Genomic DNA, 144179 nt, shown 5'->3' with positions numbered 1-144179 from the left:
TCAAATTCCATTTCGGCGCTGAATAACCCATAGTTCTAAAGCGCTTGGCCCTGAGGGAGTCTCATTGGTAAGAAGGCCGCCAAGAAAAAATCGAGATATTCCATTTTCCTGGCGCTGTTCCAGGTTAGCCTCTCGGCAGCTGCACAAAGATTTCCTTGGAAGTCTTCCTTATCTAAAATTCCTTTTTCGGTGCTTTTCCAGAGGCCCCAACTGCCTATTCATTTTTCAGCACTTGACCAATCCTACTGCCTCACCAGCCACCTTAAATCTGCACCAACCATCACAGAGGCTGTTATCCGCTGTTTCAGTTGAACTGGTTTTGCCTTCAAGAAGTGATGTCACCCTTGCATTTCAGGAACCGTCGCTAATTGAACCATCATTTTTCTCCTGAATGGTGAAGAGCTGCATTTCAATATTTTATATCATGAATATCATCACGAGCAGCAAAATTTACCTCTGAGAATCGTTAACATATCATTTACCATTCCTGTGTAAAATATAACAGCTTATCGCTGAAATAACCTTTCTCGCTATGGTTTCAAGGTCACAATGTTCCATTTTCTATAGCAAAAAGATTCTGGTTGTCATTTTCCATATTGTAACGTTCACTTTGCAACTAAAATAATAGATGTTAATGCAGCCATCAAGTTCTCTTCGCTTTTCTGTCAAGTTTCGAGAAAGAGAAGGGAATGCAATCATTTGTTCCCTTTGTTACCTTTTTTCTCCTTTCAAGAACAACCTTCAAAGCAAAGGAATCTACTGGAAATTACAACCCTAAATATTCAAATTAGATTCTTTTTCTGTTTTCTCTCTGTCGTTGCCACCAGATGGTCTCGAAAACTCTGTCACGTCTGTAGGACATTTATTATATATATATATATATATATATATATATATATATATATATATATATATACATATATATATATGTATGTATGTATACATATGGGTATCAATGACTGATGTGGAGTTAAAATTGCTCCATTTGAATATGTTTGCCTTTAGTATTCCATATGCTTAAGCATGATTATGGTAACAACTGTAAAGAAAACGTTGTGCTATGTACTGAGAAATTGCATGATCTATACAATAACCAGATACATTTTCATAGGCTCTTATTTTATGACATTTCGTGGACAATCCGTTCACTAATAACGCATGAAATGACATTATACCTTCTTTTAGATAATCCTTCATGGACGGCAAATGTTCAATTGTTTCTATCAACGCGCGAGCATCGACTGGAGATCGTCTTGGCGCTCTGGAGAGAATGATGACCTTTTCGACACTCTCCCTTGCCTCGCCCTCGCACCTCCTGTCCTTCTCTAAGAAATCAATTTCCATCCTCTTTCTTATCCCCTGATGGTTGTCCCTCTCTCTTTTAAGATCTATCTTCAGTTCATCACACAAGAAAAAATCGTCAATTTTTCGAACATCACCGGACTCCTCCCTTCTTCAGGGCTGTCAACAGAATTTGCTTCAGCGTTTCCTAATCACTTCCTTCAAATCTGCTCTCATGAAATTCTTCACACTGCCAGTCCTTGAAGGAAGGAAGATCAACGTCTTCCACTTCCATTCGCCAGATTTTTCAGAAAACATTTTCATTCTCTTATATTTTAGCCTTTTTCGTTTGTCTTCTATGTTATACCTGATTGTCATATTCCTTAGTTTCAGAGGCGCGCCGATCGCCGAATTTCGAGGAATTATCGATTTTTAATTTTTGGACAGTTTTGGATCAGGAGATACACCTAAATAAACATGTCCTGAAATGTTATTGCTAAAAAAATTTTTTAGGTGGGTTTTTACAATTTTGTTCACTGCATTTACTGCATTTGAGCGGTACAGAGCGAAAATTATCGCGAAATTTCTGCATGACTTTTTAGGTGGAAGTGAGAAATACACTTTACTTTCCTACTAAAATACACATTATTATCTACGATAAAACCTGGCCTCTTTCTCAAAAAAAATATAATATCAGAGTAAATTATGTATCTATGTATCTCGATATCGCCCTGCAATATCGTTCCTGAGCGACATTGAGCGACAAATCGTCGTACAATGTCTGTATGACTTGCCACATTCTGGATAGCAGAAAATAAGAAATTTACTTCCGTATCCTACTAAAACTACCCATTTTCTACGATAAGAGCTTCCCGTTCCCTTCTAAAAACAAAAATAAATCAGTGAAGTGAATATACTGTACATCTGTGTATCTCGATTTTGACTCGTCATAGCCGTGTCACAGATAAACCATGCCAGCTAGTCTACATATAATATTTTATATTTCTTGACTTATTTTTACTGGGTATTTCGGAACATGAAATTATATTAATAGTAAAGTTCCAAACAGAGAGTTTGCCTTACCAACAACTATCCTGACGTGTGGTTGTGGTTCAAGCGATATCTTAGTGCTTTGTGACATTTCCTTTCCGGATTTTCTTACCGTGTAGTGCATTCACGCCATTCCATTGCCATAAGTAAGAGGAAGCACCACTAACCTTATGAGGAAGAATTTTGAAGGATTGCGTCCGTAAGTTTGTCACAAGAGAGGGACGGAAGCAAACGGAGTTGTCTTGCCTGGGGAGAGCAAAAAAACCCCAGAACGCTCATATACAATATATCTAGGTAAGGTATTTGTTTTCCTCTCTATTAGTAATATTCAAATGAGTGATTAGTGATATTCTAAATTAGTGAATTACTATGTTTCATAATATTATAATAACTATATAAGACCACGGGGCTTCATTTACTGCAGTGAGTTGTCGTCTGACTCGTGATTTGTGTAGGCTTGGTTGCTCAGTGTTTGTTTACTTTATCCCTGCAGTCGCAGGTGTTTGTTTATTTGCCCAATATCTGAAATCGGAAAACATGTACGGTGGTAGCGTATATAGGTTATGAAGAAAATTTATACTGATAGCGTATATTTTAATTTCTGAAGAAAACTTTTGGATCGAATGTAAAGGATGGAACAAACTCTTTCTAGAGTACCATGTCCTGGCCTATCCATTAGGACATTTATTTATAATATATGGAAAAATTTTGGACTGATAGCATTTGGGCCCAATATTTTTTATAGGTAGCATATACTATTTTTCAGGTTAGAGGAGAAACATTACATTGATAGGATGGCTTAATGAATTTTATGTATAAGGAATATCTTTTACTGTAATATATCAGTGTAATTTGAAGATAAGAGCCCCATAAAACACTATTTGAACGTTACACAACTAATTATTTCGAGCACTTTCCTCTGTGCCCTTGTTCACTGGTAAATATGGGGAGGATGATGCTACAAGAGTATATATACCAATTCCACACCTATGCTTTGTATATACTTCTTGCATCACAGAGGGAGAAAGAACAAACAAAGTCACGAGGGGATAATGAGGCGCCCTTTCTTTTGTCTCAGCAGTAAGGCCACAATCACTATGTGGTATTTATAACAACGCAAAATTATGCTATAATATGCGGTTAGATAATGCCAGTTTGTTTAATGGAGCTTGAAACAATTAAAAGGGAAGCTGTTATAACCTGATACTGTAATTTTCGAACTATTAATCGCTTTCCCCTGCCTTCTTGTCCTTGTTGTAAATACACCAATTGTGGTGCCCTTTGTGCTGGGCTTAGCTTTAAATTTATTGGTAGAACTGAGCGTTTTTCTTTTCCCTCTCAGGCAACAAGTTCTGGGGTGAAATACGAGTTCCGAGGGTGATGTTCCCGACCAAGTCAAAGGATGAAATCAAGTCTAGTCCTTGTTTAAAGAAAATGCAAGACTCGTAATATTTTGTCTGGGGAAACAGAACAGCAGGACTGTCATAAGACACGAAACCATCTCTCCGAGTGATATTATACCCTGTATTCTTCTCAAAGGTGTCAGTATGAGAGAATGTTTTCTGTGGTCAATGTGGGGTTTTGAGAATTGGGGATTTAAAGGTATCTGGTGCTGACAGGCCAAATCTAATGTCTGTGAAACTAGGTTAAGTGGTTTTGGTGTTAGCTAACCTCTGGCAAAACTTGATTTCTTTGTGTTACCTCATTATTTTCTTACTGGTACTGTATATATGCATTTTGTCTCGGAGGCCATTGAAGTGTTAAGGTTATTTTGAGTTCGTTATGCTGTTCAGTGGTGGGAGATTATGTATATTTTCACCTTAGTGAATGCTGTTTCGTACCTTTGTGGTAATAATGATTTTTTTTCGTAAGTTTGCAGGGAAAGTCAGTTGTATTTGTCACAAGCAGCGTCAATGTGGTATTAGTATAAACCTGCTTGTAAAATCATTTCCTACCCACATCTCCTTAGAACGCGTTACTGTACATTCCAGGCATGTTACTTTTTCCCTATTTTGTGTTGTTTGTTTTGGCTGCTGTTGGTGCTACAATGCCACAGCTGGTGGCAGCTACTGAGAGTGCAAAATTACTCTAAAGTTTTTGACCTTACCTAACCTGTCATGAAGTTTATTTGGACATTTGTCCCACTTGAGATAATTAGTGGGGAAAAGAGTTAGAATACAGTATACATTTTTGGGTATCATCATAGTGGTTAGCAAATCAAAGTGCCCATTGAGTGCTTTTCTAAAGAAATGATGGCTTGGGAGGGGGTGGCACACATATATGTTGTATAGGTGGAGAGGAGAGATATATATATATATATATATATATATAGATATATATATATAGGCAGGAGAGCATATATATATATACATATACAACATATATGTTGTATATGTGTATATATATATATATATATATATATATATATATATATATATATATATATATATATATATATAGTATGATAAGTATGTGAGTGTGCGTACTCACCCTCCCCTTCTCTCTCTTGAATCTTCGGTAATCTGTGAAAGCATCTTCCTCTGCAAGTTCCCTGGCACTCCTTTCCTTCGTGGTCAAAAGTAAAGACTCTTTTTGGCTCCTAGTGCGATTTTCACACTCGTCATTCCCTGTCAAACCAGCTCAATGTGCGTCCGTTCCATAGCATCCGCTGTCGAACTTCTTAGTTGCAGAGGTCCTTTATTCCTCACACCGTTGATTGTGGAAACAACCTCCCTGAGGATGTCATGATTGAACTTTGTAGAAGTACAAGGAAAGATGTGAAGGTATTAATACCCTAATACTATTCTCTTTGTATTTTAATAATTTACTTACATTTCTATTTATTTATTTATTTTGTTTATCTGTTTTTATAATAACTGATCTCCTCTTTCTGTATTTCTCTTTACTTTATGTCATTTCTTCCGAATGAACAGCATATTCTTTGGAAGCTTAAATTTCAAGTCAATGGCCTCTTGGGCTTGTTCCAGATAAACAGGGTTCATCTGTAGCAATAATAAATAATAATAATCAGCTCTGCATATTCCTGTTCTGCATTACAACTGGCTGAAAATTAAACGTTCCATATTATTGTTACATGTGGAATATGGAGCAAAATAAAGTTCACTGTTCATTGGTAAAGGTGAACACTACACCCTCTGACCATCTTTCCCACAAGAGACTTTGGTTCTAGTATTTTCTTTTCTGTCATTGATTTTGCTCGATACCAACGACACCTCACACGCACATACACATACATACATACATACATATGTATATATATACATATATATAATACTATATATATGGATATATATATATATATATATATATATATATATATATATTATAATTTAGCCTCTTTGAAAATCACTTATGGTTATTGATGTTACCCTTCAGATTCTAATAAACATTTAGGGTATTAGCGTCTGATATTCCTTAATACAAATTTAATCGAGTGTTCCATCATTACTATTAAACAAACAAACATCCTTTTCTCAGACGCCGAGAAATAATAATAATAATAATAATAATAATAATAATAATAATAAAACACAATAATAATAATCCTTTCTGAAGTTCCAGATGGTAAATAACGAGGCGAAGACCAAAGTCTCGTCTAAAGCCCAGAGCTGAGTCTTTAGTGGCTCGACAAACGTCCCCTTCGAATGTGTCCCGTGAGAAGTCAACCAACCAAACTGTAGTTTCTTGACACCTCAGCTGAACAAAAGCAGTAAATGCAGCCTGACTGAAGGAGATCGTTCTCGTGATACATGTCATATGTTCTATGCTCAGTAAGAGACAAAAGGCTGGGGGTGGGGGTGTGTAGGCAGGATATATATATATATATATATATATATATATATATATATATAAATATAGAAAGAGAGAGATATAAGAGTATATATATATATATATATATATATATATATGTATATATTATGTATATATATATATATATCTATATATATATTTATATATATATATATATATATATATATATATATATATATGTATGTATGTATGTATATTTAGACAGTTTTAATATAAACAAATGGAAATATAACAAATGAAAAAATCCCATTTTGACAATAATACAATAACTAAGAATTTATATAGCAAAACGAAGAACTCAAATATTATCATTTCAACTTCAAAAAAGGCATTTTGTAGTTTACAGACAGTTATGTCCTAGCTTTATGCTAAATTATGACTTCATGCAAATAATTTTATCTAAAATACCTGGGCATTGTGGATGTAAGATTATCAAGGAGAGAGAGAGAGAGAGAGAGAGAGAGAGAGAGAGTATAGAGAGAGAGAGAGAGAGAGAGAGCACTTCCACTTGCTTTGATCTCGAAAATAATTTACGGTCCCTTCTAACAAAACAAGCTGGCCATCTGAAATATACTGAGAGGGAATTTTATTTATTTTTTTTGTTTTTTTCGCCTGTAGTAGCTCCTGACTTTGGACCTGGAAATGAATTTGCTGCATTAATATTCAATTCCATGTCATCCCTTCACGGATGCTGTCCGCAAGAGAATGGATCTCATGACTTTTCCTTCTAAATTGTGCAGCAGATAATTGCACATTTCATAAGAATCTGTCAGATAGTGAACAAGTATGAAAATTTGTACAAGTGCTCTTGCAGTTCCTCTATCAGAAAAGGGCGCTGGCCACGTAAAATTTAATATGGCGGGCTAAATTCCAATATACACATTACATGTATATAATTTTGCTTTTTTCTGGGACAAAGATTAAAGAATCACCGGTATCGTGAGTAATTTGCGTGAATGTTTTATCATAAAATAAAATCTAATTTTATCGATATTCCATAGAATTCCATCTTTTTTATCTTGACTGTCCGTCAAAATTCTTCGGCTAATTATCATTTTAACCACTTAAAAACAATGCCTTATTTTAATAAAAACAATGTCTTATTTTAATATCTCGAGCAAAATATCTTTTAACATTTTTGTACTCATTATATTTTCTTTGCAAGTTCCAACTAGGACTTTTTTTTTTTTTTTGCCGAGGACTTGTATATTTGCTCATTCTTCAGATAGAGTCTAATTACAGCCAATTACAGAGTTATTGCTGTGTAGTTTAAGCTCGGAATTCTTCGTATTATCAACACTTCCTTGTCTCTTTCATTAAAGGGGTTTCATTTTTTTATTTTGTGAACACGAGCGATGCTTTCATGTCAGGTTACTGAGCTTTAACAGGGCATATATATATATATATATATATATATATATATATATATATATATATATATATATATATATATATATATATATATATATATATATATATATATATATATGACATTTTTATCACACCATGATTTATATATACAATCATGAAGCTACAAATGTCATGTAATATCCAGTTCACGCTACTTTGGGAATATCCCAATGGGGAATTATCACCGAAGGGGAATTTTTCAGATAAATGAATCGGTACCGCCGGGTCTCGATCCTCGACACAGTACCTCCCAACGACCCCATTCGACGGTCAAACCACTGAGCCACCAAGGGATATTCCCGAAGTGGCTTGGATTGGATATTAAACAACATTTTTATATATATTAATGATTTTATATATATATATACATACACACACACACGCACACACACACACACACACCTCCACTTTCACTTTCCACATTATTTCTACCATGAAAAGAAAATATTACCTATTGAAATGGCACTTCCTCGAACACGCACAAAGGAAGAAGCGAACAATGTTCGCATTCATTCTCCTCCTTCTTTCCCCGTCACAAAAGCTTTGGTCAATAGGTTCTTCTGAATAACACAATAGGGACACGTGCTAATGCCTAGTCCAGCACTACTCAGTAAGATCTAGAAATTGTAGGCGGAAGTGCTGGAAAGAGTGTTTATCGAGATTACTGTTTGAGAAGGAGGCGGGTATTCGTACATTATGTTTATAATGATAATAAATACTTTCTCAATACACAAATAAGGAAGGGATTTTCACAATCATATTAGAAGTATAATAATACTTTCTCAATAAGGGGGCTTTTCACAATCTCTGGACATCATTATTATAATAATTTTTGCTGTGATGGGAAAACTGTATCAGGGAAAATGTAAATATAAATAAATATATATATATATATATATGTGTGTGTATATATATGTATATATTTATACATACATGTATACCTGAATCACGAAAATATGGAACATATATATAAATAAAGACAAAATTGTGTTGGATTCCAAGTACGTATTTTTCCTTTGTAATCCCCATCTGTCATTTAAATGAGCTTTCTTTGTATACTTGCTTTTGTATTTCTTCAGTCTGCCAAGTAAAGGACGACAGTCGAAAGGCCTCATAGCACTCCAGTGTGTCTCTTTCCTTCGTGGGTTTTGTATTTATTTTATATACTTTTGTATTTATTTATATACTTTATATACATATATATATATATATATATATATATATATATATATATATATATATATATATATATATATATATATATATATAAGGAGGGCAAATAAGTGAGGAAAGGCCACAACAACCCAGGAAAAACATAAGTAGGAAGTGAGTTCTCGAGCACGGCAGTGGAAGGAATAACTGAACACCCGGAGGTTTAGATTTCGCCATCCGCAAGAAATGTTTTCGAAAATCCAAGAGCAAAATACCAAACTTGCGACCAATAAAAAAAAAAACCTCTCACAACTTTTTCCCTGATATATATTTTCCCCAAACCCCGTAACTAGCGTCGTGCCCATTGCAGTATGAAATTGACTCGAATAAATTACATTTGTAATTACATCTGGACGGACCGGTGACTCCTGTAACAGGGCCCCCCTCCCCACCTCCAAAAAAAATAGGATAAAAAGGATATTACTTTTATTACTGGCATTAAAAAGGATATTACTTTTATTATTGGCATTCCAGAATGCTCCGTGTCATGCCAATTAAAATTTACTTTTGATTGAGGGATGTCAAAAAGTACTTATAAAGGCGCTTTTGTTTTTTTTTTGTCATTTCGCAGTCATAATGTTTTTGATCTGTGAATTAATTATCATTGTCATTATCCGTGATTGGCGCAGATTAGTGAAATGGATAATTATCGTCATTAAGCTGCCAGTTATTCTTCCAGAGAGTAGAATGAAGTCAACGAAAGGAAAAACATAATAAAATAAGAATAAACAAACCTGCAAAATTTAAATAAATGAGTTATAAAACGGGAGAATAATTAGGTAAACAATTTAATAAACAAAGGAAAATAAATAATGTTATGAAACAGGAGAATAATTAGGTAAATTACTTCATAAACAAAGGAAAATAAATAATGTTATAAAACAGGAGAATAATCAGGTAAATAACTTAATAAACAAAGGAAAATGAATAAGGAACAGGTGCTAGAGAAATTAAATAATTAATGAAGAAATGGGAAAAGGTCAGCAAAGAAAGAACACCCCCGTCCAAATCTTCAGAGCGCGTTTTGCCTCAGAGCGAACGCCATTTGCATATATAATTAGAATCCATGCGTTCAGAAAATTCCCTCGATGTATATTAGCAAAGATGATTCAGACGTTTCAGAAATACGGTATTCATCATCTCGCCAAAATACATTCCGGGAAAAATTTCCAGTTCCTGGAACAGTGGCGGAATTCAGATATTCAAATCAGCACCTATAATAATTCTCATTCGTTCCGTAAACCTTATTTTCAGCAAAGGTTACCATCGCGAAATATTTAAACAAAGATATTACATTCGTCACTCCAACAAATTGCATTCCAGGAAGCCAAAAAAAAAAAATTCCAGGACCAAAAATAAAAATTTCCAGGACAAAAAAAAAAAAATTCCAGGACCGACTGCCGCCCACCGCCGCCGCCGCTGCTTTTACTAGCGTCCAGGAATTTATAGCTGTAACCTTCCAGGCCGAGAGAACGAGGAGGAAGGAAGAGAAAAAAAAATAGGACTTTAATTAAAGTGATACTTTTTCCCGGGATATATTGTTTTACATAATTCACGTCTCTTAATTCGACATTAGAGTCATTACTTGCGGTTAATGAGAACTGGAATTTCACGATGGTCGTTACTGTGAGGAATGCGAGCCCGTATTTTAAGCGGGCTGCTACTCAGTCACACAGCGAATTCGTTCTTTTTTTAATCCCGTGAATATTTTCCTGGGGAATGTTTGTTACCTGGAGCTAATTCTGAAATAAGGATAGAGTGTGATTCAGACCATTAGTTTACAGTAATGTGTGGCTTAGTCACGCTGCGAATATTTTGAAAGCGGTGTAGTGACTGTAATTTTGTGTTTATAAGATGAACGTTTGTCTTCGTGTTAGTAAGTTAGAAAGGGAATTCGAAAATAGGACCATCCACCTTCCAAAAAAAAGATAAAATATTTGTTCAAGGATAAACTGCTTGAGACTGGAGAAATTCTAAGATAGGAACTCACCCCCCCCCCACACGAAAATATACTCACAGGGATAAACCGCTTTACCAACTTTGCGTATGAAAATTCAATTAAAAATATTTAATAATTCTGTATAACATTATCACAGTAGAAATACCACTAATTAAATTTCCCCCGTTCCTCTTAACACCTGGGATTTGGAATTCATAAGAATACAATTAAACTAATAGAAAAAGGAGTTTTCTGTGCTTCGAACTACAAAAAGTGCGAATGTAATTAGAATCTCTTTTCAGAAGACGCCTGTTGCTTCCTTGAAGGACGAATTTGCAATATTCCCTTTTTTTTTTTTAGCTTTCTTTGCGTGGTTGAGAAAACCCAATTAGAGAATTGCTTTGCGTTATACGGAATTTTATATGTATTCGTTTTCGAAAATTTCAGACGTGACTTAAAATCATTTTCTCTGTAAATGTTCACCATTTGTTCGTTTAGGATTCTGTTTTCGGGGACATTTTAATTCCGTTTATTGTGCTTTCTTCGCCTGGTACGTTATTTTAACGGCAAACCAATTCGAAATGATTAGAGTAATTTCCTTTAAGTAGGATTGGGAAGGACGTCAGTTGAATTTTCATGAGGATTTACAGGATCATCAAAGGGATTAGGATGGTCAGCAGTTGGATTAAGATGGTCGGCAGTTGGAAAGATGGTCGTCAGTTGGATTAAGATGGTCGGCAGTTGATTAAAACGGTCGGCAGTTGGATTAAGATGGTCGGCAGTTGGATTAGGATGGTCGTCAGTGGGATAAGGATGGTCGGCGGTTAGATAAGGATGGTCGGCAGTTGGATAAGGATGGTCGGAAGTTGGATTAAGATGGTCGTCAATCAGATTAGGATGGTCGGCACTTGGATTAAGTTGGTCGTCAGTGGGATAAAGATGGTCGGCAGTTGGATAAGGATGGTCGGCAGTTGGATTAGGATGGTCGTCAGTGGAATTAACATGGTCGTCAGTAGGATTAACATGGTCCTCAGTGAGATCTGGACGGTCAACAATTGGATTAGGATTTATCAGTAGGATTAGAATGGTCGCCAGTGGGATTAGGATGGTCGACGAGTTGGATTAGGATTAGAATAAGTTAGTGAGCACAATAATCCCTAATAAATCAATAAGAAAAATAAGAGGTCTAAATAAAAATATTAAAAGAGTAATCTTTCAGTATAATAATGAAAAAATTAGGTTACAATCAACATTAATAACAACGTTTTGATAATTGAATAAATGATTTTGATAATCATCTTCAATAAGTCAACAATGAAAAAGCGAGACCAGAAACCTCACGTAACAATCACATCGAGATGCAGATTGGAAACTTATCAAAGCATAACTCTCTTGAATAAATAAATCAAACACGGGTGACGGAAACTTAAGAAGGTGGAGATTATATATATAAATATATATATATATATATATATATATTATATATATATATATATATATGTATGTATATGTATATGTATATATTAATAAATTAAAACTGGCGTCACAAAATCTAGGTTATTGCCGAAGAGGAGGGAGAAAACTATTAAAAATTACAAGAATAAATGACAAAAGAGTTAATGGTAACTAGAATTTTAAGACGGAGAATAACCCAGAGTTTATTTTTCGCTCTGACTTTCATGTTCCCCATCAAGAAATTCGGTCGCCGAGAGGACCCCTCCTCCTCCCCAAATAAAAGAGAAAGAGACCCCCGAATTTCAAAGGACATTGTCTGACATCCTCGCTCCAAGGCCATCAAAGACTCGCTGGAGTGGATGAAGAAGAAGAAGAAGAAGAAGACATTTTTATTTTATTATCCCTCTTTCATTTACGGAAATTGAACGCCGAACGTTTAGGTTCTTTAAATATCGAATGTCGAATAAAGTCTCCTGATAATAAAGACGGGGAATTATACCGAGAAGAGAAAGAATGTTTCTAGAAATTTTGAGTGATTTCTTGAAAGATCACAGCTGACGATGCGAGGAAGAATATCGACGTGTCTGGCGTTTTTCTTCTAAGAGACAGCAGTTTGTTCGCATTTGTTACTTGTTTTTAAAATTGATTTCGATATTGAAACGCATAATAATAATGGTTTTAATAATAATGCAAGAAAAATTAAAAGGTTATCATAAAATTATCTTGTGGTAAAGCCATTATTTTGAATGAATTTTTTCTCGTATCTTCTTGGATAGGTGATAATAATGTTGCCTGCTGATTTTCAGTATCAAACTAAAAAGGTTATCATAAAATTATCCCTTCTTTCCTGCTAGTGATTTGGAAAGAATTGTTTTCAAAAGATAGTCTTCTTGAACATAATAATTTAGTTTTAATAATAATAATAATAATAATAATAGACAATAATTAATCTTAATAATAACCGATCTTTCTCTTCTAGATCGAGAAGGGTTATGCTTGTACATCAGTGAAATGAACAGTGGTGAATTTTTGAACCCAGAACAGGGTTCAAGCAATGGCTTTGTAACGTTTTTATAAAATCAACATAATTCACTTCAGAATAATTATTGTAATGATAATAATAATAATAATAATAATAATTGGCAATAGACCCTAATTTAAACAGGTTCTATTGAATATTATTGCTGCTTCAGCTGCATTTATTTTGTAGAAGACTTTTTCTATTTTCCTTATTGCGGACTTCTCTTCAGTGGAGGTGCGTGCTAACAGCTCGCCTATATTTGTCATTTCATGGGGGAAAAGTCAAAATCTGGATTCTGCTTTTTATATATTCTGTACAGTTAGTTATATACAATTGTTGCCGCGACGCGTTTCGACAGACTCTTCTGTCATTCTCCAGCGGGAGCTAGTAGAGGACTGGCAGATTGCATAGGTCCTTCTGAATTTATACACGGGCTTCAGCGGGGGTCATGGATGGCGAATTCTGATTGGTTGCAGTCAGCGAACTTCAAGCCAAATTTCTGCGGCGAAGCTCGATCCTGACAGATCTTCGCAACCTGGGAATGTCATTCATTCCAGCGTTCCCATTGGCCTGCCGTTGCGTGATGTCATGCCGGCTGACATCATCGGTAGTTTGGCTGCTATTGGGCTGCGGATGAATGATGTCATTATCTACTCTTTCTGTCGTAGTCGGGGATTGTCTCGAAGGGCGCCTCGCTCATCAGGGGCATCTCCATTTTCAGGGTTGTCGTTTTCAGGTATTCGTTGGATTTGGTGGGTGTTCTGCATTATTCTTCTTAAATTCGTGGGTAGGAGCGATGCCTCCTGCGTCGTATTCATTGTTGGTTTTCTCTCGGCAATGAGGAGCGCCTCTAGCAGGCGCAGACGTCGAGGGTCGGCGGCTCTCCCGATTATACTTATATTTTGTATAATACTGTCGCGGAGATGGAAATATTGTGAGTAGCACGGGCGTGGTTCATGATGGCACCCTCCTGGGCGTGGCAGGAGATCCTTTTGACAGACGCATCGTGGTCATTCCAATATAAGCGCCGGACATCCTCGGACAGGACATACAAATTGGTAGACCACGTTCTTCTGCTTGAGGGGTTCTCTTGCTGGCGGAGAGGGGTTATTCTTCATCACCAGATCACGGGTGCGGCGGTTCTTATAATAAATTACAAGATTTATTCTCAAACTGTCTTCGGTCGGGTGACGTTTTCCATGACGATTTTCTTCCTGGGAGTTCTCGTCCACGGTACTGGGGATGCATCCGGGCCTTATAAAGATCTTTATGTCATCTTGGGGGCAGGTTGTGTGTTCTCACCGTTGTACCATTTTTCCAGGCCAGTTCGAATTTCTTTGTTTAAATAGTTTGTTGGTGAAACCATTGTTCACCAACATTTGTGCAGCACGTTCGAATTCCTTGTTGGTGTCCTGCCAGGTGGAGCAGTGGGAAGGGCCCTTTTAATGAAGGTCCTGACTAAATAAAAATTAATAAACGCCTTGCAGGCACTCACTATCCCCATTCAAAAAGTCCTACATGGTATTGTGACATCAATGAGTGACACTTTCTTCTTGATTTTGTCAATCAATTATTATTATTATTATTAAATTATTATTATTATTATTATTATTATTATTATTATTATTATAAAACCTTTTTGCCTTTGGTGGTTTAAAACAATCGCAAAAGATAGCTGTGCAAATGAAGAATCAGAACAGACAGACAGACAGACAGACAGACAGACAGACAGACAGACAGACAGACAGACAGACAGACAGACAGACAGATAAGCACTCATTCGCCAATATTGAAAAATTCAGTTTGTAGAAAAGAAACGGTGTCATTGAAATGCTGGAAACGAGTATCGTGAGAGTGACAGGTGGCCAAAAACTCCCACCGGTCTATCACATCCAGGTAAGAAATAGACGAATTCTCCTTTCACTTCTTTCGAAGAAAGCTTCTCATCTTACAAGCTTCCCTTTAACCATGTTTCATGAAATTTTTGTTTTTTTTTTTTTTTTTTTTACCTGTTTCATCGTTTTCTTTGGATGATTCGCTAACTATCCCTCCCTCTTTCCTCGCCTTTTCTTCCTTCCATTATCTTTCTGCTTCCCTTTGGGTTCCATTTGTCGAGACCATCGAGTTGATCATCCCACCTGCGTTCGTACTGAAAGAAACTCTATACCTCTCTGACTAAATTAATGAGTCAGTGTTTAAAAAAATGTGTTACAACGAAACGAACTCTCCCACGTTTGGAATGGATTACTTTATCATTTTCCTAATTATACTTCTTGAAATAATAATGATAAAGATGTCGAATAAATAGAGAAATAGACATTTCTGGTGCTGAATGAGGATGTAAAGTTCAGCATCTTTATGGCGTGTTTTGAGATCTTGTTCAGATTGATGCCAGCCTGACAAAATAACCAGACAATTTCATACTGGCTAATTACATTAAGAAATCCTCCCAGTCCAGAATAAAAAGGTAATTCCGTAAAGAAGGATGACTGAAAAAATCCACATTAATTCATGAGACCCTTATTTACTGAGGAACAACAAAATTACCCCAGTTGAAAAGAGTCCGGTATTCTCATTTTCAGTCAGCATCTGGAGTTTGCCATGTGCTGGAATCGTCTGCGTTCATCTACACATTTGCTTTCAGTGCTTGCCCTGATTAGGGCAACGGTTGTTATGCAAAGAGAGCAAGAGATTCTAATGGTGCTTATAAAAGAAGGAATTTCTAAATTCCTTTTAGATATAGATGATATTTTCTATAAAGAAACATTTTATAAGAGTAAATGTCTGTATTTTCAAAATTACTCACTCAGTTACAATGTGAATAAAGTAAACCAAAAACGTCATATTTGCAACTATTATAATGCAACGTTTATGTTTGCATCTACAAAGCATTCTGTCAAAATCCATAAACGTTTCATGTGAGCCTCAAATCAGAAATACCGACACATCCTTAAGTGTAGTGGTTCCATCATGCTTTGTCTTTACAGCCACGTATTAACAGTTTATTAAGAGTCATGCCCTTCAGCCTCTCAGCTCTCTCTCTCTCTCTCTCTCTCTCTCTCTCTCTCTCTCTCTCTCTCTCTCTCTCCTTGTCATTTTAAGGCTGGTTTCAGAAATTCTCCACAGAAGTGTAGCTGGAAAAAGGAGGCTTACTTCGGGAAGGTTAATCCCAGGATCTAAACGAGGAATATGCCTGAAACGCTTTTCAAAAGGACATGAATAGTGAAATATTATTTTCCAACAACCTCTAAAATATTTTAATGCTCAGTTCGTTTGTAATTAGGGATGTATGAACTAATTTTACGTGAAGAAACTTTATTATAATTTGCGTTCTAGACTAATATCGTTTTTATGAAGAAAAGACGTCTCTTTCTTTTCCATATCCATGTAACAAATGCATTGTCTTCTCCTTTGGAAAGATATGTATATTGGTTGTGTTACAGAGGGAAATAATAGGCTTTGTTTCTTTGCTTAGAAGGATTCTGCTGAAGGTATTGCCTGCTGATGAATACTCTCATCTGTATTCAGTGGTACAGATATTTCAGAAATGGTTCCCTATCCATTGGTTATTTTTGAAATACAAATTTCCGAAAGCAGTATAAGGAAAGCCCCTTCATTTCTTAAAAGCACAAGACTGGAAATTTGAAACGTAAATGGGGTCACATCTACGAAGCAGTCGACGTCCGACCAGACGTTAGATTAAGCCGCCCTTATGCCAGCATGGGTGTGTTAGGGTGAATTTCCGCTGTGATAGGTCCTATTTTTGGAAGTCTTGGGGAAATCGGTTGCATACTTGCAACCATGACTCTGCTCGTCCAGAGGAAAACTGTAATCACACTGAATTCCACAATTTTTTATGAGCCAACTTATTTGATAGTATTATTTTAAGAGTAAAAAATAAATAAATAAAAAATACTTGTATTTTTACAGAAAAATTAAAAACACAAAAAATAAGTTTTCACTTATTTTTCGTTGGCAGTGTAAAAGCGTACTGGCAGGTTCTACAGTGGTAACAATCCCATAGGCAGTTTGTGGCACAATCTGGAGGTTAAAAAACCCGATACAAAAATTTTGCATAGAAAAGACAAAGGCTTAATATTAGTTTTACAGCCAAAAATCAATCCCCAGCGTCAACAACTATTTTGAAGTAGCAAATGTTGGTGGATCTTCATGGAATTTTCTATATGATGTAATGATATAGAAATATGACGGGCAATAAAAATTTTTTTGAGGGACATAAGGTGTAAAATACTTTTTACTGAGTTGACCCCTGGGAGTACCCAAATTTTTCCTTGAAATGTTACAAAAACCTATAAATCTTCAAATGTTCAAAGAATGTTAGTGAAACTGATCATAGTTATAGCTGCAAGTACAATGAATAAGAAAATAATGAGTTTTGAACTCTTACCATTGCATGTCGCAAATAAGGTGCATATTTACTTGACTGCACAGGAGGACTGGCTCTTGGCACTGCAAGCACAATTCCTTGACAGGGAGTCCTTCTGCAGGATGCAGCTGGACTCTCCCTCTTCATCCACTTCGGAAATGAAGCCACAGGGTTCCTCCACATCACTGCAGAGGTCATCCTTGGCAAATACAAGTTCCAAGATTTTTTCATCAATAGGGGAATGAGAGGCCATGTTGCTGATAAAGCAAAAATGAGAAAACATTGCCCTCGGGCTTATGGAATCTCTTAGCCTACCGGACTGTTTGAGCTTGAAAGTACACCGTCTGGCTACATGGTATGAAGATGTTATCAAAATATATTCAACAGCTATATCTGGAATCATGTAAATCAAAACACTGCAAGATTATACGGCAATGCATACTTAGTACTGCTTTCGCAATAAAACAACCCAAAAAATTTTCAAAGGCTGAAGATGCTAGAGGGGAGCGGGAGGGACAGGCTGACACGTCCATTTCCACCCAATCATCGGCAGCACTTTACCAGTTCCGGTTTGGTTACCCCATTCTGATCGCATGATCTCGAAAAAAGCAAAAAGAAAAAAAAACACGTTTTGACCATCTTCCTGATTGCAGATTTGCAACCACCATACATTACCAGGGAGTTCCTTTGTTCTTTAATTATCAATCAGATTTCTCATAATGTCTTCTGTTATACCCAAGACTATTTTTCAATGAGTGTCTTTGAAAATGTAATTAGCTCGCATAATGCTTCGACAATCGCATAACTAACACTACTTAACACTATCTAAATTCCTTTTTCCACTTGATGTAAAACCATTTGTACCCATTGCGTGAAATATATTTCATAATGAAACCCTCATAGCCTCCAGAGTCTTACATGAAAAGGAAACCTGGAATTCCTGCAGGGGACCCGCTATAAAAAGGACCAGAAAGAGCTGTAAGGCATTTCTCATAAGCGGAGAAATTAAGGCGAGAACCAGAATTTATATCAGTTCCTACACGTTTTCTGAGTTTCTTTTATGAGTCATTGTACTCCATTCTACAATTCATGCAGAGAATTTCTATTATTACACGAAAGCTGTTCTAAAAATTAAAATAATACACAAAAATAATTTACACACACATATACACATATATATATATATATATATATATATATATATATATATATATATATATATATATATATATATATATATATATGAAAATTATCAAAACGTGATTCATTTATCACATTACACAGGTAAAAATAATAATGTGAAACTTCCTGACCGGTTTCGACTTTATTCAAAGCCATTGAAACTGATAAAAGAGTGTGACTCACAAAATATATATAAATACAAGAACATTACTGATTGAACATACACAACCGTTAGGCTCCATATCCCTATTCAGGCCGGTGTCGAGGTAATTGTCCTTTAAAACTCATTTGGCTAAAAATCACAATAGACTCTCAAAGGACATTGCTTTTAAACAGACCATACCCACCTCAGATCCACACTGACAGGTGTCATGGATTATAAATAAAAACATTAACATTACCCCTCAATACTGTGTTTACAAATATTAATCCTATTTTCATATAAACTCTACTGCCTACCTTAAAGTTTAAACAATTTACAAATTTCTTTTGATATTAAAGGATCAAGTTTATAATCCCTTGACTGATATTCATATTCTTAGTTTTTCTAACTTTCTTTTATGAAAATAGATTCAATGATGTTCCTTCAGTGCATTATGAATATACAATCCTTTTGCCCCTTCGTGATATAATGACCTCAATAAGGTACAAATATATTTCCTTAAATATCCAATACATTTCTTTTGTTGTTCAATTCTTTTCAAACATATAAAAATTTGGCCAATATAAAGCATGGAAAAAAATAAATAAAAATATATATTTTCCTCTCAGTGGTGCATAGAATAAGGTCAGATCAACTGGGAAGGGGCAAAAGTTGTAATTCAATGACTGGAAAGGAAAATCATTGAATCTTAATTAAACTAAACCATAAATGAATATCAGTCAATAAATTATTTGATCTTTAATATCAAAAAGAAATTTGTAAAAATTTTAAAATTTAAATAGGCAAAAAATGTGAAAATAGGATTATCATCTTTGTAAATACAAAATAAAAATAAAAAAATAAAAATTAATCAAACTAAAAAATAAATTTATCAAAATAAATAAATAAATAAATTTTTAGCCAAATGAATTTAAATTACATAAATAAATAAAAATCATTTGAATAAAAATAAATATATTTTGACTTCTCACACTCTCACAAAATCAATAAATAAAAATAAAGTAGAAACAATAAAAAAACTAAATAAATATTTCAATTTTCTAAATGTGAATTTATATATATATATATATATATATATATATATATATATATATAATATATAATAACGTATATATATATATATATAATCTATATAAATATATATATATATATATATATATAATATAGATATATAAATAAAAATAAATATATATATATATAAATAGTTAGATATATATATATATATGTGTATATATGTATAATGATATATACTATATATATATATATATATATATATATAAATATATATATATATATATATATATATATATATAAATAAATGATAAAGACAAAAATAATGTGAACTTATTTAGTGGCGGAAATGAAATAAACTCTTAGATAAAGATTACTATTTGCGGTCGATACACTTTACCCTCGCAATTATTATTATCATTATTATTATTATTATTATTATTATTAAAATTGTGGAAAGGCTGTCTTTCACGCCGGTTTCATGAACTATTTCTGCATTGGTGTAACTAATTGTTCTATTTCACTTTCTTAGTTTTCCTAATATTCTCCTTTTCGATGGGTATAATTCATTCAAATGTTGCTTTATATTTATCTCGTAACTCTTGTTATGTAGGTGTGGGGATATCTGAGGTCCCTTTCCATATACTAAGCACATTCAGACAGATGCAATATAAAAGAAACTATGCACAGAAATGGCAGTAAATCGAAGTTTCTTCCTCTCTCGCAGCATGCGGTCACAACTAGGGTCCCGTATCCAGTGAATGGGAGTCTGTGTACTATATTATACTGCAAGTGTAGCCTGGAGTTCTTCAAACGTAATGATTACTTATTATTTGTAGAAAATTACAGTCAGTATATGCTAAATGTTCACCTTTTTCGTTTATCTCCTTGTATCTAAGTATATAAAAATCTCTCTCTCTCTCTCTCTCTCTCTCTCTCTCTCTCTCTCTCTCTCTCTCTCTCTCTCTAAATCTCTCTCAAAATAAGCTCCTTTTTATCCTTCATCTAATAATCATTTGAATCTTCCTGCATCTTCGTTCATCTCATCCCATAAGATAAAAATAGGCATAAATGAAACCATATGATATAAATATAAAATTGTCAATTATCATACAAGTGGTGTAAATATACTTTTGGACAAGAACGTGTTTCACCTTTAAAGAATCTTCCAAAAGGATTACTTCTTTTCATAGTTTAATGAAGATCCAGGTGAAGAGCAGGGTGGAAGTAGATATGACGATAAAAGTTAGATGGGTCATCATTTGTGTAAAGGAAATGATGGTACTGCCTTCCATTTATCCCTCAGAAATAAAGCAATAAAAAGCAAGAGGTGTCTTCTCACTCAGTCAAATAACGAGAGGAGAAGCTCTGTTAAACGACTAAGGAACAAAATGGATTCGCTGTAAAAATAAGATCAAACATTTCTCTTACTTTTATTTGAGCTGATGAGGCAATCTCATTTTTAAAGTGAGATAATGACCTTTCATTGACTTAAAGCAATGAGGAGACGTGATTAAAATAAGGCAGGTGGCTGATTAGTTCTGTTTGTCCTTCCTCTGACTCCTTACTTCTTCTAAAAAAGAGAAATGACTCATTACTCTTAATGTTGACCCTGGCTGCTGGGTGGGTTTTCCCTCTTTGAAATTGGGGCACTTCTAATTGTTTCCCTGGAGAACATTTTTTTATCTGTCGTTTTAAATGCACAAGGATTAAGAGGAGTCAGATGCAAATTGTTCACTAAGTTGTTACTTACTCCTGGGCAATGTCTCCACAAAGGAGTGGCAATTACAGCATTAAAGTCATATTTTACCTATCTTTCGATCTACATCTATCTATCCATCTATCTATTTATATGTCTGTCTATCTATCTATCTATCTATCTATCTATGTATATATATATATATATATATATATATATATATATATATATATATATATATATATAATGTATATATATGTGTGTATGTATGTACGTATATGTGTATGGCAATATAACAGAAAAGTAATAATTTGCAAGTTGAAGTGCATAACTCCAAAGATGTAATAAGAGAAATAAGTAAGAGTGTAAGCGGGAACGACCAGCACACACAAAGCAAATCTGTTTGGGTAGATTTTTATGACCTCATTTTGCAAATAAAGAAACAGGTGCAAAATGCAAGAAAAAAGGATTCCCAACTATGTTTCGGTAATTTACGTTACTTTCTTGCATTATTGTATCACAGTTACGAACCTAAAAAAAAAAAAAAAGTTATTTTGTTTCCAAGTTCGTATTTTTTTCACCCTGTTGAATTAGGAAGCCATTCTTTTCCGCTGCAAATGCAGGAATTCCAGTGAAACTTCCTCTCTTTCTCATCAGCGAGTTTTTATTTTCACCCGAATGTTTTCTTTGATGTTCCTTTGGGGGGTTTCCCTCCAGTCAGAGGGCCAATCAAATCAGGAAGCGTTGCACCTAAAAACAAAAGTATACAAAAATATCAAAACAAAAACATTCAAGAAAAGATTGTCTTGTTTTGAGTCTGTCGTAATTTCTGAATGTGTTCATGTTAATTCAGAAATAATACATTTAACTTAAAAATAAATAAAATGAATCTTGTCTTAAAACTGCAACCAATATACATATATACCTCTCTCTCTCTCTCTCTCTCTCTCTCTCTCTCTCTCTATATATATCATATATATATATATATATATATATATATATATATATATATATATATATATATATATATATATATATATATATATATATATATATTGTGTGTGTGTATAAATAAATTTCTGACTCACACCAAGATCGAACCAAGGTCTATCAATTGGAAGACAAGGCTGCTGCCAACCAAGTCACAAAGTCATAAAAGAAGTTGGAACCTAAGTACCACTGTACACACACACACACACACACATATATATATATATATATATATATATATATATATATATATATATATATATATATATACATATACATATATATATGTTTATATATATATCCATCTCTCTATAAATATATTTTATGCCCTCTAATATACATTGCTTTTATATGTTAAACTTACAAAGATGCTGCCTTAATTACAGGATGTAGATTGTGGTATTGCCCATTTACAATAACAAAGCATGTAAACAACCACCACAAAATAAGCAAACAAAATACTGTAATCTAGGTGCCCTGGAATGAATCTAGATGCCCTAGAATGAGCCAGCGATTTTGGCTTTCAGACACTTTATTTTTGGGCAGGGAAAGGTTTCGTTGGACGACTGGGTTCCTGCATTTTTGGGGAACAACTAAGTATCCATGTGCTCGTTCATTTATTTCAGTTGAAGAATTCTGGTTTTAAACTTGAGTTCTGACGCAGAACAGAAGATCTGAGCGCACTTAAAGAGGAGGAGGAGAAAGAGAGAGGGAAAAAGTCTTACGAACTCTCATTCTCCATTTCATAACTAATTTCAATGATTATTTCGCAAAACAGTAATGTTGTCTCATTACTCTTTTAACTTTTGCGTTAGTTCATTGTATTCGACTCCGAAACCGCCGCATTAATTCAGATTTCGTAAATATTTCATAAAGTGACAATTTTAATGTGAAAAACCGAGGAATTATTGCAGTTGGAAATAACTATCAAAAATTGTAGTTGACCTCCCAGGAATGTACGGTTTGTATTAATTCAACTCTCTCTCTCTCTCTCTCTCTCTCTCTCTCTCTCTCCTATAATTTCACCAAAGTAAATTTTAAGGAAAATTCCCCTCTACATTTCATCTCACAATGGTTCTTTTACAAAACTGCTTAAAAACGTTCATTGGTAAATGTGATGTTAATTCCATTATTTTAAGAGAAATGGTAAATAAATGTAGTTGCAAGTATTGAATGTCGCAGAATATAGAATTAAATGTTCATTCCTTTAAAATACTATTTTAAAATAAGCTCATTTTTCCTTCAGCGTAGAATCGAAGCAGCTACGTTCATGATCAAAGATTGAAGTACTGAAAATGAAAAAGTGATTGGTCAAATATCACGTTAACATTATGGGACTGAATTATAAGTGTACGTATATATCATCATCTTTTATAGTGTTGCATAAGAAAATATAATTGACAAAATAACACTCTAATACATATTGTCCTTGAAAAGTGCCAAAAGTATAAATAGTACGTCTATTTGTAAAAAGTTTATTAATTCAACTTTGCACGATCCATCTTAACCTTTGGATTAATTTGTATTTTAGCATTCATATCAGCACCATATTATCTGCATTTTATGGACATTATAAATTTAGAAAAGTGAAGAGTTAAACTGATTTTTTAAGATGAAGAAAGGAAAAATAAATGAAATGTCCAGCAAGTGATTCACTGATCGGAAATGAAAGGAATTTCAGCCTTTGGTAATATCCTGTGACTCGCTTTGTGATCTATTTGTAGTTAGTTCTTTCTGTTCAGATCTGGAAGCTCAGAGCTGATCAGAGCTATGAAAATAATTTCTATGCAAAAGGTAAAGCGGATAACGGAACAGGCATTTCTGGAACACTCTACTCTTTACTTGTTTCAATAATGAATCGTATATACACAATTTATGCATACAATACATTCCACAGGAATGAACGCCAATTTTCGAAACAAGTTCAGAAGCCATTAAAGTATTTCAATTAGTAATAAAAATGATAGCAGTCATACAGAATAAATTGATTGGGAATAATTCGAAGTGTATGCTGCACTGAGGAGCAAAATATGTTGAACACTCATTCAAGGATAATTCTGTATTTTAAGTGGATAATTTAGACAGAGCAATAAATGAAATGAAACTATATAAACATCATTTAATTGCTTTGAAAGTTGCATTGTTTCAGATTATGGAGAGAATTCTTAGCGAAGATTTCTTTTTGGCAATGAGTTTTTCGACTGATGGATCCAAATCAATATGTGCAATATATTTCGATCAATTTCACATAAGTGCAAATTGATAGTTATTTGCTCTCAGTTCGGCGGGAAATACCGCCTCATTGGGGAACTGTATTGTTTCATGGGATACCTGAGAACACGGAATTATTAATGTGCGTTTATTTTTGTCAGACTGCTTTTTTATATATATTTACTGTATTTAAATAAAACAGAAGTATTAATATCGTATTTCGAGGCAAAGTAATTGTACATATTTCGCTGATAATGTTTGGATCATTAAATGCGTTTTACTAATCAGCGATGCCAATACGCTTTCAAGAAAGGAATCGTGGGTTATATTTGGAAAGTGTCCAAAGGCAGAATCACGAAACTACATCGAACTGAAACAGTGTTCCAAAGCCTTTCTTCAGTGCATACACATGCATGTGCCTGCGTTCCCAAATCACCTTTTAGTAAAATAGAAAAAAATGTTGGAGAATTGGCAACTGCATTCCACGTCGTCTGCTCGCTATGATCCTGTCATTACTCATTGGCCTCCACTTCGGTTCTCGTTGTTGTGTTTCGATGAAAACTAAGTGCACGGGGAGTTAGCTGATCGTTAATGGTCTCTATTATTGACTTAATACTGGAGTAGTTGCTGATACGAGTGAGACCCAAGCTATCTGGTTGGTAGTGACAACATTAAAAGTGTACTGTAGGCAGCCAGTATTTCTGTGTCTATCAAAAGGTCAGTTATGGCCGGCTAGCAAAGACGGCGCCTGTTTGGTCAAGAATGCGATATTTCTGGTTCAAGGTAAAGTATGGTAGAAAAGACTTCTTTGTTGGGAGGTTTAGTTCATAAGAAGGCACAAGACAACCAATGCTTTAAGTTAATATTCCAGACATTTGACTATGCCAGTCGTATGCAGATATGAAAACTACGACATTTTAGTACAGGCAATTTGTCCAGGGTGTGAATGAGCACAGCCCTAGCCTAGTAATTTGGCCAGGCCTCTTCTAAAGGAAGATGTAACTTAAATGGCATGCCACAAATGATAATTTATTTTTCTGAACTTGAATTGGAGCACCTGGTCCTTCTCCAACATTTGTCAGGTTGAATTGCACACTGGCCTATAAATCCTACCTAACCCATCGTATGCATCTTGTCCTACCTAACCTCTCTAAGGCTAAGGAAGAACCCTGGCCCCAACTCCCCAGTATTCACTATCACTGAACCTTCAACTGTTTCCAGTTCTCTTTCATAAGAACTGTGTTATATTTTCCTTTGATTTGGACCATACTTTCTGCAGTCAAGTAAGAGATAAACAGGTTTGAGGAAACTTCACGAACAGAGAATCAATGATAGTGAAAATCTGTAGCCCACAGAGTCTGTAGGAGTTTTGAATATAAGTAAACATAAAAAATTTACACATGAACTGCCTATTCCTGCTGCCTAGCAATTTGTTTCAAAATAGCATTTTGCCCTTTGTGTTCGTCAGTGTCTTTCTGGGATATTAGACGCAAGTGTTTGTTACTCATGTTGAGTAACACATCAAGTGCATAGCCATGATCTTTGGGTAAAATTTTACAAGTTGCCAATAAGACTCCAGCCAGCCATTTTTGCACGAAAAACCATTTTGAGTTTTTCATGCAAAATGACTAGAAATAATAGGGCACTAAAAGAAACTTAAAATACTTAATATAACTTCACCTACGGGTGTTGACTGGTTACAATTTTGCCGTATTAGCTATGGAGGGAGGGTATTCTTACCTTATAAGTCATAAATTTTCTAATTTTTTATTTGTCATTTGCGCATAGTGTTTATGGGGTTCAAAATAATGAGAATGAAGAGCTCTTTTCAAAAATGTTTACAATTTCATAGTGTGTATTGGCAACTTATAAAATAATACCGATCTTTGTATACTAACCTCAGAGCTTGATGTCTGGATTAGTGACCATGGAACTATTCGCATTTCGGTAACACTTTACTTTAGTTGTGCAGCTGATTCCCGCGAGTCGTCGACCAGGATGGGTTACGGCCTTTTGGGGGGGGTAAAGCGGGGCAAAGTCCCTCCAGCCAGGTCAGGGCACCTCGCCCTAAGTTAGGTTAGGTAGGTAAGATCTGCTTAGGTCAGGACCTAGCATTATAGGAAAGGGTATATCTAATTATGTATAAGGAAACTGTCCCGGCCGTTGAGTGGCAAGAATCAGGCCTCGGAACTGAAGTAAAGTTTTACCTGCATTTCCATGTCAGTAGTATGATTGCCACAACAAAATGCAAAATGGGATGAAGATGGTTTAACTCTCCTAATTCTCAGATTGGGTCAGAGAAGTGGCATCATCATGGGTCAGATGTGATGTTTTTGTAGTTATTATTGCTCTGAGGAAATGATGGTTTATTGGAGTCATAAGTACATGGATTGCTGTAGTATTACTACTGGAAAAAAAATGAGATGGTTTCATCAGATCACTGAGCTAATCATAACTCTTACAGGACTGGCCAGCCATGGCTTTAAAACTGGGTCCACTGTTTCTCATTATTATTATTATTCAAATGATGAACCCTATTCATATCACAGGGGCCATTGACTTGAAATTCAAGCTCCCAAAGAACATGGTGTTCATTAGGAAGAAGTAAAACAAAGTAAGGGGAAATACAGAAAGAAGAGATATTGCATATTAAAAAAAGAAAAATTAATAAATTGATAAAAATGTATTAAATGCAAGGTAAAGAGTATTAGGGTAGTAATGCATTGCATCTTTGCTTGAACTTTTGAAGTCCAATTGCACGACATCCCCAGGGAGACTGTTCCACAGTCCAATGATGAAAAATTGGTGAACGAGAGACAATGTGCCAATGGTCCAAGTCATAACTGGTAATATTAGGAAACAGAAACAAATCGCCAAAAAGCACTCTATCTGAAAGAGATAAATCTCTGGCAGAAGCAGACAACCATACCATGGAACAGTATTCAAGTGAAGGAAGGACAAATGACCTAAAACAAGTTGCACTGATTTTATCACTTTTATAAATATATGAAGCCTTTCCTACAATACCTAACTTCTGTGCGGCATTTGCTGACACTTTCATTAGATGTTTTTCATAAGAAAGATGTGAGTTAAAAGCTACACCTAGAATAGTTAAAACTTCAGACTCATTCAGCAGAGTCCCATCAACTTGGAGGGGAGGATGGGGTGGAAAGTTTGTACAAGATCGATAATCAACAATTTTCATTTTACTGGAGTTCAGCCTCATACCCCACTGACTACATCGTTCACTAATCCACTCCATGTCCTGAATGAGACTAAGGGCAACTTCATTTCTCATAAGTGGAAACTTTATGACACCCACAAGTGCAGCATCATCGGCATACTGAACGATCTTGTTTTCCAGACCAACAATCATATCACTTGTATACAATAAAAATCACAATGGACTAAAAACACTGTCATGTGGAACTCCAGACAAAGTAGGTCTTAGTGCACTAAAGATCCCATCAACAGCAAGGAAATATTGAAGTAAACCTACAACATATCCACCCACTCCAGCCTTATGAAATTTATGATTTACTGAACTGAAAGCAGCACTAAAATCTATTTGGATACTCTACACTCAAAACCCTTATCAAGGTTCTCTTGCAAATGGCATGTCAAATCTAAAAGAGCACCACAGTTACACAACTGCTTCCGATGTGCACATTGACTATCAGCAAACAATCCTTTAGATTCTACATACTTATATAGTGGCTTAAAAATACGTTTTTTCTGCAACTTTGGAGAGCACAAGGAGAATAGAAATTGGCCTGTAGTTGCTGCAGTCTGCAAATATGCCCCTCTTTGGAACAGACACTGTATTGCTAAGCTTTAAAAACAAAGGGAAGAAACCATCAGGATCTTCCCCCAGCTATCAAGATTATCCAGAATTTTCTGAACATCCCTAGAGCGAAACGCAAATTTTGTAAGAACAGGTTTGGGATGACAAGTATCAGGGAGAGGGACATCCTCAGCTGATTGCTTAGCTTCAGAAACTTGATGAAGCAGTTCAGCTTTTTCCTTAGGGCCAGTAATCTACCATCAGCTATTAGTAGTGGAGGAATGAAGATGAGCCTAACCCAAAGATAGAGGATGCCAATTTGGTCCACTACAGATGAGGCTAAGTAACCCCTTCAAGTTTCCTCTTTAAGGAATTTCTCTCAGTGATATGATAAATTCTAATTGCAGCACAGCGAGACTCAACAAAAATGGTATAATTTTCATTTGAATGATTTTGTGTCCATGTGTTGAATTTGGTCTGTTTGTCATGGTGAGGTCATCTACATGTACTGTATCATCAAACCATGGCTGGTCATTTGTCATGAAGTTAATGACCTTTTTAGGGACATACCTTATTAAATAGTCTTCAGCATTTCATTTAGCTGCTGCTTCTGATCTGCTATCTGATACAGAATCTGAAATATTAAGTGCATGACATACTTCAATAATGCAATCCTAATTGGCTCTAGATTTTAGCCAGAATGTTTTTCCAGTGGTGGAATTAGAAATATACTGACTGACAGATATGTTCATCTAAATGGCACAGAAATGCCTATACACTCACAGACCTTGAACTTCACAGTAGCTGGAGCATCTATGAATATGAGGTCTAATCTATTACCAGAAATATTCATGGGTTCCTCAATTAGCTGAACATTAGTTTGCCAGGGCCAAGTAATAAGCTCAGTCTCTCCATCAGACAATCACTAAACTATAGTCCAGTTTTAGTATGCTTCAATGACAACCAGATAATGCATACAGTCACATTCGAATAAATCATTTGGCTCCTCTGTGCAATTTAGCCAACAATGATTGTCTTTTGCTAACAAAGAAATGCTTACAGGGTATCACGGATGTTTGCCTATGTTGTGTAATGCACAGTATTTGTTTGTTCACCATCTCACATCCAACTTGGGCATGGTATCACTGTATGTGGTAACGGGCACTGAACTTCCTCAAGAATGAAATGAATATTAGGAATGTATATGAAACAAACTAATGCATTCTGATTCTTTATATTGTATATATAACACATTTTACCTTGATTGCCCATGTACCAATTAGTTATTCTTCTCTATTGTGTAGATATATCTGTTTTATACTTCTTCCAGTGCCACTGAGCTTGATTCTTCAAAGTTAGAGACTTTGTAATGCTGTAAAGTGCCAGGCTCCTTTTCTGGAATTATTGTGACATTTCTCTTATTTTAGCTTTTGTTTTGTTCTGTACTGTACTTGATGTTGCTTTATTTATGGTTTTGTTCTTATTTTGAATGGATAGACATTTTGTCTGCTGAAGGTTTGCTTGTCAGACATGGGCGCATCACTTACTTATATTAGGGTTACTTTATGTTCTAGTTATTGGTGACATGACAGCTAAAGCCAGTCAGTTGACAGCTGAAATCTATTTTGTGTGTCTTCACAATTAGGAGATAGTAATGGTGATCGTCTTATCGCCGCCTGGAAATATATGAATGCAGGTCATGTTGGAAGAGGTGAGGAAGCTCCTTCACATATGTATTTGCATCAGGTTCCATCTTTAATAGGGTTAGGAATGAAATTAGTTCTCCTCTTGACTTGTGTCTTGTGCAGTTTGTTCGAATTCCTATCTAGTCAACCTTGTCATATTTAAACCGATTTACTGGGCCTTCTTACAGGTTTTTGTCTTGCTGTTTCCATTTCTGCTGCTTTTACTGACTAACTGTTTTACAACCTTTCTCATGATACACTTTAACCATCAGTCTTTGAAAGTGTGGTATTGGATTATTTTCTTTGTTATCTAGATATATGAAACTGAGTTTCCTTCTTGATGTTTATGTAAGGACTTGTACTGTACTGTATATACATCCATCAGTCCAAGAATTTCTTGTTAGAGTAAACCACAATTCAGCCACCCTGGAAAGGTGTGATCAGCAGAAAGTATTCATTGATGTGAGGAACCTCTCAGGACTCAATTAAATGCTTCTGTTCCCATACTGTCTACTTATGTTGCATCCATGCAATATACATCTCATATTCTGTTAATTCTGTGGTGTTGAAGTTAACTGTGTTAACCATATTTAGGTCATTTCATTTGACCAAAGAAATGAAAGCCAATCTCTTAAGTATACATCCCATCCCAAAATGGAACACCATTACGTACATCATCATAAACAGCATACTAAAGTTTAAGTTCTGACAGGGTCATGAATGTTAACCGAATATTTTTCAGTCCTCCTGTCTTCATTATCGACTGAATAAAGTCAGCATATGTTCTAATTTATGCATTGTTATAGTGTCAGGATATGTGATTTGGTAGTCATCAGTCTCATATATTTTGAGTTGGAGAATAAAGATTGGGGAAGGTATTGTGTTCTTATCAAGATAATCACTGCCATATTTAAATTTGTTTGGTTATGCCTAGGTAGACAATTGTTTTGCCTGTTTTGAGGTTATTTCAGAAAAGTTTATTTTGGTGAGTGGGTCTCAAAAATGTAGGCAGTAGCTAACTAAAGTTATAACTATGGGGACCGATAGTTTCATTACTGGTCGATAGTGCACCTGAATTTTGAAGGTTAGTTGTTTGCCAGGGCATGAAAATAAAACTTCTAGACCAGTTGGCTGCAAATATAGTATAATGTTTAGGTGTCATGCCCAGCAATTTTGTCTTTGCACTCTAGATGTTTTGCTAGAACATTCAATTTTGGAGGGGACTGGATCACAAAGGTCTTTAAAGCCATCTGACAAAATCTGGAACACAAAAAAAAGAGGCAAGAATTATAAGCAGGTTAATGCCGATGATGAATGCAACATGGATGCCAGTTCTAGTCATAATAGGGGTCAAAGAGATAATCAGCAGCAGACCCATTTCAAGCTGATGAATTCCTGACTAGTTTAGTTCCAGCTGGTGGACTCCAGAATGCAACACTTATAGCAAAATCTCAGGGTGCCTGGGATCCTAGTAAACTTGACAAATTAGTAGACGGATATTTTTTGGTTTGATAATGGGAGGTCTTGGCACGAAATTTAGGATGAATTTAGTATGACTCAGATGCCATTGACAAGAGGGTTGTGCCAGTCCAGCAGTGTGAGCTATTCTATAGACCACATACTGTATTTTATTTGTCTTAAAACGTCAAATTTCTTTGTGTTAGGAAAACACAAAATGTAACTGATTAATCCTGTTCACTTTTATACTATATTTCAATGTTTTACTAGCAGTCATGTCTTTCATATCTTCATTACTGTACTAAGGCTATGGTAATGTCGACTCTGAATAAAGTCAAAGTCAGCATACATTGTACAGTCTGTCCTATAATGTCAGAGTAAATAAACAGTAATTTGGTAATTCTCAGTCTCGTATAATTCTGTTTTGAGAGCAAAGAATAGGAGAGGTGTTGTGTTCCTACAAAAGTAATCACTACCATAATTAAATCACTGTTCAGTTATGAGTATATGGACAGTTGTCTTATCGGTATTGAGGTTATTTGAGACAAGTTTATTTCTTTGGTCTCCCAAGCTTAGAGAATAGTTGACTGTACTCATAGCCAGGAAGTCTAAAAAATTTGATTATCATATCCTGGCAACAAATAATTCACCAGTAAACCTGAATCCATTGCATTAGGTTGCTTGAGAGCGTGATAATGAACTTTCAGCCCAGCCCAGTTGGCTACAGATATGGTGTAGTGTTTAGAAGTAATGGCCTGCAATTTTTGTTTTTTTTTGTTTTATGCTAAATGAGCATTGGAATATTTCATTGTGATTTGATTGGGTTACAAAATCTTGAAACCCATCCTACAAAATCTGGGATCGTGGAAAAAAGACGGCAATGACATGCTTCTATAGGAGCATAAAAGAATGGAGCAAGAGTAACAAGCAAATGGCAAGCAGGTAATTAAGCAAATCCAATAGATGATGAACTCACGAGGATGCCTGTTCTAGTCACAATAAGAGCCAAGGAGATAATCAGGAGACCCATTTTAGGCCGACTAATTTAGTCTTAGTTGATGGTCTCTAGGTGTACAGCTAGGTGTACAGAATACAACACACAGTAAAACCCAAGCTGCCTGTTAATTCCGGGAAGCTTGGCAAAACAGCTGGCATGGAAATCTTCATGTTTTCTGACGATGGGGTTCTTGGCCTAAAAGGTTCTAGTGAGAAGAGTTGGCATTCCAAAAGATTTTGGCATGGTATGGACTTTCAAGTTTGGCAAGACTACCTGCATTTCAGGTCACATTGAAGTCCCTAGGTTGTCACACTTCATCAAAAGACCCTGACTACTTAAATGCAGGAGGCATTTTTTCATCCCACATCACAATGCTGAGTAAGAGGGCAAGTTGAAAGGAGGGAAATGATACTCATTTTAACTAAATTATGAGTTTATGGCCAAACACTCTTTTGAGGGACAAGAAATAAAATAGCAGAACCTGAGTTAATACAGAGGCAGGTGAGAGACTTAGTGTCAGTGGTCTCATGAGCTCTTTGTTTAAAGAAAAGGTTCATGAGGACTCTGTGGACAATGTGGATACATTGGACTGGTCAAATGATATTGCTTCGTTTATGGAAGTTCATGTTTTCATATGAAGGTTGGACAACCTCTGGCCAGTACTCCCCTGAGTTTTGCTTATTGATTTATAAAAAAATGGTATTACAGCAAACAAGTTTCATTTCGGTCCTCTGTAGAAGATAAGGTAACAACATGGAAAGTTGAGGTTTACATGTGACCTTCACTAACAATTTTTAGAAAACAATGGTATGCAACTATGAAATCAGAAAATAGCTTGAGCAGGTTGTTAGTTCTATTTTCTATAGATTTCCATCAGACCTACATCAGGGAGACTGCTTTGAGAAAATAGTTTTTACTTGTTTATGACAAATTACCGTATATTCTTGGTAAAATGTGTTTCTGGAAATAAATGTAACTGCATTGTGTCGTCTTAAATCTTTATTTATATTTCAGGTCAGTCTGTTCAACAATTACACAGGCTACAATAATAAAGAGTGGAGGCAGCAAAGAGGTCCATTGGGTCCTGGTCGCACTCCAAGGAAAAGCCCCTACACGAAGTAAGTGTATTTTTTAGTTCCTTTTGTTGTATGTCGAACCATCTTAAACAGTATACTGGGAGTTCTGTAGTGCAGTTTTGTAATGTGAGCAGTTTATTTGTAATTTCTCAGTGTGCTATTGATCAAAATTATTTTCTGATTCTAAAACTTCTTTTTCTATTATGTTCAATTGTGTGAGGTATGAATGCTAATGTGTATATTTGAGGTACGAGGTCACCACTTTAACCTACATAAGTAATATTGGCTTCTATTTAAGAAATTCATTGTTTTGTTCGTACTGAAGGTAGCATTTTCTAATTACTGAGGAAGTTCAGAATTCAGATGTAGTTTTAGGAATTTAAAATTTACAGTTGTTTTATCAGTGGAATATTTCCAGTCTTTCATTTAGACAATATCTTTATTTTGTGTTCAAAATTCTATGTTCAAGTTTATTGGATTTTCTTGGATTCATTAAGAATGGCTGAGAGTTGGGTAAAAGACAAGGTTTGCTACCTAATACTATGAGTGATACCTGCTTTCCAGAGAAGAAACTCATTACCCTGCTCTTATAATGGGTACAAGCTTTTGGTTATCGAGAAAGTCAAGAGTTAGTTGCCCGTGACTAGTTTTTTTAACATGACCACATGTTTATTTCAGCTATAAGTCTCACTTCAATATGAGGAGCACTGTTATTCATGGAACAATTCTTGGAGCTCTTCACGTCAGTATTTTATTTTCTGTTTTGTTTCAGACCTCTAGGAATAAGACCAAGTATGAGGAACATTACACTATTGTTCATTTCTTCAAAGATGTATGTTGCTGGAGGTGTTAACTGAAGCATCTTTTGCTATGTTGTTACTGGAGCTTTATGTAGTTCATATATGACTTGACAGGTGTGGCCAATCTTGCAAAAAGTGAGCATCTAAAAGAAACTGGGGATTGGCTCTTACTTAAAGGTAACAATAAATTATTTATTTGGTGGTTACTTGTCTAAAAAGATACTCAAATGGAGGTTTGACCATCTGTCACCTACCTCAGTTAGCTCATCTAAAATTTTTGTGTTCCTAGAAGAGGGAATGTTGTGTGGTTATGGTGTTCATGAGCCTAAAATTAATCAGAAATTGTTTGATGAACAGCTCCAAACACTCTTGTAGAACGACAGAGTGAGATTAGAGAGATGAGTCACGTTCAGAAATGAGTGAAGGAAGGAACTGTTAGTTGTTAGACTCTTAATGGAAGAAGACCTGTGTTTTTACCTACCCTGGTGCTGGCCTTTGACTTATTTCTCGGCAAGTCTCTATTTATTATGGGAGCAAATACAAAAAAGAATTTGCTATGATGCAATAGAAATACAAGAAGTACTTGACTGACATACCTTCTGGGCTAGCTATGGAAAAATTTAGGACTGAATAGGTTTGAGTAAGTAGAGGTATTTGGACGTGAACAAACAAATACAATATTTATCAGGGCATGTTAGCAGTAAAACAGCAAGTTGTGAATAACATGATCGCCACCTATTTTCTGTTCCTATTACATTGAGATCAAGTCATCATTTAAAACATGAGGAATAATTGAGTGATTTTAACAGTATAATGGTACACACTACTCTTGCTGGATTAAGTCTTGTGAAATAATCCACGTGGCCCCCGTGGCTCTGTTGAATGCTTAGCAGTGTGAGTTCTTAGTCCAGTCATGTATGTGTTCTGAGTGTACTAAATCCAGTTTATACTGTGTGTTGTACTGATCTGTCTGTTGTTGTTGTTATCATTAGAGTACAGTAGTTTGCCAAGACAGTTGGGTCACATAGCTAACTCTCATAAGGCTGGCCTGAAGTGTTTTCCCTTGAAGAGGAGGCAAACATGGGTGAAAAGAAAGTTTAAAGAATTTGAGAACTTGATGGGACAAGACAAAAGAGTAAAGTAAGAAACTTAAAAAACTGAAAGCATTGTAATTTGAGTCAAAGGTTCACAGCAAAGGGCTCTTAGTGTCGTCTTCAGTTTGCCACACAAAGTACTTTGCATTCAGTCTGTTTCTGGTCAGTCGTGTTGGGGGTTAATACAGTAGTGCTTTATATATATTAGTAGATACAGCTAAGACGTCTTATAGTTTCAACTTGTGCTAATATAGAGAAAATATAACGAATAAGATGTTTCCAAGATAAAACACCAATGAAGATACAGGCCATTATTGTTCTAACTGAGGATGTTACCACAGACTAGAGCTGCAAAATAAAGGAGAGAAAAACAGCGACGAGGGAAGAGGAATATATAAAATACAGTTGAAATAAAATTCAAGATAAATAAACAAATCTGTATGTGAAGAAACATCTGGGAAGAAAGGCCTCAATGCAACTGAAGCAGCTGGAAATGACAAGCATCTGAATCTACAACAACACTGATAATGTAAAGCTGCAGATAGTATGGAGGTTTAGGACAGGCTCTGAGAGAAACAGTGGAAGCTCCCATTTGAAATGAAACTCAAAGAAGATGGCAAACAGGGTATCTTTATGAAAAAGGAAGCCGTCACTGTTGGGTAATCCACGGTGGGAGGTGATAATTCTGAGGTGCTGGTGACATCCTCAAGGTGAGGAGTGTGCAGTTCACTAGGCCATGCTATAAGTGTACCTACGTCCATTTTTGTGCCTATAGAAACCTCTTGTGATAATTTGTTTCATATAACTATTTTATTTTTATTTGTTTTCATAATCACCTCAAGCTCGCGGACACAATGTAAAATTTCTTGGCTTGTGTAGTGAATTTTTTTATTACTCTAATATTTCTATTTTTTGGGGTATGCCAGATCATATACTTAGAATCATTCATGTGTTCAATTACATTTGCAGGTTTATAGCTCACTCCCAGGAGCAAGCAAGTATGGACCCCCTTAGATGCACTACCAGACATTTCTCAAGCAGCCTACAGTCCTCTGAAAGGTGATATCTTATGGTGAGTATTGTACTCCTGGCTTAGTTTTGTTATAAACACAAGCAATGGCTGTCTCTTCTCTTTCTTCTGTTAAGTGTTTCCAAAACCTATCCTCATTTCTTCTCGTAATCATTTTGTTTGTGTTGTACAGTGCTGCTTATCATTTCTCAAGCAACTCAGTCTAGTGTTTCTTGTTAGTGGACTGTATTTCAAGCTTTCAAGGGATTTTTCTGTCCACGGTTTCATTTTTAATTCGTATATATTAATTTGATTTATTAAGTAGGCTTTAGTTATAGAGGCACCAGTGTATATGTCCTTCATTTATAACATCTTTGCACTGACAGCTGTAATGTAGGTTTTGTTGTTATCTTTAATATGTGACAGTACCTAACAAAATTTCATTTAGCTTTCCAACCAAGCTTAGAAGGACTAAACAGGTGTCAGTGAATGTTAAACCCACTAAAGAGTAATGCAGATAAAACCTCAAGAGATTAAGATTAGGAGACGATCATGAGATAACTTACATAAAAATGTGATAAAGTGAACAGAAAATATGAAGATAATGGTGCAGTCCATTTCAAAGCAACATTAAAGTGTCTCTTAAACTTGTTAAAAGAATTAGCATCCATCAAACACCCAGAGAGGCTGATCCACAATTTTGCAATGTAGGTTATGTAAGACTTGTGGCAATGAATCGGCTGACATCAGATATTATGAGGCTCCCTCATAGGGATCTCCTGAAGAATTCCTCCTTCAACAAGAGGTGAAATTTGAAGCCAAGTACTGTACTATTAAAAATCTCAGATGGCTATGTGGGAGATGTTTTTGAAGATTACTTTATACAAATACAGATACATATTGAAGGTGATTTGGATCTGTGGTAATTATTGTACACTGGCGACACTAGCGTAACTGTTTTCATGCTTGGTATCACTGTGTACGGTTAGTTACAGTCGCACCTCAGTGAGTGTAGTTCCCCTTGAGTTCCTCTGTTGATATGTAAATTTACGTGTGTTTATTTTGTTCTGTTATGTTTGTCATAAGTTGTTTATGTTGTATGTGTTGTATGACTAACGCTAGATATTTTGTCTGTTTATGTTATAGATCTGAGACCTATTTTGTTGAATAAAGCTTGTAGTTTGCTACAAGTGTTTCAGTCTTATAACAATTTATTCAACAAAATACTCGTCATGGCTAAGCTGCTTAAGCCATGTCGACTGGACACAGATCCCAGCTCTCCTACAATAATCAAGGAGTGGAAACACTGGCACCGAGACCATTTCAAAACTTCATAGAGGAGAGTGGAGAGGCCCCACAACAAGCTGAGGCTCTAGTGAACTGTGTTCCCCAAGTGTAAACGAACTCATTGAAGACTGTGTTACGTATGAAGGTGCCGTTGCAAAACTAGAGAGTGTTTACGTCAAGTTACCGAACGAGATTTTTGCAAGGCATGTTTTGGCAACCTACGACAGCGGTCAGGTGAATCCCTTGATGAATTTCTGATAGAGTTACATAAACTAAGCAAGGTTGTAACTTTAAGGCAGTCACAGCTGAACAATACCGGGAGGAAATGGTACGTGATGCGTTTATTAACGGTATTGCCTCAGCATTTATTCGTCAGCGCCTGCTAGAAAACAAGTCCTTGGATCTGGAGGCGGGACAGTCAGGCCCGTCACGTTGGATCTTGCCCAGCGTAATGCTGATTCCTACACGTCTTACTTGCCTGTTCCTCATTTCTGCTTTAGTTCCAGGACAGCAAGGACAGCCTTGTGATGACCAACAACTGCAGTCAACAAAGAAGAGGCGGAAAAGAAGATCACCTGTGGACTCGACTGTCTGCTGCACATTGTCAAAGAAGAAATGCTATTTTTGTGGTAATACATTCCACAGTACAGGTAGGGGTAGTTGTCCTGCACGTGCTGTTACATGCAACAACTGTGGTAAGACAGGTCATTTTGCCAAAGTCTGTAGATCCAAGGCTAAGACTTTTGACAGCACTACTGCTACACTGTATAACCCCACTCTGCTCACACTTGCTGCCACTTTTCCAAAGAACCTTTCACAATAGCTACAGACATCACTGTCAATGGTCATTCACTGAAAGCATTAATTGACTCTTGCAGTTCGGATAGTTTCATAAGTGAGAAAGTGGCACAGAAACTAAAGCTGACAGTAGTTCCTGCAACCAAGGAACATTTCAATGGCATCAGCATCTTTGAATACTAAAGGGTATGTTACTGTAGACTTGGGTCATGTCAACTCAAATTATCCATGTGTTCAGCTAGGGTTTTAAAGGATTTATGTTGTGATGTGATCTTGGGTCATGATTTTCAAAAGTGTGGCACAAGAGTGTAACTTTTTCAGTATGGGGGAAATAAACCAAGTTTATTAACTAGTAACTGTGCCTTGGCAACAGCTGATATTGAGGAGCCTTCACTGTTTCCGAACTTGCCCCAACAGTGTAAACCAATTGCAGTCAAATCCAGACGCTATAGTGAAGATGATCTGTTGTTTATAAGTGACCAGTTATCACGCTTGTCATCTGAAGGTATCATTGAACCAAGCATATCCCCATGGAGAGCACAGGTCGTAGTTGTAAAAGATCCACTTGACAGGCACAAAAAGAGACTTTGTATTGATTATTCTCAAACCATCAACCAGTACACAGAACTAGATGCATATCCTTCCAAGGATAGAGGACATGGTGCACAGTCTTGCAAAGTACAAGGTGTTTTCCACATTTGACTTGAAGAGTGCATACCACCAAATTAGCATTAAAGAGAGTGAGAGGAAGTACACTGCTTTTGAGGGTGCAGGGAAATTATATCAGTTTTGCAGAGTTCCATTTGGTGTCACTAATGGAGTAAGAGTATTTCAGAGAGCTATGGATAAGTTAGTTGAAGATGAGGGTCTTAAAGACACTTTCCCATATCTAGATAATATTACTGTAGCTGGATCAACTCAGGAGGAACATGATAGCAATGTTAAGAAATTTTTGGAGGTTATTCAGAAACGGAACTTACCCTCAATGAATCTAAATCAGTTATGTCTGTGCCTACAATCAATGTTCTTGGGTATTGTGTTGGTAATAATGTCATAAGGCCTGACCCTGACAGATTACGTCCTCTCCAGGAATTACCACCTCCCACAAATATAGGGTCTTTGCGAAGAGTTCAAGGGTTGTTTGCATATTATGCTAAATGGATTCCTGGCTTCTCCGATAAAATCCAACCCTTGATAAACACAAAAACTTTTCCATTGAGTGAATCAGCACTAGCTGCCTTTAACACTTTGAAAAAGCAGCTTACGGGTGCTTCTCTAAGGTCTGTGGATGAGAGCCTTCCTTTTGTTGTGGAGTGTGATGCTTCAGAGGTCGCTATCTCAGCAGTATTGAGCCAGGGTGGCAGGCCAGTAGCCTTCATGTCAAGAACGCTTCAGGAAGTGAGTTGCATTATCCTGCTGTAGAAAAGGAGGCTACAGCTATTATTGAAGCGGTTCGCAAGTGGAGTCATTTCTTAGCCAGAAGACATTTTACTCTGATTACTGATCAGCGCTCTGTGATGTTCATGTTAGATAACAGAAAAGAACCAAGATAAAGAATAACAAGATACAAGAGTGGAGGCTTGAGCTGGCATCATTCAGGTATACGATACAATATCGTCCGGAAACAGAATGTTGTGCCGGATACCTTGTCTTGCATACTGCTGTTCTGTTTTCCCAATGTTGAAGCTTACAGACATTCATGAGAATCTTTGTCACCCTGGGGTAACTCGGCTTTTGCATTTTGTGCGATCTAAAACCTCCCTTTCTCAACAGATGATGTGAAAAAGGTGTGTGCTTCTTGTAAAGTCTGTTTGCAAAACCACGATTCCATCGTTCAGCACAAGGGGTCCTCATTAAAGCCACACAGCCGATGGAACGCCTCAGTATTGATTTCAAAGGACCTTTGCCTTCCACCACAAACAATAAGTACATACTTACAGTTGTTGATGAATACTTCGTTTTCCTTTTGCATTTCCTTGTTCAAATATAAATTCAAAAACAGTAATCAAATGTCTTGAGTCTATCTTCAGTCTTTGTGGAATGCCAAGTTTCATCCATTCAGATCAAGGTTCTTCTTTCATTTCTCAAGAACTGAAGATGTACCTTTCTCAGAAGGGAGTTGCAACAAGTAAAACAACACCTTATCACCCAATAGGTAATGGTCAGGTTGAGAGGTACAACGGAATTATTTGGAAGGCTGTTTTATTTAACACTTGAATCTCATGGTTTGAAGAACCAACACTGGGAGATGGTGCTTCCCGAGTTTTGCATTCAATAAGATCACTCTTATGCACTGCAACCAATGAGACTCCACATGAGCGTTTCTTCAGGTTCCAACGACGTTCTAGTTTCGGAAATGGATTACCAACATGGCTTTTGACCCTGGGCAAGTGTTATTGCGGCGGCATGTTAGGTCTAGCAAACACGAACCATTAACTGATCAGGTAGAACTTGTTGATGTGAACCCAATAAAATTCAAGTGTCAAATATCCAGACGGGCGTGAGTCAACTGTGTCTATCCGTGACTTAGCTCCAAGTCCTGAGTCCGACGACTCTTGCACACCCGGATGAGGCACCAGGAAATATAGAGACTCCGGGTTCACCCAAACGCAAGATGTACAGCCTCATACTAATCATGACTCTCATTCATTCACTGAGCCCACTGAGTTAAGGAGGTCGACTCGTGTCAAGGCCCCCGATCGTTACGGATGGGACTAATCTGATGTTTTGACATGGTATCCATTTTGTTAATGTTGAATTTTTCTAGGAGGGGAGAATGTGGTAATTATTGTACACTGGCGACACTAGCGTAACTGTTTTCATGCTTGGTATCACTGTGTGATTTAGTTACAGTCGCACCTCAGGCGAGTGTAGTTCCCCTCTTGCAGTTCCTCTGTTGATATGTAAATTTACGTGTGTTTATTTTGTTCTGTTATGTTTGTCATAAGTTGTTTATGTTGTATGTGTTGTATGACTAACGCTAGATATTTTGTCTGTTTATGTTATAGATCTGAGAGCCGGTATTTTGTTGAATAAAGCTTGTAGTTTGCTACAAGTGTTTCAGTCTTATAACAGGATCTTATTGAAAACATATTTCTAAAATATATAGCTTCAGCATGTTTTGCATTGGAGCAGGTTTTGTATAGAATTAGAGGAAATGGATAGTAAATACATCAGTCTTTCCGTGTCAGAATTATCATTCAGTGTTCTTACTGGCTTCACTAAAACCTTGGTTCTTTTCTTTTCAGGTTATTTTACAAAGTTAAAGATTTCCTCATAACAATGAAGAATTGTCGGACAGAGAACTTCACATAATTTTGGCTCTGCTTAACGAAGAAGAGCCCATTCTGGCATAAGGCCAGCTTCATCTAACAAGCAGACAATCAAGTTTGGTCCGATGGAAAAGTTTTTTTTCAAATGAGAATATTTTAACGAACTATAATTTCTTGTTGCTGCTTTTCAGCAATTTATAATGACTTTAATATCTTTACATCAAACTGTGGGATATGGTTATGTGTATGGGTGACATGTTTGGAGGCCTGAATATTTGTTAGTTTTTTATGATTTTTCAAAGGTACCTGTGTACATACGTAATGATGATGACTTGAAAGGTGCCTGGGGATATGGAAAAAAATTTCTTGATACTATTTGATGACTGAATTGCTATATTGCCTGACCTTTAGCTGTGCTGCATGTTTACTGATAGGTTCATTCATTTATTCATTATTAATTTATTCTTCTTTGTCAATATCAGAGTCTTCAAACCTCACCTTTTCTGGCAATTTTTGAGCACTCTTGCGTCCAAACCTTAGTCCCCTGGACTATGAAGGGTTTGTTAGTCTGTTTCTCTAAAAGTTTAAAAGTTTCTGAGTTTTGTACAATACTTGTTTTGGTAATGTCATTTTCAGACAGAACCCTTAAAATGATACTTTGTGCAGAGCATCCTGTTCCTCCTGTGTGATCTTATTTTGTAAAAGTCATCAGTTTATATTCAGATTAGATAAATGACCCTAGAACACCACTTTTCAAAGCAGTGAATGTTTAGGGACTTTGGCTGAAGAAGGGTAATGCACTGGAGACTTTGAATGAAAGTGCACGCTCTTTGGAGGGAATAGAAACAGTCAGAAACTGGAAGCTGGTGCTATTAGGTAATTTGATAAAACTAACTAGGAAGTGTCTAAAAGTAATACTGTAATATGATGTTCATGCAATATAGATGGTGCTTGAGATATTGTATACTTGTAAATCAATCAGTTACTCTTGTAAGATTTTACTGCCATAAGTTAGAGGTTGGCTGGATAAGCTATATTAGTCATCAGTCATTATTATTGTTATTATTATTATTATTATTATTATTATTATTATTATTGATGGTTGTTTGCTATTAAAGATTAAGCCAGCACAATGCCAGCACGGGCTCTTGCTCTCAGAGCAGCCTGTAACAGCAGATGCGTTCTGTAAAGAGATTAAAGGTGGTGGTTATAAAAGGAAGGAAGAAACGGACAGGCAGGGTTACAAACTCTCTTAAACCTAGCAGTACCCATCAGTAGGAGAAAAAGTTCGACAGCAGAAAAGTCCTGGTTGAGTTGTAGAAGACCAGGAAGGAAAATGGAAAAATTGCAGACCGAGAGAAAGTATGAAAATCTGAGGAGGATACTCCGAATATTTCACTTTTCTGGAAAAACAAAAATTTTTTATGTAAGATTCAAAAGAGCAGCTGCTATTCAAAGCAAACAGCAGCTGCTTTGGGCCAAGGGTTTTGGATGAGGTGAGGTTGTATGCATTCCAGCAGTGTTCCTCTGTCGACAGGCTGTCCTGTCAGTTTCTCAAATAGAATGAGGATTCCTTCAATTGTGACAGTTATGCAACTGTCATTGCCTGTTATGGCACTCTCTCGGCTGGCCTGGCTGGAACACCGGAGAAGGAGGGAGATGGGTGTGAGGAAAAGGTGAGGGAAGGGAGAGTTTCAGGTTTGGAAGGTGGTAAGGGGTTTGTATCAGAGGGAAGGGAAGGTGCAGGCACTGTTTGACTTGGCTTCTGAGTGTAGTTGACTTTTCTTCTTGGAGGTCGACGCCGCTTCAGTGGTCTAGGTGGGATCTGCTGTGATGATTCTGAAGGTGATTGCCGAGTTTCCTCTCGCTGCTTCACTGTAGGAGTTGGCTCTCACAGTTTCGAAGGTGGAGGAGTGCTCTTCATTCTTGCAACTCTTTCAAGCCTGGCACCACAGTGCTTGTTCCATGCATGATGTTGCAGGGAACAGTTAGGGCACTTGCTTGCTACTGCTTCTCCCCTCTTGTAGGCAACAAGGCACTGCTTCGTGGGGTGTGGGTTGCTGCATATTCCACACCTTTCCTTTGCTGTACAGTGGCTGCTATGGTGTCCAAATCTCTGGCACTTGAAGCATTATAGTGGCTCGGTTGTTAGGTCTCTGTGGGGAAGGATCCCCATGCTCCAAGGGAAACTTGTTGAAATATCTCCTTTGAAGGTGGCGACGACTTTTCTTGTGGGATTCCCCAATTTCCCGATGCACCTCTGGGCTCTTAAAACATTTTGCAGCTGTAGAATGGGATCCAAAGAAAAGGCAGTTGGGTACTTGCATACGATCGCCTTCCTAACTCTCTTGGACGGATCCAGCAGCTGGAAGTCAGTGTTGGCTCATAGAAAATCAGCTGTTTCTTTAGTTTTTGGTGTGATGATCATGTCAGCGGCCATGTTAGGTTTCACTGAGATGTTCAGCTGTGGGTGCTTTTTCTCCAGCTCTGCTAATACTGCATAAGCAGTCATTTCTCCTTGAGTGGTCACTCGCTATTTTGGGAAGGGTAGCAAGAGATTGGCTGCATGAGAAGGGCTTGGGATGGGGGCTTTTTCCTTATGATTCTGCATCCTCCTCTTGGCTTTCTTCTGTTTGTGCAATGTCTTCCACTCGTCTTCATTGGTCTCCGACTCGGCAGCAAGAGGGCATGACGGCACAGGGTCTTCTACTGACGATCCCGGGATAGAGGATGCCTCTGTCACTGTTGTCAGTTCTTTGGTGTCGGTCTCAGACTCGGCAACATGAGAGCTTGAAAACATTGGGTCTCTCACAATGAGAGGAGATGGCGAGTAAGGGCTTTTAAGGATGAAGGTGGCAGCTCCATCATCGTAGTCTTCTACTGGCACCCAAAAGGACCTTCTCTGGAATGCTCTCTCTGGCTTGGAGGACATGTCATTGGCGAGAACGCTCAGCTGAGACTGTGTTATTGATGGATGGGTTTACTCAGTATGTAGTCAGGAGTCAGCAGGGGGTAGGCCTCTTGTTGAATTTTGATTGGCCGGGGTGGGGTGCTGGTCTCCCATTGGCTGGTGAAAGTTTTCTTCAAGCCAGTTTTTTAGGCATGAAGGTCACACTACTGTAGTCTCGCTGACTGGCGTGGTAGGGGCGTGGCATCACTGGGCGGTGCGGGATGTTGCGTGACGTCACGGCCTGGTGTTCTCCTACGCCTTTTCCCGTTAGTGGCAGGATTGTTCGTCTGATCTGGTGTTTCTAGTCCAGGGGTGTCGCTTGTTCTGGTGTCTGTCACAGGTCTTGGTATTATTGTCCTTATATTAGTGGGAAGGAAGAGCACTTCCTGAGTCGTATTCAGAGAGGGCTTCTCTTGCTGGATGAGGAGCGCCTCTAGTAGTCATAGACGTCGCGAGTTTGGGGCTCTCCCAATTATCGTGGTGTTTTTGATAATTGTGTCACGGGAGATGACGTCCTGGTTTGAGTTTTACTATGGATTTTTATCGCTCCTTCTTGTGTGTGACATGAAATCCTCTTTGACAGTTTCATAGTGGTCATGCCAATGTATGAGCCAGGACATCCACGGACAGGGCGTTTTAAACTGGTAGACCACATTAGTTTGTTTCATAGGATCTCTTGTCGGTGGGGTTGGGTTATTTTTCATGATTAAATCTCTTGTGCGCCAATTTTGATAGTAGACAACGAGGTCCAGCTTGGTGTCAACTCCAGTGGGGAATACGTTTTCTGCAATGATTTTCCTCATGCTATCCTCATCTTCTCGATATCGCGGGTGCATTCTCACTTTGTAGTAGTTGGCTGGAAGAAAACTTACACCAGCCAAAGGGAGACCAGCACCCAACCCCAGCCAATCAAAATTCAGGAAGACCCCTACCCCCTACTGACCCCCGACTATTAATACTACTGTATATTATTGTTATTATTGTATTTTTTTTTTTTGGTCTATCACAGTCATCCTATTTGACTGGGTGGTTTTCATAGTGTAGGGTTCCAGGTTGCATCCTGCCTCCTTAGGAGTCCACCACTTTCTCACTATATGCGCTGTTTCTAGTAGCACACTTTCCCGCATGAGTCCTGGAGCTACTTCGGCATCTAGTTTTCCAGATTCCTTTTCAGGGATCTTGGGATCATGTCTAGTGTTCCTATGATTATGGGTACAATTTCCACTGGCATATTCCATATCCTTCTTATTTCGATTTTGAGACCTTGATACTTATAAATTTTCTCTCTCTTTCTCATCGACTCTGGTGTCCCATGGTATTGCCACATCAGTGAGTAATACCTTCTTGATTTTGTCAATCAACGTCATGTCTGGTCTATTGGCACATATCACCCTATCTGTTTTGATACCATAATCCCAGAGGATCTTTGCTTGATTGTTTTCTATCACTCCCTCAGGTTGGTGTTCGTACCACTTATTACTGCAAGCTAGCTGGTGTTTCTTGCATAGGCTCCAGTGGAGGGCTTTTGCTACTGAACCATGCCTCTTTTTGTACTGGTTTTGTGCAAGTGCCGGACATTCACTTGCTATGTGGTTTATGGTCTTATCTTTTCATATTGCACTTCCTGCATATGGGTGAGATGCTATTTCCATCTATTGCTCTTTGGACATATCTGGTTCTTAGGGCCTGATCTTGTGCTGCTGTTAGCATTCCTTCTGTTTCCTTCTTGAGTTCTCCCCTCTGTAGCCATTGCCATGTTTCATTGCTGGCCAGTTCTTTTGTCTGCCTCATGTACTGTCTGTGCATTGGTGTGTTGTCCCATTCCTCTGTTCTGTTTTTCACTCTCCTGTGTCTGTATATTTCTGGGTCTTCGTCTACTTTTATCAGTCCTTCCCATACACTTCTTAGCCACTCGTCTTCACTGGTTTCCAGATATTGTCCCAGTGCTCTGCTCTCGATGTTAACGCAGTCCTGTATGCTTAGTAGCCCTCTCCCCCCCTTCCTTTTGTGTTATGTATAGTCTGTCTGTATTTGCTCTTGGGTGTAGTGCTTTGTATTGTCATGTGTTTTCTAGTTTTCTGGTCTATGCTGCGGAGTTCAACCTTCATCCACTCCACTACTCCTGCACTGTATCTGATTACTGGTACTGCCCATGTGTTTAAGGCTTTCGTCTTGTTTCCGGTGTTGACTTTTGACTTGAGTATCGCCTTAAGTCTCAGCATATATTCTTTCCTGATCGTTTCCTTCATCTCTTGGTGTTTTATGTCTTCTTCTTCCATTATTCCCAGGTATTTGTATCCTTTCTCATCTATGTGTTTGATGCTGTTCCCGTATGGTACCTTTATCCCTTCTGTCCTTGTTACTCTGCCTTTTTGTATGTTGACCAAGCAGCATTTTTCTATTCCAAACTCCATCCTGATGTCCCCAGGTAATAATCCTTACTGTCTGGATTAGGGTATTTATTTCCTTGATGCTCTTACCATACAGCTTGATGTCGTCCATGAACATTAGATGGTTAATTCTGTTGCCTCCTTTTTTGATTTAGTACCCATTATCCATCTTCTGCAGTACTTTTGTCATGGGAATCATGGCTACTACGAAGAGTAGTGGAGACAGTGAGTCGCCTTGAAAGATCCCTCTCCTAATGTTAACCTCTGCTAGTCTTATCCCAGAGCTTGTAAGTACTGTACAAGTATTCCAGTTTTGCATTGTATTTTTAAGGAAACTGATCATGTTTTCCTCTGCCCCACATATTTTCAGGCATTCTATTAGCCATGTGTGCGGTATCATGTCGAAGGCTTTCTTGTAGTCAATCCATGCCATGCTTAGGTTGGTTCTCCTTTTACTATTCTTCATTACCATTTTGTCTATTAGAAGCTGGTCTTTTATGCCCCTACACTTCCTTCTGCAGCCTTTCTGTTGGTGGGGGATGGTGTTTGTGTCCTCTAGGTAGTTTTATAGCCTTTCACTGATGATACCTGTTAGTAACTTCCGCATTATTGGTAGGCAGGTGATAGGCCTGTAGTTACTTGCTATATTTTGCTTGTTCTTGTCTTTTTGTATTAATGATCAAATCTATTATTATTATTATTATTATTATTATTATTATTATTATTTTTCAGAAGATAAACCCCTATTCATATGGAACAAGCCTGCAGGGGCCACTGACTTGCAATTCAAACTTCCAAAGAATGTTTTATCATTTTAAAGAAGTAACAGAAGGTTACAAGGAAGAAGAGATAAGTTGCTATAAAAGAAATAAAAAAATAAGAGAGACAGTGGGTTTCCCCAAACCAAGGGAGTGTTCACCCATCAGGTACTTCTTAGATTTGAGAATTTTTACGCCTATTAACTTGCTCCTTAGTTTTCTCCGGGCCTAGACGTTCGTATATGTTTAAAGTGGTTTCTCCTCATAATTTTAAGAAGGCTCATTTCAGTTTCTATTTTTTACAGAGCAGGACTTTCTGGTAGGGTCTGTTAATGTCTGCGGCCTTATTATTAGTTTTCCTTTTATTAAACTTAACGGTGGTCTGTTTCTCATAGTAAAACATAATGTAGATTTTGCCTTAACTTATAATTCCAGTTTAAAGTTTGTCAATATGAACGATACATTTTTAGCTTATGAATTTAGTTTACAAAGCTCCTTAATTCTGTAATTCTTTTATTGCTTTAATGTTTATTTTTGTTTTTCTGAAATACAAAGAGTTACTTTTTCTGTAAAGTACAGTATTTTATGTTGTTAAGACTTATGAAGAGCTCTCCAACAGTTTTATGTTAGCTGTGCTCTGTCATCAGAAATTTCTTTTGATATAAGAATGAACTTCCATATTTAACTCTGGAGCAAGACTTATGGTTCAGTATTTTAGAAATTAGCAAGGAAGGCTTACCATAAAGCTTTGCAGTAGTACTGTTAGTTATGGATTGTAATATGCAGATATTTTATGTAGTTTTGCTAGAATTTGTGGACACAAAATGAGCCAGTAGTGCTGTATGAGGTACAGATTATGAAGGTAGTTTTACAGCACAGTATCCCTATTTCAGTTTCAAAGGTATTTGCAAAAATATTTTAAATAGACAATTTTTATGGGTGCTGTAGGTACAGTAAGTAGAGATAAATGAAATTTAAATTAATGGGACAAGTTGGACACGAGGTTTTGAATTATAGTCATTGTAGGTACCATGAGGTGTGCTTTACAATATTATAACTGAGTAACAAGCCCTGAGACTGTGTATTATGGGTTTATCAATGTATTTTATAGTTTTGTCAACTCGTAATAACAAAGAAATAGAAAGAAATTTTATATAGAAGAAAATGGAGATTTTGTAGAGGAGTGACTGTGGGATATTAAAATTTATAGCCAGTGTGTGTTGGGGACAGACGAGGAAATGTTGGAAATACTTTGTGTCCAGGGGCTTTGAACAGTCTGAGATATCACAGACAGATAGTTTGGACATGTGATGAGAACGGGATATAAAAATAGTATGACCCAAAAGACCTGTAGGAAAGACCAGGGTATCTTGGAAAACAATGATAGATTAGGCCTATACTACATTGGGAGGCTGAAATTTCTGGCGTAGGAAGGTCTGTGAAGATGATAAAGATGGCTAGTAATGATAATAATAATGATTAACGTTTATTAGTGGGAGTAGAGAGGAATTGTAAGAAAAATTTAGGCCAAGATAGGTAGAAAGCTGTTTGATTTGTAATGTCAAATCTTGGAATCTGGAAAAATGACACCATTTACTTGAATAAGTAATGTACTGGAGCTTGAAGCAGTTTATCAAGAGCATTGAGATAGAGGTTTCTGTTAGGCAATTTTAAGGTAAAGGAAGGTTTATACATTTGATGACATACATCACAGGGTTAGAAAGATGAAAGCATAAAATCATTTCAGAGTACTGTATTTTGTGATTTGTTTTACCAGGCTCTTAATGAATATTATTCAACAGAAACTTGCTCCAAGGTTAAATGTGGTCCCATGCTTATATCAAAAGGAAGTTTTAATTGTAATGTAAAGTTGCAGTTCTCTTCCCGATGTAGTGTAGATGAACTGGAAATGTTAAATGAATAAAGGCTTGTGCCCACACCCCAAGGAGCCTGACCTTGTAGGACTGTGCTGGTACAAATTAGTCTTCCTGGCAGGTTGCCTGTTACCAGAGGCCTTTTAGAAGTCAAACAGCACAGAACAACTCTCATGACAATTTTGGTTTGTGTCAGTCTTCTCTAAATGGAAATGTTTTGTTTGACAGGTGTGTGGTAACTGGAATCATTTTGTCACTTGGACATCCTCCAGTTGTTCAGTATTTATTGGAACAAGTGTCTGAAATCAGCTTCATAAAAGAGATAGCTGTAGCCTAAGATTGTGATGCTGACATTTTTACTTACTGATAGAGTTTATTTTTTTACTTAAACTTGGAAATTTTAGAGGTGTTTTGTCACAGAACCAAAGATACTCTTAGTCACAGGAACACTTAAGAAAAATTTGAGTCTAACTTGTAACTTACCCACTTGTAATTTTCAAGTTTTGCTCAGCTAACTTGGAGCAAATTTACCTTTCTAAATGATGGCTGATTAGAAAACATGTAGATTAAGATTTGTAAGACTTCAGTAATCTAGGACCATCTTTGGCAATGCTGTCCGTAGTCCCTTTGAAGAACTTCTGCTGCTCGTGTTGGTTCCATACTTAAATTATGACAGATATAAGATCCTATACCTGAGAAGTATTGTTTTAAAACATGAGTACTCTTAATTGTTAAGGAACTTTACCATGCAAGTGAAAGGCTTCCCTTTTATAAGGTGTTTTCAGAGGTATAATTAGTTTTGGTTGTGTAGCCAGATCTGTATGATGAATGTATAAACAAGATGGCGAGTATAGTTCTTATGAAGATGAAATTTTCAGAGACCAAAAGAATCAGGCGTGGGTCTTCCACATAGCTTTGAGGAAAAATATTTTGATAAACTGAATACGTTCTGCTGTTAAGATGCTGAACTTGCCAAAATGTGAATGTATTTCAAATACGACCTTGTCTAAAACCTTCCCTATATTACAACTAAACGATTTTGATATTTGTTTATGGTACTGCATCTGTGGAAACAAAAAAAGCACAAAGAACGTGAATGTAAGTGTCATTAATTCTAGGGCCTTTTCAGTTTATGACTGTACCATTGTCCCGTGAAGGGTCAGGAAGTGTTTCGGGAATAATTTCTTATATTTAGGTTATCAAAACCTTTCTAGAAAGGGGACCAGAAGCACCTTATACACGTCCAAGCTTTTTGCACGCTGTCTCTTATTGTGCAATTGACTAAAGAAAAGTGCAACATGCAAATGGTTGCATCATTTCACTCAGAACTGGTGCAGCAACCTTTCATTTTGTTAAACTTGCCGGTGCATGTATCGTTGCTTCCTGCTAATCTGTATCAAAAGGGTTGAGTAACATGGCTACAATACTGAGAGTAGATTGGTGTGGTTCCACTACCAAAGGTACCATTCACTGTTTTGACTGGAGTAAGTTTGCTCTAAATAGAAATTAGAGTCATGAATTCATAAATGTTACCAAGGTTTTATCTACCGTTGTCTCTTATGTGTATTGAGCTATTTCTAAAGATAGGGAATAGATTTTGTCCGGCAGTGATGTGTACAGATGAACTTTTCAAAAGCTGAGTCGTTCTTTTTTATGAAAATGTGTCGGGAATGTCTGTCTCTTGGAAGTTCTAATTGTAGCCAAGTGTTGTGGTCTCAAATTTCTGTGTCTTCATCGTTTGTCTTCAGTAATCCATTTCCTCATCATATTGACAGTTAACTTTGGTGAACTGCAGCATTTGTGTGAAGTGAAACTCTCTTTGGAGTTTGGACTTGTAAGGCTTGCCTTTCATGCAGCGTTTGCTACTCCCAGTTTGAGGTTGACAGACGGGCAGCTGTTTAGGTGAAAGCCTGATGCTCTTATAAACTTGAGTTGAAACTGAGTTGCTGCTTGGTTCTGTCCAAAGATAAAGTGTGCTGTGGAATACTGTAAGCAAGGCTGTGCTTTAAACTATATTGCAGAATGGCAACTGTCTGGTATGTCTTTGTAAGAGGAGTTAAATAATCTTGTTGCACCTATTACTGTTATAGTGGAGACCTTTGTAGTTCCTAAATGAATCTGGTCTGGTTTTAAATCATAAGACATTGATAATGAAAAGCATTTCATGAATATTATATCAGACATGATCTTCAGGTTCTTAAAGCTCCAGTTGAATGGGATTGATAGGTCGTAAAGATGAATACTTTTTTATACGATAATAATTAGTTTCCCGTAGGACTGTCAACCAGATAAGACCACGGATGTTCATGTTATTAGAGAACTTGAACTACTAGGTGACATGGGACCAGAGCCAGAAAAATCTTCGATTTGCTAGTAGGTCTAGAAAGGTATGGAGTAAAATTAGACTTTAGCCTAAAAGTATACAGCACAGAAGAGATTGAAAGAACTCATTCTATACCTGGTCCCAAAGAGGATAAAACTGACATAGAAATGGGTAAGGATGTTTTTTATCATGTTTGGAAGTTATTAGGATTTAAAGAGCTGACCTCAAGTCTTTGTCAGTGAATTTCAAGAGGATAAGTATACCACCCATTTTAAAGATGGCATTAGTATTACTCTCTTCACATTTAAGTAGATATCTTTGAGGTGGTATGTTGCTGAACTCATTCGTTCAGCTGTACCCTTTAAGAACCTGTCAGGTCTTAAGAGATTTTGCACTATGGAGTGAAAGGAATTACCACACTTTCATCCATGACTGAAGTCTTATGATTTATTGCCTCTAACCTAGTGCCAAAGGAACCAAAACCACTGTATAGTCATTGTTGGTTGAAATCAGGAACACTGAGAGCATAAAGGACTATTGAAACACTAAAGCAATAATTATGTAATTTCCTGCATGTTACATTAGTTGGAAAGTTTTGCATGATCATGCTCAATTTGCTTCTCTTATAAGGAGTCTTTTTTGTGTTGTGCTGGTGATTTTGGTCGGTCTTAATGATCAGAAAAGAGGTCACAATAAATTTCTTAAAGATTATAGTGACAATATTTCCTCTTCATCTCCTGACAATAAATTTTTCTTGAATTTCTTGTTCAGCAACTTTGCTGTTCACTTCTGTCAGTAGCTCTGCTGCCTCCTAGAATCCAAAGATTATGAAGCAATATATCCCCTTCTTATATACAGAAACATCAGTTTCACAATTTACAATGCTATCATAGCAGAGTTCACACTTCTCCAACAATGGGTGTAAAGATTCCTTGCTTTCTTATGATGCATTCCTAAATCCACTCACTGTTTTAAAGTGTATAGTGTGTCCTCCATTAATGAATTCACGCGAGATTTAATCCTCTTTGAGGTGATCTTCCTCAGTCTGTTTTAAAACTTATGTCCATTATGTAGGATTTATTATGAGTTTCATACTCTATATCATTGTGGTCAAGATGTTTTGTGTTCGCATACCTTAAATCCATTTTGAATTTCTCTCCCTCCATTATGGGGGATTTATTCAGTATTGTGCACATACATATTTCTTAGATTTACTTTGCTCTGAGGTTTCTTTCTCTCGTCTAAAGGATTTATTTTGTGTTTATGATTCTAAATCCTGTCTAGATTTACCTTCCCTGGCATGAAAGATTTATGTTGCTTTCTCCGTTCTAAAGGATTCATTAAGTACTTGCTTTTATCAAAATCCACTATGGACTTCATCCTGTGTTTTGTAAACAACCTGAAAGTCCCAGCGTAGTTAAATCCAGTTTAAAAGTCGCCAAAGTCTGCCCTTTCTGAAGTGTTTCTTTGGACGTTGGTTGTAGGTGAAGAGGCTGAACATTTGTTGTGATTCAGGCATCAGCTGATGTGGTCACTCTGTCACTGTAGCCTTTTTTATGCAGAAATTTGCTTTCCTCGTTGTTTTTTGACAGATGTAACTTTTCCATGTTCAAGAGGGTTATTTTGTCACAATCTCTTTATGAATAAGAGTATTCTTGCTTATAATGATGTTAAGGTGTCAATCTTGTTTACAAGTAAAAACAGTTGTCCAGTATTGGTTTCATTCTACTTTAAAGAAGTAATGGATCAGTTTTGTCAATTTTTCTTGTATATTTTTTTATCTTCAATCTCTTAAAAGAAGTCTTCATCTGCTTTGCTAAAGACTTGAATTCTCTCTCTCTCTCTCTCTCTCTCTCATTTTGTTTCAGTTTGGCATATTTCTCAAAGCCCAAAATTGCATTTTTTCTAGAGAGAAGATCTTGCTTTTGATATGCTCTCATTAAATTTTAATTTAAACAACAGATACTCTGTAATCTTCCCTTTACAGTCGATGTCCCTCCTTATTTTGTATAATTTCCGCAGTTTCCATCTTACCCAGCATGAGTTTTGTGTTGCTTTCTATATATAACACGAGGTTTTACATCTTTCCTTAAGTCAGAGCACAACAGCGATGTTAATTTTCCTTTTTGCTTGTCCATTGCCTAATCAAGTTCGATACCTAAGTTAATAAAGTTGTTTGCAAAAGATGCCATTGGTGAATGGATGTCTTTTGTTGTTGTTATTGTTCTTGAATTTGGGTCACCATTTATTAACTGAAATAGGATGGTATGCTTCTACGATTTTCTCTTGCAAATGGGGGCTCCTTGATGGCTTTGTAGTTCCAAATTTTGTGGAGCCCATTGATAAGTCTACAAGCTTACAGAGAATGTTGTTATCAGTAGGGTGTAGCTAAAGATTTGAGGGCTTATATACTGATTGGAAAGTCTTAAAAATTGTGGTAGCCACTACCACATTGTGCTCTCTGCTTCCTTGTGAGTGACGAAGCAGAGGATTGATTTTTATGCTAATTGAGGTCAGGTCCTTCCCTCCTCTGAATTCTTACATAGGCCTACCTTCGAATCTAGTTATGTTGACTCTCATTGTTTTGGTGTTTATTGTCTGTGACCCGAATATGGAATTCATTTCAACCCGTCTTTTCATATGGTTTCTGAGACAGTTGTACCTCCCTGGTTCCTATATTGCTCTGGTGACCTATATTAGGACCATTTTAGGTTGCATGAACTGTCCAGAATCATTCAGTTTCTTGCAAAATGAAAATAAATCTTGAACTGAGACTCCTGCAGTAATGTTGTGATCCATCTTTTTATTACGTATTGGTTATTAATGTGTTGTTGGTAACTACTTGTGCTGCTTGTGCTGCTCTATACTTGTAGAAGAAACGTCTTGTTTTGTTTCTGGCCGTGGTTGGCTAGACAGAATAATTGATTACTTCAGGAAGCAGTTGTTTTAACAGTCATGGAGGTCTTTGTATGTGGGTGAGGATTTTACAAGAATAACTGTAATGTTTTGCAGTCAAGAAGGTCACCTGTCTGTTTTGTTGGAAACAGGAAACAGCTTTGCTATACACAGCCATTTTAATTTAATGTAAAGGTCAGGTAGTTGTCCTTCAAGGAGGGTATCTGAATGCTACTTTTTGATGTCTAGGGTTACCCTCATACCAATGGTACGTCCTTCAGAGCCTTCCCTTGGTGCGGGCACTGCCTGTGCTAACTCGTCAATGTAAGGGGAATGTGACAACAGTCCGATCTGACACCTTATTGGCTAAGGTGAAGCTACAGGGGTGTTGGGTAGTACCCTTCATTAATGGCATCCCCTTTTCCGAACTCTGTTGCTCATACGAGAAGCATCGCGTGAATTGACTCTTGGACGTGTGTTTGGTCTTACTGCTTTCTGGGGAGCTTCTATCCTGATATAATGAAATGTGCTTAAAATAAGGACTTCTGCCTGCAGTGGTGACTTGGTTGACGTTTAAGTAAACTAAAAATGTCTGAACATTAATATTTCATTCACATTCATTTAAGTGCGTTTTAATTCTTACTGAATAAATTACTACATTCACAAGTTACTGGTTTTGATGTTTTTTTGAAATAAGGTTACGTAAGATAATATAACAGCTAAGGTAACGTAAGATATACTCATTTTAATACCTCGCATTAAACAAGTTGCAACATTCCTAAAAATATCGTTACCTGGACTTGGTATTGCACTCACTGTGTCGGCTTCCAGTGGCTTTACAGTGTTTCTACTGATGCAGTGATATAAATAGACTATCAGTTATTACTGCGTGAACGCACACAAATTAATACAGTGTAACCTAATTCTTATGTTTTATTGAGTGAACACGTAAAAGCAGTTCGTATTAAGGGCAAATTAGACATATATATCCTCTTCAAAAATAATGAAATACTTTTCCTTACAATCAAAATGTTTGGTCATAACCCCAGGGAAATGTTTACCTGACTATTGAAGTCGTTTTTGAGATTCATTCTCACTTTGGTGGATTTGGCATTTGTGTAGTTCGAACGTTTCTCTGCTTATTCAAGCGTCGTCACTCGCAAAGAAGCGTGGAGCAGCTATGGCTACTGTTCCCGGTTTCTGAACATTCCATCTTCATGAACTCTGCTTAGATTTGAGGCTATGCATTACATTATGGAAGTCAGGGTATGTAACGAAACTAAAATGGCCTTCTGTATCTCATTTTATAAAGACGACACCAATCAGCTTCATGGTATTGATACCCAAGAACTGGTCTTGTGTTTAATGTACTTATCATGCATAGCATTCTCTACGTCATAATGACAAGTGGGAGGCATTTTGACTCTGTTCTTTGAAGACATTATGAAACTGCATTACCAAAAATGGTCTTAGCTCACTGAATGAATTTCAATTCTTCATTCCATTTATTACTTCAGGTAGTCTTTTACGAGGCAAATATGCTGTCAAGTAACAAGAGTGACAGCAGAATTTTCTCAAGTCCTCCTGTATCCCATATCCAAGACTATTTCTGGTTCTGTAATTTAAAACACCTCTCTGAATTTCATTTAGGAAAAATGTCAATGTTCCTGTCTCAAGTTTCGTTTCTCTAGATTGTTAGGAACCTTTTCAGATTAAGTGAATGCTAACCAGTTGGAAGAAGTTTTGGTGACTGGGTTACTGTGTTGCCAAATACTTTATTCAGTTCCCATTTAGAGAAACGACACAAAACACACTCATCATGACTTATCCTGGGACTGTTTGACTTCTATACAAGTCCTCTGGTTTGTAGGGGCCCTTGTTTAAAGGCTCTTTTGTACCACATGAGATCAGCCCCTATTTCGGGGGGACACTCAAGTATTGGGAGAAAAAAAATTACTTTGTAATAATATTTTCATATATACTTTGGTTTTCAGGAAAATGAAAGCATGTTGTTTAAGTACTGTAATTAGAATTTATTTCCTTGCTGAGTACTATTTTGTAAATTTCATCTGTCGAAATACATGATAGCAGCATATGTCAAATTCATGATTACAGCACATAATTCACTGAATTGACTATACAACACGTCACAATTCATGATCACATCACGTCAAAATGCATAATTACAGTATATATATCATGATACATGAATGTCTCACTGTAATCTAACGTGCACTATGAAGCTAAAAACTCATAAAAACACCTACATTTCGAATATCAATACTTTTGTATTCCTGATAACCAGTGAATTTCACCCGTGATCAGGATTACAGAAGTACTGGTGTCTGAAATACTTGGTTGCAACGTGAGTATAGTGTGTTTTTATGGGCCTTTTTATCTTTAGCATAATACAAGCTGGATAGCATAGTATATAGCAAAGAGAACCATAGAGAGGGCCGACTTCCCATGTGCTGCATTGTAATTGGCGGAGCGCCGGCTGCCATTTTGATTGTGTGTAACTGGAGGTTGCTAAAGACACATCATTCTGTCACTGCAACCGACTCTACACCAAATTATCTCTCCTTGGATCATTTACACTACTACACAGGCCACACCAAGAAAACCTCTGGATCAAAAAGGAAGAGTGTGTTCTGCCATTAACTGTACAAAGTATACAAAAACAAACAAACAAGTGGCCTTCTACTCTTTTCCAAAGGACAACACGAGGTGAGCACATTAGTTTGTCAGCCCATCTGCTTGTAAGCAGCTTGTTTACTTCTATATATACTATTCATTATTGTTCATTACACTTTTACTTTCATAATGATTACTCTTGTAAACAGACAGATAGGCCATGTAGGATGTGTGGGATAGAATGTTTATTCATAAAACTACCCCAAAGCAATTATAAAAGCTGATGCAAAATTCTAAAATCACAGTCAGTCCCATTATGCAAGCTCCTATACACTGTAGTTGTTTGTAAGCTTGCTGCTGTACCTACAGTATATACAATGTAATATCACAGACCAGTCTCTTTATATCATCATGTATGAAAAATAACCTGGGTAATTCTAAGCCGGCAGTCCGCGGTCAACTAGCCTATGGCAGTTGACGTTTTCCTAAGTTATTTTACCTGCTGAACAATAATTTAAAATAATATTTTGGCGGTAGGCTGTAACTAAAATGTAACTGACCCTTGAAAACTGCACGTCTGTACCAGTGGGTCACACACAGCTCAAGGGTAAATTCCAGTTTAGCAGCAGCCGACCGGCAAAATATTACCTTAAACTCTTGAAAAGCAAGTAAAATAACATCGAAAAACGTCAATTGCCATAGTGTATAACATCGAAAAACGTCAAAACATTTTCCACTTTCCATTTGGTGTGTAGGTCGCCGTGGAAGAACTGCACACTATCTGCATTTTAAAGTTTTGCAAGCTCGTAACGGGAAACAAATTCTTGTTCAAGTAAAATAACACAGGAAAACGTCAATTGCCAGTCTCTTGCAGTCTCATTAAGCGCAGAAAACCGGCAGCTGCTGATTGGTGAACCGAAAGCTAGCGCATGTGTGTTAAGGCTTAGAATCAGTAGTACTAGTAATGAATGAAAAGTGCCTTTGGAACGGCTCCCACTATCCATTTATTTGCCGTTCTTTTTATGCTTGTTTTTCGTGTTCCAAATGACATATAACAGGAAATACAACAATAAGGTACCCAAACCTTTTCCCAAGTTATTTACCCCACCAAAAACTCTGAATTCCCAGTGGGTCCCCCTTACTGTTAGCTATTCTCAGGGTTTTACCACACCAGTTCTAAGATAATTTACAGCTTAATTACAGCCGAGCAACAAAATATTACTTTAAATTCTTGTTCAGCAGATAAAGCTCTATAGAAAAACGTCAACTGCCATAGCCTAGCTCACCGCAGACAGCCGGCTTAGATCTACCATAACCTGGAACTACTGAATTTATTTCAGGTGTGCAGAATGGATTAGAAACCTTCGGAGAGAGGACCTGCTAGGCAAAAGTCCAGATCAGATGAAGTGGCGCAGTGTTTGCAGTGATCATTTTGCCACATCCCAATTCAAAACCCCAATGACAGGTAATTACAGGGGAATACCCACATTTTATTGTTGTTGACTACAGGCCAATACTGTATTTTGCCACCATGGCTCACCAACTTATCAATAACAAACCATGGATTGTAAATGATCACTTTGGTCACACTGTGTTGATCTAGTCTTTCTGCAAAGTAAGAACCTGGAAGAATGTATAGATGATGATGTATTTTAAATTACAGGAAATCTGGGTTGCTGCCAAATAGCATACCGTGGTTGATTGACTGCCCTAACCCCCCAAAGAGTGGTGATGCAAGGAGAAAGCAGCCACACGATCGGGGATGGTCTGCTGCAGTAGAAGACCATGACAGCAGTTCCATGAATGGCAATAAATTTTAACGGTGGTAGTTATCTAGCATGTGGAATCCTTGCACCTAAAATCAATCATCACACTGAGGCTATACTAAGGATCAAAGATAGTGCTCAGGGTGTGTGTTGAGATGTGTGCTATGAAGCATAAACTCATAAATTTTTCGAATTTAATTACAGAAACTGCTCAAGCTGAAGCAGAGGTGTCGACACAGCAGTGTGGTTTAAAGAGGAAAGTGCAGGCACTGAGAACAAGGTTGTCAAGACTGCAAAAGAAGAAGGTCCCAAAGACAGCCATAACACAAGTGTATGCCATAATTAGACAATGTCTGCCACCACTGGCTTCAAAATTTGTCATTGAACAACTGCAGGTCAGTGGAAGACGCAAGAATGGCATCCGATGGAGTGACTGCGCGAAGAGTGTTGCCCTGCAATTGAAGAATGCCAGCCCAAAGGCTTACAGAATCCTTAGTAAAGTGTTCACGCTACCATCCAAAAGCACGCTGGTTGATTTACTTAAGATCAATAAGAAGGCGGGCATGATTCTGTTCTGTACATGTTGCAGCATGGAGGATTGAAAAATTCTGACAAACTGTTGGCCATATCCTTTGATGAAATGGCTCTTCAAGAAAATGTCTTACAATGTGTCATCAGATTCAGTAGAAGGCCTAGACTGTGATGGTTTGACAGCCAATCATGCACAAGTCTTCATGCTGAGGAGCATAACTGGCAAATGGAAGCAACCCATTGGATATTTCCTTAGTGCAGGATCTGTGAAAGCTTGAGTACTGAAGACAAGAGTCCTTGAAGCTGTGTGTGAAACATGTCATGAACACAGGACTGATCCCAGTTTGCTTTGTCACAGACAAAGGCACAAACAATTCCACAGCAGTGAAACAACTTTGTTACTCCCACACACCCATACTTTGAAGTAAACAACAACAAAGTGTACTATCTGTATGACACACCTCACCTGATCAAAAGTGTGAGAAACAATTTACGGAACCATGGGTTTCTTATTGGAGACAAACTGGCTGACTGGTCACATATAGCTGAGCTGTACAAGCACGACTCCAGTAGGCCAATAAGGATGTGCCCACGGCTCACTAGAGACCACGTATTTCTCACGCCTTTCTCCATCATGAAAGTATCGCTTGCAACACAGGTAATTATTAAAAATTACATAAGGTTATAATTACAAAACTTTATAACATTACATATCCTCACACTTTACCATGAATGTATATTATGTTTAATCTTTGCAGGTTTTGATGACCCTGGTGGACCTCGGCAGACTCGGTGAGGGAGCCTGAGTCACTGCACAGTTTGTTGAAACTTTCAACATGATGTTTGACTGCTTTAACAGTGGTTCATACAGACCTCTACAACATTCTCACATGCCGTTGCTACAGGAGTATCGGGAATGGCTTGACACCACATAGTTTGTGCCAACAAAAGTGGAAGTCTCCCCAGTCTTAGTGGTTGGAAACACAATCTGACAGCCATCCAGCTGCTTTGGGAAGATCTGAAGAGTAGGTTACTCTTTTGTTGCACAATATTGTATATCATAATTAATCTGTACATCTCTGAATATTAACAGGTAAATAATTAATAGTGACCCAGAGATTAACAGGTAAATAATTAATAGTGACCCAGTGTTACCTTTGCAAACCTGTTGTATTAAGAACTTATAATTGTAAATTGTTAAATTTTAAACCTGTTGTATTAAGAACTTATAAGCCTGTCTTTTAGGCATGTCACTCTAGAGCATTTCTTCGCTGTGATCCATAGTAAAGGGGGCATCGTGACAACCCAAATGCCTGTAACTTTCGCTGTGATTACAGGCAGGGAGTGCTTGATTGTGTTATGGCAGTAGGGGCCAACACTAACACCAAACCAACAGAAACCCACATCCTGCTTCAGTTGGGCAATCTCTTCCAGTCAGGAGCCCCAGACTACTGCCAGGTGCCTGTCATAGATGAAGCCAGCCAGGTGTCTGATCCACAAGTCAGCCAGGTGTCAGCTCTGCAAATCAGCCAGGTGCCAGTCCTAGGTGGAGCCAGCCAGGTGTCAGCTCTGCAAGTCAGCCAGGTGCCAGTCCTAGGTGGAGCCAGCCAGGTGTCAGCTCCGCAAGTCAACCAGGTGCCTGTCATAGGTGGAGCCAGCCAGGTGTCAGCTCCGCAAGTCAGCCAGGTAACTTTCATTGGTGGAGCCAGCCAGGTGTCAGCTCCAGGTGTCAATCTGTTAGGTGCCTGGTGGAGCCAGCCAGGTGTCAACTCCGCAAGTCAGCCAGGTGCCAGTCATTGCTGGTTTGTGTGATCATCATTACATAGCCCAGCCTGTTAGCTGCGAATACACTGCTAAGCCACCATTCAAATCCAGACGGAAGAAGGTAAAATTTCTAGCAGTATAAGTACTGTTTTTTTTTTTTTTTTTTTTTATAAACAGACTGCCTTGAAAATCTAGAGGACATTAGCCACAGACTAAATTTTTGCAAAGGTTTAGTTAAATGGTACCATATAGACCTGTATGCTTTACTCTATTTTGCAGAAGTCTTCAACAGCTAGCTCATTTAGTAGTAGTGATCAGAGCCCAGGAGAATCAGAAACTCCCACACCTCTGCAGTTCAGGTATGCACAAGTCTGATAGTACCTAAGCCAGTAAGTGACAAACTTTTCAATATTATAGTAGTCTGATTTTGTATATTTCTGGACTTTCAGGCAGATGAAAGCCTAGGCCCATCAAGCTAGTGCTTACCAACCCCAAAAGAAACGTGCAGCAATGTTGCATGAGCCACAGTTGGATGTTACAGGGGAAAAATAGCAGTATACCTAGCAGGCTACCTCTGTTGCAGAGCTGTCAAGAAATACCCATGTGATACTTGCCATGCTATGTGGTCAGCCACCGATGAAGAAAGAATTTAACTGGCAGAGAAGTACACATTCTTCAGGTGCAAGAATTACACCATTGATAGAGACCTACTGTTTCCATCTAGCAGCAAACTGCTTATCTTCACAGAGTCGATGGAGTGTGTATTCAGAGAAATGTATCCGTGTTGTCTCTGGTGCCAATGTTTTGCAAAAGCTAACGGCAGCAGCTTCCAATGTCAACTGTGATCTTTTTCGTACATCTTCATGTTCTCAAAGTGAACAGTTTATGAAGCAATTTTGTATGTTACAATGAGACTAAAATATCAATTGAAAATAAAGAATAAGGCATCCAAAGAAAAAAGAAATTACGTAAAAATTTCCCATAAATGAAGTATTTTGTTAACAGGTCTTCACACTGACAGTTAAGTATAGCCCTGTTTAACTCGATTAAGCTTGGTGTGTGTTGATGCCTTTGGTAGTGGTATGTGATTAGTAATTAAATGTGATTAGTAATTAAATAATACCTATTTCCAATAGGTTGTGTGCACAGGCATATAGAATTTTGTACATATTTTGCTAAGGCATGGTATTTGTGAAGGCTTGACATTTTGCTAGCATGTTGTTCTCCTGGGGCCTATTATATCTGCCATCATTTAATGACACTGAAGTACAATCATTATTTTTCCAGATGCAGTCCTTTCACAGGTAATTTTACATGGCCTAAATGTTTGAAAATATGTAATTTATTTTACAGAACTTTGAATAATTGAAAATATGTAATTTATTTTACAGAACTTTGAATAAAACTGTTTAAACATTTATGGGTTATTTTTGTTTATACACTAAATATACCGCATACATGTCTGTAAGAATATCTGAGAAGAATAAAATTTTTATCCCACTAAGGAATTATACCTAAATAGGTATTATCTGGAGCAAAGTCTGTTCTCTAGTCACATTTAGCTGTGATGTATCTGAGTGGTCCTCTTACTGTGTTACCTACTTATATAGACCTGTTTGTTCATTTTATGGACGTATATCAGAAAGAAAATAAGAACAATCATAAAAGCTGTCAAATAAACAAACATTGGCAGTTTCTTGTGTGTTCCAGTACAAAGACAAACTGCTGGCCCTACAGTGGGTTGCAGTGCACTCAGAGCATGTTTGTTTACAAACGTTGCTGTCACTGCAGCTCCAGTGACACAATCAAAATGGCGGCCAAATTACGCTGCACATAGGAATTCGGACCTCTCTATGGTTCTCTGGTATATAGTCTACATAATATGCACATCCTGCATGTGTACATTGTAAAATATGATGCTGTAATGTATATAACTGTATAATTTGGACATTAAAACCAAATTTGGGGATTGTAACATTAATGACAGTTCCAAAACATTTTTCTCTTCAGAGTAAATAATTTCTTGTATACACAGAGGGAAAGACTTCATGTCTCTGAAAGTGTGATTTAAGCTATAATCCACAAAATTACTTTTTTCAGTTACAAAGGACAATCTTGTGACAACACCAAAAGCTGAATTACAGAATACTAGCGTCTTCCGAACCTGGGCACTAAATTATTTAAATTTCTATATAATAACTCAAACAGCAACAACCAGTTCTTTTATCCATATGTCAAAATTTCAAAATTACCCGAAATTGAACAAATTTTACATAATTTTAATCCAACAAGGCATACAAGAAAATTTTGTTCAGAAAACTTGTCACCACTGCTCTCTCTCTAGAGAACAACTAACCAACTCTCAAACTTTTTCAAACTCTCAAGTATCTTAGCAAAACTGCTTGTCTAAATAAAATAAAAATTCCAGCAAAATTACTCTTGTCTAGATAATATACCAATCTAGTCAGTGTTGGTTAAAATGAGAACTTTTTTGTCCGCCTCTACAGTAACAGTATGTGTAGGGGAGAGTGGGGCACCTTGAACATATGGGCACATTGAGCCATTGGACTTTTCAGGCATAATTTTCTATTTGGCCACTAGATGTCACCCATGCAAGAACCCTCTGTTGATGACTCACTTTATCACCAGTATGGTGGTAGCCTTTGGAGTGACCACGTGCCACAGGACATTTCTTGGATTTTTAACCTAATGTGAATATTCAGAGGTGAGTAACAATGGTTCCTCATAGTTTTCTTTAACCAAATTCACTTTCAGTCACATGACTGGTATATCTAATGGATGGGATAATGCTTCTTGTGAGATATTTGTTAGGTATCATTAGCCTATACCAGTGGTTGATGTTCATGTTTTTCTAATGATTGAAAATGGGGCACGTTGAACCATTAAAAATTACATTGCACATATGGTTCAATGTACCTTGTGTCACTATGGTTCAAAGTACCCCCATGCAATTTTATAGTAAACTTGCTATAAAACTGGTTTTATTCTATATAAATAAGTATAAGTGAATTATAAGACTAGTATAAGCTTGCAGATATTAAAATTGGTACCATTCTCCAACAGATGGTGCGAAACTACAAACCCAAAACTGATAGAAGCAAAGCTGATGGTAGCATAATGAAAAGGGCTGTTCAAGAAGTTATTACTGGAAAGTCTATTAGGGAAGTAAGTTGTGCTCTGAAAATAAATAGAACTACATTATCAAGATATTATAAGAAATTTACTAAGGGTCAAGCAGAAGAAGCTAAAGACTATATTCCAAAGTACAATACAAGACAGATTAGGATCATACCTAAATTAAATAGTGATTTTTTTAGTAAGATTTTAATGAATAAAGATTAATTGATAGCCTAATAAGTTTGACTTGATTTCAGATACATTATCAAAGTTTTCTGCTCTATTTTTCAGGTCTTTACTGATGAGGAGGAAGATGGTTTAAAAACTACATACAAATATCCTTCCTAATGTTTCATGGGCTCACTTTAACAGGAGCAAGGCTTAGCTTGTCATCTATGAGTATGCAGCAAAGAAACAAAAGAAAATCCCTGATGCTTGGGAGCCAACAGTATGGCAGGAAAGGATTGGATGGCTGGATTTTGGAGTCAAGCGTCATCCTCAATTTCCCTTGTTCACCTGAAGCAACCAGTATGGCAAGGGCACAAGGATTTAATAAAAAATCTGTGAGTGACTTTTTGACCTGTGGACAAAGTTCAGGCCGAGAAGAATTTTGGACCAGAGTCCATTTTCAATCTCGATGAAACAGGGATTACAACAGTACAAAATCTCTTTAAAGTCCTTGCTTCCAGATAAACTCAAGCAAGTTGGACAAATCACAGCAGCTGAGAAAGGTACATTCTAGTCACTGTATGTTGCTGTGTGAATGCAGTCAGGAGAAGTCTGCCACCTGTTATGATATTCCCAAGAGTGCACTTCAAAGACTTTATGATCAAAGGAAAGCTCCTTCAGGAACTTTAGGTTTGGCTGTTCAGTCAGGATGGATGAACAGTGATAAAGTTTTCCTCTTGCTTTGAAACATTTCATTAAGCATATTCTGCTCAAAGGATAATCTTGCTATTCTATTCATGGATAATCATGAAAGCCATTTATCTCTTGAAGTTATCGATGCTGCACGGGACCATGGACTATCAATCATAATGCATTCCTGCCCCAAACATCACTTTTGCAGCCACTTGATGTTTCAGTCTGGATGGACAATGTCTGAAAACTCATTATAAGAAGGCAGTTAATGAGTGGAACCTGAGCAATCCAGGCAAAAGAATAACTATCTATGACTTACCAGAGTGTTTTACTAAGGCTTATTACAGGGCTTTTCAACAGAAAACATTTCAGCAGGATTCAAGAAAAGTGGCCTTTGGCCTATCAACAGTGAAATATTTTACAAGGATGATTTCCTATATAGCATCAGTGTTTAGAAATGATGAAAACACATCTTCTAGTCACAGTTGTGATATAAATATTGGTGAAAGAGATTAAATCCATCAGATGAACCAGTAATGAACCATGACTTGTCGCAGCAGCATCAGACTAGCTTTGAAGAGTTAGTCGATTTAAGACCTATTCCTAAAACGGAAATTGACGAATATGATCTGTCAACAAGAAAAGTTTGCAAGAGGAAATCAGTTGGCACAAAGTTGATCACAAGCACTCCAGAAAAAGAGGAGGCAATGAGAAGGAAAAGGAAAAATTGTTGAAAAATTTAAAAAACCTACCCATTACAGAAGAAAGTTCAGACGAGATTAATGAAGATATGTCTCTTCATGGAGAATCAAGTGAATATGAAGAAGATTTTGATGAGGATTTGGCAGAACAATCAAGAAAGGAACCAGAATCAGGAGATTTTGTGTTGGTCAAATTCAAGCCAGTTAATTCAAAGAATAAATGGCTATTCTACGTTGGTCAGATTGGTGATAAATTTACAGATAATGATGAAAAATGCTATAAGTAGATTTTTTGTCAATCAAAAAAAAACATTTCCTAATGATTGCAAATTCATTAAGCCACCTTGTGAGGACAAGGCTTCAAAGCTATGAGAAGTGATATACTGATGTGTCTCCCAAATCCAGTCAGCAGTTGTGGTACAAAAAGTTCCATATGCAGTCCATGATACACTTTAATGTTTGAGGAGCTTTACAAATGTCAATTTTCTTATTACAATGGCTTTTCTTTTATCTTTCTTTTATTCTTTTTAAATCTATATTTTCCAATTTGCTTTACTTTGTCAGATTCTTTCTTTAATTTCAGATGAAATTGTGTCTCTCTGATGGATAGATAATTACTTTTGTACCATAATTGTTTAGTGATTTATCTCAAAAGGAGATTCATGAGCCAATTATTGCAGCTTCATTCTTATTTGAGATTTATAAATCCCATTATAACATTTCATGCCAAAGACGGCATATTTAGCGAGCTCAATTATTGTAGAATGGCTATCCATTAGGAACTAGCTTAATGAAGCCAAAGATAGTTATGTTAAGATTCTGTAAAACCAAAGAGGATATTTTATTTTCTATTTTCATATTTATTGATCGAATTAACCTCAGGCTTACTATATACAAATAAACAAACTATGTTTCAAATGAATAAAATTTGATATATTTCCTAACATCTTTGTTTATATTCCCTTTCATAAGTAACATGGATCAAGCTGCCCCTTTGCTATGTTCAATGTACCCCTTTTTTTTTTATATGGGGCAGATTGAACCAATATGGAAATTTTCGTTAACCTCAAATTACACCCCAAAAATTATTAGAACCCCATGTGCTTTACAGAACAATTAGTGTAATGGTTGAACTTTATGATGGTAAGTACAGGACCAAAGTGTTAGAAAAAATTTTTGTAGAGAGAGAGAATTCTAAAATATGTTCAACGTGCCCCACTCTCCCTATTCCTCACTGGCTGAGACTTTACTGAAATTGCTAATGTTTCGAGAGGAAAATGCTATTTCGTTTTTACAATATGGTGCTAATTTAAAGTAGTTAGTTTTAAGCAAGCATTGTCTCCACCAGCTTCTCCATGAGATCTGACCGGGAAATTGTTCTCGTGGTACTTCAATGCCTCAATTCTCTAGTCTACTTCTACATATAATACACAACTTCCCACTTAAGCATCTGTTAATATTTGTGCCAAAATGCTATGCAGTTGATAGAACTAAAAATCTTTCCAAGTGTGCAACAATGTTGGTCTGATAATTTTTCAAAAGCTATTCTTTGTAACTTTCTGACAGCCTAAGGCAATGTCTTTTCAGATTCAGCTTCTTTTTTTCATTTCAAACTTCAAGATAAAAACCTGAACACTTTGTGAACCACAATACCTTTGGAGTCTTGTTTAAAAGGTTTTCAGATCAGAAAAATCATGAGATTTGAAACAAGTACAATTTGTTGTGCAAAGTAAAACTTGAAGTTTATCTACAAAGGAAGCAAATTACTGCAAAGATAATGTTGGTTTTTCACATGAAATTAACTGACAGCAATGCACTGAAAGTAGTTATGGCAATTAAAGTACTGTACTGAGATTCTAATAAAGAACCTTCAAGTGGGTGGTTATAAAGTTTTTCTTAAACAAAATGCACTTGTTTTTTCGCAGTTAACTATGATCTAGAGAAAATTTAGTGTACTACTTAATAACATCATCAGCTAAATGACAATTTAATTGAAGACAACAATTTATGTTTTGCACAGATGGGTGTAACAACAAATTATAGTGCTATATCATATTACATTAGGTTCAGGGATGTTAATATTTATGCTAATGAAGCTGATTTTAATGGAGAGAGAGAGAGAGAGAGAGAGAGAGAGAGAGAGAGAGAGAGAGAGAGAGAGAACCAAAAGTTATTGCAGTTAAAGCAAGACTTCATAATACGGGTGTCTTTTGAGCAATTTCTTCTCAACATTTACAGAGAATGTAACAGGCATTTGTGCATGTTATGGCTTCTCATGGATTCTTCTCAGAACAAGGAAACTGTCACTTAGAGTTTACAGTTATCAAACTTCTGAAACCACATAAATCATGAGTAACAATCATCAGTAGTAGGAGGATTGCATACACATGCTATGATTTTTGCAATTTTCTACCACAAGTTCAGTGTGAAGTCTCAATGGTTTGCGTATTTTAAAAGGGTACTGGGATATGACACCCATGGCCTGACCTAGCCAAACCAAAAGGGGACTCTGAAACAAAAGGTGGAACAGGACATCAAATGAGAACCACACGTGTAGCCCATTGTTAATTGTTTGAGATACACTTCTGGACACTCATAGCAACCGAATATTTTTAGAGAAGCTGTCTTAGTTTCTTCACCTATTTTACCTCATTGAAAAACAAAACATGATATTTACTTCACTGTAGCATAAAAATCCCCTCCCCCCCATTTTTACATTACTGAAGAACAAAACTTGAATTCTGTTTAACTGCAGGAGTAAAACCTACAAACATTGCTTTGGGGGTCGGGCTTTCTAATAAGTAATAAAGTCTGCTAAAAGACCATATATTATATAGCCTGCACTTGAACACTTTCTAGGTATCTTAAAGTTAACAGCAATCCCATATCTTTCCTAACCTAAACTAATCTGTACTTCACACTGAACATTCAATTCAAGAGATTTCCTGAAGATCTGATCTAAAAATGTAGTACCTAAAATGGGAGCACAGCAAAAATAATCATAAAACGAAGCTGATACGTCCAGGAGACCGCTAAGTTGGGGAACATTGTGTTGAAGTGTTACTGATCTCATTAAATAACAAAACTTAAAATTTTTGCTTCTCTGCAAAAACTCCCACATTTTCTTCTTTAATGTAGCATATATCCGTAGAGTTTACCTCTTCAATGGAGTAAGAACTCGAATTTTGTTCTTAAACGAGGTAAAATGGTTAAAGAAACTAGGATGGCTAGTTAGGAAGGAACCAAATGACTTGGATGTAGAGCAAAAACCAGAGAGCAACACAGCTGAGGACCAAAGAAACTGCCGCCAAGAGCCTTTAGCCCTAACTTTTATAGACTGCATAAGACATACTGCAAACGGTATCCACTTAACAATATCATATTTGAAGGCCATCCAACGCCAAAGTAAAACTATGTAACAGGACAAGAATAATAAACCCGACAACAGGGGAAAGTAAATTTCAACAAACCAAAATTTCTCCAAGAAAAATTGGTGACTTGGCAACTGCTGTATTTTTACTGCAGCTTTATAAGTTTCAATTGTGATGAAATGTCAAGAGGTAAAATAAGTTTTATATTACTATATATATAATTTCTCTAGGCAAAAATATAATGTAAAGAACAAAAGCTAAAAACACAATACCTAAAAACTGGCATAATGACCTAGTGCCAACGTCAAAATGCATCCATCTCACAAGCAAAGCAACAAACATTGTGGTGATTTGAGAAACCAGACACAATTTCTGTGTATCCTGAAAATCATGCAGAGTTTCAGTGATTGAAACTTGAATGTTTTGTTGTTCGTGTAACCTAAAAAGTGAAATTTAAGTTTGCAGAAGCATTGGAATTTTAGTTTGTATGAAAAATGTGTATTTTGGCATAAAGTGTTATGAGATTGCCCTTCTGTACTTGAGTTTACATTTGAGATTGTAACTTTGTCATCATCAGTATGAAACCAAAATTGTAATGTTCCATTTGTCATGAGTGAAAGTATTAAATTTGTAAAGCTAATTTGAATTTATGAAGGACAATATCATTTTGTAACGCTTATCTCATTATTTAACTGTGACTTATTTGCCAGTTAAGTCATTTCCCATGTCGTTGTTTCCCGGCAAAGGCAGAAGGCGTCTGGAACAGCTACAGATAAGTCTTCCATGTTTGTGAGACTATTCTTTTTTTAATGATAAAAAGATAGTCATGTCCTATCTCCAAGACCTTGGTAGAAGTGGGAATCATATTTGTAAATCTTATATCCATTGAGATTTCAGTACCTTAGCAATAAGCTTTAAGTAATACCTACCTATGACTGAAGATTTTCATTAACTAGAGTACCCTGAGAGCCTTTTCGTGTTTAGGTTGCTTACCTACCAAGTGGACTTTGATTTTCATACTAGGTATATATCTGTTTCAGTTACATTTAAGTAATAAACGTGATGTTCAGTAAGGTGAAATGGCGTTAAAGCCCCGATGTAATTTTGGTGTACTAGATATATATATATTTTTCTTAATTATATTTTGTTATATATTTGTAACAAGCTTTTCATTTGAACCTAGACTGCAATAGTAGTAGCTATATCTTGCATCAAGTCAAAAGCTACGGTATATTGTTAGGCCTAAGCTTAGAGCTTATGAATTGACCAGTGGGAGTAAGCCACTAAAGTACCTGTCAATATACAGATTTAGTATAGTACTAAATACCTCAGAAACTTGGTACAGTTCAAATGTAACATCTAGGCTACTGATTACTTGGCTAACCTAGAGTAACCTATTCTAATGTGTTCATTCACCACTGAATGAATAGTTCAGCCCAACATCACTTGTTGGATGAATGATCAAAATTATGTTCTGTAGCTTGCAACAAAATGGTTGTAACATTCAATACAGGGTGATACACAATGACCACTGGAAGCAGTTGTTTAGCCTCTATATTGTATTCACCAACAAACATCAAACACAATACCATGAGTAAAATTCCCAGGAAACACTAGTCATCTGTGGACAGACAAACACGGACGAATGAACGCTATAAAGCATTCATTGGATGTGGGTCTAAATGAAAATGAATGCTAAAAAAAGTTACCATTGCAGAAAACAAAGTAACTAAAGAATGAACAATCCTCAAAAGGGATTTGAAAAACACAACTAAAGGAACTTTGTGAATTGTTATTTTCAATATAAACACAGTTTAACCAGACCACTGAAACAAATGAGAAAAACGAGCAGAATTAAAATTAGCCAAGGAAACTGAAATCACATATATAACCTAAAGGCACAAATCTTTGACAAAGTACTGAAAGAGAAGCAAGTTTAGAATAACAATGAAATTACAAAACATTAAAAGGCACATACAAGGGCTGTTCACACGAATAAGATAGTGAGCAAAAAGGGGCTTACACTCCATATGAAACTGCACAAGAAGGCAACTGTCTTGTGGTAGTTTACTTGCATGACAACAAGTAGTAAAAAATGGTAAAAAGGTTCTTCATCTATTGCTACAGGAATCACATTTTTCCAAATGGGATTGCGTATAAGTAGGTTCCCTTACTTCTAGCCAGGTACAACCAGTCGCTGCCTGATGTACTAAATGTTTGTTAACTTGACTGAAGGATAATATCCACTGAAAAGTCTGCCTTGGGCTTTGTTTTGGATGTTCAGGACTAGTTTTAGTCATCATATACACTCAATGGAATCCAGATGATTAACTTGCATGCAGGTATCACCTCAAATGCATCCTAGGCCACCTTGGAATTTACAGTGTGGAATCGGCCATCTAAGTTAATACATTAGTCCAGGCTTTCTCTCAAACACTGGTTTCAACAAGCAACCTGCAGGATCCAGTAAACTAGGCCAGACCTAACCTACCGGTAACCCAGTCTTAGTACTGATGTGAACTAGGCCTACATATGCAACATCTCTGCAAGCAAGAGAGAAAATTGTATTTGGCTAGTAGGCTAAAACTTTTGAAAACACAGCATTCAAGCTATCAAGTTGTTTCAGAGATTAAAGATGCAAAAGCACCAACACTCAAGAAACTAAAGGCATCATAGCAAGTGATGACATAACAGAGCTACTTGAAAAAAAAAAACTTAACCACCAAATAAGAGGCCTGTTGGATGGCCAGAATTGAGCCTCAAAAACTAAACCCTGACAACTCTCACCAGATCTCCAACTTGAAAAAAAGGATCAAGCAATTGCAATTACGTATTAGCCTCCTACTGGTAACCCAGAGTGAAATTAGTGGAAAAGAAACTTACCACCCCAAAACACACAAAGCATGGTAAAGTTGAAGGCTCTTAATTTATCTTCCACAAGAACAAACTTCCTTACTCAAGCAACTGCATAAGAACAACAATTATTACTCTAAACACAACTCTGTGGAACCAAGAAAACCCACAACTTAAAGTTAGTTATTCTCAAGACAACTTGCTAACAGTGGAAAGACGAGTAAATACTGGGTAAATACAAAGTTTATAGTATACTAAGCAAATGGCTACTTCTGATCTGCCAAGGAAATGAAGAAGGCCAGAATTAGTAAAATACAAATATGATGGTGAGCCAAACTTCAAAATATAAAAAAATTAAATGTTAGCCAAGATGCACACTACCTTTTTACAAACAGTGAGGTTGAAGAAACCACAAATGTAATATATTAAGAAAAGAAATGATCAAAATATCAACATAATGAAACTTTTGCACCTGATAAAATACCCACAATTACTGAATAAAGTTCAGGATATATGTCAGTGCCTAGCATTACGACCATTCCGGCAGACGTCATTCAATATTTTCAAATATATTCAATAAAAATTTCTGAATTATTATAATTAATAATTAAACTAATTTCAGCAAATTCGACGGAAAAATATGGCCCCAAAATGGCAGAATAATCATAATTTGAACTTTTTGATGTAAAACTCAAAATAATGCAGTTTGCATCGTTTTCAATGCACCCAGAATTAAAAGTAAGTTTTCTTATGATTTTTGACGATTTTCGACAGTTTGCACAACGATTTTGGTTTTCATTGTCATATAAGAACCCCACTAACACCGCCAATTCATTGCCTAATATAACCATATAGATTCATTCAATATTGTTAGCATGTAAATCAATAAAAAACTGAATTATTATAATTAATAATTAAACTAATTTCAGCAAAATTCAGTAAAAAACTTATGCAGACCAACATCTTCAACTTCTAGACTAACAGAACTAAACCAATGGCTTCAATGTTTAGTAATTATTAATAAATAGTTTAACCAATCCACTGAGGTGACATTAACTCATACAGTTTGCACAATGTTTGGTTTTCATTGTCATATAAGATCTCACTTGACATGCTACAACTCATTCAAAATTTAATTATAGGATTATTGAAAACATGACATTTTATAATAAAATGAAGTTTTCATAATAAAACTAATATTGTAATACTTACCTGAACACCTGAATTAGCCCTGGTTACCTACCAGCCCGAACTATATCCCCAAACTCATTACCCACTAAGTGAGTAATTAACTGGTCAGCGTTACCAACGCTTACAGGAAAATCTTGTCAAATGAGTTACCATTCCCGTTTTGCTGCAAGTCCCGGCTTTGTATGGCAGAGATCCCCACCTGCGTTATACATTAATCAGATTGAAGTGGGGAGGAGGGTGGGAATCATTCAGGTGTTCAGGTAAGTATTACAATATTAGTTTTATTATGAAAACTTCATTTGCAATACACTCCTGAACACCTGAATTAGCCCGATTAACATAAATTTAGTGGAATGGGTTCAATTAAGTCAGACCGACCTACAACAAGTAAAAACAGGTAACTCAACATCGTCTACTAGGCATATAAAAACAAACCTCACCTGGTTGTCTACTCGGCAGGTGGGGATGCCTGAAAGGAGGATACCCTGTCAGTCTCGAGTCACGCTACTGTCTCAGTCGAGCTACTTCCCATGTGATTCAAAGAAAACCTCCCTTCTGGAAGGGAAACTAACTCCCATGTGGCTAACCAAAGCCTCGCATGTAGCGGAGCCTGGCGAACCTCCCATGTGGCTGGTAGCCTCTCATGATGGAGGGGAACACGAGCCTCCCATGTGGCTATTGTAGCCTCTCATGACGGAGGATAAGTTGAGTGTGCAGTCGGAGCTTCCAATCATTGACGTCTGTTGCCATCAATGCTAACGCCAAGAGGGTGAATAAATTGAGCTGAAAACCACCTGGATATACCTAACCAATTTAATTGTAAAACATCTTGTGTTCCGTAAATGACTTCCGATTCACTGACAGTTCTACTCACCTATCTTATGCTGTCTAACCTTCAGCCCCTACTCTCCCCACCCCCACCCTTAGTCTACCTTTTACTAAAGAATTGAATTGGCTCCACAAAAGGACCCAGCGAGTAACCCTTTTCTGACGAGAATTGAATGTCCTAAGGTAGAAAGAAGTGAAAACTGATACTGATTTCCAAGTAGCTGCTTCTAAGATTGCCGACACCGACAAATTCTTGTGAAATGCCGACGATGTCGCCACCCTCTCTAATACTATGAGCTCTTGGGCGCTCAGAGGAGTTCGATGGTTCCGAAAGTCGAAGAATTTGCCGACGCTTGTTGTATCACCTCTCTTAAAAAACTAATAGCATTCTTTGAGACTGAGTGTGAAGGACGTCTGGGAGAAACGAATAGACGTTCTCGGGCGAGGCAACATCTTTTCTGTGCGTAATAAATAAGTCTTTCCCTGACCGTAGCATAATAGCATTTCTGGGCAAGAGTCACCTCCAACGAAATCTTCTAAAGACGTTACTCTAAACGCTCTGGGTAAAGGATTCGATTCCATTCTTCGATTTAGCTAGAAATTCCATAAATATGACAGAAAAATATCTTTCCCTGAGAAAGATACAGTTCTTGAGACAGCCCGAATCTCTCCTACTCTTCTAGCTGTGGCCAGAGCAACTAGAAATAATACCTTCTTCGTTAACTGTCTTAATGACAGTGCTTGATGATGGCTCGTATTCTGACGACATTAAGGAGAGTCAATACTGCCGCTAAATCCAACGATGGTGCCCGAAGAGGAAGAACTGGACGTTCTATCTTAAAAGACCTTAAGAGATCGTGAAGTATTTACTGGTCGCCAATTCCGAAGATGGAAACGGAATGTACTACTAAGCATTGATCTGTAACCGGTGATCAATTGTGGGTACGATAATTTCTTTTCTTTCCTCAGAAAAATAGAAAAATCCGCTATTTTCGCTCACCGTTGGAAGTGAAATAGGATGACCTTTGGTTCCGCACCAACTTCGATAAACCGCCCACTTGGCCTGATATAGTTTTCTGGATGATCTTCTCAGACAGAAAGACAGTTGGCGAGCCATTGCCTTAGAGAGTCTGGCATGACCAGACCTCGCTGGATAGTCTCCACCCAGCTAGACTCAGCATGCGGAGGTTCCGTGGAAGTGATGGAAGTGGGGTTGTCTGAGAAGATCTTTCCTCTCTGGAAGGAAAACCGGAACATCTATCAGCCAAATCGAGAAGCTCCGGGAACCAAGGTCTTTGAGGCCAGAAAGGGCAAACCAACGTCATCTCGGCGTTGTAGGAGTTCCTGAGTTTCATCAACACTTGTTGAATCATTTGAATGGAGGGAATGCATATGTTTGCATGTCGTTCCAAGAGTGCAACATGGCGTCCGTCCTAGAACGACATGGGATCTTCTACTGGGGAGAAGTATACTGGGAGGCGAAAGTTTAGTCTCAGTTGCTAACAGATCTATGGTTGCTGGTCATTTCTTCAATAAAAGTTGAACTTCCTCCTGCACTAGCGTCCATTTCCCCTAGAACCTCTTGAATGGAGGGCGTCCGCCAAAACGTTGAGTTTTCCCGATCCTTCCTGAGGAACGAGAGTAGTCCTGTGGCACTTTCTCCCTGCACCAGCGGAGAATTCTCTGGGCGACTTGATTCAAAATTTGCGATTTTGTCCCCCCTCCTTCTTGAGGTATGACACAGCAGTTATGTTGTCGCAAAAACAGTGCGCTACCGTCCTGTTGCTTATCTGATCTGCACTATGTGCCAGAAGCAACCTAGAGCCTCTTCTACTGCTCGTAGTTCCCTGTGGTTGATGGACTCCCTCCCATCCAGATTCGTCCAAAGGCCTCTGGCCTGACATTCCTCCAGGGTTGCTCCCCAACCCTGATCCGAGGCATCTGTGTACAGATGGAAATCTGAATGGGGAGTCCAATTTAACGACGATGGTCAGATGATATTCTTCTGACCACCACCGAAGATCCTTCAGGCAAGAATCGTCCCAGACTCTGGAACCGTTCTCTTCCCGAAAGTCCCAGCGATTCCTGAGACATGCCTGAAGAGAACGCATCCGGAGACGAGACCCTGGAATTAGGAGAGAGAGAAAGGCCATCCTGCCCAGCAAGCTCTTCCATAGGCTCACAGGTTGCACTCTGTTCGATCTGAATGTTTCTAGTTGGCTCAGAATTGCCAAAACTTTTCCTCCGTCGGGAAAGCCCTCAAACCACGCGTGAATCGTTATTCCCCAGGCACGTTTTTTGTCTGAGCTGGAATCAAAGAACTCTTTTCCAAGTTGATGTGTATTCCCAACTCCAAGACACAAATTCAGTAAGAAGTCCTCGCCTGCAAAACTTCCTCTTTGACGAAGCCTGAACAACCAATCGTCGAGGTATCGCCTCATCCTGAAACCCCGACGATGCATTATCTCTGAAATAGAGACATCACCCTCGTAAAGACTTGAGGTGCTGTGGTCAGACCGAAGCAGAGGACTCTGAACTGAAATGTTCCAGTTGGACCCGAGAATCAAGGAACTTCCGAGATTCCGGATGGACCGGAACCTGGAGATAAGCGTCCTGAGGTCCACTGAAATCATCCAGTCATCTCACCGGACCGACCGCAGAACCGACTGGAGAAGTTTCCATATGAAACTTCGGGAGATGATGAACCGGTTGAGACTCGAGAGATCTATAATGGGTCTCCAAGATCCTCCTGACATTGGAGCCACAAAAATCCGACTGTAAAAGCCCTGGGAAAGGAGCGGGTGTTCTAATGCTCCTCTTCTCCAAGAGGGCTCGGACTTCTGCTGCTAAAGCTATTCCCGATGGAGGAAGGGGAATACCTGGGAAGATGAACCGGTGAGCTGGATAGCGGAGGAAGAGAACGAAAAGGGACTCTGTACCCACTCCTTAACACCTCCACTACCCAACTCTCCGCACCACACTCCTTCCAGATTTCCCGGAATGGAGCTAGGCAACCTTCTACCAGTGCAGACGAGGGAAGTGTCTCCTATTTCCAAAAACCCTTCTTAAGGACAGAAGGTTTCAGAGCTGAAGCAGAAGCTGAAGTCTTGGATGAGAAGCGGACTTTCTTAGGGGACCTGGTTGGTGATTTGGAACGCGTCCGCTTGGCTGGTGATGTCATCCTGGAACCTCTCGGTGATCTAGCGGACTGTGCTGCCACCCGAATCATGGCTTGCTGTGACTCGACAACTGAAGAAGAGGAAACGAAATTTACCATCGACGCTACATCTTCGTCCCTGAAAAGACTGTTGCTGAGCGCCAAAGGTGCTCTCAACAGAGCCCTTTTTGCGAATATCTGATAACGGGAGGTAGATGATTCAGAAAGAAATCCCTCCTTTCTTACCGAAGAAGGTGTACAACCGGCCGAAATGTTTGCCTGATAGGCCAGTCCCATTGACACCGAAGTGATGAAGTTGTCGAACAAAGCCGGGTCCGAGGAGAATAACCGGTGTTTAAGGAACCCCATTAAACCAGATAACATCCACATCGAATGGGATAGAGCCTCCGACTGAGTACGAAAAGTGTCTTCTGAAATACCCGCTTCTCTCCTGACAGAAACCAAATGATTCGAAGAAGGGACCCTAGATAGAAGAGCTTCCACTGATTCATTAAGAGGGACCCTAACACCCGCAGAAGGGTTACCCGCAACCTTGTAAAACCCTTACGAAAGGAAGCAAGGTGGAATCCTGCCTACCCGACCCAATTAGTGCCTCTAACCTACCGTCCGCCTCCTCAATGCCCGCTCGACACGGCCAAACCAAACTAGATTCTTTGGTGCATGAGCCACCACTGGTTTTGTCGCAAACAGTGACTCGAACATCGCCTGATTAGGTTGAAAAGGTTCTTCCGGAGCCTTGGACTGTGGATAAAGAGCATGAATGAAGTCCACCATCCGCTTGTACTCGTTCTCGTTCGCTGAAGGAGAACAGGCTTCTGTATCGGATCCTCCCTCGAAATCCTTATCAGAAAGATCCGACTTCGAGACAGGAACACTGAAGGAGAACAGGCTTGTACCGGATCCTTTCCTCGCAGAAATCCTTATCAGAAAGATCCGACCGAGTCGAGACAGGAACAGAGACAGGCTGACCCCTAGAAAACGCAGGATCAGTTAACCCGAACACGAAATACCTGAGTGCGCAAGACGAACACCTGAGGGATCAGCCGCAATCATGTTGCGGGCAGCCGAAAGGGTTGCGCAAAACCCGCACTCCCAACAACGGTGGAGCTACGCTTGAGCCAGACACACCTGGGTGAACCACGCCCACCTGAAAACGGAGAAGCCGCAACACTCGCCAACCCCAACTAGGCTGAATAACAGTAGCATGCGGATGAGGAATCGCCAGCAGAGACACTCCGCTATTTGCGGAAGCAGAACAAGGCGGGAAAAACCCTGGACCAAAAGAACCCGAACCTACAAAAACCGTCCTAACCGGAGGAACAGAGAAACCTGTTGGAAAGGTAGAGAAGGAAGGTACAGTAGGAGGGAAGAGAGAAGAAGCCACACTCGGGGAGAAACCACCGGAGACCCTGCCGATGACGTCATACATGTGGAGAACGCACCAGACGGGCAGGAGCTCACAGGAGTTTCGCATGGGAAACTGGAGGTACCGAACCCGAAGCGATTGTGGATGATAGGTTACCAGTAAAACCTAGCTACGGAGTGATTGTTGAGACTACTGGAGGCGAAACATTGAACACGGGAACAGTCGCACTGCCAGATGTCGCAGCAACAGCTCTGGAAGATGAGAAGTCATATGATTTGTGGAAGATTGTCCCTCGAAGGCAAGTCCGTTAATGGTAGAGAGCTCGGATGAGCAAGAGAAGAAACCGAAAGTCTCCTGAAGAATGACCTGAAACGGAAGGTTGAGAAAAAGCCAGTAGAAGATTTTGAAACCATAGGAGAAGAGATGTCTGAAGATACAGAAGAGGCCATAGATTTTAAGGAAAGAAAATAGACCGATTCTGTTCCCCTGATAATCCTGTAAAGCATCATTTGTGAATTCTGGTAGATTTTTCAAAACATGCTAAAAAATGTTGGAAAAACCAATATTAAAACAATTTCTAACCAAAGATCTGTAGCCTTTAGAGAGTCCCAACAGATCAGCATTATACTCTGCAATGTTCAGCAATTGATCTACTGAATTAGACTCTGAAAGGGACGAAGGTTTGTCCCGAGGGGAAAAGAAACTTCGAAGAAGAGGAAGGGATACTTCCAAACTATCCAAACCAGAAGAGCTAGGAACCAAAATTGAATCATCCTCTACCGATTTCGCAACCTTTTGTTGCAGAGAGCCTACTGCGGAAAAAGAACCGCTGTTGATCCAACAAGGAGCTGCAACCTTAATGACACCTGACTCTGACTGCACCCTTCAACCTATCTTCCTGATTCAAGGCACCTCCTATCCCTAACTGTCTGCGTCAATCCTAAATTTGATTTTACCTCTAGGACTTACCTTAACAGGGTGAAAGGGGAAATCTGCTGCTGACACTGCCTGCTCCCGGCCGGGGGAGATCCTACCTTTGAGGTTTGCAATTCTCCATGACCCCTGCCACCCATTAAGGCTGGTTCTGGAACAGGCAGGGGAGCTGAAAAAGAGCGATTAGGTTCTGTGTCCCTATTACCTTTTTCCTGATCTTTTATCTCTGTTAGTTTTGACATGAAACTTGAAAACAAACTAGACATACTGGCTGACAATTTGTCTTCCAATTTTCTAAATAATTCTGACTCTAAAGCCTCTTTGTCAAAACCCTGAGTCTCTACCGCTGAATCCTCACGTTTACTCTTAGAAGCTAATGATTTCCTATACTTGAGATAATCTTCCATCTGTGTTGTCGACCATGACCTTCACTCAGCATCGCAATGTGACACTACATTGTACCTTCCTGGCAATTTATGCACAACGAATGTCTGTCGTTTTTAAGGGTACTCATCCTTTTCTTGCAGGCGGTGCACGAACGATGGGCAAAACCTCCAGCGGTTGATCACCGCAGAAGCAGATCTGGAAGCCAAGGTGTTGTCCAAGGGGTGGTGTCTTATCCATTTTATCCATTTCAAAAATCCAAAGCCAGGCCAAGTCAAAATGGCCAAGGTCCAAAAATCCAGAGAAAAGAACAATCCAGGAGAGAAGGGGGCGATCAGAACCAGTCCAAGCCGTTATCCAATCCATAAAACGAAAATATGGGGGTCAGGCTTATAACCAAAAATTCGCCTGATACAGGACAAGTCCTAGCAGCACGGCAAACAAAAAGCAATTGGGGATCTCGGCCATACACAGCAGCGTTGCCAACGGTACCAAAGGTAACTCATTTGACAAGATTTTCAGGTAAGCGGGTAAACGCTGATCCTACCCACTTAGTGGGTAATGAGTTGGGGAAAGTCAAAGCTGGTAGGTAACCAGGGCTAATTCAGGTGTTCAGGAGTGTATTGCAATATAAAGTTTTATATATACTCAACAAATAATTACATAGCTATAGTCTCCACTTTACGCGGCAGCTCAAAATTCGAAATTTGCGGTAGCGCTCTTTTGTTTTGGGTGTAGGTATACTGCCCCGGCCACTATCGGGGAAGAATAGGTACAACGGTAGCTAAAGAGCTCAATTCGTTTATGCTCTATGTCCATGAGAGGGGAGGAGGGAGGGCTCTGATCATGTAATTATTTGGTAAGTATATATAAAACTTTATTTTATACAAATTTCATTTTTATATAAGTAACTTGCCAAATAATTACATAGCTGAATCCCACAAAAAAACTGATATGGAGAAGAATTTGGAACAGAAAGTTAGCTAGCATCTTGAAATGCTTGTTGTAACCTTACCTGGTGAGGGAGCAACGGCAGATGGGTACTGCCTCTGGCCGTAGCTCCTCTCGACCTGTAGCAGCATGGCGGTAGAGCCAAGGGTCGCATCTACCTGACTGGGTGCTTTTCAACGTAGGAGGTTAATCACAGGTTGCCAAAGCTTACAATCTAAAAGGGTCATAAATAATATGTGGTTATGCCCTTGCCCTGGGCGCAGTACAATAGAACAACAAAGACCAGATAAAATCAACCTACACCACCACGAAATTTTAGCCAAAACCATAAAATACAGATTGGTGACACTCACAACTTAGTGTTCACCAGACTTCCCAAGAAGTGCAACTATCCTTATTCAAGGAGAGTGGATAGAGGAAAAAGAAGGCATTCCTCTTATCCTTCATCCCCCAATACCATGCCAGCTGCGAAGAACGGACCTAAAGTACTGCATTTTTCATACACTGTTTCAATATCCCCTAAGTAAAACATTGCAAACACTGACTTGCACCTCCAAAATGTTGTTTGCAAAATTGAAGAGAGAGACAGATTACGTTTGAAAGCCAAAGACGTCACCATGTCTCTTATTTCATGAGCCTTTACTTTACATAAGGGCAGTAAATCATCTTGAACTCCCGAATGTGCTTCTGAAATCACAGATCTTAAAAAGAATGACAATGAATTCTTGGACAAAGGATGGCTGGGGTCTTTCACAGAACACCAAAGATTCAGAGGCCAAACCTCTAAGGTTTTTGGTTCTTTCAAAGTATACTCTCAAGGCTCTTACAGGACAGAGGACTTTCTCCTGATTGGATGGACCAAGTATTTCGGACAGGCTCTTGATTGAAAAGGAGCAAGGCCAAGAGTTAGATGGGTCCTCGTTCTTGGCCAAAAAATCCAAATTCAGTGAGTATACAGCATTGCCTTGTGAGAAACCTACCTTTTATCGATGGCATGAAGCTCACTGGCTCTCTTGGCTGTAGCCAATGCCATCAAAGATAAGGTCTTCTTCGTCAGATTCCAAAGTGACGATAAATCCAAAGATTCAAACGGGGGTCCTAACAGCCATTTAAGGACCACGTCCAAGTTCCAAGTGACTCCCAAGTGTTTTGCTTGCTTACTAGTATTAAAATGTTTTATTAAATCGCTGATGTTTTGGTTTGAAGACAGGTCTATTCCTCTATGTTTAAATACTGAACTCAACATCGCTCTGTAACCCTTGATGGTAGATGTTGAGAGTCCTTTTGTGGTTCTAAGATGTAATAGAAAATCTGCAATTTGAGTTACAAACATTTGAGAAGAGGAGATATTTCACTCCCGGCACCATTTTCGAAAAACTGCCCACTTGGCTTGGTAGACTGCAAAAGAAGATTGTCGCCTACACTTTGCAATAGCCTCTGCAGCCTTCCTTGAAAATCCTTTCACTTTGACAAGCTCCCTGACAGTCTTAAGCCTGTCAGAGTGAGAATGGATAACCCTTGATGGAATCGGAGAAAGTGTGGCTGTTTGAGAAGATTTCTCCTCTGCGAAAGTAGCCTTGGGAAGTCCGTCAAAAGGTCTAAGATTGTCACCTACACTTAGCAATAGCCTCTGCAGCCTTCCTTGAAAATCCTTCCGCTTTGACAAGCTCCCTGACAGTCTGAAGCCTGTCAGAGCAAGAGTGGATAGCCCTTGATGGAATTGGAGAAAGTGCAGCTGTTTGGGAAGTCCGTCAAAAGGCCTAACAGCTCGGGGAACCATTCCTTGTGTGGCCAAAGGGGAGCAACTAAGGTCACTGATGCGTTGTTGTGTGTGCTGAACTTTTTCAACACTTCCCTCACCATGCTGAAGGGAGGGAAGACGTAAAGGTTGAGGTTCAACCAGTCCTGCAGTATGGCATCCATTGCCCATGTTTGCAGATTCAGAACCAGGGAGCAATACACCGGAAGACGATGATTTCTTGACATTGCGAACATGTCTATCGATGGCTTTCCCCAGCTTCCACAGGTCCATGCACACCTGTGGATTGAGTGTCCACTCCGTCGGTAGAACCTGTTTGCCATGACTCAATTCGTCCGCAAGGACATTCATCCTCCCTGAATGAAGCGGGTCACTAATTGGGTCTCGTTGCTCCTTGCCCACAGAAGAAAATCCTTTGTCACTTTGTGATTCTTGATAGTGCAAGATGAATCACTGTCTTGTTGTTGAGGTTTCTTTCGCAAGTTCTGAGAACTCCATGTCTTGAGAAGTGCAAGATGAACCCAGATCTAAACATCTGAGTTAACGTTGATGTTGGGTTTCTTTGGAGCCAGAGACCAAGTTCCTGAAAACTCCATATGTTGAGCCACCACCGAAGGTCCTCTTTTATCTGGGAGTGATGCAAAAACGTCTGAATCTAACGTCAGGTCCTTTGCCAATTGGTTTGAGGAAAACTTTCCTGCTGCAAATCTGTGTAGCCTGCCTAATGGAACAAACTTCTCTATGGAAGAGAGGGTTCCCAGAACTCATCCATGCATTGGCTGAGCAGGAGGGGCGAGTTACGAAGTCTTGGACTTTTCTGCGACAATTTAGGATCCTTTGTTGGGATGGAAAAGCCCGAAAACTCAGAGTCTATCACTATCCCCAAATATAGAATAGACTGAGTCAGGACTAGCTGCAACTTCTTGAAGTTTATTAAAAGGTCTAAATCTTGGGCGAGATGAAGAGTTTTCTGCAGGTCCTCCGTGCACTGAGATCTCGAGGGGAGTGTAGGAGCCAATCATCCAGGTACAGAAAGATGTTTATCCCCATGAGATGTAGCCATTTTGCTAGGGGAGCAAGTACCTGGGTAAAAACTTGAGGGGCCTGTGGAGAGTCCAAAGCAAAGTGCCTGAAACTGGAAAAGACTGTCCTGGAACAAGAATCTCAGATACTTCCTGGAATCCAGGTGAACTGGAATGTGGAAGTAAGCATCTTGCATGTTGATTGTAACCATCCAGTCTCCCTGATGGATGGCCGACAATACCAGCTGACTCATCTCCATTTTGAACTTCGTTGTTTGAACGAAGAGGTTCAGGGCACTGACGTCCAGGACAGGTCTCCATCCTCCCGATGACTTGGGAACCATGAAGAGGCAGTTGTAAAACCCCTCCATGTTTACATCCTCGACTACTTCCACGGCTTTCTTTGCTAGTAGGGCTGACACTTCCCAAGATAGGGCCGAAAACCTCTGTGAGCCTACTGAGTAGGCTATCTGATAGGAGAGGTTACTAAGGGAGGTTTCTCCCTGAAAGGGATTGCATAGCCCTCTTTCAATACCTTCAACACCCACAGCTCTTCATTCTCCTTTTTCCATTCTGTCCAGAAATGGGAAAGTCTTGCTCCCACTGGAACACGGAGGACGGATGACTCACTTACAAGGTGCTGGCCTGTTAACGGGTTTCTTGGCTTGGTCTAGAAGTTCAGGGTTGGCTCTAGGTTGGGGCTGGAAACGACCTCTAGAACTTCGAAAGGGCTGTTGCTGCAAAGGCAACACTCTAGTAGCTGTGGTAGTAGTAGTGGCTCGTGCAGGGAACTTTGTCCTTTTGGTGGATTGAGTAAGGAGGTCCGGAGTTGATTTCTTCTGTAGCTCTACTGAAACCCGTTCCAGGGTGTCCTGTGGGAACAGACTACTTGTGTCCAGGGGGGCAAAAAGAAACGAAGAACGTTGCAACGGGGTGACTCCTTTTGCTGTGAACGAGCACCACAAATCTTGTTTTTAAGGACTCCTGTTGTGAAGATGGTCACCAGCTCTAGTGCTCCATCTCTCACAGCTCTATCAGCGCACGCCAGCACTCCCAGCCAGTCTGATGTGATGTTCTCTTGAAGGGACGTATAGTAAACACCCTGTATATGCGTTCTCACGATTCGCGGACTCATGTATTCGCGGATTTCTCTGTGGAACGTATCTACCCATTGTTATTCTAATCGTTCAGTATTTTTCACTGAAAATTCACTGTCCATTTTCATGAATTTTCATGACTAAATGCACTTTTGTGACAAAACTATTAAAGTGCTCAGTTATTTTTTCTTGTTTAAAATATCAAAATAAGCAGTTCTAAGTGTTTTTAGACTGGTTTTAAGTATTCTAATGCTATCCGTTAAGCAGGTTTGCATCCCCGTGAATACGGGGGGTTTACTGTACAGTGTATTCAAGAGCCCCACCATCCAGTCTAAAAACTGAAGACCTCGAGACTTTAAAGATGTCTTTAAGCAAATGGTCTTCCTTGGTTTAAAGAGATTAGGCAGTGAAGTGAAAGCAGGACGACGAGAAGCATTTGATACTGCTAAGTCCTCTTGAGAGGAGGCAGAAACTCCCAAGGACAGAGCTTGTCCAGTTGCATAAGACAGATACAGTAAACCCCTGTATTCGCGGGGGATGTGTTATTTTCTGAATAGCTAAAATCTGCGAATACTTAAAACCAATCTATAAACACTTAGAACTCCCTATTTTGAGTTTTAACTCAAGAAAAACCCTCTAAAAATGCTTTACCTGAGTATTTTAATAGTTTTATCACAAAAAGTGCATTTAGTCATGAAAAAGATATGAAAATACAGTATGTGAATATCTCTGCAGAAAAAATACTCCCATGAATGAGTGAATAATGGGTAGATATGTTCCACAGAAAATCCCAAATACATGAATCTGGTTGCAATACGAGTTTAGTACGCCACTGCGCTTCTTGGATGAGGGAGAGTTCGAATCACTTGATGATAGGGCATGTACGTCCATTTGAACGCCTTTCCAATGGCGTTCTTTTGAAGCCTGGGATTGGCGGACAACAGGCTTGGATGAGGCGACGACTGCTCGTGGGCAAACCCCACCGACCTCCTTTGGACTGTCAGTTTGCTTCCTCCCTGGTGAACAAGGGGAAAATAAGTTAAGTACACCTTAGTTTAACCAGACCACTGAGCTGATTAACAGCTCTCCTAGGGCTGGCCCGAAGAATTAGATTTATTTTACATGGCTAAGAACCAATTGGTTACATAGCAACGGGACCTACAGCTTATTGTGGAATCCAAACCACATTATAACGAGAAATGAATTTCTATCACCAGAAATAAATTCCTCTAATTCTTCATTGGCTGGTCGGAGAATCGAACGCAGGCCCAGCAGAGTGCCAGCCGAGAATGATACCAAGCCGTCCAATGAGAAACTGTGAGCAAGGGGAGTTTAGCAGGGGCCTTGGTCTAGGAGCATTGTGATCAACAGCCATTCCCCCAACTGACACTGCACTATTAATTATGCTATTAAATTTGTCCATCAGACCTTCATAGAATTCTTCAATCTGGGAAACAATATTAACAAGTAAATTAAATTTTTTACCTACCCGTGATTCTAAGCTGGCAATGGCACTGGGTTCAGCAGAATAAGAACTAGGTAATGGAGTGACAGGAAAAGCTGAAGGGATAGGCATAACATCAATATCAACTCCTGGAGAATGACCTGTACTAGCGGAAGCCTTTGCTTCAGCCCTAGCTGTAGCTTTTCTCAAACGATCACGCTGTAATTTGTCTAAGTGAGTCTGTAAAGTCTTCCATTTCCCCTTATCCCAGTCCTTACATTCTTCACAATTAAGCTCAGGAAAGCAAATTTGTTCCCTACAAGAACTACTGTATGTGAGTCATATTTTGCAGAAGTGAGTCTAGTTTTGCAGCCTTTGCTGCAATACCTAATGCTAGACAAACTAGAGTCAGACACAATAGGTCAAAAGTCCAATTAGGCAAGTCACAATCAAAGATATAATCCAGAATTCTAGCTAAGCTAAATAGCTGCGCTACCAAAAGCAAAGAGTACTTCACCAAAAATGATCTCCAACCATCCGGCAAAAACGAATCAAGAGCTGCTAATAACTGGTGTTCAGTAATTAGCCAGCAGAAACGAATTGAGCTCTTTAGCTACGTTGTACCTATTCATCCCCGAAAGTGGGCGGGGAAGTATACCTACACCCAAAACAAAAGAGTGCTACCGCGAATTTCCAATTTTGAGCTGCCGTGTAAAGTAGAAACTATAGCTATGTAATTATTCAGAAAGTTACTTATATAAAACTCCAAATTCAGTCTCATTTCATGGTTTCAGCTCATACAAGTCATGTAAGGCCACAAACTACCAAACTATCTGTAGTGAAATTTGGGTAAATGAGTACCAAACAACAGATATGGCAATATGATATACCAACACTGTACATTTAATACCTTGGAGGTATTAATAGCAATTACCTTCATGTAATTACCTATAAATCATTTGAATTGTCAGTAGGTTATTTGTGAGAACATATTAATGTCAATACCATATGTAGACTATAATCTGTAACGGCAGTATCCAGTTAGTTAAAATAAAAAAAGTTTAACTAGACAAACAAGCTATAACCCCAACTTTCAAAAGCCCAAAGAGTTTACTTTTATAAAAAATGAAAGATTAATTAGAATATAATTATATTAAAGCTTAATTGGATGTACATAAAATGATGATTTACAATGATTTCATATAGATCAGGTCCAATAATTAACATTTGCTGTTGACGAATTGTTTTCATAAAAAGTTTTTCTATTAATGTACTATTGTATTCACAAGGAGTAGCCATTAAATACCCGCGGGTTAAACAGGTGTGTCCACTATTCATACAAGATAATGGCAATTCTATTATTCTTTCTCTTGCATTAATAATCGCCCCAATTTCTACCGCGGTTTAATGTTTAAATTTGTTAATATATAATTCATCATTCCACAAATCCTAGCAGTTATTCACTAGAACACACTTCAGTTATGTCACTACGAATGCCGGAACTTTTAGGTTGACTACTTTCACTTCGTCTTCATTTCTTGCAATGCTTGCATGAGCAGATGTAACAAAATTTAACATTTTACATGCTTCAAGTAACTTATGGAGGAAAATTTTATTTACTGACACAAGTGCATTTTTTATGAGTAATATTTAAGTACTTCTTATAATGTTCAGAACAGAGATTATAGATAAAGGATAAAGGTGCACCTCTACCTAGGACAGGGATAAGAAGCCATCATCAGAAGAATAAATCTACAGCTGAAAAAGAATAGCACACCTACTGAACATCACAGCCCACCCCAGCCATCTTAAACATGCTCAAAACACAGCTATCTACAGTTTGGCACTATAATCTGACTCAGTGTTGAGGATACTGTACCCAGTGTCTTGAAATTGAGGCCGTATAAAATAAAGCAAAATAATCTAAATAGACTTTAACTTAAATAAATTCCAGACAATTATTAACATTTACAGCCAATCCGAGTGATGTGCTGCTTAGAACACTTCCTTAAGGTACTCTATTTTCTAATCTACATGTGTCAGAATAAATACTGCCTATTCAAACCAGAAATGTTTGTTCTGAGGGGAAGTATTCGATAGATATTGGTAGGAACCCTCATAAACAGTGCTGTGCAGTGATTTAAGGTAGAGTATTCCATGCAGTGTCAATAATTGTTTGTATGTCAAAGATGATAACCACAGTAACCCATTTGCACTTAAATTTCAGATAATCTTCCGGCACGGACAATGAACTAGCTTGAGCTTGTTTTACTGAGGTCCAAACCTGGTTGTAGTAAGGATACTGAGTCTCAGAGTACATCAAGCAAGTTTACCTTTTACATAAACAGCTAGTTACTGACACTGGTCTTTAACTGTTGGCACTGCTTAGGTCTTTACTGGGTATAACTATGGCAATAACAATGGCACTGTGTCATGCCTTAGGATAAAAATCCTTTGCAAAAGTTATAATACTGCAAATAATAAACTTTATCCAATGATGCTAGTTGTCTATTCTAATTAAAACATCTTTCCCATGGGATGATTTACTGCACAGAGATGTTCAAATTCTTCAACTGTATACTCATTAAAATTAATATCTTATGCTGCTTCTGAATTCTGTGCAGTTAGTTTTACTTCCCTTTTACAAGAGGCAGCCAACACTTGTACCAATAAAATTGGAAAATATCAAATATTTCTGAAATTTTCATAGCCTGGTGTGGTGTATGGCAATATGAATGTACTATATTAAAATTTGTTGTAGTTCTGTGATTATGGAGGAATTCATCAACCAAACCCATAAACTAAAATGTACAATTTGTAATGTTTCTCAAAATAAATGATATATTTCACTGAAACAATGCCATCAACATTTTCCCAATTGATACCATACACCCACACTAAATAGAATTCGAGTAACTTTTGAAACCTTGATTGATCGTAACACTGATACTGTATATCACCCAACAGTCAGGCTGCTCGTTGAACTTGAGAAGCCTGCAACTCAAACCAAACTTATTTAAGCTAAAACTTTAAAAATGTCATTATTACAGTATATCACATAAGCTTAAACCTGTCTGAATAATGGTATTCACTGGTAGTTTTTACATACAAAAGGACTGAACTTTGGCATTATCTCTTTGGGTGATGGGATATCAAATTAAAAATAGTTTTCTGCAAGATACAGTAATACTATTCAAGAAGAGAAAAACATATTAATTCTAAAGTTACTTCAAGAGCTTTGTACCATACTAATTACAATCATGCAATTAATGCAAAAGGAATACGAATACAGGTACGCAGTTTAATCATTTTTTAAACTGGAGAAAAAGCCAAAATAGTCACAGATCAGACTTCTTCAGCTAAAATTGATGTATATGATGTGCTTTATGACTTGTACATACTGCGCCAGATGCCATTAACTAAAAGATTTTCATGCCAAAACCTCATCAGCCTCTTAATTTACAGAAATGCTCACCTAATGCACTTTTCTCTCTTCTATTGTCTGCCACTTAGTTTGTTGGTATATTATTTTTCTTTTATTTTTTGTATCACAGGCCTTGTCAATGGTTACGAAGTGCAAAGAGAGATTGGAAAAATTCTTATTCTCCAAAATTTTTGGAATGGCGTGTTGCTGGATATAAATATCTCCATATGATTCTACCTTTTACTTTTTTTCTAAACTTAGCACACAAATTCTAAACAGGTTTCCAAATATTGCTTTCTTATACTGTAGAGCTTAAATTGAAATTGGTAAAAGGTGGATTACTTTTTCTTTTTTCTAATCTGTTGAATCTTCTGTCAAGTGAGTCGGTATCTTCCTAATGAATGTCTTTTTTTGAAAAAAGTCAGATAGTGTTTTGACCTCCATGTATATGAGAAGAAAGGAGAAGGGTTTATTTGTTACAATAATAATACAATTTGTTACAACTCAGTTTCATCACAATCTTCATGATGATGTAGAAAAGGTGAAATATTTCAAGTCTGCTTTGTGTGTGTTACAGCACAGGGCTTGAGGTGCTGACCTATACGGCAAACATGCAACTGTGACAAGAAAACAATTACTCCTGCACAGGCAGTCCCCGCTTATCGGTGGCATCAGTTAATGGCGTTTCAGTTTTACGATGCTTGGCCAACGACGTCGTTAACCAGATTTTCGGTGCAAGTAGGCAGTTTATCAACATTGGTAGGTGGTCTATTGTCATTGGTAAGCGATTTTTGGTGTCAGTAAGTAGTTTATCGGCATCGGCGAGCAGTTTATCGGCATCAGTAAGCAGCCTATCGGCGCTCAGCCAGGAACGGAACCCCCGCCGTTAACCATGGACTGCCTATTAGCAATTGGTTGCATTCCATTCAAAGATGCCTTTTAATACTGGATGTCCCTGGTACTGGACAATCATAGCTAACTAATGATCATGTTCCTAAGTTCTTGGGTAAAAGAATTGTTATTACAAAAAAGTTTTTCATACAAACCCATCACTCATTATTTGCTCACATGTGTGGTCCTCACTGTTCCCAAATTCACTCAGTCTTTTGTCAAACAGACATAAGTGGAATGGTAACTCTCACTGTGAGTGTGGATCCAAAGCCCCAGGTACACAGCTCATCTTCCTCGCTTTTTGTGGTCTGGAAATGAGGCTACGAGATCAGTGGAGATGGGAGAAAGGAAATCACTATATGACTGATGGGTTTTGGCAAAAAATTCATCATGTGTCATATAACTCAGTTTTTGCCTTGATAAGACCATCAATTATACAAATGCCCAAATCACAAGTTCGGTGATGAGGTATAGTTCTGTAATCAAACCACTAAAATGGAAACCAAGGCACCTGTACTTGACAAGCATCTTCTGGAATGGAGCATGAACACACAAACCATTCATGTAAAAAGTAGAAGCTATTCAACCTTAAATTCTTACTTTTAGAATGTAAACATGAATGGATGAAAGGACGGAACAGGAATAAGTAAATGATGATGATTTCCAAAATTTTTGCCACAAAGGTAAACTTATTGACTGTGACATTCTGCTCCACTGAATATAAGTCCAACCATTGTGGACTGGCACTGTCAGGTGCCTTTGTCAAAATACAAGATACATCAGTGTTACATTTAAAATATTATATATATGCTTTGCTTTGATTTGCAAATTTCAAAATGACTGGCCTTAGTTCCAAGTTGTTTCACAATGTCTTCAAAACTGTTAGCAAACTGCTTAAATATGTTTCCCCAAAATGTTAGGAACTTCACAATCATGGTGAACTATAGTTTTATCGCACATAAAAACATGCCTTGATTGAGTAACAAAATTCCTGATAATTTTTCAAATTTCTATTATATTTATTAAAGAGAGGTAATGCCAGATACACTCAAGGCAAATTGCCTACAAGATTTGATAAGAATTTTTATTAAAGTACTTTTTTTTACTTTTGTAAACACCACAGTGCTCGATGATTCTAGTATCCCTATATTTCAACAGCAGCAGCGACCATTTTTTACAAGGCTGTATCTTGCATGGGATGTTTATTCTGTAGTTTCTTATAGCTTTCATTTAGCGAGTATAGTCATCTTCCTACTGAATGCTTCTTTTCTATTAATTCTGATGTGTCAAAACATCATGGGGACTTACGATACAGACTGAGGGACAGACTTTATCTGCAGCATTGGTAATGGACATTATGTTGAACAGGATTATATTTACAATATCTCATTATGGAAAACAAGTGACTAAAGACTTACAGTAATCTAAGACTCTTCTTATGGGTACCTTACTATGGCAGGAAGAATTCTGAAGTCAAGACAATAAAGATTGTCATCATGCTACATGCAGCAATGGCTTTCTCATAAGAGATAGTGTGTCCCTCAGACATAATCACACTTTCCACCAATTTTACTAACATGACAGCATTAAAAAATTCCTTCTTTAATTTTGCTTTCTATTCATCCCAGTCCATCAGATCAGAAAAAATGTGAATGTGACTGAACTTTGCTGCAAAATAATGCAATGCAAGTCCAGAAACGACACATTTAAATGAATACAGTACAAGTTTATGCAAAATTCTAGCATTATCAGCACATGCAATGATGAATGCAATATCCATAATTAATTAATATGTTCCCTTAAATAACAAATGTTGACTTACCCACACTGCAAAGTTCTCACATCATACTACCCACAAAATGTTTGAAGAACTCCAGTTTGCTTTGGGATTATTAGTATCTTTATAATAAATATGGAAGAATAATACATTGCACATTCCCACTAATCACTTGTATCTTTTGCTTTCAAAACTAAACTCACTCTATGTCCGCAAAAAACTATATAGTTAAACTATATACAAATTTGTAAGTGACAAGATTCAGTCACCAGCACAACCTATACCACCAACATCTATACAACTCACCCTCCAACTAACAACTGTAATAACAGTCTCTGCCATAATCTGCTAAATCCCTGGTCACGTTTGAGCACCCCTTCTACTCCCATAACTGCTTTTTTTGTGAGGAGCAGGAAAACTTGCCTTTAACCTAAAAGGATTTAACTGACCACGCAAATGACAAAAAAATATGATCCCCTGATAATATAGTAACAGCCATGCCTCAAAGGAGTGTTTAAATATCCTGACAAAATGCAAGGCATATCTAGAAGTAAAATTATCAATTAAATTGAATATGATGCATCCTAAGCTCTAAATAGCACTGTATCACAGTAGGAGAGTGCCTAAACTGAAGAACTACAATTCAGAACTTAAGCTGATTGGTAAATGCAACAGGTAAACTCACAGCACGCACAGACACACTTAATCCAATTAGGCCAGCCACCACATGATGCGCCTAACTTGCACTTACTTCCACAAACACACACACACACACTCAGAAGTCAGCTCTTACAAATCTGTTCATTATGTTTGCCTTTAAAGAAAATGGATTTCATGAGTTGCAAATACAGACCATAAGTTACTGACCCTAACTGATTCCATAAATTCACAACAGGCTTTTATAAAATTTGTCACAACTCAAAAAATAAAAGATTTACTGAATGCTACATTTAGGAAACAGATCCATATAGAAATACAGTAAGTTGACAGAAAACACAAATATCTTCCCTAAATTTCAAACTTTTTTTAATTACACCAGCAGGCAGATTTTCTAGTGAATTTATATTAAGTGATACCTAACGGTAACTCAACATTATACTGTTTGTTTTTGGAAAGAAAGAACTCACGCCAAAGTGGCTGCATAAATTTAAGAAAATACATGATGAACTGACAAATACTATTCTGTACACAATTCTAAAGGCAAAGACACAGCTCACCATACGCTAATAATATTAAGTCATCCAATTAGAAGGAGTCCCTTTCATAAATGTCTTCATTAAATATGATGGCTGCACATTAGCAGAATTTCTAGTTTATAATCACATTTGCCTTTTTATAATAATTTTCACGTAGGATATACAGCACATGATAACTGTCCAATATACATTTGAATCAAGAGGGACCATTTTTATTTTACTTTGAAAGTGTGGTTATTTTTGTATAAGGACAGGTATTATTCATAATAATTGTTCATGTTATGCTGCAGTTTGTGACTGCATGATCAAAACCAAAGAACTGTAATAAAATTTTTTTATTTTGAAGGGGTTGGTGAGCAAAAAGAAATGGAGAGTGTTTATCATTGATTGCCCATTGTCTCTCCCATGAAAGCAACGTAGCTGACATTGCAGAAGCAGTCCCTGGTTATCGGTGGGGGTTCCGTTCTGACAGCATGACAAAAACCGGAAATTGCCAATAACCTAAAACCAGCGATTTTCGGTTATTGGTACCTCTGTTAAGTATGTATCGGCACCAATACCCAATTATCGGTGCCAATAAGCAGAAATCAGCGATTTTCAGCGCTAGAGAAGTGCCATCTAGTGACAACGATAACCGGATTTTCAGCACCAATACGCGCAGATTTCCAGTTATCAGCTCCAACCCCCCGTTATCGGCGCTGATCCCCACTTATCGGCGCCGATAACCAGGGATTGGCGCTACTGTCGCCGATTTTCAGTTATTGTCACGCTGTCAGGAACAGAACCCCCTCCGATAACTGGGGACCGCCTGTATTATTATTATTACAGGCAGTCCCAGGTTAATGGCAGGCTTGGTTAATGGCGATCCGGTTTTACGGGGCTTGTCTAGCGATGAAAATCTGCAAATTTCAGCCCCGAAAATCGCCAATTTCCGCTTATTGGATATAACAACATTAAAATTAACCTACAAAAAACCGTTTCCTTGCCCAGACCCTGAACATCGGCCAGTTATTAGCAAATATCAGCCCTGATGAGAAGAAAATAAGAAGAATTGAAAAGGCCACATATAAAATCAATTCCACTGACGCTGCCATTCTCTTTAACAAGACTATTATTATTATTATTATTATTATATATATTATTACTATTATTATTATATTATTATTATATAAATTTTCATAATAAAATCTATTATTTGGATACTTGCCTACTGTTAAAGATAGCTTATATCAGCGTGGAGATATAAGCTATCTTTAACTGTAGGTAGGATTCATCCTAATTAATTGTTTTTATTAAAGTACTTCAATCTCATAGGAATGGCCCAGATAACTGATTATGAGGGTAGATGGTCCTTCAGTGTAATTTTGACTGCATGACCAAGGGCCAGCCTAGGGTAGCCTTCAAAGATGCAGTAAACCGCCCGTATTCACGGTATCACTATTCGCGGGCTCACCTATTAGCGGATTTCTCTGTGGAACGTATCTACCCATTATTCACGGAAAATTTACTCATTCGCAGTATTTTTCACTGAGAAATATTCACTAATTACTGTATTTTCATATAATTTTCATGACTAAATGCACCTTTTTTTTTTATAAAACTATTAAAATAATCAGGTATAAGCATTTTTAGAGTTTTTTTTTGTGTTTAAACTATCAAAATAGGCAGTTCTAAGTGTTTTTAGAGGGGTTTCAAGTATTCGCGGATTTTAGGTATTCGCGGGGGGTACGGTGCACATCCCGTGAATACAGAGGGTTTACCGTACATCCATCCTGTATTTTACCTGTCAGAAAAGCTCCTCTCCATGCAGATGGCCCATACCCCACGAAATACTCCACACCTGTCTACACCAAGTCCACTGACCTTAGCCTCTGCCTGAACAGGCAAAGCAAACACCCTAAGTGGATATCCTAACTGGGAACAAACCCAGAAGAGAGACAAACGGGATAACCCAAATATTAAGCAATGGCTTCTCAAACCCAAAAACCAAGAAGCATATCAAACTGACCATAAATAAATGATATGCAGTAACAGCAAACCCAAGAACTACTGAAGGTGGGCACCTAATTCTTCCAGGGCATAATGCACCACCAGTATTGGAGACAAAACAGAACTTAAGAAAATTAAGGAAAACATCTATCACATTTATGGATCATGCAAATTCCAACCCCCTCCTAAAGAATAATACCCTTCAGCAGGTACACTGAAGAAGAGGAATATGTGTCATTCTAAATATCAAACAGAAGAATGTCCTCATTCTTACACAAGCATAATGACGACTACAATACCCACCTTTCTAAAAGACTATCTTGCCAATCTATAATCTTTACATACCAGAACTACAAAGAACCCACAGACATCCTACTCTGCTACAAATGGTTGAAATCCCAGATGCCGCCCCCAGCCACTGCTTACTACTGTACCATTATGATGGCCTCTTATATTCAACAATTCTATCCTCTGATGGCTACCAAATATAGTGCGTCACCAACTTATGGCAACAACATCTTACGGCGGATTCGACCTTACGCTGCTTTTTCAGCGCCGTTAATGCATTTTACAGTGGCATAACTTGATGCTGCATTACGTTATAGTGCCGTAAGTGTTGCTGACAGCGCTACCAGCAAGAATAGGCATCAAGTTAACGGAGCTTACGGTGCTTAACTTATGCAATATAAGGTTACTGCATCAAACATCAAGTTATGGCACCATAAGCTGTTAAAGTACTGATAACAGAAAACACTGACTTGCGGCAGAAATCAACTTACAGCGTGGACACTGGAACGGATCCCCTGCTACAAGTCGAGGAACTACAATATACTATTTTCTTTACCATTAACCAACAGGAGTCAGCCCTTGCACTATGCACTTTCAATGGCACCTAAGCCAACATGATGGCAACAACCACTCTGAAATAGCCCCCTTCACCAAAGTATGCAGAGAAAGCAACTGCACCATCCTATCAATGTTACCTACTCTAGCTGTGCTCCACTGAGAGATGTTTAGAAAGGATATGGGTAGACTGGTCAAAGGAGAGATATACCTGATACAACTTTTATATCTTTTATGACAATGACTTTTCCTTTTACACAGCTTAAAGTAACCTTCAATTGTATGCAGAATATGGGTTGAGTTTACTAAGAACATCCTAACCATATAAAAAATATGGTAAGCCCAATTTATATTTTTCCATGTGTACTTAGATTATATATGACCTGCCACTGCCAATAATGATAAGCTCTATAAAAGACCCAGGCACCAATTTACCAAAAAAAAATTCAATAATAAAAATATGAATATCTCACTAGTTTTTGAACTTAAAAATGGTAATGCTTGTAATACTCCAGAAATCCCTATTTCAAATTTGGCAAAGGGAGCTTTAATTCCTAGCAAGAAACAACACAGCAGTATGAGCAAACTTTAATTTTGACATTTTAACTTATGACACAGATATTAGTATCCATCTCAAGTTCAATGAAAACTGTATTATGATTAACTTTAAGAATTTACTAACAGAAACTAAAATGAAAGGCTGCTTCTCATATACAGTACAGTAATCAAACCGGAGTGCAACATAACAAAATTCAACATCTTATTCAGACTGAAATAATCTTAATTGTGTCACATGGTCTCTGGTTAATTTCAGAACTAACAAATAAAACCAGAGTTATATGAAACATCCTTTCTATTATGTCCTGTAATCCATCTACTTCAGTCACAGTTCAAATTTATTTACACCATAAACTTTTTCATCACAGAGATCCAAATCCCAAAACTACTCGAGCTCTAAATATTAGGAAGCTGTCACAAACAATTTTTACATATTCTTCCTTCTTTTTTTTCTCCCTCTGAGCAGTGTCTCTACATGCTGTGGCATAAGGGAGGATTTTCCATGACATGCTCAGCACACTTTTGGCTTCCTTAACCCAGTGCTACTCAATGAGATTAGATTCACTAGGTGAACCATTTTACCAAAGTCTGAGGGAATATAGGAACTATCTTACATGAAAACAGAAAACCACAGCATCTCCAATCAATTTTTGCAAAATTATGGAGGCTCATGAGAAAATAAGTTAGTTAAGAAATACAGTGATGTGAATAAGAAAACAACCAGAGAATAGTAAGCCACACACAAATATACTACAGAGTTCATAAAATGTATCACAAGAAGCAGAAGAAAGTGCAAGAAAACAAACATACAAAGAGTTAAGAACTACAAGTTATTCCTGGATCAATTCAAGATACAATAACATGAATAAATGTATCAAATAATACTGCATATGGTAATATATTATACAATAGTCTACCAAAAATATAATTTAAGTTGAAACAAAAGGGTGCTAATTAACCATTCAACAATATGATGATGTAAGTCTTTCACTCTCAAAGCAAATTTACTGCATTTCAAAAAGCTTTAATGTTAAAGAAAACAAACGCAAAAATGCAGAGCCACATCTTTGAAGAATGACTGGTAAAGCCTCGTCACTTTCACAAAAGTCAGGACTAAAATCAATAGAGCTGCAGTACAATTTAGGTCAAGGAAAACAAGCTACAACCTAAAAAGACTATAATTTTACTGATTTGCTATTTTTCAAGACAAAAGTTTAGTAACAGAAAATTCTAACAAAAATAATAATGATGACACTTATGACTGCTAAATCTACTGTTATCTATACAACGCAATGCTTTTTCTCCTATTGCTGAAAAAGAATAGTATTTGTGACCCAAATACATTTCTGCAAAACATCCCTTCTTATGAGAATACATACAGCACTTCATGAACACATTGTACATGCAGAAGTGAACACTATTGCACTCTGTCCTGAAACCTTTCAAGACGCTTCCATATTTATGGCAAGGAGAACCAAAGACCACACTACTCATGGCTCACTTATAGTTGCTGACTTCAAAATACTTCCAACAAATAATTACATTTTTGTTTATCCATACTGCAATGATTTAACTTGAAAGGACAAGACTGAAACAAATTTACATCTTTGTCATGAACACCAAATAAAGGATAAGCAGTTTACATTTTGCTTAAAAATATGTCTTCCAGAAATTTCAGAAGTAAAACCAAGCATGTAAAAGTGCTATATTTTGAGAGGAAAACTTGACCAAAAAGTTACGAATGGCTTACTATTATCATTATTATTATTATTATTATAAATTAGCAAAGCTGCAACCCTAACAGGAAAAGCAGAATGGTACAAGCCAAATATAAATAAATTAAAGAAAAACATACATTAGAGAAACAACACAGAAAAAACACATATACAGTAAAATGACACTAAGGTGAGCATGCTCAACAATAAAGCATTTGCACCTGGTTTGAGCTTCTGAAGTTCCAGTGATTATACAACATAATTAAGCTGGGAAGATCATTCCATAATTTGATCACAACTTGAACAAAACCTCTAGAACACTGTGTGGTACTGAACTTCAAAAGAGAAAAGGCAAGGCTGTTAGAATTAATAAGATTACTTAAAGCATGGCTTATAAAAGGAAGATTTGTTTGCACATGATGATCAAAATGATGAAAAATATAACATTTTTATAATAATAAAATAAAGTTTTATATTTACTTACCAAGTAATTACATTGCTATTAGCTCCTACTTTTCGTGGCAGCTTAAGTTTTTAAAAATTTTGCGGTAGCGCTCATATTGTTTTGGTGTAGGTAACAGACCCTGCCCACTTTCAGGGAAGGATAGGTACAATTGGCTCAAGTATTCAATTTGTTCATGCATAATGTCCATTAGAGGGGAGGTGGGAGGACTCCGATCATGTAATTACTTGGTAAGTATACATAAAATTTTTATTATAAAAATGCCATTTTTATATGAGTAACTTACCAAGTAATTACACTGCTGAATCCCACAGAGAAAGGAGGTTGGATACATGGACACTAACTACTCAAAAACACTCAGTAATGGAGATGAATTTGAAATAGATAGATAGCCAGCATTAGACAAATGTTTGTTGTAACCTTACCTGTTGAGAGAGCTACAGCAGACAGGTACTGCCTCTGGTCAGTGATCATCATGCCAAGGGGTACTCCAATGGTTGCCAAAGCATTATACAAAAAGAATATGCCCTTGCCCAGGGCACAGTACAGTACAAGAAAAATTTTTTCAACCAAATATTGTTACCTACACCTTACATAAAATAACAAACCCAACCAAAAGGAGATAATGATTGGTGAGTACTCCAGGTACACAGCACCCCGGGGCCCATAACTCGATCATCTAAAATCAAGACAAGAAGATAGAGAAAAAGGAGACATGCTCCTACCCTTCCTCCCCCAGTACCTAGCCAGCCACGGAGAACGGACCTAATGTACTACAGTTTTCATAAGTGGTTACTTCATCACGCAAATAATGAGAGGCAAACACAGATCTCCACTTCCATTACGTATATTGAAGTATAGCCGACAGTGACAGATTGTGTTTAAAATGCAGTTAACCGTTAAACGCCTATTGGACGTATCATACGTCGACTAAAATTGTCTGTTGGGTGCCGAGTGGACGTGACTGCACGCCGACTACAAAAATTTTAACCTTCGGTCAACTTGACTCGACCAAATGGTAGAAAAAACGCAATTGTAAGCTAAAATCCTTACATTCTAGTAATATTCAATCATGTACCTTCATTTTGCAACAAATTGGAAGTCTCTAGCACAATATTTCGATTTATGGGTGAATTTGAAAAACTTTTCTTCTTATGCACGTGGCGTAAATCAGCCGTAAAATTTCACTAATCTTTCGCTATTTTGTCGTAATTTTTGCACTGTTCTATAGTAGCCAAGCATAAAGTTTTATATAAGGAAATGTAAGCAATTTCATGTACAATACAGCAAAAATACAACCCATGATATAGCTTATCAGTTTGGAAATATTTTATAAATCACGATAACTGCTAAAATTTCAACCTTCGTCAACTTTGACTAATCAAATGGTAAAAATGCAATTAAGCTAAAACTTTATGATCTAGTAATATTCAATCATTTACCTTCATTTTGCAACCAATTGGAAGTCTCTAGTACAATATTTCGATTTATGGTGAATTTTTGAAAAAACTTTTTCCTTACGTCCACGCCAGAAATTCTTTCATCACGTTGTCGTAATGTTTGCACTGGTTTATATTAGTCGTTACATAAAGTTTTATATATGGAAATGTGCGCAATTTCATGTAGAATACAAATAACGAAAATAACTCATGCTTGTAGCTTTTAATAGTTTTGAAATATTTTCATATAAATCACGATAACTGCCAAAATTTTTGCTTCAGTCAACTTTAACTCGACCAAATGGTCAAAAACGCAATTATAAGCTAAAACTCTACATTCTAGTAATATTCAATCATGTGCACCTTCATTTTTGCAACAAACTGGAAGTCTCTAGCACAATATTTCGATTTATGGTGAATTTCTGAAAAAATAAATTTTTCCTTATGTTCGCGCTACGTAACTCAGCCGAACATCTCAGGAAATTCTTTCGCCATGTTGTCGGATGTTTGCATCGCTTTACATTAGTCGTTACATAAACTTTTATATATGAAAATGTGCGCAATTTCATGTAGAATACAACAGAAAATAGCTCATGGTTGTAGCTTTTAACAGTTTTGAAATATTTTCACATAAATCATGATAAATGCCAAAATTTCAACCTTCGGTCAACTTTAACTCGAATTTAAATGGTCAAAAACGCAATTGTAAGCTAAAAAACTCTACATTCTAGTAACATTCAATCGCTTAACTTCATTTTGCAATAAATTGGAAGTTCTAAAGTACAATATTTCGATTTATGGTGAATTTTTGAAAAAAACATTTTCCCTTACGCTCATGCTGCACTCGCTGAACATCTCAGAAATTCTTTCGTCTTGTTGTCGTAATATTTGCGCCGCTTTATATTAGTCGTTACATAAAGTTTTATATATGAAAATGTGCGCAATTTCATGTATAATACAACAAAAAATAACTGATGGTTGTAGCTTTTATCAGTTTTGAAATATTTCCATATAAATCATGATAAATAGAAAAAATTTGACTTTCGGTCAACTTTAACTCGACCGAAATGGTCGAAAACTGCAATTGTAAGCTAAAACACTTACAGTCTAGTAATATTCAATCAATTAGCTTCATTTTTCAACAAACGGGAAGTCTCTAGCACAATATTTTGATTTATGATGAATTTTAAAAAACATTTTTTACGCACGCCATACTTAATTCATGCATCATTTTGTGATAATATTTTCTCTGTGTTGCTTTGATCGCTTTAAAATTTGTTATATACCAAAATCATCGCAATTTAGTGTACAATACAACTAAAAAAAATTAACTCATTAGCTTTAACGGTTTTGCTTACAGCGCGATTTGTATACAATTATATACAAGTTTTTTTTTCGCTGTCATATATTCCAATATTTATCTATGATAATGATATTTTTTTCATTTCTGATGGTTGCATACTAAACTTCAGGCAATGACAAAAAACATGAGCCAAAAATGAACTCTTAATCTTAAAAACTAAGCTGCCGATTTTGAAAAAAACTTTTTTTCCGCTTCGGCGCTAACTCACCGAACGCCGCCGGCATACGGGAGACGTTTTTGTAAATAGGGCTTCGGCGTTAAAGGGTTAATTGGCGACTGTCCGGACTTCGTGGGCTTTAACTTTCAACAAAGGTAAGGCCTCTTCCTGAATTCCTCTGTGGGATTCGGAGATCACCTCTCTAAGAAAGAAGGATAACGCATTCTTGAACATAGAACGAGATGGGTTCTTTACGGAACACCAGAGGTTGCGAGAGGAACCCCGATGCTCTTAGTCCTCTCCAACCAACATTTTAAGGCTCTGACTGGACAGAGAACTCTCTCCTGGTCTGTAGGTCCCAAGATATCTGTAAGGTTCTTGATACAAACGGGGCCAAGGATTGGCTGGGGTTTCATTCTTCCCAAGAAGGCCAAGGATTGGCTGGGGTTTCATTCTTCCCAAGAAACCCAAGAGTAAACATGCAGACAGCATCACCTCGTGAAAAGCCGACCTGCTTGTCCAAGGCCTGTAATTCATGAACTCTTTTGGCTGTTACTAGAGCAAAAAAGAGAATCTTCCTCGTTAAGTCTCCCAACGAAGATGTATGAAGAGGCTGGAAGGGAGGCCCTGAGAGCCAATGAAGCACGATGTCTAGGTTCCAAGGAATAGAAGTTGGTCTGTGTTCCCTTGAGGTATCGAGAGATTTAATCAAGTCACTAAGATCCTGACTTGTTGCAAGATCCAAACCTCTGTGCCTAAAGACAGAATTGAGCATGAATCTATATCCTTTAATCATCGAAGTCGCTATCCCCAAGAAGACTTCAGGAAGAATAAAAATCAGCTATTTGAGCTAAAGTGGTCTCAGAAGACGTGATACTGTGTCTTTGATGCCAGTCATGAAAAACTGACCACTTAGCCTGGTAGACGTTGGATGAAGATTGTCGTCTACAGTTGGCAATAGCCTTCGCAGCTGCCTTTGAAAATCCTTTCGCGCTGACAAGCTTCCTGACAATCTGAAGCTTGTCAGAGCAAGAGTGGACAAACCTTGATGATAGCAGAGGAAATGAGGTTGCTTGAGAAGACTTCAACGCTGTGGGAGAAGTCTTAGGAAGTCCACTAAGAGGCCTAGAAGGTCCGGGAGCCATTCCCTCTGCAGCCAAAACAGGGCCACTAACATCATCAACAAGTTGCTGTGAGATTGAAACTTGTTGATAACTTCCCTCACCATACTGAATGGAGGGGAGGCATACATGACCATGTCGGACCAGTCCTGGAGCAAAGCGTCTGTTGCCCAAGCCAGAGGGTCTGGAATTGGCGAGCAATACAGGGGAAGATGATGATTCTTCAACATCGCAAACATGTCTACTGATGGTTTCCCCCACTGTTTCTACAGGTTGGTGCATACCTGTGGATTCAGCGTCCACTCCATCGGTAGAACCTGTCTGCGGAGACTCAACTTGTCTGCAAGAACGTTCATCTTACCCTGAATGAAGTGGGTGACGATCCAAGTATGGTTGTTCTGGGCCCAAATAAGATCATCTCTGGCCGCCTAGCAAAGAGAGAAAGAGTGTGTGCCTCTCTGGTTCCTTATGTAGGCCAGCGCTGTCATGTTGTCCAAGTGGGACTGCAATTATTTTGTTGTGTGTCACTATTCAACTCATTCAGGAATCAGTATAGCATTTCAAATCATCAGGTTATCGTGATAATGCTAATTAAATTGTGATTATATCCACACCGCGTTGTGTATATGAGCTAAACAAATTATATTAACTTACTGTTGGTGCATTCAGTATTCCTAGCTTGAAATACAGTAGTTAGATTGGTGTGAGCACAATCTCTATTTCACGACCCTCATCCAAAGCACACCTCAAGAAATTCTCCTTACATTTAGATATGCATATCTCCTAAAGGAAGTTTCCCTAAATGTACTTTAAGATGAATAGGAATACTTAAGTGGATTTGTAGACACTGATAATTATGGCTGCATTCTTGAGTCCCCACTAGCTCGAACCACTCTGTATCAAGGTACCGATACTGGTAGTTAAGTGCCATTACACGCATAGTCACAATTAAACATACGAAACAGTCAAGACAACGTTTTTCACTACTAAATACAAACAACAAAACATAATATCCTTCTTCTACATAATACACATTTCCACTTTACGTAAATTTAAAGAGAATACATAAAACTATACCACAACTTGCGGAAAAGTGCAATCTCTCTTGTCGGGTTTTCGACAGTCACTGAAGCAAAATGTTGAAGAGCCTGTGTAACTCTTCTTTCAGCTCCTTTACACTGGATGTGAGCAATCTTGCTTCTCTTACACTCTCAGGTCCCTGCAACTTCCAAGTCCTGTAAATGAGCTCCCTATCCCAGGTCTGAAGCTTCTGAGAACAAGGTTAGACTTGGGTTCAGAGGGAATAAAGACTCCCCTACCAGGAATCTCTCTTCTCCCAGCCACCATCTAAGGTCCTTCTTGATTTCGGGAGTAATGGGGAAGACATATGAGTCCGGAGACGTTTCCCTGTGCCAGCTGGTCTTTAGGAAGAACTGCAGGGGTCTCAAGTGCAGTCTTCCTAACAGCACAATGTCACTATGGACAAAAGAGTACCCAAGAGGCTCATCCACTCTTTGGCTGAGCAGGAAGGAAGAACAAGAAATTTCTGAACTGTCTGCAGGTAGGAAAGAATTCTTCTCTGTGACAGAAAAGCCCGAAAACTCTGAGAGTCGATTATCATCCCTAAACAGACAACCGACTGAGTTGGGACTAATTGTGACTTGGAAAAGTTGATCAGAAGGCTCAGATCCTGTACAAGGGAGAGAGTCTTCTGTAAGTCCTCCGTGTAACGGTTTCTCAACGGGGAGTGTATGAGCCAGTCATTGAGATACAGGAATATAATGATGCCCATCAATTGTAGCCACTTTGCTGCTGAGGTGAGAACCCTGGTGAAGACCTGTGGGGCTAAGAAAGACTGGAAACAGATGGCTCAAAAACTGGTATATCCTGTCCTGGAACATGCACCCAAGTACTTTCTGGATCCCGGCGATTGAACATGAAAGTATGCGTCCTCCATGTCTATCATAACCATCCAATCCACTTGGTGAATATAGGACAGCACTGACTGATTGGTTTCCATCCTGAATTTCGTGATCTTTACAAAAAATTCAGAGCACTTAAGTCCAGGACAGGTCTCCACCCTCCCGATGACTTGTGTACGATGAAGAGATGGTTGTAAAACCCCTTTGAGTTCACATCTTTCACAATTTCTACAGCCCCTTTTCTGAGTAGAGAGGTAACCTTCTTTAATAGGGCCAAAAACCTCTGTGAGTTGATGGGCGCTGATGCCAATGGGGGCTGTGCGTTGAATGGGATTGAGTAATTCTCTTCTAAACTTCTATCGCCCATGGTTCCGCACTCTTGACTTCCCATTTCCTCGAAAAATGGAGAAGCCTTGCTCCCAGCGGCACATGCAGGACCGGATCCTCACTTACTAGAAAAGGGTCTGGCAGATAAATTGATGACTGTGAGTGCCGCACAGGGCTTGGTACATGGTCAGGACTGATACCTTGCTCTGCCGCCTCGAGAAGGCCACTGCTGCAAAGGAGGGGCCACCCTTACACTAATGGGTGCCACAGGTGTCCGAATTGACTCCTTTTGCTTTTAGTGGACTGCGTTAGCAAGTCCTGGGTAGTCTTCTTCTGAAGCTCCAAAGCTACACCCTCCAAAGTAGCCCAAGGAAACAAACTATCTCGGTCCAACAGGGCGAAGAGCAGTAATTCCATTTCTGGAAGGAGGACTCCTTTGGTGTGAAAAACAAACACCCCAACTCCCTCACCTTCAATACGCCTAAGGTAAAGAGAGCAGCCAATTCTTGCAATCCATCACGAACCACCTTGTCCGAACAGGATAAAACTCCTAGCCAGTCTATGGTAAAATTGTCTGGTAGCGCTGTGTAATCTTCAGTCTTCTTTGTCAAAGCTCCCACTGTCCAAACAAGGAAGTTAAACATTTCAAAGACTTTGAACAAGTCTTTCACTAAATGATCAAACTCAGCTGACAAAAAGCCTACCTGTCCAAAAACAAACGCTTGAATGTCGATCAACAACTGCTGACAATCCCCTTGGGAGGAGTAGAAACTCCCAAGGATGGAGCTTACCCAGTGACATAAGAGAGATATCTCCTTTTCGTCAAACAAGGAGGAGGGGTGCAGAAGGTGGCCTTTCCAAGATCCCTCTCATCAGCCAACCAATCACCAATACGAGACAAAGCCATCTTTGAGGAACAGGAAAGAACCATCTTCAGCAGGTTAGAGGAGCCTGTGGGTTGTCGCATTGTAAATGCTGAGATCGAAGAAGAAGCTAAGTCCTTTTGTTCTTGCACTGTAGTCAAAGGCTTCTTTAAAAGACTCAAGATGTTATCAAGACTACGATGCATCGGTTCCAGAGAGGAGTCTTGAATCACGGGAATGGTGACATTAGTCGAAACTGGCTGCGTTGGACGATCAGAAGCAGTGGTATGTTATGCTAAATGCTTGTCACGATGTGGCGCCAAACGAGGCAGCGAGTGCAGCAGCTGAATTCGGCAAGACTTTACAGGAGACGTATGAAAATCAAGCATCAAGCGATGGTCACAGCGCTGGCTCGGGACAGCGCACTCACCTCCACTCAGGTGCTCAAAATCCACTGCCCCAATGTACGTCAATGGGTGTTTGACTGCTGTCGAATGTTCGAAACGCACAGTAGTATCAACAACTGGCCGCTTGGTGCCAGCCGAACGCCTGGCGACAGATGAGCGATCAACTGCAATGCTGTCTGCCCTCACTGTGCACTAGGCCACAGTTGAACTCACCCCTACCGGGCTCTTGGTTGACACTTCCCGATCAGTGCTGTCTTCAGATGAACGTTGCGGTATAAACAATTGGGAGATATTGGGGTGCCTTCTTAGTCTCAGAAGCTGCAAGAAGGTTCAGGACTCTGAACCAGATCTCTGGAATGCTTACAAGGGAGCGGAGGAATGCGTTCAGGAGCCGCTGTCTTTTCAATGGTCTGGAAACGTTGGAAAAACACCGACTGCAACTCCTATCCACGCTGGAATCGGAACCACTCGATGATAAAACGTACACATCCACTCAGATGCCTTTCTGTGGGCCATCTGGCAAGTCCTGGGAACAGTCAACAGGCACGGCTGAGGGAGCAACTATCCATGGGCAAACTCCACCGACCTCCCTTGGACGTTCGGTTAGCCTCCTCCCAGGTTTAGGGGTCTGACAGGGACCTAGGTCCAGAGTGGTCAGTGGGATGAGTAGCCACCTCCTCTGCTGACACGACATTTGCACTAACACTTTTTGCACTCAATTGATTCATCAAGATCTTAATAGAAGCGCTCAATTGGGTCACAGTATCTACCATAATGCTAAATTTCTTATCTACTCGGGCTTCAAGGCTGGCTAAGGCACTGGGCTCAAAAAGTCGGGAGCCAGGTAAAGGAGTTACAGATAGTGCTGCAGGATTCTGGAATGGGAAAAGTTGTCATAGGAGTCGAAGGACAGACACCCTCTTAAGAATGCTGCAAACTAACTCGGCTTTAGCAGCTGCAATTTCTCTGTCTCTTTTGAAGTCTCGACAAATGAGAATTTAAAGTTATCCACTTCCCCTGATCACATTCCTTACACTCATTACAGTTAATGTCAGAGGAACAAACTGGTCCTCTACAAGAAGTACAGATAGTAAGAGTGTCATACTAGCAGATGTTAGTCTCGTCTTGCATCCCTTGCTGCAATACTTAATACTTCAACACTAAGTCTGACATAGTTCAGTCACAATTAAGGGAAAAAGCTGATTAGCGCTATAAACAAATACAATGTACAGGCAGTCCCCGGTTATCAGCGGGGCTTCCATTCTGACGGTGTGATGATAACCGATCGCCGAAAATCGGCTGTTAGGTACTGTATGTACTTCACCAATTCGGCGATGTCCGCAAACAACCAGTGAACAAACCAAAACAAAAGCTACCCAACAACCGATGTTCAGCCGATGAGCAGCAGGAACAAATTGAATACCTGAGCCGGGTTGTACCTATTTCCGAAAGTGGGCGGATCTGTTACTCACACCAAAACAATGAGCTGCCATCAGAAATTTTTAAAACTTAAGCTGCCGCAAAATGTAGGAACCAACAGCAATGTGAGTACTTGGTAAGTTATTCATATAAAATTTATGATGTGAGCATAGATTAATACGAAGATGGTGGATAAGAAATTATTGTAAATAGAGCTCCGGTTTTTGTCCAGCAACTTGAGATTCAGGTCATTTGCAGAAGATCAAATATTAAGTAGTATCCAAAAGAGCAATACTCAAGAAAAATCTCAGGATTACACAAAACAAAAAAAGTGGAAGGGAAACAAGCATATCACACCCAAAAGTTACAGGCAATAAAGCGAATGATGTTTTAGTCCAAATAGCTTAAGCTTATCTTGACTAAAACATCATTTGAAAAGGTTATTACTAGCACAGAACAGAAGAGTTACTAATTAGTTCTCAGTTTATACTGCTTTCAATTAATGAAAATTATGTTTCTTCCTATAAAATAAAGATATAACAGGGGTGTTTCTTTTGTTTTTATGTGATGATCATGTCAGCGGCCTTGTTAGGTTTCACTGAGATGTTCAGCTGTGGTGCTTTTTCTCCAGTTTCTTCGCTACTGCATAAGCAGTCATTTCTCCTGAGTGGTCACTGGTATTTCGGGAAGGGTAGCAAGAGATTGGCTGCAAGGAGAAGGGGCTTTGGGATGGGGGCTTTTGCCTTACGATTGTGCATCCTCCTCTTGGCTTTCTTCTGTTTGTGCAATGTCTTCCACTCTTGTTCATTGGTCTCCACTGGAAGCAAGAGGGCACGATGGCAGACAGGGTCTTCTACTGACGATCCTGGACAGATGATGTCTCTGTCACTGTCAGTCTTTGGTGTCGGTCTCAGACTGGCAACAGGAGGCTTGACAACACTGGTTCTCTTGCAATGAGAGTGAGAGGAGTTTAAGGGTGAAGGTGGCAGCTCCATCATCGGAGTCTTCTACTGGCGCCCAAAAAGAGACCTTTCTGGAATGCTCTCTGGCTTGGAGGACAGGTCATTGGCGAGAACGCCCAGCTTGAGACTGTGTTGATGGATGGGCTTACTCAGCATGTATAGTCTGAGTCAGCAGGGGTAGGCCTTTGTTGAATTTTGATTGGCCTGGGGTGGGGTGCTGGTCTCCCATTGGCTGGTGAAAGCTTTCAAGCCAACTTTCTCGGTGGCGGGTTGATAATTCTGTTGCGTGGATGTCACGGCCTGGTGTTCTCCACACCTTTTCCCATTAGAGATGACGTCTGATCTGAGTTTTTGCTGGTGTCTGAATTTTGGTATTGTGGGAAGGAAGAGCTTCCTGAGCCGATTGTGGAATGAGGAGCGCCATGACGCCGCGTATGATATTGTGTCCGGGACACGCCCTGGTTTGAGTTTTAAGGCGGATTTTATCGTCTTTCTAGGTGCGAAATCTCTTTGACAGTTTCATAGTGGTCATGCCAATGTATGAGCCGACATCCACGACAGGGTGTTTTAAACTAGTAGACCACATTAGTTTGTCAGAGGATCTCTTTGTCAGTGCTGAAATATTTTTCATGATTAAATCTTCTTGTGCGCCAATTTTTGCAGTAGACGCCAAGGTCCAGCTTGAGGTTAATCAGTAGGATCATGCCTAGTGTTCCTATGATTATGGGTACAATTTCCACTGGCATATTCCATATCCTTCTTATTTCGATTTTCAGATCTTGATACTTATCAATTTTTTCTTTCTTTCTCATCGACTCTGGTGTCCCATGGTATTGCCACATCAGTGAGTGATACTTTCTTCTTGATTTTGTCAGTCAACGTCATGTCTGGTCTATTGGCACGTATCACCCTATCTGTTTTGATACCATATCCCAGAGGATCTTTGCTTGATTGTTTTCTATCACTCCCTCAGGCTGGTGTTCGTACCACTTATTACTGCAAGCTAGCTGATGTTTCTTGCACAGGCTCCAGTGGAGGGCTTTTGCTACTGAATCATGCCTCTTTTTGTACTGGTTCTGTGCAAGCGCCGGACATTCACTTGCTATGTGGTTTATGGTCTTATCTTTCATATTGCACTTGCTGCATATGGGTGAGATGCTTTTTCCTGCATATGGGTGAGATGCTTTTTCCATCTATTGTTCTTTGGACATATCTGGTTCTTAGGGCCTGAACTTGTGCTGCTGTTAGCATTCCTTCTGTTTCCTTCTTGAGTTCTCCCTTCTGTAGCCATTGCCATGTTTCATTGCTGGCCAGTTCTTTTGTCTGTCTCATGTACTGTCTGTGCATTGGTTTGTTGTCCCATTCCTCTGTTCTGTTTTGCGTTCTCCTGTCTCAGTGTATTTCTGGGTCTTCGTCTACTTTTATCAGTCCTTCCCATGCACCCCTTAGCCACTCATCTTCACTGGTTTTCAGATATTGTCCCAGTGCTCTGCTGTCGATGTTAATGCAGTCCTGTATGCTTAGTAGCCCTCTCCCCCTCCCCTTCCTTTTGTGTTATGTATAGTCTGTCTGTATTTGCTCTTGGGTGTAGTGCTTTTTATTGTCATGTGTTTTTAGTTTTCTGGCCTATGCTGAGGAGTTCAGCCTTCATCCACTCCACTACTCATGCACTGTATCTGATTACTGGTACTGCCCATGTGTTTATGGCTTTCGTCATGTTTCCGGTGTTCAGTTTTGACTTGAATATCGCCTCAAGTCTCTGCATATATTCTTACCTGATCGTGTCCTTCATCTCTTGGTGTTTTATGTCTTCTCCTTCCATTATTCTCAGGTATTTGTATCCTTTCTCATCTATGTGTTTGATGCTATTCCCATACGGTAGCTTTATCCCTTCAGTCTTTTTGTTACTCTGCCTTTTTGTAGAATGTTGTATCATTTTAAAGAAGTAAAAGGTTACATGAAATACAGAAAGAAGAGGTAAGTTGTTATAAAAGAAATAAAAAAAAAGACAAGTGGGCTTCCCCAAATCAAGACTGTTCACCCATCAGGTACTACTTAGATTTGATGATTTTTACACTAACAACTTGCTCCTTAGTTTTCTTTGGGCCTAGACTTCGTATTAAGAAATTTTTTAATGTTTAAAGTGATGTCTGTCCTTAAAGTTTTAAAAAGGTTCATTTCAGTTTTTACTTTTTTACATGTCTGTGGCCTTTTTATTAGTTTTCATTTTATTAAACTTAACGGTGGTCTGTTTCTCATAGTGAAACGTAATGTGGATTTTGCCTTAACTTATAATGCCAGTTTCAAGTTTGTCGATGTTAACGATGCATTTTTAGCTTATGAATTTAGTTTGCAAAGCTCCTTGCCTGTAATTCTTGCAATTTTAATCTTTATTGCTTACTAGTGCAGTATTTTATATTGTGAGCACTTAAATTTCGAAGGGTCTTGTTTTCTGAAATGACAAAGTTTAAAGGCTTTTTCAGTGAAAAAATTTGACCAATGCTGCACTATGGTACATCTCAAGTAATTGTATATTGTACTGTACATATATTATAAAAGGTTTTCTGGCTGTAATTTGGTTATTGTTAAAGAGAACTTTTCATAAGTCTTAAGTCTTATGTTAGCTGTGCTCTGTCATCAGAAATCTCTTTTGATATAAGAATGAACTTCCATATTTAACTCTAAAGCAAGAGTTATGGTTTAGTATTTTACAAATTAGCAAGGAAGGCTTACCATAATGCTTTGCAGTAGTACTGTTAGTTATGGATTGTAACATGCAGATATTTTATTTAGTTTCACTAGAATTTGCGGACACATAATGAGCCATTAGTGTGTGTGAGGTACAGATTATGAAGGTAGTTTTACAGTACAGTGTCCATATTTCAATTTCCAAGTATTTGCAAAAATATTTTAAATAGACAATTTTCATGGGTGCTGTAGGTACAGTAATTAGAGATAAATGAACTTTAAATTAATGGGACAAGTTGGACATGAGGTTTTGAATTAAATTCATTGCAGGTACCATGAGGTGTGCTTTACAATATTATAACTGAGTAACAAGCCCTGAGACTGTGTATTATGAGTTTATCAATGTAATTTATAGTTTTGTCAACTCGTAATAACAAAGAAATTGAAAGAAATTTTGTAACGAAGAAAACGGAGATTTTGTAGAGGAGTGACTATGGGATATTGAGATTTATAGCCAGTGTGTGTTGGAGACAGACGAGGAAATGTTGGAAATACTTTGTGTCCAGCGGCTTTGAAAGACTGAGATATCAAAGACTGAGTTTGGACATTTGACATGAGAACATGATATGGAAGATTATGTCAGAAAACTAGAGGATATAAAAATAGCATGACCTAAAAGACCTGTAAGAAAGCCCAGGACATCTTGGAAAACGATGATAAATTAGGCCTCTACTGCATTGGGAGGTCGAAATTTCTGGCATAGGAATGTCTGTGAAGATGATAATGATGGCCAGTAATGATAATAATAATGATTAATGTTGATTAGTGGGAGTAGAGAGGAAGTGTAAGGAAAGTTTAGGACAAGATAGGTAGAAAGCTGTTTGATTTGTAATGTCAAATCTTGGAGTCTGGAAAAATGACACCATTTAGTTGAATAAGTAATGTACTGGAGCTTAAAGCAGTTTATCAAAAGCATTGAGATATAGGTTTCTGTTAGGCAATTTTAAGGTAAAGGAAGTTTATATATCATTTGATGACATACATCACAGGGTTAGAAAGATGAATACATAAAATCATTTCAGAGTATTTTGTAATTTGTTTTACCAGGCTCTTAATGAATATTATTCAACAGAAACTTGCTCCAAGGTTAAATGTGGTCCCATGCTTATATCAAAAGGAAGTTTACATTGTAATGTGAAGTTGAAGTTCTCTTCCAGATGTAGTTTAGATGAACTGGAAATGTTAAATAAATAAAGGCTTGTGCCCACACCCCAAGGGGCTGACCTTGTAGGACTGTGCTGGTGCAAATTAGTCTTCCTGGCAGGTGTCCTGCTACCAGAGGCCTTTTAGAAGCCAAACAGCACAGAACAACTCTCATGACAATTTTGGTTTGTGTCAGTCTTCTCCAAATGGAAATGTTTTGTTTGACAGCTGTGTGGTAACTGGAAGCATTTTGTCATTTGGACATCCTCCAGTTGTTTTAATATTTATTGGAATAGGTGTCTGAAATCAGCTTCATAAAAAGAGATAGCCTAAGACTGTGATGTTGACATTTTTACTTACTGATAGAGTTTATTTTTTTACTTAAACTTGGAATTTTTAGAGGTGTTTTGTCACAGAACCAAAGATATTCTTGGTCACAGGAAGACTTAAGAAAAATTTGAGTCTAACTTGTAACTTGCCCACTTGTAATGTTCAAGTTTTGCTTGGAGCAAAGTTACCTTTCTAAATGATGGCTGATTAGAAAACATGTAGATTAAGATTTTTAAGACTTTCAGTAATCTAAGACCATCTTTGGCAATGCTGTCCGTAGTCCCTTTGAAGAACTTCTGCCGCTCATGTTGGTTCCATACTTAAATTATGACAGATATAAGAGTCCTATACCTGAAAAGTATTGTTTTAAACATGAGTACTCTTAATTGTTAAGGAACTTTACCATGCAAGTGGAAGGTTTCCTTTTTATAAGATGTTTTTCAGAGGTATAATTAGTTTTGTTGTGTAGCCTGATTTCTATGATGAATGCATAAACAAGATTGTGAGTATAGTTCTTATGAAGATGGAATTTTCAGAAAGCAAAAGAATCAGGCGTGGGTCTTCCACACAGCTTTGAGAAAAATTATTTGATAAACTGAATACGTTCTGCTGTTAAGATGCTGAACTTGCCAAAATGTGAATGTATTTCAAATACGACCTTGCCTAAAATCTTCCCTGTATTTATAACTAAACAAATTGATATCTATTTATAGTACTGCATCTGTGGAAACAAAAAAGCACAAAGAACGTGAATGTAAATGTCATTAATTCTAGGGCCTTTTTAGTTTATGACTGTACCATTGTCCCGTGAAGGGTCAGGAAGAGTTTCGGGAATAATTTCTTATATTTAGGCTATCAAAAACTTTCTAGAAAGGGGATCAGAATCACCTTATACACGTCCAAGCTTTTTGCATGCTGTGTGTCTTATTGTGCAATTGACTAAAGAAAAGTGCAACATGCAAATGGTTGCATCATTTCACTCAGAACTGGTGCAGCAACCTTGTCATTTTGTTAAACTTGTCTGTGCATGTATTGTTGCTTCCTGCTAATCTGTATCAAAAGGGTTGAGTAAAATGGCTACAATAATTCTGAGAGTAGATTTGTGTGGTTCCACTACTCAAGGTACCATTCACTGTTTTGACTGGAGTAAGTTTGTTCTGAATAGAAATTACAGTCATGAATTCATAAATGTTACCAAGGTTTTATCTACCGTTGTCTCTAGTGTGTACTGAGATATTTCTAAAGATAGAGAATAGATTTTTCCGACAGTGATGTGTACAGGTGAACTTTTCAAAAGCTTAGTCCTTCCTTATGAAAATGTGTCGGGAATGTCTCTCTTGGAAGTTCTAACCGTAGCCAAGTGTTGTGGTCTCAAATTTCTGTCTTCATCGTTTTCTTCAGTATTCCATATCCTCATCATATTGACATGTAACTTGGTGAACTGCCGCATTTGTGTAAAGTGAAACTCTCTTTGGAGTTTGGGCTTGTAAGGCTTGCCTTTCATGCAGTTTGCTGATCCCAGTTTGAGACTTACAGATGGACAGATGTTTAGGTGAAAGCCTGATGCTTTTCTAAACTGAGTTGAAACTGAGTTGTTGCTTGGTTCTTTCAAAAGATAAAGTGTGCTGTGGAATATTGTAAGCAAGGCTGTGCTTTAAACTAGATTACAGAATGACCACTGTTCGGTATGTCTTTGTAAGAGGAGTTAAATAATCTTGTTGCACCTATTACTGTTATAGTGGAGGCCTTTGTAGTTCCTAAATGAATTTCATCTAGTTTTAAATCATAAAACGTTGATAATGAAAAGCATTTCATGAATATTATATCAGACATGATCTTCAGGTTCTTAAAGCTCCAGTTGAATGGGATTGATAGGTCGTAAAGATGAATACTTTTTTTATACGATAATAATTATTCAGTTTCCAGTAAGACTGTCAACCAGATAAGACTACAGATGTTCATGTTATTAGAGAACTTGAACTACTAGGTGACATGGGACCAGAGCCAGAAAAATCTTAGATTTGCTAGTAGGTCTAGAAAGGCATGGAGTAAAATTAGACTTTAGCCTAAAAGTGTACAGCACAGAAGAGTTTGAAAGAATTCATTCTGTTTCTGGTCCCAAAGAGGATAAAGCTGACATAGAAATGGATAAGGATTGTTTTTATCATGTTTGGAATTTATTAGGATTTAAAGAGCTGACATCAAGTCTTTGTCAGTGAATTTCAAGAGGATAAGTAGACCAACCGTTTTAAAGATTAAAGTCATTAGTATTACGCTCTTCACATTTAAGTAGATATCTTTGAGGTGGTATGTTGCTGTACTCACTCACTGAGCTGTACCCTTTAAGAACTTGTCAGAACTTAAGATTTTTCACAATGGAGTGAAAGGAATTACCACCCTTTCATCCATGACTAATGTCTTATGAATTATTGCCTCAAACCTGTGATAAAGAACCAAAACACTTGTATAGTCATTGTTTTGGTTGAAATCAGGAACACTTTTGAGAAATCATATAGGACTACTTTGAAACACTAAAGCAATAATTGTCATTTCCTGCATGTTATATTAGTTGGAAAGTTTTGAATGGTCATGCTCAATTTGCTTCTCTTGCATGGAGTCTTTTGTGTGTTGTGCTGGTGATTTTGGTCGGTCTTAATTATCAGAAAAGAGGTCACAAACTTTTTAAAGATTATAGTGACAAAATATTTCCTCATCATCTTCTGACACTAAATTTTTCTTGAATTTCTTGTTCAGCAATTTTGCTGTTCACTTCTTCTGTCAGTAGCTCTGCTGCCTCCTAGAATCCAAAGATTATGAAGCAATATATCCCCTTCATATCTACAGGAACATCAGTTTCACTATTTACAACACTATAACAGCAGAGCTCACACTTCCTCCAACAAGGGGTGTAGTAAAGATTTCTTGCTTTCTTATGATGCATTCCTAAATCCACTCACTATTTTTAAGTGTTTCGTGCATCCTCCATTAATGAATTCACGCGAGATTTAATTCTCTGAGATGATCTTCCTCAGTTTGTTTTAAAACTGGTTTCCATTATGTACGATTTATTATGAATTTCATACTCTGTCATTGTGGCCAGAAGGAGATGTTTTGTGCTCGCATACCTAAATCCATTCTGAACTTCTCTCCCTCCATTTTGAGGGATTTATTCAGTATTGTGCTCATATATTTTTCCTAGATTTATTTCGCTTTGAGGGATTTAACAGGGCTGTTTTAGGTTTCTTTCTCTCGTCTAAAGGATTTATTTTGTATTTATGATTCTAAATCCTGTCTAGATTTACCTTTCCTGGCATGAAAGATTTATATTGCTTACTCCCTGTTCTAAAGGATTCATTCAGTACTTGCTCTTATGTAAATCCACTATGGATTTCATCCTGTCTTTTGTAAACAATCTGAAAGTCCCAGCGTAGTTAAATCCAGTTTAAAAGTCGCCAAAGTCTGCCTGAAATAAGCTCACATTTTTACTTTTTCTGTGCACACAGCTCCTCCCAAATCTACTTGGATATACTCCTCTTTGTGTTAATTTTCCCAGTTCTTAGGAACCTCTCAGTGAGTTTTGTCCTTACTGATTCTAGTATACTCTTTTATTCAGTGGGAGATCAGTGGTTCCTGCCCTTTCTGAAGTGTTTCTTTGGGCGTTGCTTGTAGGTCTAGATGCTGAACATATGTTGTGATTCAGGCATCAGCTGATATGATCAGTCTGTTATTGTAGCCTTTTTTATGCAGAAATTTGCTTTCCTGCTTGTTTTTTACAGATGTAACTTTTCCATGTTCAAGAGGGTTATTTTGTCACAATCTCTTTATAAATAAGAGTATACTTGCTTGTAATGCTGTTAAGAAGGTGTCAATCTTGTTTACAAGTAAAGACAGTTGCCCAGTATTGGTTTCATTCAACTTTAAACAAGTACTGGATCAGTTTTGTCAGTTTTTCTTTTATATTTTTTTTATCTTTAATCTCTTAAAAGAAGTCTTCATCTGCTTTGCTAAAGACTTGAATTCTCTCTCTCTCTCTCATTTTTGTTTCAGTTTGGCATATCTTTGCTTCTTGGCATATTTCTCAAAGCTCAAAATTGCATTTTTTCTAGACGGAAGATCTTGCTTTTAATATGCTCTCATTAAATTGTAATTTAAACAACAGATACTCTGTAATCTTCCCTTTATAGTCTATGCCCCTCCTTATTTTCTATAATTTCCTTAGTTTCCATCTTACCCAGCATGACTTTTATGTTGCTTTCTATACATATCACGAGGTTTTGCATCTTTCCTTAAATCAGAGCACAACAGCGCTGTTAATTTTCCTTGTTGCTTGTCCATTGCCTAATCAAGTTCGATACCTAAGTTATTTAAACTTGTTTGCAAAAGATGCCATTGGTGAATGGATGTCTTTTGTTGTTGTTGTTATTGTTCTTGATTTTGGTAGTATAGTATATTTGGGTCACCATTTAGTAACTGAAATAGGATGGTATGCTTCTACGATTTTTGCCTTGCAAATGGGGGCTCCTTGATGGCTTTGTAGTTCCAAATTCTGTGGAGCCCATTGATAAGTCTACAAGCTCACAGAGAATGTTATCAGTGGGGTGTAGCTAAAGATTTCAGGCTTATATACTGATCGGAAAGTCTTAAAAATTGTGGTAGCCACTACCACATTGTGCTCTCTGCTTCCTTGTAAGTGACGAAGCAGAGGATTGATTTTTATGCTAATTGAGGTCAGGTCCTTCCCTCCTCTGAATTCCTACATAGGCCTACCTTCGAATCTAGTTCATGTTGACACTCATTGTTTTGGTGTTTATTGTCTGTGCCCCGAATATGCTATTCATTTCAACCCGTCTTTTCATATGGTTTCTGAGACAGTTGTACCTCCCTGGTTCCTATATTGCTCTGGTGATCTATATTAGGACCATTTTAGGTTGAGAGAACTGTCCAGAATCACTCAGTTTCTTGCAAAATAAAAATAAATCTTGAACTGAGACTCCTGCAGCAATGTTCTGATCCATCTTTTTATTAGGTATTGGTTATTAATGTGCTGTTGATAACTACTTCTTGTGCTGCTCTATACTTCTAGAAGAAACGTCTCGTTTTGTTTCTTGGAAGACAGAATAATTGATTACTGCTGGGAAGCAGTTGTGTTAACATTCATGGAGGTCTTTGTATGTGGATGAGGATTTTAGAAGAATAACTGTAATGTTCTACAGTCAAGAAGGTTATCTGTCTGTTTTGTTGGAGGTTTTCATTTTTCGAATTAGTCGATACAGGCCGTGGTTGGTAAGCTCTCTTTGCCCTTTTCCAGTGATTTACTTAAGGTTGTCTTCACAGCCTATGAGGCTGCTAAAATGCTTGTTGCTTGGGGCCTTCTTGTACAAAATAGGTCCATTGTACACAGCAGTAGTCTTCCTTGTTGAATGAAGTGAAGCCTTGAAGAAAAGCTTTTGATCTACTTTGCTTTTCTTTTAGTTTTTAACTTTTCGTTTAATGGTTGGAACTCTTTCATACTTCATGCAGGTGTTGCTTTCAAGCAATTCCATTCGAGAGATATTTTAGGCTGGACACTGTATTGTTTGCACAAAGAGCACATTACACCAATATTTTTATGCCTTTTGATTTACAGAACATGCAGGAAACAGCTTTGCTACACACAGCCATTTTAATTTAATGTAAAGGTCAGGTAGTTGTCCTTCAAGGAGGGTATCTTGAATGCTACTTTTGATGTCTAGGGTTACCTTCATACCAATGGTGCGTCCTTCAGAGCCTTCCCTGTGCTAACTCGTCAATGTAAGGGACACCTTATTGGCTGGGGTGAAGCTGCAGGGGTGTCAGGGTAGTATCCTTCATTGATGGCATCCCCTTTTCCGAACTCTGTTGCTCATACGAGAAGCATCGCGTGAATCGAAACTCTTGGACGTGTGTTTGGTCTTACTGCTTTCTGGGGAGCTTCTGCTGGCCTGATATAATCAAATGTGCTTAAAATAAGGACTCGTGCCTACAGTGGTGACTTGGTCGTCATATTTTAAGTAAACTAAAAATGTCTGAACATTAATGATATTTCATTCACATTCATTTAAGTGTTATGTAATTTGTACTGAATAAATTACATTCATAAGTTACTGCTTTTGATGTCATTATTTAAACTAAGGTTACGTAAGATATATAACAGCTAAGGTAACGTAAGAAATATTCATTTTAATACTTCACATTAAACAAGTTGCAACATTCACAAAAATATCGTTACCTGGGCGTGGTATTGTACTTACTGTGTCGGCTTCCCAGTGTTTCTACTGATTTATTGTGATATAAATAGACTATCAGTTCATTACTGCGTGAACCACACAAATTAATACAGTTTAACCTAATTCTATGTTTTATTGAGTGAACACGTAAAAGCAGTTCGTATTAAGGGCAAATTAGACATATATATCTTCTTCAAAAGTAATGAAATACTTTCCTTATAATCAAATGTTTGATCATAACCTCAGGGAAACGTTTACCTGACTATTGAAGTCGTTTTTGAGATCCATTCTTACTTTGGTGGATTTGGCATTTGTGGAGTTCGAACGTTCTTCTGCTTATACAAGTGTCGTCACTCTCAAAGAAGCGTGGAGCTATGGCTACTGTTCCCAGTATCTGAATATTCCATCTTCATGAACTTGGCTTAGATTTGAGGCTATGCATTGCATTATGGAAGTCAGGATATGTAGCAAAACTAATTGGCCTTCTGTAAATCATTTTATGAAGAGGACACCAGTCAGCTTCGTGTTATTGATACCCAAGAACTGGTCTTGTGTTTAATGTACTTATCATGCATAGCATTCTCTCCGTCATCATTGTGGGAGGCATTTTGACTGTCTGTTCTTCGAAGACATTATGAAACTGCATTACCAAAAATGGTCTTAGCTCACTGAATGAATTTCAAGTCTTTATTCCATTTGTTACTTCAGGTAGTCTTTTACGAGGCAAATATGCTGTCAAGTTAGTTAAGTGGAACTTGAAAAAAAAAAAAAAGGACAAGTAACAAGAGTGACAGCAGAATTTTCTCAAGTCCTCCTGTATCCCATATCCAAGACTATTTCTGGTTCTGTAATTTAAAACACCTCTCTGAATTTCATTTAGGAAAAATGTCAATGTTCCTGTCTCAAGTTTCGTTTCTCTAGATTGTTAGGAACCTTTTCAGACTAAGTGAATGCTAACCAGCTGGAAGAAGTTTTGGTGACTGGGTTACTGTGTTGCCAAATACTTTATTCAGTTCCCATTTAGAGAAACGACACAAAACACACTCATCATGACTTACCCTGGGACTGTTTGACTTCTATACAAGTCCTCTGGTTTGTAGGGGCCCTTGTTTAAAGGCTTTTTGTTTTATGAGGTCAGCCCCTATTTCGGGGGGACACTCAAGTATTGGTAGAAAAAAATTACTTTGTAATAATATTTTCATATACTTTGGTTTTCAGGAAAATGAAAGCATGTTGTTTAAGTACTGTAATTAGAATTTATTTCCTTGCAGAGTACTATTTTGTAAATTTCATCTGTCGAAATACATGATAGCAGCATATGTCAAATTCATGATTACAGCACATAATTCACTGAATTGACTATACAACACGTCACAATTCATGATTACATCACATGTCAAAATGCATAATTACAGTATATATATCATGATACATGAATGTCTCACTGTAATCTAACATGCACTATGAAGCTAAAAACTCATAAAAACACCTACATTTCGAATACCAATACTTTTGTATTCCTGATAACTGGTGAATTTCACCCGTGATCAGGATTACAGAAGTACTGGTGTCCGAAATACTTGGTTGCAACGTGAGTATAGTGTGTTTTTATGGGCCTTTTTATCTTTAGCATAATACAAGCTGGATAGCATAGTATATAGCAGAGAGAACCATAGAGAGGGCCGACTTCCTATGTGCTGCATTGTAATTGGCTGAGCGCTGGCAGCCATTTTGATTGTGTGTAACTGGAGGTTGCTAAAGACACATCATTCTGTCACTGCAGCCGAGTCTACACCAAATTATCTCTCCATGGATCATTTACACTACTACACAGGCCACACCAAGAAAACTTCTGGATCAAAAGGAAGAGTGTGTTCTGCCATTAACTGTACAAAGTATACAAAAACAAACAAAGAAGTGGCCTTCTACTCTTTTCCAAAGGACAACACGAGGTGAGCACATTAGTTTGTCAGCCCATCTGCTTGTAAGCAGCTTGTTTACTGCTATATACTATTCATTATTGTTCATTACACCTCACTTTCATAATGATTACTCTTGTAAACAGACAGATAGGCCATGTAGGATGTGTGGGATAGAATGTTTATTCATAAAACTACCCCAAAGCAATTATAAAAGCTGATGCAAAATTCTAAAATCACAGTCAGTCCCATCATGCAAGCTCCTATACACTGTAGTTGTTTGTAAGCTTGCTGCTGTACCTACAGTATATACAATGTAATATCATAGATCAGTCTCTTTATATCATCATGTATGAAAAATAACCTGGGTAATTCTAAACCGGCTGTCCGCGGTCAGCTAGCCTATGGCAGTTGACGTTTTCCTATGTTATTTTACCTGCTGAACAATAATTTAAAATAATATTTTGGCAGTAGGCTGTAACTAAAATGTAATTGACCCTTGAAAACTGCACGTCTGTACCAGTGGGTCGCACACAGCTCAAGGGTAAATTCCAGTTTAGCAGCAGCCGACCGGCAAAATATTACCTTAAACTCTTGAAAAGCAAGTAAAATAACATCGAAAAACGTCAATTGCCATAGTGTAGCTCCACTGCACACTATTCGAAGTTTTCGTAAACGGGAAACAAAACATTACCATTTCCACTTTCAACTTTGGTGGCCTCTATAGGTCGCCATGGAAGAACGGCGCTGCGCGCCTTATCTGCATTTTTAAAGATTCCTGCAAGCTCGTATGTTCTGGCAAGAGGTAATTACTTTAAATTCTTGTTCAAGTAAAATAACACAGGAAAACGTCAATTGCCAGTCTCTCGCAGCTCTCGTTAAGCGCAGAAAACCAGCAGCTGCTGATTGGTGAACCGAAAGCTAGCGCATGCGTGTTAAGGCTTAGAATCAGTAGTACTAGTAATGAATGAAAAGTGCCTTTGGAACGGCTCCCACTATCCATTTATTCGCCCTTCTTTTTATGCTTGTTTTTCATGTTCCAAATGACATATATAACAGGAAATACAACAATAAGGTACCCAAACCTTTTCCCAAGTTATTTACCCCACCAAAAACTCTGAATTCCCAGTGGGTCCCCCTTACTGTTAGCTATTCTCAGGGTTTTACCACACCAGTTCTAAGATAATTTACAGCTTAATTACAGCCGAGCGACAAAATATTACTTTAAATTCTTGTTCAGCAGATAAAGCTCTATAGAAAAAACGTCAACTGCCATAGCCTAGCTCACTGCAGACAGCCGGCTTAGATCTACCATAACCTGGAACTACTGAATTTATTTCAGGTGTGCAGAATGGATTAGAAACCTTCGGAGAGAGGACCTGCTAGGCAAAAGTCCAGATCAGATGAAGTGGCGCAGAGTTTGCAGTGATCATTTTGCCACATCCCAATTCAAAAACCCCAATGACAGGTAATTACAGGGGAATACCCACATTTTATTGCTGTTGACTACAGGCCAATACTGTATTTTGCCACCATGGCTCACCAACTTATCAATAACAAACCATGGATTGTAAATGATCACTTTGGTCACACTGTGTTGATCTAGTCTTTTCTGCAAAGTAAGAACCTGGAAGAATGTATAGATATATTTTAAATTACAGGAAATCTGGGTTGCTGCCAAATAGCATACTGTGGTTGATTGACTGCCCTAACCCCCCAAAGAGTGGTGATGTGAGGAGAAAGCAGCCACGTGATCGGGGATGGTCTGCTGCAGTAGAAGACCATGACAGCAGTTCCATGAATGGTAATAAATTTTAACTGTGATACTTATCTAGCATATGGAATCCTTGCACCTAAAATCAGTATAGCCTCAGTGTGATGATTAAGGATCAAAGATAGTGCTCATGGTGTGTGTTGAGATGTGTGCTATGAAGCATAAACTCATAAATTTTTCTAATTTAATTACAGAAACTGCTCAAGCTGAAGCAGGTGTCAACACAGCAGTGTGGTTTAAAGAGGAGAGTGCAGCCACTGAGAACAAGTTGTCAACACTGCAAAAGAAGGAGGTCCCAAAGACAGCCATGACACAAGTGTATGCCATAATTAGACAATGTCTGCCACCACTGGCTGCCAAATTTGTCATTGAACAACTGCAGGTCAGTGGAAGACACAAGAATGGCATCCAATGGAGTGACTGCGCGAAGAGTGCTGCCCTGCAATTGAAGAATGCCAGCCCAAAGGCTTACAGAATCCTTAGTAAAGTGTTCACGCTACCATCCAAAAGCACGCTGGTTGATTTATTCAATATGATCAGCATTGAAGAAGGCTGGCATGATTCTGTTCTGTACATGTTGCAGCACAAATGGCTCTTCAAGAAAATGTGTCTTACAATGTGTCATCAGATTCAGTAGAAGGCCTAGACTGTGATGGTTTGACAGCCAATCATGCAGGGGTCTTCATGCTGAGGAGCATAACTGGCAAATGGAAGCAACCCATTGGATATTTCCTTAGTGCAGGATCTGTGAAAGCTTAAGTACTGAAGACAAGAGTACTTGAAGCTGTGTGTGAAACATGTCATGAACACAGGACTGATCCCAGTTTGCTTTGTCACAGACCAAGGCACAAACAATTCCGCAGCAGTGAAACAACTTGGTGTTACTCCCACACACCCATACTTTGAAGTAAACAACAACAAAGTGTACTATCTGTATGACACACCTCACCTGATCAAAAGTGTGAGAAACAATTTACGGAACCATGGGTTTCTTATTGGAGACAAACTGGCTGACTGGTCACATATAGCTGAGCTGTACAAGCACGACTCCAGTAGGCCAATAAGGATGTGCCCACGGCTCACTAGAGACCACATATTTCTCACGCCTTTCTCCACCATGAAAGTATCGCTTGCAACACAGGTAATTATTAAAAATTACATAAGGTTATAATTACAAAATCACTTTATAACATTACATATCCTCACACTTTACCATGAATGATATTATGTTTGATGTTTGCATCTTTTGAGCCATTCTGATGCTGCTTTGATGACCCTGGTGGACCTCGGCAGACTCGGTGAGGGAGCCCAGTCACTGCACAGTTTGTTGAAACTTTCAACATGATGTTTGACTGCTTTAACAGTGGTTCATACAGACCTCTACAACATTCTCACATGCCGTTGCTACAGGAGTATCGGGAATGGCTTGACACCACATAGTTTGTGCCAACAAAAGTGGAAGTCCCCAGTCTTAGTGGTTGGAAACACAATCCGACAGCCATCCAGCTGCTTTGGGAAGATCTGAAGAGTAGGTTACTCTTTAGTTGCACAATATTGTATATCATAATTAATCTGTACATCCCTGAATATTAACAGGTAAATAATTAATAGTGACCCAGTGTTACCTTTGCAAATCTGTTGTGTTAAGAACTTATAATTGTAAAATTTTAGGCATAGGAGCAGAAAGCCTGTCTACACATCACCTTAGAGCTTTTCTTCGCTGTGATCCATAGTAAAGGGGGCATCATGACAACCCAAATGCCTGTAACTTTCGTGGTGATTACAGGCAGGAAGTGCTCGATTGTGTTATGGCAGTAGGGGCCAACACTAACACCAAACCAACAGAAACCCACATCCTGCTTCAGTTGGGCAATCTCTTCCAGTCAGGAGCCCCAGACTACTGCCAGGTGCCAGTCATAGATGAAGCCAGCCAGGTGTCAGCTCCACAGGTCAGCCAGGTGCCTGTCATAGATGAAGCCAGCCAGGTGTCAGATCCACAGGTCAGCCAGCTGTGCAAGTCAACCAGGTGCCTGTCATAGGTGGAGCCAGCCAGGTGTCAGCTCTGCAAGTCAGCCAGGTGCCTGTCATAGGTGGAGCCAGCCAGGTGTCAGCTCCACAAGTCAACCAGGTGCCTGTCATAGGTGGAGCCAGCCAGCTGTCAGCTCCACAGGTCAGCCAGGTGCCTGTCATAGGTGGAGCCAGCCAGGTGTCAGCTCTGCAAGTCAACCAGGTGCCTGTCATAGGTGGAGCCAGCCAGGTGTCAGCTCTGCAAGTCAACCAGGTGCCTGTCATAGGTGGAGCCAGCCAGGTGTCAGCTCTGCAGGTGTCAGCTCCACAAGTCAGCCTGTCATAGGTGGAGCCAGCCAGGTGTCAGCTCTGCAAGTCAATCAGGTGCCAGTCAGGTGGAGCCAGCCAGGTGCCTCTGTCATAGGTGCCTGTCATAGGTGGAGCCAGCCAGGTGTCAGCTCTGCTAGTCAACAGGTTCAGTCCTAGGTGGAGCCAGCCAGGTGTCAGCTCTCAACCAGGTGCCTGTCATAGGTGGAGCCAGGTGTCAGCCAGGTGTCAGGTGCCTGTCAAGTCAGCCAGGTGTCAGCTCTGCTCAACCAGGTGCCAGTCCTAGGTGGAGCCAGCCAGGTGTCAGCTCTGCTGTCAACCAGGTGTCCTCCGCCAGGTGCCTGTCAGGAGCCAGCCAGGTGTCAGCTCTGCAAGTCAGCAGGCAGCCTGTCAGCCCAGGTGTCAGCTCCAGTCAACAGTAAGCCAGCCAGGTGTCAGCTCCACAAGTCAACCAGGTGCCTGTCATAAGCCAGCTGTCAGCTCCACAGGTCAGCCAAGTGCCTGTCATAGCCAGCCAGGTGTCAGCTCTGCAAGTCAATCAGTCCTGTCAAGCCAGCCAGGTGTCAGCTCTGCCAGGTGCCTGTCAGCCAGGTGTCAGCAGTCAACCAGGTGCCTCAGCTCCAAAGTCCAGCCAGGTGTCAGCTCTGCAAGGTCAGTCCAGGTGCCTGTCATTTGCCTGTCATAGCCAGCCAGGTGTCAGCTCTGCAAGTCAACCAGGTGCCAAGTCCAGCCAGTCAGCTCCGCAAGTCAACCAGGTGCCTGTCATTGCTGGTTTGTGTGATCTGCTCATTAGTTATAGCCCAGCCTGTTAGCTGCCAGAATACACTGCTAAGCCAGCATTCAAATCCAGACGGAAGAAGGTAAAATTTCTAGCAGTATAAGTACTGTTATGTTTTTTTTTTTTATAAACAGACTGCCTTGAAAATCTAGAGGACATTTAGCCACAGGCTAAATTTTGCGAAGGTTTAGTTAAATGGTACCATATAGACCTTCATGCTTTACTCTATTTTGCAGAAGTCTTCAACAGCTAGCTCATTTAGTAGTAGTGATCAGAGCCCAGGAGAATCAGAAACTCCCATTGACACCTCTGCAGTTTAGTCAGATATTACAAACTTTTATTAGTGACAAACTTTTCAATATTATAGTAGTCTGATTTTGTATATTTCTGGACTTTCAGGCAGATGAAAGCCTAGGCCCATCAAGCCAGTGCTTACCAACCCCCAAAAGAAACTTGCAGCAATGTTGCATGAGCCACAGTTGGATGTTACAGAGGTAAATATACCTAGCAGGCTACCTCTGTTGCAGAGCTGTCAAGAAATACCCATGTGATACTTGCCGTGCTATGTGGTCAGCCACCGACGAAGAGAGAATTCAACTGGCAGAGAAGTACACATTCTTCAGGTGCAAGAATTACACCATTGATAGAGACCTACTGTTTCCACCAAGCAGCAAACTGCTTATCTTCACAGAGTCGATGGAGTGTGTATTCAGAGAAATGTATCCCAATGTTGTCTCTGGTGCCAATGTTTTGCAAAAGCTAACGGCAGCAGCTTCCAATGTCAACTGTGATCTTTTGTGTACACCTTCATGTTCTCAAAGTGTACAGTTTATGAAGCAATTGTATGTTACAATGAGACTAAAATATCAATTGAAAATCAAGAATAAAGCATCCAAAGAAAAGAAATTACGTAAAAACAGAAAACTGTTGAAAATTTCCCATAAATGAAGTATTTTGTTAACAGGTCTTCACACTGACAGATAAGTATAGCCCTGTTTAACTCGATTAAGCTTGGTGTGTGTTAATGCTTTTTGGTGGTGGACTGGTGGTGATTTTAATGCTAAACAGTGTGTGCTATGTGTATGTGTTGATGCCTTTGGTAGTGGTACGTGATTAGTAGTAATTAACTACTACCTAATAGGTTTTGTGCACAGGCATAGCATTTTGTACATATTTTGCTAAGGCATGGTATTTGTGAAGGCTTGACATTTTGCTAGCATGTTCTTCTCCTGGGGCCTATTATATCTGCCATCATTTAATGACACTGAAGTACAATCATTACTTTTCCAGATGCAGTCCTTTCACAGGTAATTTTACATAGCCTAAATGTTTGAAAATATGTATTTTATTTTACATAACTTTGAATAAAACTGTTTAAACATTTATGGGTTATTTTTGTTTATACACTAAATATACACTAATACATGTCTGTATACATGTCTGTAAGAATATCTGAGAAAGAATAAAATTTTTATCCCACTAAGGAATTACCTAAATAGGTATTATTTGGAGCAAAGTCTGTTCTGCTGATCTAGTCACATTTGGCTGTGATGTATCTGAGTGGTCCTCTTACTGTTACATACTTATATATAGGCCTATTTGTACCCCCTTATTTTCTGATATACGTCCATAAAATGAACAATCATAAAAGCTGTCAAATAAATAAACATTGGCAGTTTGTTGTGTTCCAGTACAAAGACAAACTGCTGGCCCTACAGTGGGTTGCAGTGCACTCAGAGCATGTTTGTTTACAAAACGTTGCTGTCACTGCAGCTCCAGTTACACACAATCAAAATGGCGGCCAAATTACGCTGCACAAAGGAAGTCGGACCTCTCTATGGTTCTCTCTGGTATATAGTCTACATAATATGCACATCCTGCATGTGTACATTGTAAAATATGATGCTGTAATGTATAAAACTGTATAATTTGGACATTAAAACCAAATTTGGGGATTGTAACAATGACAGTTCCAAAACATTTTTCCCTTCAGAGTAAATAATTTCTTGTATACACAGAGGGAAAGACTTCATGTCTCTGAAAGTGTGATTTAAGCTATAATCCCCAAATTGACTTTTTTCAGTTACAAAGGACAATCTTGTGACAACACCAAAAGTTGAATTACAGAAAACTAGCGTCTTCTGAACCTGGGCACTAAATTATTTAAAATATCTATATAATAACTCAAACAGCAACAACCAGTTCTTTTATCCATATGTCAAAATTTCAAAATTACCTGAAATTGAACAAATTTTACATAACTTTAATCCAACAAGGCATACAAGAAAATTTTGTTCAGAAAACTTGTCACAACTGCTCTCTCTCTAGAGAACAACCAACCAACTCTAAAACTTTTTCAAACTCTCAAGTATCTTAGCAAAACTGCTTGTCTAAATAAAATAAAAATTCCAGCAAAATTACTCTTGTCTAGATAATATACCATTCTAGTCAAAGTGTTGGTTAAAACGAGAACTTTTTTGTCCGCCTCTACAGTAACAGTATGTGTATTCCTCACTGGCTGAGGCTTTACTGAAATTGCTAATGTTTCGAGAGGAAAATGCTATTTCGTTTTTACAATATGGTGCTAATTTAAAGTAGTTAGTTTTAAGCAAGCATTGTCTCCACCAGCTTCTCCATGAGATCTGACCGGGAAATTGTTCTCTGTGGTACTTCAATGCCTCAATTCTCTAGTCTACTTCTACATATAATACACAACTTCCCACTTAAGCATCTGTTAATATTTGTGCCAAAATGCTATGCAGTTGAGAGAACTAAAAATCTTTCCAAGTGTGCAACAATGTTGGTCTGATAATTTTTCAAAAGCTATTCTTTGTAAATTTCTGACAGACTAAGGCAATGTCTTTCAGATTCAGCTTGCCACAAACTTAAGATAAAAACCTGAACACTTTGTGAACCACAATGCCTTTGGAGTCTTGTTTAAAAGGTTTTCAGATCAGAAAAATCATGAGATTTGAAACAAGTACAAATTGTTGTGCAAAGTAAAACTTGAAGTTTATCTACAAAGGAAGCAAATTACTGCGAAGATAATGTTGGTTTTTCACATGAAATTAACTGACAGCAATGCACTGAAAGTAGTTATGGCAATTAAAGTACTGTACTGTACTGAGATTCTAATAAAGAACCTTCAAGTGGGTGGTTATAAAGTTTTTCTTAAACAAAATGCACTTATTTTTTCGCAGTTAACTACGATCTTGAGAAAATTTAGTGTACTACTTAATAACATCATCAGCTAAATGACAATTTAATTGAAGACAGCAATTTATGTTTTGCACAGATGGGTGTAACAACAAATTATAGTACTATATCATATTACATTAGGTTCAGGGATGTTAATATTTATGCTAATGAAGCTGATTTTAATGGAGAGAGAGAGAGAGAGAGAAAGAGAGAGAGAGAGAGAAAGAGAGAGACTTCATAATAGTGGTGTCTTTTGAGCAATTTGTCTTTTGAGCAATTTCTTATCAACATTTACAGAGAATGTAACTGTATTTGTGCATGTTATGGCTTCTCATGGATTCTTCTCAGAACAAGGAAACTGTCACTTAGAGTTTACAGTTATCAAACTTCTGAAACCACATAAATCATGAGTAACAATCATCAGTAGTAGAAGGATTGCATACACATGCTATGATTTTTGCAATTTTCTACCACAAGTTCAGTGTGAAGTCTTAATGGTTTGTGGATTTTAAAAGGGTACTGGGATATGACACCCATGGCCTGACCTAGCCAAACCAAAAGGGGACTCAGAAACAAAAGGTGGAACAGGACATCAAATGAGAACCACACGTGTTGCCCGTTGTTAATTGTTTGAGTTACACTTCTGGACACTCATACCAACCGAATATTTTTAGAGAAGCTGTCTTAGTTTCTTCACCTATTTTACCTCATTGAAAAACAAAACATGATATTTACTTCACTGTAGCATAAAAATTCCCCCCCCCACTTGTTTTTACATTACTGAAGAACAAAACTTGAATTCTGTTTAATTGCAGGAGTAAAATCTACAAACATTCCTTTGGGGGTCGGGCTTTCTAATAAGTAATAACGTCTGCTAAAAGACCATATATTATATAGCCCGCACTTGAACACTTTCTAGGTATCTTACAGTTAACAGCAATCCCATATCTTTCCTAACCTAAACTAATCTGTACTTCACACTGAACATTCAATTCAAGAGATTTATCTAAAAATGTAGTACCTAAAATGGGAGCATAGCAAAAAATAATCATAAAAACGAAGCTGATACGTCCAGGAGACTGCTAAGTTGGGGAACATTGTGTTGAAGTGTTACTGGATCTCATTAAATAACAAAACTTACGAATTTTTGCTTCTCAGCAAAAACTCCCACATTTTCTTCTTTAATGTAGCATATATCCGTAGAGTTTACTTCTTCAATGGAGTAAGAACTCCAATTTTGTTCTTAAACGAGGTAAAACAGTTAAAGAAACTAAGATGGCTAGTTAAGAAGAGACCAAATGACTTGGATGTAGAGCAAAAACCAGAAAGCAACAGAGCTAAGGACCAAAGAAACTGCCGCCAAGAGCCTTTAGCCCTAACTTTTATAGACTGCATAAGGCATACTGCAAACGGTATCCACTTAACAATATCATTTTTGAAGGCCATTCAACGCCAAAGTAAAACTATGTAACAGGAAAGAATAATAAACCTGACAATAGGGGAAAGTAAATTTCAACAAACCAAAATTTCTCCAAGGAAAATTGGTGACTTGGCAAGTGCTGTATTTTTACTGCAGCTTTTAAGTTTCAACTGTGATGAAATGTCAAGAGGTAAAATAAGTTTTATATTACCTTATATATATATATGGCATCTAGGCAAAAAATATATATGTATGAAGAACAAAAAGCTAAAAACACGATACCTAAAAACTGGCATAATGACCTAGTGCCAACGTCAAAATGCATCCATCTTACAAGCAAAGCAACAAACATCAAACACAATACCATGAGTAAAATCCCCAGGAAACACTAGTCATCTGTGGACAGACAAACACGGACAAATGAATGCTATAAAGCATTCATTGGATGTAGGTGTAAATGAAAATGAATGCTAAAAAAAAGTTACCATTGCAGAAAACAAAGTAACTAAAGAATGAACAACCCTCAAAAGGGATTTGAAAACCACAACTAAAGGAACTTTGTGAATTGTTATTTTCAATATAAACAGAGTTTAACCAGACCATTGAAGCAAATGAGAAAAACGAGCAGAATTAAAATTAGCCAAGGAAACTGAAATCACATATATAACCTAAAGGCACAAATCTTTGACAAAGTAGTGAAAGAGAAGCAAGTTTAGAATAACAATGAAATTACAAAACATTAAAAGGCACATACAAGGGCTGTTCACACGAATAAGATAGTGAGCAAAAAGGGGCTTACATTCCATATGAAACTGCACAAAGGGCAACTGTCTTGTGGTAGTTTACTTGCATGACAACAAGTAGTAAAAAATGGTAAAAAGGGTCTTCATCTATTGCTACAGGAATCACATTTTCCCAAATGGGATTGCGTATAAGTAGGTTCCCTTACTTCTAGCCAGGTACAACCAGTCACTGCCTGATGTACTAAATGTTTGTTAACTTGACTGAAGGATAATACCCACTGAAAAGTCTGCCTTGGGCTTTGTTTTGGATGTTCAGGACTAGTTTTAGTCATCATATACACTCGATGGAATCCAGATGATTAACTTGCATGCAGGTATCACCTCAAATGCATCCTAGGCCGCCTTGGAATTTACAGTGTGGAATCAGCCATCTAAGTTAATACATTAGTCCAGGCTTTCTCTCGAACACTGGTTTCAACAAGCACCCTGCAGGATCCAGTAAACTAGGCCAGACCTAACCTACCACCCACAGCCTTGGTATTGATGTGAACTAGGCTTATATATGCAACACCTCTGCAAGCAAGAGAGAAAATTGTATTTGGCTAGTAGGCTAAAACTTTTGAAAACACAGCATTCAAGCTATCAAGTTGTTTCACAGAGATTAAAGATGCAAAAGCACCAACACTCAAGAAACTAAAGGCATCATAGCAAGTGATGACATAACAGAGCTACTTGAAAAAAAAAAAAAAAAAAAACAACCAAATAAGAGGCCTGTTGGATGGCCAGAATTGAGCCTCAAAAACTAAACCCTGATAACTCTCACCAGATCTCCAACTTGAAAAAAAAAGGATCAAGCAATTGCAATTATTAGCCTCCTGCTGGTAACCTAGAGTGAAATTAGTGGAAAAGAAACTTAACCACAAACACAAAAAGCATGGTAAAGTTGAAGGCTCTTCATTAATCATCCACATGAACAAACTTCCTTACTCAAGCAATTGCATGAGAACAACAATTACTATTCTACTTTAACACACAACTCTGTAGAACAAAGGGAACCCACAACTTAAAGTCAGTTAATCTCAAAACAACTCTAACAGTGGAAAGACAAGTACTGTAAATACTGAGTAAATACAAAGTTTATCCTTAACAACTGACTATTGCTGATCTGCACAGGAAATGAAGAAGGCCAGATATGATAGTAAACCAAACTTATAAATATAAAAAAAATTTAAATGTTTAAAACCATCAAATTTCTTATAAAGGACTGAACTAATCACTTGAACATTTAGCCAAGATGCACACTACCTTTATACAAACAGTGAGGTTGAAGAAACCACAAATATAATTTAAGAATAAAAGAAATGATCGAAATATCAACATGATGACACTTGCACCTGATAAAATACCCACAATTACTGAATAAAGTTCAGGATATATGGCAATGCCTAGCATATACAGCATATAGATTCATTCAATATTATTAGTTTGTAAATCAATAAAAAAAATGACTTATTATAATTAAACTAAATTCAACATTATTCAGTATAATAAAACTTACGCAGACTATCTTCAACTTCTAGACTAACAGAACTAAACCAATGGTTTCAGAGCTTAGCATTATTAATTACTAGTTTAACCAAACCACTGAGGTGACATTAACTCCTACAGATCACACAAAGTTTTCATATGAAGATGTCATGTAGCATGTTGCAACTCCTTCAAATTTAATAAAAGGATTAACAGAAAATGAAGATTTGGCCCAATTTCTTTCACAAATGTTGGTTGGGAGTTGAAGAATCAGTAAAGATATGTCAGATTCTAAGCTTGAATGAGGGACAAAACACAACTAGCTGATCTGAAACCTTTTCAAGAGTGCAAAAATGAACGAAGTTTCCGTTAATTTCTGACTGGATATCTCTCTAAAAAAAAAAAAAAAAAAAAAAAACATCATCTTGAACATGTTTGTCCTCCCTGGATCTTCACAGATGGTGACTGCCTTGCTCAAACAAACTGTAATAAAAAAAAAAAGATTTCAAAACTGTCACACATTTTGTGCATTCAACTGAACTTTTTAACATCATTATTCACAATAGGAAACCATTTACATGAAAAAAAAAAGACAAGGCCATTAAATTTATCATAAATTTGCAAAGAATAAATGTCCATATCTAGACATAAAGCAAGAGAACAATTTTGATTAAAGCCAAATCAAAGAACAGATGATTATATATACAATGGGCAATGATAAATACATAAAATGATGGGTACTGTGCCTACAACTTTTAACATAAACAGCATCAAGACCATTCAGCCCTTTTCAGAAACCTGAATAAGAGAAACACAGTGTAAGCCAGTGCATCATATCAACACCTCACAAGGAATATACTCTTGCTTGGTAAAGCAAGAAATCCAGTTATTAAACTATTCGAAAAGAATTCACTCATTCCAGTGTTTGTAAGTGATCATCTGCTGAAGGATGAAAGAAATGTGCCATGCAGTACCTCAACAGTTTTCAACACCTGAGGTTGTTCCTCTCAAATACCAACAAGAATTTGTCATGGGAAAATAGAGTAATTTCTTACTGGCCATAATTCTGTAAAAAAGCAAGAAACAGAATGGGAAACTGAAAATAATAAATCCGCACCAGTGGTTAATTAGAGGCATTGAAATGTTTAATTGTGCAATGAGCCAATTGCCTTTTATGTACATTAGTGGAGCAAATTGAAATAAGAAATGTACTGAAGACATTTTGATTAAATCAATGCACAAAGGTTAATTAAATGACTGTATATCCTGGGTTATATCCTGGGTTACCTCAAGATGGCTATAACTTTTGCCACTTGGCGACCACATAAACCAACACTTTTGAATGAATAAAGGTTGTCTGCCTTAGAACCATGGCTTATGTAGGTTCTATCTAGTCATCAAATAACCTGGCTTCGAATAGTACATTTAAACAAAATTTCTGTTACTTTTTATACATTTGATTCAATTTAACATTTGCAAATCAGTCTCCCCAATTAAAAACTTAGGTAAAGCTATTATTATGATAATCAGATACAGAAATCTTTATAATAAAATTAATTTTTCAAATACATACCTCTCTGTTATGATAGTTGTAATTTCCGCATCAAGCGGGAGGATGATGGAGTGTGAAAACTAAAAAAATTGATAGGATCATTTAGTTTGAACTGTCTTGTAACCCATCCCTTTGGGTGATTCAAGCCTCTTTTTTTATCATTGTTTCTTCTCCATCTACGAGTGGGGAGGTTGGGGATGATACATAACACAGGTATTTAAAAAATAAATTTTATTATAAAAATTTCTGTTTCTGAAATGAATCTCACTTCTGTATTATGATAACTGGTTTGCACACTGAAGAGGAGGAGGGGAAAAGGTGTGAGGACTAACAATTAAAACCCCCGAGGATACAACAAAATTCCACCAGGAATAAGGCACTTCTTACCTAATGATTAGGATCCATCCGCTAATAATGTTGCCAAGAGAGGAATAATTCATTAGGCTGCAAGGACCTCTGAAAGATGCTGGAGGCTCCTTGCAAGGGATACCACTCTCAAAGTGGAACAAAAGGCCTTGTGCCTAGGCCAGCAGAGAAAAGACAGTAAATGAATAAAGACTTACCTATCTCAAAATGGCACCTTCTTACTACCGAAAAAATTTCTTATGTAAATAGGAAAGGCTAGAGTATATCTACCATAATCTTTCAGGAGTCGAACTCCCGTCATACAATGGGCAAAAGTGCTCTAAATGATTTGTACTGAATCTCAACATCTTGAAAATAGTGAGAGGCAAATATGGAGTTACATCTTCACTGGGCTACATTGACAACACTCACGGTTCGAAACTGAACATAGCTGTCACTGCTCTCACCTAGCGAAGCTTACCTTCAGGGGTGGTAAGAAAAAGAGGTCTAGATTAGTGTGTGCTTCCTTGACCAGGTTCTCAAACAGAGGCGTCATGGCAATTTTTGCCATAGGTCAATCCAATTTAGAAAGCTGTCTGAGGTCCCTAGTCCTTTGCCTTTAGAAAAAGAGAAAGAGCCCAAGACCTAATATTCATTCTTTGCCCTGAAGTAGGGCAAAAAGGAAGGATTGTTCCTTAGGAAGTAAAGCCCACACTGAAGGAGAAATCCTGGAGTTCACTGACAGTAAAAACCAGTCTTAATCATTAAGTTTTTAAGGAAGGTTGAGTTTAAGGGTTTAAATAGAGGCATACTTAAATACATTAGCATTACATTACATTTAATCAGACATTAAAAATCTAGATTTAAGAAAATAAAACAGGCTTCCTTAATGTGTTAATGTGAGGTTAACAGAACAGACAAACCTCCAAACCAGAATGTCTTAATACGGATGCTAATGTGAAGCAACACCCTTTAATAGCATGAACAGACAAACCTTTAGCACAAACCCACCATATTAGTAAAGAACTTCATTTGGTTATTATAGAGGTATCTGTCCTACCCCAGCCCTTACAAATCCTCTTGGAAAAGCACCAAAATTTCTCTAAAGACTGACCACAGTCTCTTGTACAGTGCATTAGTTGATTGCTTCTAAAATTAATGATTGCTCTTCTCCACCCTTGGGAAAACCTCTTATTCACAATACTGTAAATAATCAATCACGAGTATCCACATGGTCAGCTGAAGCAAGGAAGGTTCTGGTGAAACCTCATGCATCCAGGGAGCATGAGAAGATCTATCCTTAGTGGTTATGGTCACAGGAATTCTATCAGCTGAGACAGAAAATTTGGAACCATTTCCTGCATGGCACCTATGCATGAGTCACCAAGGTTATGTGCAAATTTGCTGTTAGCCAGAATTTGTATGAAACCTTTGAATCATAGCCAAAGGGGGAAAGTTTAGAGGTCCAGATAAAACCAGTCCAACAGCATGTATCTACTGCCCGAGCTTTTGGAGCCTGAACTGGCAGACAAAAGTAGAATCTTGTGGCAAAGAGATCTAGAGCTCCCATCAAACCTTCCTGACTTGTGGATGCAAAATCCATTCCAAAGACATAACTTGATCCTTCCGCTTCAGCTGATCTGCTACATTTCGTGACACAAGTGAGGAAAACAGAAATATTCCTTCCTTCCACCCAGGTGAAAATGCAACTTGATCAGGAACAAAACTGAATTTGTGCCTCTTAATTATTATTATTCAGAAGATGAAACTTATTCCTATGGAACAAGTCCACAGGGGCAATAGGCTTGAAATTCAAGCTTCCAAAGAATATGGTGTTCACTAGGAAGAAGTAAGACAAGGTAGAGGTAAATACAGAAAGAAGAGATCCTACTTACTTAGAGAAAAAATCTATTAAAATGCAAGGAGAATAGTATTAGGGTAGTAATGTATTGCACCTTCACCTTCTTAAGTTCCAATTGCACGGCATCCTCTGGGAGGTTGTTCCACAGTCCAATGGTGAGGAATAAAGGACATCTGGAACTGAGAAGTTCGACAGCGAGAACACATTTACTGCATATTGGTGCTGCTGATCAGCAAATCGGGTTGCTCTTGGCAAGTAAAGGGGAGCAGGGATCAAATGTGGGTGTGGAAGATCTCTGTTGAAATACAGCTTATGGAGAAGTAACAAACAAGAGACCATCCGTCAGTGGTCCAAGTCATGACTGCTACTATAGGAAACAGAAACCTACCACCACAAACCATTCTAAGAGATAAATCTCTGGCAGAAGCAGACATCCACACCAGAGAACAGTATTCTAGTTGAAGGAAAAGCATAAATGAGCTTAAAACAGGTTTTTGTTTCACTGATTTTATCACTGTCATAAATATATTGTTTAATTAATCGCCTTTTTAACAATACTTGTGCAACTTTAAAAATAGGAGCAGCATTTGCTGAAACTTTCATTAGATGTTTCTCAAACTGGTTAGATGTCAGTCAAAATATAGAACCTAGAATAGTTAAACTGCTTCTGACTCATTCAGCAAAGTTCCATCCACCTGAAGGGGAGGACGGGGTGACCAAATCTGTACAGAGATCTGCTAAGCAACAGTGTTTTGTTTTACTGGAGTTCAGCCTCATACCCAACTAAAGTACTCCATTCCTTATTTATGATCTGGTCCAAGTCCCAGTTGAAGCTGAGGGCAGCTTCATTTTCATAAGTGGAGACTTGACTTTTTGATAAATTGTTCATCATTGGCATGCTGAACAATCTTGTTTTCCAGGCCAACAACCATATCACTTGTGCCCACTACAATAAAAAGCAATGAACCAAGATTTTATCACTGTCACCTTGTGGAACTCCAGACAAAAACTAGGTTTGCCTGGTTCACTAAAGAGATCCAGTCCACAGCAACTTAAAAGCTGCTGCCTGACTCATTAAGAAATCCAGTCAACCTAAAAGGATATCCACAAGATCTCCAATCAATATTCTTTTGTTTTAAAAGTTCAGCCTCAAAAATAAGTGTCTTGTGATTTACTAAATCCCGGTTGCAGCACTAAAGTCTATCTGAATTACTCTGCACTCAAAACCTTTATCAATCTTGTTTTCCTTGCAAATATCACCTGTCAAAAAATAACAATGGACTAAAAGATTATTTGTGGAACAGATACCTAACACTAAAGATCCTATCCACAGCATGAATATTGACTCTACCTGTAACAATCCTTTAACCTAAAATATATCACCCACTCCAAGATTCTTTACTGTTAAAAATAAGTTTTTAGATTTACTTTGGAAAGCACAGGAATAAAGTTATCTGAAGTTACTGCAGTCTGCTGATAAAGCTCTTTGGAACAGGGTTTACTTGCAAATGGCACTCATTTGTCAAATACTAATTGACATATAATCTAAATAATCTTGGCTAATTCTTTAGATTACTCTTCATACTTATATAGTGCCTTAAAAATAAGTTTTCAGCAACTTTGGAGGTACAGGAATCTATTCGTCCTGTAGTCTGCAGTCAAAAATGGTTAATTTTGGAACAGGCACTGATTTTGTCTTGTGCTCATTTAATTTGGTGTCGTTCTGAATCTTGGTAATTCCTTCAAGTTTCCTCTTCAAAGTATTATTGTAATTTCCCTCGGCTGTGTGGTACGTTCTATTCGCAGCATGGCGAGACTCAACAAAAATGGTTAATTTTCTAATGATTTTGTCTCCATGCATTGAATTTGGTCCGTTTGTCATGGTAGGCTCGTCTACATGTATCATCAAACCATGGCTGGTCATCTGTCCTAAATTTGATGACCTTTCTAGGGACATACCTTGTTAAAATAGCCATCAGCATTTCATTTAACTTCTTCTTGGGATCAGGATCTAATATAGCATCTGAAATATTAAGTGCCTGAAAGATTCAATAATGCAATCCCAATTGGCTCTGGATTTTAGCCAGACAGTTTTTCCAATAGTGGCATTAGGAATATACTGATTGAGATATATCTCAATGGTGCAATGATCAGAAGTGCCTGTATATTCACAGACCTTGGACTTCACAATAGCTGGAACATCTGTGAATATGAGGTCTAATCTATTACCAGAAATGTGTGTGGGTTCCTCAATTAGCTGGACAAAATCGGAGGATACACAGAACTCAAGAGCAGACTGGCCATGTTGATCTGTGGAACTTGAATTTAGCAACTCACTGTGCTTTGCATTACAGTCTCCACAAATAAAAATTTTGAATCCTGTGACTGAGCCAAACTGATCCTTTCCCATAGACAGTCATATATGAATTGACGATATCTGGATTGCAGAGAACAGAACTACGTAAACATTGTAGAACTTACTGAAAATTTTAAAATAAAGAACTTCATGGCAGTTACACTCCAAATTTTTCTGACAATAAATAGGTTGTCTGGACTTAGTGAATAAAGCCATATAGGCTATACCTTGTGCATGTGGGATGTTACAATGATAAAGTCAGGGCCATCAAACCCCGGGATTAAAAACTCAACCTTTGACTTGTTACTACTTACAAGTCTTGAATAAATACATCAAAATGTAGTTATGGGCATGACTCTGGATATCAAGAAAATTTTACCTTAAGCCTCGAATATTTGAGTAACATACTTTGCAATTTATCTTCCTGTAATGAGTAATAGCCCAGGGTTCAGCTCCACATCTCCCAAAAGATCAACGTCTCCTGAAAGAATTAAAATTAACATCATAAAATCTGTATTGAAACTAATAAATAGACTTATAATAACAGTAACATTGTAAAATTCAACAGAACAAAATAAAAATACCATCAACAACAACAAAATTTCCATGTCCAAAAATTCTGTTGAAAATATAAATAAATGTATCTTCTTAAGTCCTCAAAAAAAGGGGCAAATGAAATCCGCCAGGTTTGCCACAACAAATGGGGGAGGACAGTCAGGATGGATTTAGAAATAAAATGCTCAATAGGGAAAAGATCAGGTAAAGATGAAGGCACTTCCCTGATAATCCACCAAGCAACTTTTGCTTTCTCATCAGCCTGTCCTACACACTTTTCGAAAAAAAAAAAGCAAAGTGAACGAAAAATAGGATAAATGCCTGATTGTAACCTCAGGCAAGGGAACTCAAACCCAAGACCATGGTACAATGGGTATGGCACAGTCCAAGGTTGGAGAACAAGGTTTGAATTCTGAGTAACCTCTTAGAGGGGTTGCCTATCAAAGCTGAAGAGTCCCTTCTACCCACTGGTTTGATTTTGGAGTGTCGTTCTCCTAGAAGAGTTCCCTGCCAAGGGTAGTCTCTCTTCTACCCTAAAAAAAATGCTGATAAAACTAAATAAAAATCATTGTTATAATTATGGTACTTTAAGCCCCACAGGCGGAAAAGATTTCTGCAGATCTATTGTGCAATACAAAAAATATGACATTTTTATAATAAAATAAAGTTTTATATATATTTAACAAGTAATTACATAGCTATTAGTTTCATTTGTTCGCTGCAGCTTAAATTCAAATTTCGTGGTAGCGACACCAATGTTCTGTGTAGGTGACTAGTCTCGCCCCCTAACAAGAGAGTCAGGAACAACTTAGCAGATAATCCTCAGTTTGTATATGCTTATGTTCATCAGAGGGGAGGAGGGAGGGCTCTGATCATGTAATTACTTGGTAAGTACTATATAAAACTTTATTTTATTAAAAATGTCATTTTTATATAACTAACTTGACAAGTAATTACATATCTGAATCCCACACTGATGGGAGATGGGATTCATGGACATATTCTACTCTAAAACATTAAGTCACGTAATGAATTAGAAATAGAAAAGTTCCTAGCACTGAAAACAATGCTTGTCGTTCCTTTTTAGTTAAGATAGCTTGCAGTATAAACTGCCTCTGGTTGGTGCTCAACTTAACCTGTAGTAACGTGGCGGTTAAGCTGAGGGTCACCTCTACTAAAGGGGGAGCTTTGTAGCGGAGGGGTACTCCGATTGCTACCAAAGCATCAGTGGAAGTTATGCAGTCAAGGAATTATCCAATGGCTAGCAGAAATTTAAAGGTGCCCTTGTCCTGGGTGCAGTACCATTATAAAAACAACCAGATTATGTTGTCACCTACACTGAAGTAAAACCACAACCCATCAACTAAGAGTGCTGGGTGCTCTGGGTACATTGTAACCCCCACCCCGGCTCCCCAAAATTCAACAGTTCACTACAAGGTGAACAGGCAGTAGGAGAAAATCCTATGCTTCCTTCTGTGACACCATGCCAGTAACTAAAAATCACAAGGTACTGCAAAAATTTTAAACACTGTTTAAACTCCCTCAAAATTATGAGAAACGAAGAAAGATCATACTACCAGTAGGCTGATTGTTGAATGGACACAAGGGATATATAGCGTTTGAAAGCTGACGAGGTAGAGGCTGTTCTGACATTTTTAGCTTTCACTACAAGGAGGAAAATGCTTCTAAATCTGAGCATGTCTCAGAAGATAAAGTCCATTAGGATAAAGGGCAAGATGTTCTAATCAGAGGATGAGATGAGCTCTTGCCCTAACTCCCTGGGTTATGGATGGCCTGGGACTTTGGGCTTTTTAGGCAATACCATACCATCCAGCTGGGAAAGAGCTCTCTGTTCCTCCTCAGAGACAGTGAGTGCTTCTGGCTCTCAGAGAAGGTGCTGGCACCAGGTTGCAGTTGCCCCCAGGAGTTCTAATCAGAGGGGGAAAGTAGTTCTTGCCATTACACCATAGGTTCTGGATGGCCTTCGAACCTGAACATTCAAACTGGATAGAACTTTAGTCTTCCTCAGAGATAGTGAGCGCTAGTGGATGCTCAGAGCAAAAGCTGATGTCATCGCTAAAGCTGGAATCAGGCTATTGTTGATGCCAGGAGGGCAGGGCACCAGATGAGCCGTGAGCTCAGGTGTTGTCTGGCGCTCCTGGAAGACACAGATGTCCGTAAAATTCCTAAGGGAGAAAGAAAACAGACAAGGTCTTGGATGGGTCCCTGACCTTAGACTAAAATCCAAGGAGAAATGAGCAAATCATGTCTCCTTCTTCCTTGCTTGGGCATGTCAAGAATTTCAAAGGAAACTAAGATAGGGATGCCAACAAACTAGGTCTCCATGCTTACACATGAGTTATGCATATTTTGATATCCTTTAGCGGGGTAATTGCAAAAGGAACATGGATGTCTCGCAGAGGAGACATAGGGCCTGAGATACTAACTTTGGAAGTCAATCCCCAGGTCTGGAAGACAAGGAGAGAAGATTGACTTCCACATCTTGCAATGGTCTCTGCAATACATCTAAAAAAAACATCTTCAAGTGATAATCCTCTGGACAGTCTGGAGTCTGTCAGGAAAAGATCTGACTACCTTGGTAGATCTCCTGAAGTGAGGTTGTCTGAGAAGAGACAGTGGGGGAGGATCCTGTAGAGTCCGCTCACAACTGAGCAGGTTCAAGGATCACGGGTTAAGTGGGCAATGTAACTTAGAGTTAGACTGAAGATTGTGTCGCTCCACCTTGACCATGATGAAGGTCGCGAAGAGGGGTGGTCCGACGGAACTGTCTATAGCATGGGGTCTGTTGCACATGCTATAGGGATGGTATGGACCACAAAAGGAGGAAAAAGAAGATTCCTTGAAGGGACAAACTACTCCAAGACAGGCCTGTCCCATAGATTCCACAAATCCCAGCAGCCGGGGGATTAACGGTCCCCTTCTGATGTCTCAGTACGTCTGATAGGGCTTTAGTTCTATGAACTGATCAAGTGACTAGAAGACCTGACTGATCTGTCCAGAGAAACAAGGCTCTTTCTTTAGAGGTTATGAGACATGTGGTAGAGCCTTGCTTACATAAAACATTAGAACTATGGTCTAGTCTGAATGGTTACCACAATCTAGGAGTGCACTAAGGTCAAAAAACATTGCAGTTATGTGAAGAAACTTCCAGCTCTATGAGAAGGAAGTGAAGGATCTGTCTTTCCGGGGACCATGGCCCAGAAAAACCACAGTTCCCTAAGAGGACTACCCAACCTGTAACAGAAGCATTGAAAAGAAATCCAGGACTAGGTTCACGAATGAAGAACTTCCTTCAAAAATACTAAGTTTGGACAACTATAAGTATTTAGATACAAGAGGAACAAGAACTCCAGAAAACTTGTGCTGTCAGGAGGCCGACATCTGGCAAGAACAAGCAAGGTGCTTCCTGCATCTCTAAAATCCATTCAAT

At 38.1% G+C, this 144179-nt stretch overlaps 1 protein-coding gene and 1 long non-coding RNA gene across 2 annotated transcripts; one reads left to right on the top strand and one right to left on the bottom strand.

The window, feature by feature from the left end:
• Positions 1-63357: 63357 nt before the first annotated feature.
• Positions 63358-130596, bottom strand: LOC136830552 (uncharacterized). Its single transcript, XR_010850658.1, has 2 exons — positions 129319-130596; positions 63358-64151 (listed from the first exon to the last, which is right to left on the bottom strand). It is a non-coding gene; the product is annotated as an uncharacterized lncRNA (long non-coding RNA).
• LOC136830549 (52 kDa repressor of the inhibitor of the protein kinase-like) lies at positions 121496-125262 on the top strand. Its single transcript, XM_067090059.1, has 4 exons — positions 121496-122318; positions 123628-123753; positions 123947-124089; positions 124254-125262. Exons 1-4 carry the CDS (start codon positions 122176-122178, stop codon positions 124694-124696), a joined length of 855 nt encoding a protein of 284 aa, XP_066946160.1. The 5' UTR covers positions 121496-122175; the 3' UTR covers positions 124697-125262.
• Positions 130597-144179: the final 13583 nt, after the last annotated feature.

Source organism: Macrobrachium rosenbergii, chromosome 47 (genome assembly GCF_040412425.1).
Source record: "Macrobrachium rosenbergii isolate ZJJX-2024 chromosome 47, ASM4041242v1, whole genome shotgun sequence".
NCBI classification, from domain to species: domain Eukaryota; kingdom Metazoa; phylum Arthropoda; class Malacostraca; order Decapoda; family Palaemonidae; genus Macrobrachium; species Macrobrachium rosenbergii.
Note: the sequence above shows the minus strand (reverse complement) of the source record. Positions and strands in the feature narration are given on the sequence as shown.

Coding starts and splice junctions, on each gene's coding strand:
- LOC136830549 (XM_067090059.1), top strand. CDS start 122,176: ATGGATCATTTACACTACTACACAGGCCACACCAAGAAAACTTCTGGA. Junction 123,754..123,946: donor TTCAAAAACCCCAATGACAG/GTAATTACAGGG, acceptor TTTAAATTACAG/GAAATCTGGGTTGCTGCCAA. Junction 124,090..124,253: donor TGACAGCAGTTCCATGAATG/GTAATAAATTTT, acceptor ATTTAATTACAG/AAACTGCTCAAGCTGAAGCA.